At 40.2% G+C, this 144,179-nt stretch overlaps 2 protein-coding genes across 5 annotated transcripts in view; one reads left to right on the forward strand and one right to left on the reverse strand.

Annotated features, from left to right (window-relative positions):
• The window catches only part of TSSK6 (testis specific serine kinase 6), an 891-nt gene extending 538 nt beyond the window's left edge, over positions 1-353 (forward strand). The window contains exon 1 of the mRNA XM_009481508.2: positions 1-353. This exon is cut by the window's left edge and continues 538 nt beyond it. Within this exon, the coding sequence (XP_009479783.1) occupies positions 1-353 (353 nt within the window).
• Positions 354-18,486: 18,133 nt separating this feature from the next.
• On the reverse strand, positions 18,487-116,907 carry MYO1B (myosin IB). 4 transcript variants are annotated; one of them, XM_075710045.1, is made up of 30 exons: positions 116,773-116,907; positions 101,796-101,911; positions 82,572-82,666; positions 79,347-79,451; positions 75,014-75,060; positions 72,257-72,320; positions 62,669-62,767; positions 62,194-62,297; positions 61,152-61,299; positions 60,356-60,474; positions 59,473-59,559; positions 59,083-59,148; positions 47,089-47,193; positions 45,511-45,573; positions 44,524-44,724; positions 42,173-42,399; positions 41,739-41,939; positions 40,398-40,491; positions 39,793-39,942; positions 37,529-37,597; positions 35,792-35,878; positions 35,416-35,502; positions 32,603-32,689; positions 29,337-29,411; positions 28,790-28,924; positions 27,776-27,882; positions 24,621-24,753; positions 22,884-23,036; positions 21,827-21,954; positions 18,487-18,610 (listed from the first exon to the last, which is right to left on the reverse strand). In XM_075710045.1, exons 1-30 carry the CDS (start codon positions 116,905-116,907, stop codon positions 18,487-18,489), a joined length of 3,411 nt encoding a protein of 1,136 aa, XP_075566160.1. The 4 variants fall into 4 exon arrangements, with proteins under 4 accessions (XP_075566160.1, XP_075566162.1, XP_075566163.1 ...); XM_075710047.1 differs by lacking the exon at positions 35,416-35,502; XM_075710048.1 differs by lacking the exon at positions 32,603-32,689.
• Between the last annotated feature and the right edge of the window lie 27,272 nt (positions 116,908-144,179).

The following is a 144,179-nucleotide window of genomic DNA, read 5'->3' on the forward strand; positions in this document are numbered from 1 at the left end:
GTTTCAGCAAGGAGGCCAACAGCTACCCGGACCTGAGCACCACGTTCTGTGGGTCAGCAGCCTATGCTTCCCCAGAGGTGCTGATGGGCATCCCCTACAATGCCAAGAAGTACGACATGTGGAGCCTGGGGGTGATGCTCTATGTGATGGTGACAGGCTACATGCCCTTTGACGATACCCACATCCGCAGCATGCCCCAGCAGCAGAAGAAAGGCGTGGTGTACCCGGAGGGGCTGCCCCCACTGCCGGAGCCCTGCCAAGCCCTCATCGCCCAACTGCTCCAGTTTAGCCCAGCCTCCCGGCCCGGCGTGGGACAGGTGGCCAAGAACAGGTGGCTGAAGGGGGACATCTGAATGAGGAAGCCCTCCCCAGAGATCCTGGGAGAGCAGTAGCACTTTGGTACAATCAATGCTGTAACGGAAAAGCATTTCTGTGGTTTATTGATCATTTTGAGCCCTGGGGTGCCTGTATGTGGAGCTGATTGAACTTCAAGCACCAGCAAGACCATGTGCTCTCAGAAGGTGGTCAGATCCCTCCACAAAGGAGACACGTGAGCCTGCTGCGGGTTGGGTTTCAAGGCACAATGACCATGCTGAGCTAGCAGTAAAAGCAAATCGTGGCGCTGCTTATACCCGCGGTGGCCGCCTGGCCACAGGGGTGACCTGCACCCCCAATTAGGCAGGTCAGGGCTCTCCCACAGAGCCAGTGTGGTCAGGGCAGGGTGGCAAGGTGCAGTGTGCAGCAGCACAGTCCTTTATGTTGCCTGCTCCCTAGTACACGTAATGAACACCAAAACTCCTGCGCAACTACCCCTCTCTGCTGCTCCCCACCCTCTGCCCCCATATGCACAGGGCACTGCCCAGGGCTGCAGGAGGGAGGCTGTTGTCACATGGGTCCTGGCTTGTCCTCAACCTTGTTCGCCGCCAAACTGTGTCTGAGCTGGGGGGCGGGGAGAAGTAGCGGTCCTGCAAATCACTACTGCAGAGAAAATTTCACATTTTTTGTATACCGCCGTTTAGATTGCACAGAGCTATTCATAGCCCAAATTCACAGCAGGATCTTTGCAGGAAACTGGACAGCATTACCGAGCCAAAAGTTTTGGTGTGGGTTTGAGATCCCCACCTTATGTTCAACTACGTCTTTCAGATACCGATTCTTGCCAACATTTGAAATCTCGGCTGAAAGATATTTGATGGGAGATGGCCATGGCCACTGGCCATGGAGAACCTGAAATGGGAAAGAGATAAAGATATAAAGGGGAACTGCTTTGCTAACACCTGCTGTCCAGCTAGAAAGTTACCAATTATTCTGAATGCAACCCCCAAAATCTACTACAGATCCCTGCTGGCAAGTCCTACCTTCAAAGGGTTAAATAAAGGTAGGAGCTGGCATCTGAAACATGCTTTCATGAGACATTTCAAATCCCTTTTAAACAATCTCCAATCTAGCTTCCACCGAAACTGAAGTCAAACTGAACATTTCCAGTTGGGTGGCCGGCCAGTCTTCGTGTTGCTGGTGCCATGTGAGCTGACACAACGCAGCCCTGGCAGCAGCTCCTGCGGCCAGGCTACATCTTACATGAACAAACCAGTGCACATGGTTCTGCTGGAACAGAAGGAAACATCTTTGGTAAAGCAAAGCTTTCAGGCCTATTAAAAGCAGCAGTTTAAGTAGAACAAGATGTGGCAGCAGAGCCAGCCCAAGGCTTTTCAGCACATGGGCTACAGTGAATTTTGCCACTCCCAGAATGAAGATTTATTTTGTTCTCCTCCTTGCAGCTGCAAAATAAAACTTCATAGCAGCAGCAAAGTCCAAAGTAGACAGAGTAAGGGGTACGAAGGGTGTCTTGGGGCCATCCATGGCTAGGGAAACAGGCTTGGGAAGGATCAGGAGGGTGCTGGGGGTGGAAAAGAAGGAGAGAAGTCATAAGGATGTGGGAAGCAAGGAGGCAGATTCCAGGGTAGTGAGATTTTCAACAAGGCTCAGCTCTCTTTTTCCTACTTGCCTTCCAACCACCCTGTCAGCCTCATCCCTCTCCAAAGCCACCACCTTCCTTTGGGAGAGCTCCCCAATCCATACCCAGGATATCCAGGTACCTTCTCATCTCCATCCCCTGCCTCACTCCAGCCCTTGCTTACCTCCAAGTACCTCTCCACAACCTGGGAAGCAGAAACCTGGTGCCAGACCTGATGCTGCTGTATTGCCTCTCCTTTTGCTTTCTTTTAATTTTCTTTCATTAAAGACAAAGCTAATATAAAATGAGTTGTTCTAAAACCCAGACCCTATTAATCTCCCCTCAGCACCACGTTCTCCTAAGCAATCGCATTTGTTGAGGACATGAGTTGGGACAGATGACTAATGTTTTGCAAGGATGTACCCCCTTGAGTGGCTTGGGAAAGCAGCCGGGGTTCAAGCGGCAAGTGATTTGAATGAGCCACAGGAGGCCCGTAAGGCTGCCCTGCAGCCCTCGCCTTCTCCATGCAGATGGCAATCTCACAGGGCCCAGCACTAACGATCTTGGAGCAGTCCTGAGACTGTGAAAATAGTCCATTACAAATCTAATTATGCAGATTAAAAATAAAAATCACAATTAAAGACTCTGAACCAGTTCTTATCTAATTTACACCCATGGTGTAATTACACCAGTTTTGAAGGAGACCAGAGCCAGAGGCGTTGAGCAGGCTGGGGGGGGAGGCTCCTCGGCCGTGCCCCAGCAGCGGGGCCGGGGGCACGCTCTGTGAGCATCCTCGCTCCGCACCGGAGGGACTCCTGAGGTCTCTGTGCATGCTAAGCCTGCTGCTTCCCTGGTCTTATTTCCCCCTCAGGAGGATAGAAATGCTTTTTAACCTTCCTGGGAGGCACACAGTTGATGGAAGTGCCCCTTCCCTGACTTCTGGCAGATGAGCCCCACTATCCTGGCCATGAATCACAGCACCCTGCATTTATGGGAGAGCCCTTGAACTTTGAACAAGCGCCCGTGGGAGGCATAAACAGTTACGCTGGGTTATCAATATCCCGATCAGTCCCGCCGGAGTCATTCTGCAATGTGACTCTGTCCTCCTCAGGCTGTTTGTAATGTACTGGTGCAGTACAATCTGGAAATGAAGGCTGCTGTCTAATACTAGCACCAAATAAATAACTTTCTATGGGAGAGCTGATCACCATGCAAGATACACAATAAATATATTTTATTTAATCCTTCTTCAAGGACAAGAAGGGAAACATTCAGAGACTGTATAAGGCAGCTCTGCAGTATGCCACCATCTAGCTCATGTTGGCTTGACATGGTCAAGGGCGTTACCCGTTCATAGCCCTGTCGTTGGCTGTTGTCATGCCCTGTGTCACCTAATGGCCTTACTCTGTCTTCCAGATTTTTAAACCCATATCTTGAAATCAGTTAGAGGGACTCTCAGAAGGGTTCTCAGTGGAATAAATTGTTTAGTATTTTCTCGAGGTATTTTCTAAGCATCTTGAAGCAATTTTACCCCATTTAATCTAATCATTTCAAAGACATCTTCCAGACTTTTACTATAGCCTTCCTCCCACTGCTCCTTTGTCCAAATTCAGCATCACCTTGCCTGAAATAAAGTGTATTTCAGGCAAATGAAAGGAAGGGAGGTAATTCACTGCACGTTGACATTAAAGCTCCCTTTTCAGCTAAGCAAAATTTGCTTTCAAGATTTCAGGTCATAGCTGATGCGTCTGATAAGCTTTAGGACCCAGCTATTTAAAAGTCTACATGTTACAAAACTCTGGAGATAAGTATACTCATGAATTGTGGGAAAACACTTCTGGGTAATCAAACACCTCATGTATTCCTGCATTAACTCTCGAGCTGGCTCTCTCAGGGCCGTCCGTTTCTGCCAACAGCGAAGCTGGGCTGCCCAGCCTGCAGCTAATGACCTGTTTCAGTTACCCTTGGCCGAGCCAGCATGGGCAGGTTGGGTGAGAGACATACCTGAGTGACCCTGCCTCGCTGGCAAGGCAAAGCTTTCAACAGGCAATTTAGCAAAGAACTATACCTCACTCTGCTTGAATACATTAACCTTTCCATAATTACGGTCTTTAGTGCTAGCAGCCTTTTATCCAGCTACGTAGCGTCCTCCTCTCTTTTCAAACCCCACGCTGTACCAAATCATGGCTCTCCCATGCTCTTGTGTGCATCTTAACCCTTCTTCAGTTTAAGATCTCCTCTTCTTCTCTTTTCATAGTCCATTGCTCTGCGGGTCTTTACACTTGTTGTTGTTTACACTGTTGGAAGACATACGGAGGGAGAAAGGGGGCAAACATTTTCCTGTCTTGAGCCATTTGATTATATTAAGTATAATTTTAAAAAAGCTAACAAGAGGTTCTTGCCAAAGGACAGGATCCAAAGGCTTTTTTTGTGCATAATTTTCCTTGCAGACAAGAAGCTTTCTGTGAAGAATATTTTCATTTTCACAGCACCTAGCAAACATTAATCTTTGCACTAGCACCAAGTGGTAAATATTATTCTCCCCGTGTTATAGTGAGCAGACTAAGTGGCTTACCTCAAGCCAAGAGGATTTCATTTTACATTATAGTTTAAAACTTCCCTGGCCTCCAGGCTTCTGGTAAGTTCGTGACTCTGTCTTGAAACGATAATAAATTCAACAATATTTGATGGCCTGGAAAGACATTTGAATTCCCTCTCCCAAAACTGCTTCCAAATCAATCTCATTTTATCTCATAAATGAATGAAAGGGAATATACTACAAAAGTAGATGGCTGGAGCTTCTTTTCCATGCTCTGAATAAGGGATTCAAATTTCTTAACTCCATTTAACACCCCTTTTCAACAGCCGAGAAGGCACCCACACTGCGGGATGCAACGTGAGCCCAGGTTGCCCAGAGAGGTTGTGCCACCTCCATCCTTGGAGGTTTTCAAAGGCTGACCAGACAAAGTCCTGAGCAGCCTGGTCTGATCTCAGAGCTGACCCTGCCTGGAGCAGGACATTGGACTGGAGACCTCCGAGGTCCTCTCCCACCTGAGTTACCCTGTGATCTACGAACCCAGAGTTCTGCTATGAGGTGACAGCTATTCTTTCTCTCACAGATGCACAGATTTCTCAATGATTTTGACTGCAAAGGAAATAACTGTATTTTCTAGACTCATGAAAATGTGGGACAGCGATGCCTGCATCTGCCAATTACATTTTTGGCTATTGTTGACTTCTCTTATAGGTGGCAACATGACATAAGCACCTAAAAAAGACAGGTGAGCATGGTTGTTAGGTGTTTCTCTTTGAAGTTAAAGAGCTGCACAAGGATGGGTGGGGTGTGTGTTCTCTTTCCTTCCTTCTCACATTATTATCAGCCACAGCAGCAACCAACAGATTCCTTGAAAGGCATACATGCTGTTATTTCTTTCTCTCAGCTGACAGATGTTCATTACATTCAGGTAGCACCTAAATGTCACAGGAGCTCTACTGGGAGAGGTCCTGTGTACAAATGTTGTTTTTGATCATCCCTGCCTAGGAAGATCTCACCTCTTAAATGAGGCACACCTTGGCTGCAGGAGAGGACCTTCTCCTGGACCATGCAATCTGTAGGTGGCCTCACAAAGAACAGATGGTAGGACACCTTGGTAATCTGTTTGCCTTGTGTATTACCTAGCATTAGAGAAGCATTTCTGGGCAGCACAGCTCACAGTGTGCTTTAAAATACGAGTGATTCCTGCTAACAAATAGGAAACTAATTAAATGCCTCTTAGCAAACTAATTTAACACCGATAATGGGACAAGGTCAGTAGCACCAGCGTCAGAGTCAGCATGGTAGCTGACAGGTTCACAGATCACCTTGCACCCTCATAGGAGTGTATTTACAAAGGGGCTGGATCCCACCAGATGCTGAGAGCTCTCAAGTCCTACTAAATGGTTTTAAAGTAAACAGTAGCCGAGGGAAGTGAGCACCGCCAGACAAGCCCTTAAGAAATAACAGACCCCTCCTTCTCCATATGGTCACTTTGCTTATTCTCCATCTACCATATTGACCCACTGGATGTGTTACTGGCAACATCATTGTTTTCATAATACTCTGCACAGCACTGTCATATCAGTATGTTCTCCAGAGAAGGACAAATGTGCCATTTCCATTAAAACCTTAATTAAATATGCAGCTTGAGCATTTACTGCAGCAGGCTTGGCTTTAGATTTAACTCAGATGTTGGCATCCCCAGCCTGAAGGCTGGTAAGATGTTGGAGTTCCACCACAAGTATGAGGTAGGGCTCAGCGGGCAGAGACACAAGGGAGTTTGCAAAAAGGAGAGGCAAGATTTGCACAGCATGCTTGCTGCTGCATCCTCCTAGCAGAGCACAGCGAAAAAATAACCTCACCCAGGGGACACCAAGGCAGCAGACAACATTCTCATTAATTACAAGCAAAAAACCAAAATATGCATTATTGTCCCAAATATAATGATAATCCTTGGCTCCTCATTTGCATGTTCATTAGCTTGTTAACAGGATACCCTTTATGGAACACCTAAAATACAGTCATGCACATATGCACCCAGTCATTTACTATAACAATAGCTTCTTCTCTATTTGACATATTTCTCCCCTGTCCAGAAAATGGTTCAAACTGCAGCATCCAGGGCAAACCATAATTAATGAATAAATCTCAGGGAAAGCAATTTTACTTTCTGTGAATTACATAGCCAATTATCTTTTCCGACACAGAGAGCTGTGTTTATTTACTAGCAATGGATCCAGGGAATTGCTGGAAGAAGGACCCATGGGAGGGTTGGACCTACTAGCAGCCTTCAAATAAATCCACACAGCCTTCAAGTAAATACACATATTCTTATAAGTAGGGGAAGAAATATCAAAAGCAAGGCCTTGTAAACAACCAGTTTTCAAACCACTGTTGTCAGAGTAGAAGGAAACTACTACTGGTGAAGGAAGCACCTGCCGTGCACCACCAAGGGGTGGTGGACCTCCCGAGTCCAAGAAGGGAGGATGAGGAATGATGTGCCCGGGGAAGCAGCATGGCAGTGGGCAGGAGAGCGGCGGTAGCACAGGCAGCTCGCTGGGGGCAGGGATGCAGAGTGCAGCCAGCCTGGGTAAGCAGAACAGTTGCTCGTGTACGTCATCATGTATTTCATTTCATCTTCGTGGCAGAAAAAGCAACTTCAGTTTTCTATCTTTTGTTAGACTCTATTTCAAGCAGCGCCTGGCAGGAAAACATTCATGGAGACAACTGTGCTGGTGGTTTTGGGATGGAGCATCAGTCTGTCAGCAGATTAAATCTATTACAAATGTTACTCTCAAGACATCATGCAGGAACTAAGCTTCAGACCAACAGCTCAGCACAAACTTGATTTCATTACGAAACTGGAGCCTTTTCAGATTTCGTCTATAACACTTCTAAAACATTTGTGTTCTTTATTGCACCCTGCTCCATTTCTTTGGTTTTACTCTACCCCTAAATTTGCTGCATGCCTCAGATTTATGCATGGGCAAGGAACAGCTGCACCTCAGATGCTTCGCTAGCAAAACTCCACAGCCACACAGCCCCAGAGCAGTCAGGGAGGACACAAAAATGGGCATCAGCTGATGACCTACCTGACAGCAGGGGAGTGACAGAGGTTTTGGTAACCGGCTTCGTGGATGTGTGGAATTTTCCATTGAGCAAAAAGTGTTGGAGGAGACTTTGGCATGTAAGACTGGGACTTTACTGAAACGCATATGTTAAAATGCTGACTACTTCAATTATTCACTCTGTTGAAAGTTTAAGTATCACTAGTCTCCAAAATGAATGGTCAGATAAAACAAATCGCTATACTGACTAATGGTTGAAATCATCACCCACAAAAAGATCATCGCAATTCATTGCTTAAGTTGAGCTCATGTTTCCAAGATCTTCCCCTAAATTTATTGGCAAGAGAATTTTAAATAAGTATACATGACTGCAGAGCTGCAATTCATGCCGGAATAGGACATAATCTATAGCTAATTCCAGTATCAGAAAAATACAAAAACCAGCACACAGAAGGGTAGGTTTTGTAACAGGAACATTTTTCCAGTAGTAGATAGATTCAGGTCACTTGTACGTATTTAGCATCTGTCAAATGATGAGGGCCATTGCCAGCAAGCAAAGCACATGCGATCTCATTATGGGCACGCCAAACATTTCCATAGCTTGTCATTACCCAAAGCTTTTATCATTTCTGCCACCAGATTTGCAATTTGTTACTGCAGCATAAGCAGACCATAGCAAACCTTCTCCTCTCATCAGCAGAAAACCCACTTCCACTCATTGAACTATGAAGTTCTCAGGTGGGAACCTGACCTCACCAAGTGCTGCTGTGGAGGAGAGTCCTGGGATGCTCGCTGGCCTCAACCCTTCTGCCTAGGGGACACACACAGTACCAAACCCTGGGTGGTTAACACCCAGTTGTCCATGCGCTGAGGAAGGGTGGGCAGTACTGCGCCTTGCAGAGCCGCAAGCAGACAACGTTGGAAAGAAATCAATGGTGCCGTAGGTTAGGCATGGTCGGTAGAGGACCGCTGCTGTCAAGGATGGCCCATTGCGGTAAAGATCTCTTGATGTTATCACTACATGTCTTGTGAGCTAGCTTTCCCCACAGTTTAAAAAAAAGTGTCCTACCAAGACAAAGTCGCGACAACCAGTGACACCGGGGAACAAACTATGAGATTGAAGAAGAGTGGGAGACTGTTTTTCACGTCAATGGCTAGTGGTCAGTTCAGCTGCTACTGGGGCTGAGGAGGCTGGAAACATGGTTGCTTGGAGCTGGTAGGAGGAGGAAGGGTCATAAGAAAAAAGCCCAGAGACCCATGGAAGGTTGAAGAACACACACAAAAAAAGGGAGCACGTTGTGTCCAAAGAAAGTTCAACAATTTTCCCAGCTCATTGGATTGTGGGAACTTTGCTTTTCCAGGGAATAACTATGCTATTTTTAGCATTTTTATTATACAATTCGTCACGAGCCGTCTCAGGAGACTATCAACCATCGGTTTCAAGCAGCATCTGACCACAAACACTTCTCCACATGTGATTTAGAACATCTGGAGCAAAGGAGTTGGCTTTCAAAGCATGCCAGCACTGTGCTGCCTCCCCACATTTCTTCTTTTTCTTCCTTCCATCTTCACATCCATTGTCAGACTGTGTGTAGAAAATGGGCCCGAGAAGCCAAGCGCAGAGGCCCTGACAATACACCCGGCACTCTGTATTTGCTGTAAGCACACAGGGAGAGCGGACACCGCCTGCTTTGAAGGAACGCGGCCGGGGATTGCTGGTGGCACATTCCCTGCATCGCTGAGCTGCAGTGATTTATACATCACGTCCCCTAAGGATGGGAGATGTGATTCTTGGCCTGGAGGCGGGCCAGCATGAGGACTCATGCCAAAGCGTGCATGCTGCATATCAGATCCACAGACCCGAAAAGGAGGTGCATGCTTTGCTCCATTCCTGCTGTCGGCACTAGCTCTGTATTTGGTGGACGGATTTCTCTGACAACCTGGGGAAACTTTTCACCAGAGAGCTCTGGTAAGTAAATTGTAAATTCACAAAGCACTTCTTCAGTAAGGCTGAGGAGGGAATGGGAAGATATGAAAAAGGAATCCAAGCAAATAGCAGAGGAAATGACATTATGATCCCAGCTGGAAGCTCTGTAATGATCTGCTTGGTGTATGTGCAGGAACCTGCATGAGAACAAGGAGAGGTTCAGGCCTCCACGGAGCCGATGAGAATTTTATCATCAGCTAGAGGGGGGTGAAGGTTTCACACAGCTATTAATTTTGCATTCATCTTTAATTTCTCCCACTAATCCACATGGATGTGGTGCAATCATACAGTAGTCTGCATTCACGCCACCTTCTGCCTTGCACGTCTGGCTTCCCCACGTGGCTTCCAAAAGCTGTGCTCATTAGGATGTATGCTGTGTTGCTATCAGTGCTCCCCAACCAAATCCCATACAAATTCTGGTTTGTAACAATAAAGTCAGCCCAGGGGGAGAGAGAAATCTTGAACTGTGTTTTGTAAAGAGCTGGTGACATGGCAGCAGGATCTCTATCTGCTTCTTATTCTCCTTTATATGTTTTCAAAGAACAGCTGGTAAAATTTGGGGCTGGCTTTCTCTCTTAAAGGTAGAAAACCTGGGATTTTGGCACCCAGTGTCTTTTAAGAGAGCTTACAAAGCCCTTGAAACCTGTTGCGAATGCAGAAAGCACAAGTGCTATCCCAGCGCATGGTTTCACATCACGCCTGAGCCGAATTCACAGCTCCCCATGTCCTCTTGCCCCATCCAGCCCCATGGGGTCATGCAGGGACCTGCGCCCCCCCAGGGACTCCCTGTCGCGGGGCGACTTCTCCGCCCTTCTAGCACGCAGCCCCGGCTCACCGCAGGGTCAGGGTGGCACGGCCAGGAACGACCAGACCACGCTGCTGCGGTGGCAGCAAACGCGCTGGTTCGGCTCATGCTGAAATCCTCAAGTTTTACTTTTCCAGCCATTTTTAGGAAAGAAATAGCTCTAAATACAGGTCTCATTTGTAGTTGCTAGGATCCATTTTCTTTCTTTTTTTTCAATACTGAGAACTCTTTTCAAATCCATTAGTAGTCAGTTCACTCAAAAAAAAAAAGAACATTTGTCCCTTTGTGTGAAATTACATTTTTTTCATAAGGAAAAAGACATATCCTTAAAGCCACAGTGACCTACATGTCACATTGCAAGTGCAACAATCCAAAAAAAGAAAAAACAAACAACAACAACAACAACAAAAAACCCCAAAACGCTGAACTAAAGCTTCCACAAGAGACCAGGCACTATCTCCAAGGAGCAAAGTGGCCAAATGCCTTAGATAATGAGGAATTGCATCCAGTGGACGTGCCAGGCCGAAGCCGTTCACACACTGTGCGCATTTTCATTTCCTTGAAGGATGTACGTTCACACACCCTGGTTGAGGACACCAAAAGCAGCTTTCCAAGCGCCACAGTGAGAACACTTCCTCAGTGCTGCCCTGCCATGTCCTAGCAAATGCATTTCTCACCAATTAAAATTGTCATCGGTATTGAACGAAGCAACTACAAACTCCAAAAGCCACATGCTGAATCTCACAAGCTACCCGTGAAGCACGAGTAAGATGTCTGCCATTTTGACCGATACTCTGGTTTTGGAGCCCAGGTCTTCAAGACTGAAGAGGCAAAGCAGCTAAACCCTGAGGTATGTGCCTGTGGTTTAGCAGTCACTGACAAACTCCTGATGCCTTGCAGCTCAAGCACCTTTTCTAGATGCCTCTTACCCATACCCTGCTTTTGATTTGGTCTCCCTTCAGAAAAGATTTCCCACTCCCCCTTACATCCCACCGGTTTCTAGAACTTCCCCTGCAAGCATGACTGAGCCCTAGCAGAGGTGAGCAGAGAGGTCTCAGGCAAAAGGGGGCTGTAGGACACGTTGGGGTAATGTGAGAGAAGGGAATATCTGGTGGCAGTGCAAAACCAAGCGCGAGGAGAAAGCCACACCAAGGGAAGCCTCTAAATAACACCACGGACCAGGATTAGCACAGTAACACAAAAATAGATCAACTCTACAACAGGCTTTGCTCCACCCTGGCTGGAGGAAGACACAGGCCCCCACCCATGGCATCCCAGGGCCTGGCAGCTGGAGAAGACACTCTCCTCTCTTTGGAAAGGGTTTCCTCACCACCTTTGTACAGAAGAGCCTGAAGATGTGACTGAAACTTGAAGCATGGATCTGGCTCACAGTCCCCCTTCCTCTTCCATTCTGTTCGTTTCATTGGGTGTTTTGCTCTGAGAAATCCTATCTCCACCTCAACAGAAGGGAAAAAAACCACACAGGTAGGATCAAAACCCACATCCCAGAACCACATGGTGCTCAGAAGCCAAGCACATGCAGGGCATCAAATGATGTCAATACAGCAATGCTTTCTAAATAATAGCGTTCGAATAAAGGATGGTCAGGAAGAACATCTCTGTGCCAGTAACAGGCTGACTGTGAGCTGAAAACAATCATACATTTATGTTGCAATGAGTTTGCTGTTGTTTTAAACACAAACGCCTTTTTCCTATATCAGAACTAGCTGAAATTTTTTATTCTTTAAGTTTTCTATTATACCCAGAACAGCTCGTGAAAACTCAGGAAACTGCCATCACAAGGCCACGATCTCCATATAATATTTAGAAGTTTGGGATGCAATCAACATTTAGGATCTTCCACTGCAAGCTTACCCACAATTTCTGGACATTATTTTTAAAAATTAAGTGTTAATCAATAGCTTATGGTGATTTTGATCAGACAACATTGCTTTGAATGCCTGCAGTTGGACTTTTCATGGTCAAAGTTATGCCAAGGTCCCTTTCCATAGCTATAGCAGCATACAGGCAAATAAAATCACACAGAAGTGCATTCACAGCTATTTAATGCTCCTTTGCATCCAAATATAAATGAGTTCCCTCCTTTTGGCACCACGGTTAGAAACTACCTATTTCATATCCCGATGGATTCCTTTTTTCAGGCTACAAGAAACACGTACAGCAGCCTTGAAGACTGCGTGCAGTGAATCAAGCCAGCAGGGACTTCATCGCATCACTTCAAGTGGATTTCTCTTCTAACAGGAAGAGACAGAGTGCATAGCAGCAGCAGCTTTTCATGTTTCAGGCTTCAGTTTTGCTTTTTGTCAAGAGTTTTGGGAAACACTGGTGATACCGATACAGCTAGCAAGTTAACTCGAAAGGGAACAAACGATCTTTCATTAAAAGCAGGTCCTGGTTAGAAGGGAAATAAAACATTTCCTGCATGTTCAGCTGAAATAGAGGTGCCAAGATGCAGTGGTAGATAATGGAAGAAAATAACCTAAAAGAATACATTGCTGCTTTACCCTGGAGACATATTCCTCCCTTTATCACTGCAGAGAACATCAGAGGCAGGAAGGAATGGGGGCAGGAGGAAATCAGAACGTGATGAGAGCCAGGGTGGGAAACAGCACCCAGCATCTCTGAGACCACCCATCGTCAAGATACTGGTGGGGAAAGGATTTGTAATGTCCAGAAGGGACATTGCCAGGCCAGTAAAAATCACCATTCATTGTGGCAAAAAGAATCTTCTCCCACTTTCACAGAACAACAGCCAAAAACGCATTCAATGTTTTTCAGAGGGTAAAGGTGAGACTGGGCAGTAAAATCCCAGGGGCTTGGGCAAGGACTCCTACAGGAGAACTCCCTGCAGATCCCCAGTGCTTTGCCATGTTTCCAGGGAAGACGACTTCCTGGCCAGAGGAATATTTAGTTTTTATCTTTTCTCTAATAATTAAATATCATAAATAGTGGAATATTATACAGCAAAGAGATCCTTACCTTGGGTTAAGCGCAGGGTGCAGCACTGGAAATCAGCTGACTTATTAAGAAGAGATATTCAGATTCTTCAAATTTTCTCTTCATTCATGAAAAAGGCTTTTGTGCTTCATACTTCAAAATTTTGCCTAGCCAGTTGACAATCAGATGTCAACATCTTAAAAGTTTAGGATGAAGGAGAGAGGGAATGTGTTTCTAAAAATCTTTTAGGACACTATTTCATCAATTGATTATAATCAAAGTGAACTGCAATGCCCTCAAACTTTCCTAACTTTCATTTTAAGTTAAAGCCTGAATACCCAACTCATTCATGTGCGCAAGGGAACAGGAGCAGAACTGGTTCTAGCTGATAACCCGTTGGGATTAAGGTTGATATTCCTCTCACAGCCCCAATCCTTTAAATAGCCCTAGCTTACTGTAGACAAATACAGCCACACATGAATTAGCGATGTGTTTCCTTAAAAACAACAAATTCGTAGGAGCAGCTTTTTCCTCTTTGCATTCTAGTTAATTTTTTTGAGATTGGCCAAACCAATCTGCCCAAATTTATGTAAATACATTTTTACAAGAATTAACAGCAACTGTAAATCCACCACAATCCTCCATTCTATATACTCCACATCAAAAGCGCAGAAGAACGGCAAGATTCAGTGCTGCTGAATGAGCAAGTACTGCTGCCAGTGTTACCCTGCAGGAAAGAACGTGGCTTTTCCATGCAGTGTATATATAGTGTGTGCTTAAAGGAGTGACCACTCGTACGTATGATGTTTCAGCAGAAGCAAGTGTTGCTCTGCAAACAAACTCTGGCAACGAAGGGGTTTTTTTTTCCATACACTAAACCTCCCCTTACCTACACCTGTAGGAGGAAACACTCCAGTGCAGTCGTAAAATGGAAAGTCTCACTGTAACTGGGACTGACACGTGAATGCCGTTCTCTTTGAGGGAAGTTGCCACTGCCCAATTTAAGTCTTCTGAAACTACTTAACAGGTCACACAATTTCAGACAGACAGCTCTGCAGTTCAAATTAGCAAATACTGTGCTGGAATGGCTACAAGATCGTGCTACGTGCCAACAACCTGTAGTTACATTGAACTGGAAGGTCATGGGACAGTGACATAACACGTAATTATTTTAAACCACATGATTAAAAGCAGTATCCAGAGAATTTTGATCACTTTGAGGGGTTTTACAAACATTGGTAAAGAATGGTCCCCCCCACTCACAGTCGTATGTCTGTGTAAGCTACAAAATACTCCAATAAGGATGGAAGCTAGATAGGAGGATAGCCAGAACTCATCTGTTAGTGGTGCTAAAGATTACTTAAAATTCACTTAAATACACTACTTAAAATAGCATAAGAAAAAACAAAAACAACTTCATTGCCAGAGTTTGTTTGCAGAGCAGCACTTGCTTCTGCTGAAACATCATGCATATGAGCTTGTCTGTATTGTTATAAATAAAACACTTCCAGTTCTGTCTTTGAAATGCGTGTTTGTTGGGAAGTTCTAATGTCCAAAGAAGCATAGACATGTGCATCTCCCTCCTGCCCATTGCCATCACACTACAGTGGAATCTTCCAAAATAACCATGACCATTTCCTATAGAATATGGAACATATGTTGTTCTTCAAGATTAAGGATCTAAAAGCTTAAGAATTTATGCCAACTGGGGAAAATGATCTCATTTCATGTCAAAATTTTGAATTAATTCTTCAATTTTTTTCCCAGAACTGTTTAGAAAAAGGCTCTCATTTTGGCAATGAAAACAAACCCGGATTAAAACTGAAGATGCTTTTTCTGATTTTGCATTTTAGTTTTTCTTCCATAATTTGTACGATGAACAAAAATATACATACATCAGGATAAAAAGGATAAAAAGAGAAAAAGATCATAAGACAAAATGTGGAATATGATAGGTTTGGGGCTCAAAGCCATTTTTTTTTAAATCTGGTTAATGGGGCTATTAATACTGTTCTTAGGGAATTGGTCCAAATCCTAACATTAGGAAAGTTGAATTTGCAGAAATTTCAGAGAAAACAATGTCGAGGAAAGGACTTGCATTGAATAATTGCACTGGAAAAGGTTGCTGTGAATCACTAAGGAAGACATGCTGCCTCTTAAGGAATCACATACAAAAAAATAAAAATTTCTTCTCTCTCCAAGTGACACAGCAGTGTTGTGTATATTTAACCTAAAACCCAGTCACCTGCTCTTTTTAGATTTGCTGGCAGTAAGGAAGATACAGATATAGAGAAAGTATAGGTCTAGGAAGAGAATTTTATTTGATTGTGGAAAGTATCATTCAACAAAGTTCATTTTTTTTAGTGAGCCTTGCCCAGCTTTCAGATGACAAATTAAAATTTACAAGTAAAAGGATGTTTAAGTTTAGCACCATAAGAGGAATAGTCTTCTCTTTACAACTCCATTTGATAGACACTTATAAAAGAAAAAAGAGGAAAAGAAAAAAAAAAAAACTAGGTGACCTTGCATTTTTATTTTCAACATCCTAGATACTTAAATCTAAACATCAAGATACCATGACTCTCCTAGCATATCTAAATAATTCATGTTCAACAAAACTTGCTCTGTACATTGAGAAATATTTAAGTGTCAAATGGTAACTACCACAAAGTACCAGCTAACATGCAAGGTAAAAATTGTAAAGGTTGAGCAGAAGAAATGAAACAACAGACATCAAAGTGAGGAATTTGTCCCTCTTCCAGTCTTTCGCAGGTATGGCTATCATGACTTGCTGCAAAGATCAAAAAAATAAAACAGATGTGTACTGGGTCTGGCTGGGATGGGTCAAATATCCTAACATTATCCTGTAATACCCTAATTTCATGGACCAAATATCCAGATGTACTTTATCTAAACCCTCCCATTTCCTACCTGCAAGCAACAACAGGATTACATCAGACTTCAAATGTTTGTTTTCCTTACTTTTGTATTCATTTTAAAAATTTGCTCCTTGTTGTTCTTACTATAAGTTTTTCAAGATAGTGAACAGTTGTACAAACCCTCCAATCTTTACCAAGCAGGAATTCTGGGTTTAGGAGTTTTAAATGCCATGTTATTAGGTGCTGTCTTCTTAAGGCAATGGAATAATTCCTTTGAAGTATCCTAATTTTGCATTACAAATCGATACTAAGATTTCCTTCATAAGCATCTCTAATTACAATACATGTAAAATTACTTAAATTTTATTAAACTATTAACCTGCCTCAGTTATTAAAAGAAGGGTTCAAACTAAGATCATAAGGAAGAGGCAACTTTTCGTCATAGTTTGGGAAACGTATCTTTTGGTTACTCCCACCTTTCAAGGTCACGTGCATGGACTTTTAACAGCAACGTCAAAGCAACGAGTTAAAACAATTGTTTTGTATCCAAATCATAGCAAATCCATTGACTTTAATCCCAAAGCAAAATGTGATATAACCCAAACCAGCTGTTTTTTTCAAACTGATAACCATTAGCACTAGAACATCAACTGCAGTAAATGCCATTTTAATGCGGAGAGCCAACGTTAATGTTGAACTACCCAGAGGAGCCTTCGCTGCCAGGAGCACTATGTAACTTTACCACCGGGAGAGTAACGAGACTCTGAACTTTTCTTTATCTTTTCTTTATTTATGCTTGGACTTCCAGCACTGCACACTGCACATCAGATACCCAGGGTCTTAATCTGTCCTATATCAGACTGCAAAAATACAATGCTTTCTCAACTGTCCTTGCATCAACAAATCAAACAGTCACATCCAACAAACCCTTCACTTGAGCAGTTGCTTCTATCTAAAAATGCATCTCTCCTCTTAAGGATTTCAACTACTGCTTCTGGCTTATAAAAGATTAAGTGCAATCAGTTACACTGAAAGTTTATAATGCAGCTCTTGATTGTATTTTCTGTGCACGCATTTACACCAGGCACACAAGTTATATAAAATAGTCTGGAGTACAAAAATATGGTTATAACATAGGAGTACCCAACAGCACAGAATTAGAACAGTTTTATTACTGTAATACCAATTTATATACAGACCCCCAAATTAAGGATTTTTCATTTCTAAGTATTCTTCCCAAATTGACAACTGTAGTGTACACTCTAAGAAACTGCAAATTAACAACACAAATCTATTTTAACCCCTACATTGTCTATGCAGTCTGCACCAATCCTCTCTCTTGCACACAAAAATGTATTATAAATAATTTTTCACAAAATGCCATGTATGTTTTATTGCACATTGTACATGCCAATACCTAAAAGAAAGCCTCAAACCTTTTGCTTGATAACTAACTGTTTAAATACCTAGCATTTACTTGTGTTATGAATACTATTGCATTTTTCAGGCTCTAATCTTAACTGATAATTTAAAAGAAAAAAAGCAGAACCGAAAATACGCCTTGAACTGTATAGCTTTTATGAAAGAAACAAGCTTTTTTAATTTTACTGATTTCTACTGTATAAAGTCATTAAAAACATCTGACCTAATTAACAATCCTGTTTCAAAATTTCTGCGTTTTTTACTATAAAATTATGCATATAGCTGCTTATATAATCATATATTCCTTCTGTTTTGCAGAATTAGGTGTTCCTGTGCTGTACTGACGATTAAAAGGTCGAGTTACATAGGTCCTAGTGTTAACTATAGGAGTTAGTGTGTCAGTCTCCGTTCTGCCGCTCTCCCCAGCGGTGGCAAGCAAGGAGCCCGTCAGAACACCAGAACAGGTCGGTATAAAAAGACACCAGGCACAAGTGGCCATCAAGCATCAAGGCCATGTATAGTTCCTGTTAAGCGGGAATTTCTAGACTAAGGAATATGAGTAATTTATCATTAATATGTGAGTTTACGGTACGCTGCACTAAAATATGACCGCTAAACAAAGAGAATGATTCATGTATGACAGATATGTGCCAGGTGGTAAAAATGCCTCATTGGGTAAAAATCTGCATTTTGAGGGTTAAAACTCTGGCATGAACAAAAAGATTAAAAAGTCGATTGATCAAATGTTTTGCCAATGGTTTCTAAAGCTATTAGCTATCAACAGCTCCAGAAAGGGATAAAAACAGCAAAACCAAACAATTAAAATTGCACTATTACAAAGAAACAAGTCCGTGAAAGGGAGAGTCACCAGCTGCAGTTAAGGGACAGCCACTTCAAGAAGCCGATTGTTTTTTCGCTTGCAAGTTGGGATGTTGCCATTTTTCTGGCTGCCTTGTATGAACTTCACACACACTTTGTCTTGTCTGAACTGGACCAGAAACCTAGGAGAGGGAATAAGATACATATTAGTTAAAGGTGGAAAAAAACCACATGAGGAGCAGAAGCCTTTTCCTGTTGGTTCTGAGCATCATTCCAAAAGATGTCATTTTCAGGTCTGTATTAATAATAAGAGTTGGGGAATAAAAAAAAGCCATAGGCTATGGTACGGCTTGAGTCTCCTTCAGGTAGTCTCTTTTAATTATTGCCTTTTGCCTGTAACTCTGGACCTTGTACAATAGTTAGTTTGCTATTCCTTTAGAAAGAAGGCAGTTTAAAGCAGAATTTCTAATGTACCAGAAATGCAGCAAAGACTTATTTCTGTCTGTTTCACCGTCATCCAAAGGGACTTTTCTGTTTTCATGGAAGGAAGCTAAATACTCCTATAGCAACATCAGGAGCACTCCTCTTCTGGTTTATGCTTAATTTAGTATATCTGGTATTTTAGCAGCTCTCATATTTCTAATCCTTAGTTAGCCTTTACAGCCCCTTGCTCAGCAATTGGGAAAATTCACTTCCTTCCCAGCAATCGCCAAATTTAGGTATTTCCTACGGTCCAGGATAAATTAATCTGGATTTGACTCTTCACTTTTTACTGGAAGAGAAATTTCATTGAGTGTGGAGAATTGCTTTAAAAACCCAACAGGCTCCTGAGGAGCCTCAAACTTCTCACTGATCTGGATAGCAAGATTAAAGGCAATGAACAGGGCAGCGCTGCCTTTTGGCTCACATGCAGCGGTTGCTGACCTAAAAAGTCCTTTGTAATACAGCAGATTTTCCCTTTTAGCATCCTTAAAAAGTCCTCCAGCAGAGGCCAAAAACTTCAAAGAATTTGCTCTCCAGCCGGAAACCACAAATCAAGCTGACGGCAGAGCTCAGGGGAGGAAGTGGCCTCTGCTGCGCCGAGCTGCCCTTCGGTCCCACTTTCCTGCTGAACAGCCCAAGACACTCAAGGATTAACTTGTTCGGCGCTTCCAGCCATGCAAGCAGCCGGAAGACGCAAGTAGGTCTTACGGCCATCATCTCTTGTTACCATCGCTCCAATATTATATATATAAATGGTATGTCTCTTACTAGACATATCCCTGGATCAACAGCATTTTTGCTCATATAAGCTCTCTTCCCAAAAAATAGTGTACAGTAGTCAAAAGCAAGGCCACATTTTCTCCTCAATTCCTAGTTGTGCTGGTATCTAAACTCTAGCAGAGAGTAGAGAGTACTGCTTCACCACCAAAGAAGCAAACGACTTAAAATTATTTAGTCTGGATAAATTCAATAGCAATACACACTTGAATGTTTTTAACCTGCAAGACAAGAAACAAAACCATATCCCAAAATGCAAGACTCCCAGAAAGCAGACTGTTTTCCAGACCTAAGGCAGGCAGGCAGTCCAGACTAGTGCAACGCACGCTTAAACATTGGTTTAGTAGTTTATTCCTTTGTAGCCATCGTTAAACTAGACTCTTAAGGGGGACAGCCACACTGTTTTTAGAGGCTAAAAACGCACACCCTTTGCCGGCTGAACATGAGCCAGCAGTGTGCCCAGGTGGCCAAGAAGGCCAACAGCATCCTGGCTTGTATCAGGAATAGTGTGGCCAGTAGGAGCAGGGAGGTGATTGTCCCCCTGTACTCGGCGCTGGTGAGGCCGCACCTGGAATACTGTGTCCAGTTTTGGGCCCCTCAATACAAGAAAGACATTGAGGTGCTGGAGCGTGTTCAGAGAAGGGCAACAAGGCTGGTGAAGGGTCTGGAGCACAGGCCTTATGAGGAGCGGCTGAGGGAACTGGGGCTGTTTAGCCTAGAGAAGAGGAGGCTGAGGGGAGACCTTATCGCTCTCTACAACTACCTGAAAGGAGGATGTAGTGAGGTGGGTGTTGGGCTCTTCTCCCAAGTAGTTAGTGATAGGACGAGAGGCAATGGGCTCAAGCTGCGCCAGGGGAGGTTTAGGTTGGAAATTAGGAAAAATTTCTTTACGGAAAGGGTGGTCAAGCATTGGAACAGGCTGCCCAGAGAGGTGGTGGAATCACCATCCCTGGAAGTGTTCAAAAAACGGGTAGATGTGGCACTTGGGGACATGGTTTAGTCTAGTCTACCCTTGATTGGCTTAGAGTGGACTTGGTAGTGTAGGTTAATGGTTGGACTGGATGATCTTAAAGGTCTTTTCCAACCTAAACGATTCTATGATTCTATGATTGAAATTGAATCGCATCTGGTAACAGAACAAAGGAAAATGGCAGATGTCATTTTCAACGAAACAGCAAAATTAGCCTTTAAATAAACCCTGAAATCTGAACAAACAGTACTCACCATGACCCTAGAATACAAGCAGTGCTGTGCAGCCACATAAAAGGTTCAATTTTTGCCTACAGGGATTTTATTTCACTATTGTTACAGGGTTCCAAATTTTCGTCTTTATTCAAAATGAGTAAAACTACCACATCGACACTGCTGAAATCACGGGGCACCTCCCACAACAAACTGAGTGTATAACAGTGGTGGACTCTCACTCAGGAGGCTTTAGGAGTTCACACACACACAAACGTTTTTATTCCATGGCTATAAACACTGCAAGCACAGTCCTTACTTAAGGCCAAAATATGAAACTGAACCAAGCAGAAAGAAATGCTAATTTGAGATGCCAGCTTTTTATCAAACAAAGCTTTTTAACAACCAAAAAACCCCAAACAACAACAGGTGGTTCAAACACCATCAGCAGGAATTTTAACAATATATTTTTCACCTTCACAAAAAAGAAGGTAGAGCTTTATGGGCCTGTATTACTAGCACCATCATTACGTGTGCTTGGGGAGGAGCTTTTCATTCTATTCTGGTTGTTTTCACTGGAACTTGGTACCTGGTGCCCACGCTAATTGATAAACATCTCACAGGGGTATGTGAACTTTTCAGTCACACACAAATTGATTCTCTCAAATGTAGTATCTCTTAATTATTTCTACAGCAGCAATTCTGCTTCATAGCCCTATTTGAAACTACCTTAAGAAAAGCACATTTTCTCTAATAACTTTCAAGGAAGTAAGAGCCAAAATGAATACCAGAAATGAGCACACACGGAAAATTGCATCCTTATTTACAAGTATTCTCTCAAGAGAAAAGAAGTACTAGTTACACAACAGTGTTTTGTGTTTTTCTAAGATTAGATACGCGACTTCTTAGCATGTTGCATTGAAGGAAATGCACTTGTAAGCAAACAAGAAACATACTCATCAGATATCTCAATGTTGAGCTTCTGTTTGGTTTGGCTGAGAGTAGTGCGGTAAAGTTTAGTGGCCATTTCAATAAGGTGATCGCTGCTGAGCAGGAAATCTCCTTTACCAGCTGCTCCTGAACCCTGAAACAGAAAGGGAAGTAGTTAAGACTACCAAAACCTAGAATATGAAAAAAATTAAATGCCAGCCAAGCAGGAGGTTTTACAAGGAGTCTTCTCTTCCCAGTACAATGAAAGAACAGTCTTTTAAAAGTCTTGTAAATTAAATAGGGATGCAGTGCAGTGTATAGGATCAAAATGCAATTCACTCTCAAATAAACAATAAACCTGTAGAGAAAGTTAAAACGCCCTCCTGACCCCAAAGGAGAGTCACCTTCATTTGTCCTACAAAACCGTAGTGTTTCTGTATCCCTCTTCTGGCTACACCACAGCAAGTTCACAGTATTTTTAGAAAGGAACAGGAACAAATTGCCGACACCAGTATTGGGATGAAGGTAGTCGGTGTGAAAAGACACTATATATGATGTTCTTCAAATCCATTTAAGCTAGAATACAAATGCCAGCTTAATGATTTTAGTGGAGCAATGCTGACAGTGCACTGAAGCAAATATAGCACTGAAATAAGTTATTTAGAACTGAGTAACCAAATTAGCTGCCCCATAATTTCTTGGCATCTCATAAAGAAGAGAGAAATATTCTGCCAGTGTGTCAGGAAGAATTATATGAGCAGCTAAAAGGGAAAACACTGCCACAAGGTATCTGAACCAGATTAAAGGCCCATATTACAAATGGAGAACTCCAATCCTGAAGATGCTACAGTGAAATATGAAGTCTGATTTGCACAAGTAAATGATCGCTCATAATGTAATAACTGTTCTTATTTGACTTCAGTAGTTTTAAATCAAAGTTTTTGCAGATATGGCAAAGTTCAATAAACTTCTAAACCTACAGGCTAACCACTACGGTTTAATGCCACAAGATAATTAATAAACAATTTTTATATCACTGCATGTAAAACAGTCATATTATTGTAGTATGAAGTTGTAACCAACCTCCTTGAGGTGCACTGCAAAGAAGCCATCATTTTGGGAGCTCATGGACACTTTGGCAACATCTCCCAGTGGAACCTCTGACTTGATATTCCCAGATTTTTGATCCGCAAGAAGAACATTATTTTTGGTTAATAAGAAAATCCTGGATGTAGCCTGTGAAAATACAAAAATGCAAACCATTATCTACACAAAGAGAGAACTGGTCATTATTGAGCACCTGCTAAGACTACAAGCAGTTCACAGAGTTAATAAGCTTGGCCCACATTAGTAAACATTAACATCTGATGTTCAGTAAAAGCTGCAGATCAGTTAAAATCAGGTCAAATTTATTTATGTGTCTAATTATAGATTGGGAAGCTTAGCTCATTTTGGCACATATGCTTAGATATAAACAGTTCCTTTAATTACTAGCTTACAGTTATAGAATTCAGAAACTGAAACTCAGAAACTATGCAAATCCGGATAACCTCATTTCTCATGCTCTGTCAATCCCCAGGAAAAGCAACGTACCTCTTCAGTGATAGCTATTTCAGGACTAAGCCTCACTATTTACTGTTATTCACCAAAACTGTGTTGCAGAACACCACAAATCACGTATGTATTTTTGATGTTATGTTCTCTTCCCTTTATCTATTGGAATTATTCTTTAGGAGGACACACATTCATATTTAATTAAATTTTTAAAAATCAAATTAATTAATTAAATTTTCAAATGACAAATATTTTTAAAGCATGAATATATGTTCTTAAATTTGTCTTAGAAAATAAGAGAAATGAGAACTTAATCTACATATAGCTTTTTCTCCTGTAAAATTTTAAATAATAAAGTCTTAACTATTATAATTAAGAAGTAGCTGTCTTAAGCTCGTAGAACCATAGCTCATTATTTTTTTTTTTTTTTTAAATCTTGAGAGCTGTAGCCTATGTAAGTAAGGGAAAGATTTTGCCTTCATTTAATTAGTTTCTTCTAAACCAGGAAATTAACTTGGCATCAAGAACAGGCAACCTAATTTCACTCCTACTAATGCATAAATGACATCTACATCTGAGACGTTGAGATCTACTACTTCTACTATTTAGACAGATATGGCAAAAAGAATTACATTTACTAAGGGAGGATAATACTTCCTGTTTTAATAAGTATAATTTACATGCAAAACAAGTCTGTGTTAGCAGAATAAAAAAGTACCCAGCATATTTAACAGCTTTATTCAAATGATACAACAAACTTGACTCTTCATTCCAAAAAGCTGGTAACAATCAGAAGACAAGCAAAGCTAGCAGAGTATGCCACTCACAATTTTAAAACATAATAAAATGTGATCCTTGAATGACAGTGTGAACCCTTAAAGGTTAAGTTTTCTAAATACTTGAACAAGAGCAATATTCTCTAAATATTTATTTTCTTCAATTGGCAAATAGAAGATCTAAGTTTGGTACAGAGACTACATTTAGTTGTGAATCAATACAGCCTGTTACCAGTTGATGAGATGCCATTTTTATTTGGAAAAGTAGCTGAAACTACAAACCCAAACAAGATTTTGGTAATCTTTATGTAAATTTAAAATGAGCGCTTAAAATCACCAGTTTACGTAAATCCAACATTTCTAGTCTTGCCCTTAAAAAAAAGGCATTTCTTTAAATCTTCAGCCTACTACATGACAGAAACGAAGTCTCCCTCTCAGTTTATCACAAAAATGATCCACCCTTCCGGATAAAGCAATGTCATTTCATTACCTTCCCATTAGCTCTATTGATCTTATTCACAACTTCTGCAATTATGATCTTTTCATCCACAGCATCTTTAAGTTTTTTGTACTTGGGGTTCTTGCTGATTTCCAAGTAAGCCCCTTGGAACGGCTGCCCAACACTGCCCAACAAAAAGATAAGAGAAAAGATAAGAGTTAAATACAAATCGCAGGGAAGAAGTAAAACTCCTGAAACCGTCGCATTCTGCTTCGGGCTTTGTGGAGCCAGGAGATGCACCAAATACCATTTTCAATGACTCTACACTGCCAGAAGCTTCCTTAAACTTTGATACACTCCCTGCCAGGGAAAGTCATTTGCTGTCTCATTTTTAGCGAAATAATACTCCGATCAACCCAGAAACCCCTACTCACAATTATACCTGTTTTAAACAACGGCAACGCAGAATAATTTGCACTTGTATAACAGAATAATTAGAGAAATACATAATTGAATGCAAACAGGGCTCTTGACATGGTGTTCATTTATGCAGCGCAAGTGTCCTCAATCCTGCTGAGAAGCGGAAAACTGCAGCTGCCCCGGCGCTGCCCTGAGCCTCTCATTCAGGTCGGTACTACCGTTCACTCAATGCAGTGGTGTCGGCATCAATCTGTGCATACTACACCAGCTGAAGATAACTTGGGAATTGCTACAGAGTAGTGTCGATGCATCTCCCAGCACCTTATCCCAGGGGAAAGAGGAAAGGAGGAGGAGGGGTAAGAAACGGTATGTGTATTAGACACAGAATCTTGTACACATTAAAAGCACAGTGATGGTGAATAAAGAAATTTATCACCAAAGACAGTAATAGGATTTTTTTTTTCCTTGCTCTGAAAAGTCCAATTAAATGGACTAAATTGCTATGGGTATCAGACACAAGTACGTCCTTGCATATGCAATCAATTTTGATTTAAAATCACCCAATAACAGTCTCTGTGAAAACAGAGGAAATAAAACTTCAGTAGGACCGACAACTCTGCCACAGTATTTCAGAGTGACAGACAAGAACTTCCCTTCAAGATCTGCTGTTGTTTGTTAAATGTGTACCAGCTCTTCGTCAAGGCTTGTTGCGCTTGCAAATCGCCCTGTCTTTATCCACCTCAGGGTTATACAGTAACAGCTTCGCTATCAGTTAAGAACTGGTGAATAAAGTTGCTGCTTGCTTTGTTTGGAAGTCCCTTTAACTAATCACTTCGATTAAATTACAGTCAAAGCACTAAATGCAAAGCTTTGCCAAGAGGAACCAATACACTATGTGGAATAGCAATACCTTTGTAATTGCATCTCTAGCGCACAGGGAGATGGGAGAGAAAAGGAAGGGTACTGGTATTTTAGTACGCACAAGAAGTCCCTCTCTGTTCTTAAAGTTGTATTACACAGAGAAAATTAGCCACAACCTATGAATCATTATCATACTAACTAATCAGAAACTTTATTATACAGTAATTTCCTCCATCCTTAGGCCAATTAAAAAACCCAACAGGAGCTAATCAGCTCTGAACACGAAACAAAAAAACATGGAAATGTTTCTAAATGAGTGCGGGGAGGGGAAACCATTCTAACTTGCTACCATATTGGAGTTTGGGGTTTTGTTTGTTTTTATTAATTAGCATTATGAAACCATCATCAGCAAAACTGTAGATTCCCTGGGGACTTTGTCCCTAATCAAACAGTAATGACTTACAAGCTAAAACTGAAATGAATCAACAGTTACCCTCTATCACATATACCACTTAAGAATGTCTTGGATAAAAGTAACTCAGATATACATTTTGCTGTGTAATATTTCATTGTTCAGTCTTGGTGTAAAAGGTACCAAATCAGGGATATAAATAAAATTCCTTCCTTCCCAAGGAGCTCTATACTGATCAGATGTATACTGACTGAAAGCAAAAAAACCTGCTTGCTCCTATTAAAGTCCAAAGGCAGCATCCTTCTCTCTTCCCAGCAGCGTAAAAAGACACCCCAAAGCAAACAAAGGAACAAACCGCATGCTAACATATACAGCCTTTAAATAAGGGACCTACTGAAGGGAAGAAAAAGAAACACACACTGAGGCTATTACAGGAAAAAAGGAAATGTCTCAATAAAAATGAAACAAAACAAAACCAATAAAACACACAAACATCCAAGCAGAGCTTGTCCATGCATGGAAGTGCTCTCATCAACTCTTGCAGATTCCTGTGCTTCCCTCTACTGAAGCTTGCCTCTTGCTTTACAGTGCCTTGTTCCTGCTCAGCTCAAACTATGGCTTCTAAATGAAAACTCTCCTGAGATTGAAGAGACCTTTGTTTTCAAGAGAAACACAATTTCTAAGCTCATATTCACTTTAAAAGTTCAATTCAACTTCTTTCAAGGACATCAGATCTCCATTTTGTCAGTTTTATTGCATGCAAAAAAAGAAGTGCATTCCTTAAGTAAAATCAGATACTACTGCACTTTCTTGAGTAATGCTAGCTCTGCATATAGTGATGACAAGAATTTACCATTTTTTAAGAACTCAATAATCTGAGAAACGAAAAAACTTATTTGCAGAGATTTCACATTTTTAAAAACTCTCCAATTAAAGAAAAAAAAAGATTCTAAAATGGAAATTAACTTCTAAGCAATTTTTTAGAAGAATCCTTTCAAAAAGATACATACCAATGTATCTAACACTCAAATTACCTAGTCTTTACATTAGACCATTATGCTGAATGTCCTAAATTTGAACACAGGAGAGCTCCCTGGCACACCTCATCTGGGAGTGACATTGTCACTTACAGCCTTTCAGTTGACTCTACATTTATTGCTTGCAGGAACCGGTGTGATGGAAACTAGGTGAAAGGGTGAGAGTTACTCTGTTCTACAAGCTCTCCAAACTTTTACGATGTGAACAGGTCATGGGGGTTAGAACAACAAAAAATCATGGCTTCTGGACAGAAGTGCTCGGTATCACAGGATCAGTGGGCTGCAACAACATCTAAGTTAGAAGCAAACTGAGGTCAGTTTCCAGGATTGTAAAGTAAAATGATGGAGGGACATTGTCAAACAAGGAAAACGCACTTCCCCGCTTAAGAGAAAAAGCAAAATCTTGCTTAGTTTCCTAAATCTATGTAAGGCTATTGAATTTATTGTACACTAAAAGCAGCACAATAAGTCATTACCTGGCTGGATATAAAGCCTTCTTGTCCTTGAAAAGTTCACTTGCTTCCAGTTTTTCTTCATATATAAGCTTCTGCTGATCTGTGAACTGGTCTCTGTACTTTTTACACTACAAAACATGATATATCATAACAAACCAACAAATTATCCTTCCAAATCTGATTTGAAGCAGCAGCACCACAGACTAATGTTTGCTTATTGCCCAATATGCACATTCTTTGTATACTTCTGAAGTGACTCAGCTCCACCCTGCATGCCACTGCAGCACAGTAACACACAGTAGAGGTGCTTTTCTCCTCAGCCATTCTAGACACTTCTGAATTACACCAAAAACAATCTCTAAAACACATAATTTAAGCATGCTGCATTTGAACATGAGCTTAATCTCTCAGATACCAGTCACTGGAAGACTGTGCTAAAAAGGTTCTCAGAAACATATATAGTTCCACGATTGCGGAAGTTTATGTAAACAGACAGAAAGAACAAAACATAGCTGAGAGGATGAGTTTTGCAGAAAGAAAATCTGTTCTGTGTCCATTCACAGAAACCATAGCCCACAAGATCAGTAAAACGTCTCATCAGCACTTACACAGATTCTCGCCATTCTCTCCATCCAAAGATCCAAAACAAATTTCAGCTAACCACAGTTCATAAGTAAAAAATTCCACCCAGTACTTCCAATGTTGGTCTAAGAGCTAGTCCCAGTCCTGGCCACGGACACAAGTATTATAAGCTACCAATTAAGAGGCAACAGGCATACTGCTTTACTATTAAGTGAAAAGCTGGTGGCAGGAAGCAATCCTCTCTCCCTAGCCCCAGAAAGGAGTAGGCAGGATAGTTATACCCCTTGCGGGCCAAAGGCAATGATCAAAAGACACGCTTCTTGCAAAGAAATAAAATATCCTGTCTGGAACAGGAAGAAATACATCCTAAAAATAGTATTTTCATGAACGACCAAAAAATGCTGAAAACCATGTGATGAAGTTCTGTACAGACTGGACCAGAATGCGTCCTACCCTCCACAAATGGAAAATCCTCTTTAGTTCCTTGTGAGTTGAATCCAAGAAAAGGTAAGGTCTCGCGGGCCAGTTTTTATCTATTGGTGATAAAGAAGGCATCTTATTCTTCATTTCCAGGAAGTATTTTTGCATCTGTGATAAAATTGAAGCAAGATGTTTTATTAACGTTCAAATACCAGAGTTACTGAAATAAGCAAGGAAAAGCAGATGCTCTGTGATTAAAAGCACAGTTACCAAACTGCAACTCTCAGTTTTCATAAATATTAATATGGATTTAAAAAGCCAGGTATATTGAGAAATGCAGATTTAGGTATCACACAGGTGTGGCAAATGCTTAGTTAGTACCATTCCCACACCTTTAAAACACTATCACTATCCTTCCTTTATAACATCAGAATATTTAAGTCATCAATTTTCCACATGCTTAGCTCAGGCATTTCCTTACAAAGACTATCAAGGCCGTAATACAGCCGTTACTTTTGCTAGAAAACCAAAATCTAAAACACAGAAAATGTACATGTGCTTTGTACGGATATATACATACAAGCCTCTGAAGGGTAAATTCATAAATTTTTCTTCCAGCATTGGCTCTGAAGAATTTCCTGTACTCTCTACGGACCTGAAAAGTTAAACAAACCATCAAAGTGAATACAAAGAATTAATTTGTTTGCACAGGTACTTTTTTATAAAGCTCTATGGCAGAAAATAGTAAAAAAGCATATAAACATGCAAAGTGTTCCCTGAAATAGGAGGGTACACTTAAAATACATGAACCAGACCGTGGACCAAGAGGTCAGAAAGTTACCTCGGATGACCCGAGTACAGTAATTTCCAAGTTTAACAGAAAATTTGAAACACTTTCCTCTGAGGAGGCAAGCTATTCAAATATTGTTGAATTCACAGCACGAATCTCTTTTCATAGGTTTTTGCATAAAGTTGGACTGGAAAAAGCAAGGTATCACCAGTGATACATATTTTATTGTGTCTGAAGTGACACTGTACTGATGTTAATTACATAGTTAACTGATTAACTGTTTCTGATTTTTCTCCTTTAAGATTCTTAATACACAGTTTTCTATAATAAAAAAAGGATTTTTTTTTTTTTTCCAGAACAGACTTATGCATGAAAAAACTCTTTTCACACAAGCAGTCTTCATTCCTAAAGGAAAATAAGGTTTTGGTGCCTGATAAGAGCAGAGAATCAACACAAAGGTTGCTTAATGTCAGCAAGCTTGATATTTGCTCCTAAAATTTATTAAAAAAGAAAAAAAAAAAATCAAAAAAGTGATCACTGAGAACCATTTTTGCAGGTGATACTAGTTTTTTATACATGCTTGTAAATGCAAGTTTCAGAGTACTTGTTTTGCCCTTGGTATTTCTATCAGTGCTAATTAGCATAGTATCTAAATCCCACCCCCCCTCAGAAAACCCAATCTGAGAGAGCGCACAACCAGTTTGCAGTTTTATGAGAAGCCCAGGCTCACATCAAGTTAGCTGAAACATCCCCTAATTTTTCTCAAGTTTTGGCATAGCCTGCAACACACCTGTTAAAAAGTTTTGAGCAAAAACCAGGGAAAACATCATGGCTTTGCATAATTTACCCCAGAGAAAATTTAGTGGTTTTAGCTAACTTGCTATGTGTTTCTGAGTTCACTGTAACCAGAAAATAAAGAGAAACCCATAGAGGAAAAACCCACATCAACTTATAAAAAACAGTTCACTTGGCTTACCCTGGCACACCACCTGCCCCATACTGAGTGTCATGCATTTTAAGGTAAGCCAGCATTTTGAAAGCAAGAATCTGTCACCATGCTGGGATTAAAAAACCCTCCACAGACAAATGGGTTTTACTTAATTACACATTAAGATGCATCCACAAAAGTGACAGCATTCAGCTGTCTTCATTCTATGCAAATAGAGCATATATTTTTTTCCTCCTCACTTTGTAAGAAAAATTATTAGAGTTCTTATTCACTGATTTTCTGTAAGGTTTAGTGCTCTGTAATTAGTGTACATCCTTTATTTATTATTCAGGGATGGAAATTAACACACTCAAAGCCACTCCAACCACAATCATCCCAAATCTCACCCTGTTCTCATAGACTCTCTTTAATGATGGTGCTTTATATTATTCTTCATGAGCTGCAAGGTGTGCAAATTAATTTGGAACAAAGGGACTAATAAACACCCACACATCCTATTGGTGCTGCAGGGAAGCTGCAAAGCAAGCACTGAGAAATGCAAGCTGTTCCAGAAAAGCCTAAATCTGGAAAGTACCACAAATGCTATTAAAATCTACTTATGATACAATTGGGGGGAAAAAAAAAAAAAACCAACCCAAAACCCAAAAAACAAAACCCAAAAGACTCAAGAATTAATGGCTTAATCTTGATCACTTGTATCAATTTTAAATCCTCACCTCCATATGTCACAGGTGAACATACTTTGCCATCAGACAAATCAGAATTGCCTGTGGCAACAGTGGTATATTGGAACTACAGACTATATTCTTATTCAGAAAAATCTGCATGTTTCAGGTGAGAGAGAAGTGCCACTTAGACTATTTAAAAAAAATACATTGAAAAACCACACCATAGACGGCAGAAACATATCCCTGCTGTACTGTGCCTTAAAGGTTTTGGATTCATCAGTTTTCATTTAAATGCCGCTGTTTGATATAAAACAGCCTCTGAGTTCTCAGGAGGGACATATTCTTGTTTTAAAACCATAAAAACAGACCCACTTTGGCAGTAGTACCTCAAGTGTGATTCTGATCTGCAGAACGACTTCTTAAAATGGCTCCTTTGTAATTCCAGCTCTGGTTTCCATGCATGTATTGTAATGGATTTTTTATATACATATATTATACATAATTATATGTTTTGTAACTACTTTTCCCATTTCATCATTGTTAGAATAAGAATGAGAATATGAGAGCTGGACTTTACTATGCATTATGAAGTAAATTGGTCCCTTTTATACTTCGGTAGTCTACAATATCCCTATTAGCAAACGTAACACCCAGCCAAACAAAACAAATTTAGATTTCTGCAGTTCTTCAGGATTGCATCTGTAAAACTATGTTTGAAAACTGTATTATGTAAATCATTCGGGCACAGACTTGGAACATCTCAAGATGCCATTTTCATAGTCTATTTACAGAGCAGAACTACATTTTTCCAGATTACAAATGTGTTTTCTTTTGCCAGCCAGTCCTTGGAAAGCAAGGGACAGAAAACAAAAGACTCTTGTACATCTCAATTTTCCTGGGAATTCATGGCTGCCACAAGCCATAGGTAACTGCATGCAATGCTATGCCCTAAAAAGGCTGATGGAAGCAACAGGAGATTATCATTAGCTTTACACCATGCCCCCGACCCTGGGGTCAGGGGTCTAACGTGAGCAGCAGTGAGAGTCAGACAGCCCCACCCTACTCCCCATTCAAACAAGCAGAGGTCACAATAAGAAAATACATCCTTGTAATCTTTCTGGATAGGATCTTTGCCAACGTAGGTCAGGTTTTTAAGTCAACAACCATAAGAGAGTCCCTTTAATCTGACGTTAGTCTTGCACTTGAAAACTGATATTCCTCATATGATAAAAAACACCTCATACCTAAATATTGCTGTAAATGAGGCGTTTTCAGCTTATGAATTTTTCAGTAAAGTCCCTGACAAAATTAAGCAATGCAGTTCTGTGTAAAAATCATCCCTACTAGTGAGCCCATATAACTGCTTGTTTATTAAGTGTTAGTAAGATGCCACGCTTTATTGAGTTCATGTTGACAGACAGGAGTGTTTGAGAAAGTACCTTCAGTCCAAGCCAGTAAGCCCAAATGACTGCAACAGCATGCTTACGCCTAGCCTCCTCCTTCAAGCGTTTCAATTCCCTTCGAGCCTAAAAGGTTTAGATAGTGAACAAAAGAGACAGCCCGATGCAGATAGCACAACCACCAGGAAAAGGCTTCTCCCAAATAGAACAGCCAACTTACAATCAAGATATAGAAAGATGGAAGAACAGCGTTTAACCTTTAAAACCCAACAGGTGTCACTGTGAATCGGTGTGAAGCCACATAGGAGGTCAAAAAAGCCTCCACTGCTGCTTACGTGGCACGTACAGGTAAGAATTTTGTCAGCTCCATTATTCTCTACCAGTGTTTCCATCATCTCTTCCATGCACACCTCACAATCAGTGGTTAAGTATCTTGTAACTTGATTCTAATGGACAACTTTGCCTGCAGTTGCATGATCAAAATGACGTGTAAGAAAATCAAGACTTACTAAAATCTCTCTATCTAGTCACTTCTTCCACTGGCAAGTGCCTGGGCAGAACAGAATCAACTCTGAAACTACATACATAATGATGAATTACCAGCACTATATTGAGGGCTTTTATTCTGTAGATTATTTTTTATTTTGATCTTTGTGTACTGCAAAAAAAATCCTCCAGCCTGGTAAATTTTGTCTGTCTTTATGGAATGAAGGGGTAAACCCCCCAAACATAGTGCCTTCCTCACCTACAAAGAGATAGGCACCTACTTACTTTTAATCAAGCATTCCCATTTTAGGAAAGCAATTTGCAAAGTATTCTAAACACAAAGGCATGTGTGGGCAACTTAAGAAAATCTCACATTTTAGGAGATGCCAGTACATTTGTTATTCAGCTATCTGGTGATAAAAACTTAAGCAAAATGAAGAGTTCCAGTATTACAGGATCAGTCACAGCAGCTCTAGCCATCTATCTGCAGCTGTCAAGTTATATGTTGTCAGACTTGTGCAACAGCAGTTCCAGCCTGCGCCAGTTACACTTCTCTGATGTAGATAGAAAGGTTGATTTGTGTTAGATGTAGGCTCTCATAAAGAATATGTTTTCACTCATCTGCTTGGAACAAAAGCTCCTACTATACAGCACTGTAAAAACAAGGACTCTGCAAAGCTAAGTATTTGTCTGTCTTGTGAAAAGGAAGGAAACTGAGTACTTGAGTAACTGAAGTCTTTTTTTTTTTTTTTTGGTGATAAAGCAAGCTATCTCTGAAGGTAACTTCCAGAAATTTTGTTTCAAATATTCCCCTGAGAAAAGATAAAACATCACACCAATAACAAGTTTTATCTTTTATCAGATACTGTAATTCTTTTTCTAATCTTAATTCAGTTTAGATTATTATCTTTTTTTATATATATGTTTTTAGATCATTTATATTTAAGGAATAAGGAGGCAATTTTTCATTAAATTCCTGTGAGCCAATTGATAAAAATCACTACTAAAGCATGTTAAAAATTATCCAAATCTACTGAATATTTAATTGAGGAGCTCTAACACAGTTAACACTATTGCATTGCTTTCTGGATGTGTTCTTTTTAATTCTAAAGAACATTTCAAACCTAGGAAAGGAAGTGTCACTTCTGCAGTACTGAGCAATTTTTTTTGTGAAAGGAACTGTTAAAAGTAAAATAAATTGTCGATGTATTGCATTTAAACAAATGTAGAGGAAGCAGTGTGTCTGTCAAATTACATAGCTACCTAAATATTAAGCTAGAACTGAAAAGATGCAAAGTCTCTCTAGTATGAGGGAAATTCTGTACATGTGTGTTTGGATCCCCAGGGCTGCCATTTCATTAGAAATCTAATACATTGATATCAAAATAGCAAGGGTCAAACTCAGCATTATACTCCAAATGTAATTTGAGCACATTTCTCCATCTAGTTGGCAAGGTCTTCTGACAATACCCCCGCCCCCCACTCCAGCCTAAATAATAACTGGAAGGTACTTTAAACTTAATGTGTTTACTGGATGTGGTTTTCAATTAAGTTATAAGTTTATTAATTGAAACCAATACATTTTTGACCTCTAACAGCGTAACATGTTATGTTCACATAACCCACAACTGCAGGCTGGGGATTAGCAAGAATCTTTCAGTGGGACTTTGCTTCTGAAAACAAATAGCTGATGCTGGAATTCCTAGGATTTTTCTAGGGCTGTAAGTTTAGAATTGCAAACTAACATCATTTTCTGCTAAAAGATCAGGTCATAAAACTGGGATTTACTTGTACTTACTGAAATTTTCTTACTGGTTCAAATCACAGCCAGATAATCAATTAAACCAATTCAAACTAAAATTTAACAAAACTTAATAGCGTTGGTTTGAACTTGTAAATGAAGACTGTCCAGGGTGCAGAACATACAGCCTGGTGAAAATCTCAATTGGATCACTACTACAGTGTCACTGAAAGCACTTGTTAGGGGGCGGAAAAAAACCCACACCAAAAAACCCCAACCTTCTCTCCCCCCGCAAACCATGCTTTGCATATTTTACATGTAGTTAAATGCATTTCCTAATTTGAGAATACTGTAGTCTAGTCATTTTTAATCTAGCCTAATGTCTTGTTAGTGCAAATCACTACTTGGCTGCCATGCAAAGAATTTCCTACTCTACAAAAAACTGACATACAGAATGTTGTCAGATTTATTAAGTGTGGCATGAATGGGAATGGAAGGAGTCAATGATCATGCTCTATTATTTTGAAGTCAATTGTATTAGTCATTAATTCTCACTATTTACTACTCACTAAATGTTGATATTGTTGGGTAGTGAAGGGGGGCACGTGCTATGTGCATGAAGTACCTTATATCCAAGCCAGTAAGCCCAAATAACAGCAATAGCATGTTTATTTCTAGCCTCCTCCTTCAGTCGTCTCAGTTCCCTTCGCGCCTGTGATGCATTTGAAAATGGGATATAGAAAAGCTTAGGAAAGAAAAGGTTACTGCAAGTTCACAATGGTGCAAGAAAGAAAGAAAGAAACCATTCACTGTAAACAGCAAATACTAAAGCATGTCCCAGCTTCCCAGATTGCACCAGCTAAAACATGTTAGCAGCAAAGAGAAACATAAAAATCAGCAGTTTAAGCCACTGAAAATATCCCCAGATAACTTTATCCTGAAGGGCCTTCCTCATTCTACGTAGAGACAATTAAGTGCACAATTTGTTGCCATTTTCTTACCTGGGTACCATGCCAATAAGCGGCAATTATTGTGGCAGCCTCATTACAACGCTTCTGATGCTTAAGTTCCCGAAGAAGCTTCCGCGCCTGTAAACAATTGAAAACATCATTTTATTCAAATAAATAACTATAATTTCTTAATGATTTGCACTAAGGCACTGCAACCTGTAAATCTAGGCAAAACCAAAACACAATGCCTCCAAGTCCCCAAGTAAATAAATTAATTAATGCTATGCAACCTAACATTCGCTGTTCCAGGGAGGATTCTGTGCACAAATGAGAGCTTGGGACTGGCAGTTCAGTGAATCTTAGTTCAATGTTTAGTTTTCTCCCAGATTTGCTGCATCACCTGAGATGTCTAGCTGTCCGTCTGTACAATGGCAACAATACTTTTCCTCCACACAGTATATATCTTATCCATTTAGACTGCAATAAAGAATAAATGACAAGTAAATTTGCCTGGCTTTAGGTCACACTAAGGCTGTGGTCATACCAGTGTTTTATCCATGGCAGTGCTACCGCAAAAGAGCGTGTTCTCCAATGACAAACAGAGAACCATAACTCAAGATGAGATGATACTTTTACCCAATTTTCTTCAAATAATGCTCAGGGAAAAGACAGCATGTCAATAGTTAGTCTGAAAGGATATTTTTAACTCATTTAAACAAAATAATAAAGACAAAGTAAAAATCGAGAAAAATAGTAAAATCAATTTACTGTAGCTTATTGTTGGCAAACTTTAAAACCTTCTGGGCAGGAGAGGGCTGTTTACACCCTGTCTGACAGGAGTGGAACTGACTCCAGAATTAAAGGCAGTTCTCTCTTCCCTAAGTAGAGGGGAAAGCCACATTTAGTGGGGTGGAGAAAGGTTAATAAGAAAACAGAGGAGCCCAGGGACATTTTTTCTGAAGCTGGACAGCAGCAGTTGCTTTAAGCACTGTGGCTGCTTTCATGTGAGCTGTTAACTTCATTTTTGTCTCTTATTACAGCATCACTCCTTAAGTCTCTACCATGGCTGCAGGATTATCCCTTCACGAAGTACAAACCTCTCAGAGAAGCAGCAAAGTGGTAGCAAATTGAGGCAGAGGACAAGCAAACAGCAATAAAGTACTTGCTCAAAACAAGTTGAGTACAGCACACTTTCACCCCTTCGCTTAGAACACAGAGAAGAATTGAAGACAACCCAAGCAACGCACTGCCCAGGTGACCCAAACTCTATTTTAAGCCTGCTTTCAATTTTGTTCATTTTTTTGGGAGTCCCGTTAACCATAAAATAACAGCCAAACACAACTTATTTCTTCCAAATCAGTCCAGAGTTACAGTTTTCATCAGCCCAGTGGCCAAGTCCCGGGCCATCCTGCTCTAGAGCTGCTGGGCTGCCTGGTTAGCGTGTACCTAGAACTGCTCTGAACGCCAGACTCACTCATTCACGCTCCAGGCCTGAAGCCCATGTAAAGAGGGGGGCCCGTGTAAAAAGGACACCTCTCTCCAAATCCTCTGGCAGAAGATGCCCCAAGGATAACCCAGTAGTTCCGTCCCAGCCTTCCACTCACGCCGTTTGCAGGGATTTAGAGCCCAGGCTACAAGCCGATATCCCAAACTCACCTCTTTTATGGCAAACCCAAGTGTTTAACAACGGCTACGGCACAGCCACAGCTCAGTGGACAGAGGACCTGTGTTTTCTGACCTGCTCCTTACCTCACCGTGCAGACATAGCCACAGTAACAGAAAACTCACCTTCCATCCTCGGATGTACGACTGTACTATAATAGCCGAACTCTTTATCTTCTGATACTTTTTTTGTTGCTGTATTGGAAATAAATATGGGATGCTTAGAACAGAATATTGCAATTGTAAAATATTGTATAATAAAACTTTCGTTACTAACATTTGAAAATATGATTAAGGATGCAAGTACTAAATGCAAGAAGTGAACAATTTTTGACCAAGCAGATCAGAGCATAGATTCTGTGTTCAACTCGAGGGGAAACAAAGCACATCAACAATGCTGCGTGGACAATGTCACTCTGTTTACAGAAACACTAAGTTCATGGTCAGCAGCACAAAAGTGACATGGATTAAATACTAACAGCAACAGCTTTATTTGTCTTTCCCACCAACAGAGTAGCATACAAACCATCACAAACGCTCAGGTTTGTCGGCTAAGCTTTTTACCATCTTCTCATAAGACTTGTGCTGTTCCTGTTACCCACAGTCCCTTTATAATACCAAATGCTGATGATAACTTAGGAACAGGAAAAAAGAAAACCCATGGATTCCTGAATGACATGCTGGAATATTATCCAAGTATGGCAGTTTGAACAATAAATTTCCTGGGCAGCTGAGCATTTTCCTTCTAAAAAGCTCAGTTCTCCAGTAGATCAGTGGCTAGTATAATGCTAAGTGAACAACAGTTGGCAGACTTTGCAACAAGGCTTTTAGACTTCACACCCAGCCCACTCAATTACAGTGAACATCTCTGCGAGTAAGCTAGAAAGACTCCCCTCTAGGCCACATTCATGCCATAACTGACATCTGTCGTGCCTTGCAAGGGAACAGACAGACAAGTGTCTGCAGATCCTTTAGCCAAGCCTCCAGCACAAGGAGTTGTCAAAAAGCTTTGTTCATGCAAAGGATTCCCTATGAAACCTTCCAAATCACAGTGCTTAACAGTCATGTTGGGTCAGGAGAATAGTGCCCTCCATCTACATGAAGAGGCTGAGAAAATATCGCTATCGTCACCCGTAAGTAATTCTGAGGGTCTTGCTATGACTTCATCCTGCATTCAAAGACAATTGCTCCTATGTTTCACCAGTGAACCAAGAAAGGTCTACAGTTAAGAAATCAACAGTGACGCGTACTTGGTCATGTATTTGTTTTGATTTCTTTATATTAAAAGTTGTGCCAATCTAGCTGTGGTAACTCTATTTTTAACTCATTAAGATTGTATGAGATCATAATGAAGCCATATGGGCACAATGTAATTCTGTAAAGAAGCTGTTTGTAGAAACGGAGCATTCAATCACAGGAGTTCAGAGAGAAGAGTTTTTACAGTGAAAAAGCATTTATTCATACTTTTTCAGAATTATCTATACTTTTCTCTAATTATCCAAGATAAGCGAACCAAACACTAATGGGTCTCAAGATGATAAACAGAAGTACTCATCAACTGAAAAAGTGATTGTCAATTCTGCAACTTGCAGTTTAAGATGCTTTCTTTCCACATCATACATTTTACCAAGCTTTCCAATATGCACACAATAACAAAATGCAGCTGAGATGTTTAAGAATTGTTTTAAAACTTAAAAACAACAAATCTTTTTTTATCACTTAAGTCAATGTTATATAGTAACTGACAAGAAGACATGAAAGAGTCATATAACAGTACAGTTCATGACACAGAATACCCAGTCTACAAATGGATTTGAAACTGGTTTAGAACCGTATCAATAACAACCACTGAACTACAAGTCTTATGAGCTATAATTAAAATAAATCCCTGGGATCCTCCCAAGCACCATTCTTGAGCCTCAAATGCAAAGGTTCCAAATAAAGCAAAAATACAAAAAGTCTTATGAATGACTGAATTCCACAGAATTGCACATGTATATTACCAAACGTTTTTTACACATGAACCATATGTTTTGAGAGCGCTCTAAGTGCTAGGCAGCACAGCATTTTAGCTGAATGAAAAAGACTCTTCCCAGCTGGGCCACAAAGCCCTGCCCTCCCAGAGGTAAAGGACTCTGGTGAGCTTTTTAATTATTTAAGCACAAGCACAAAGTAAATACGTAATAGTGGTCTCTAGAAACTAAATTTTCTTTTATTCAGATTTTTGGTACTTAAATACTAACATAAAATGAAGTTCTTTCAACACTTCTCCATTCACATCAAGGAAAAATATCATATGAGGTTTATATGAAATATCGTATCAAGGTTATACAAAAAAAACATATTAAACAATAGAAAGAACCCCCCATTTAGTAAGGATATTATCTTACTGCGTATCTTCTGTACCAGGAAGCAATGACAATCTGGCTTTTTTTCATTAACAAGAAGCGGGTGCGGCACTTCCAACCTCTATAAATCTTCTCAATTAGAGTAGCTAAGTCCTCCAACCGCTGCTTTCTCAGATCTTCTAGTTTGAAGAGCTGGATGTGGGTTTTTTGTGGGGTTTTTTAGTGTTTTGTTTTACATTGGAAGAAAAACAGTAGGGGAGAGAAGATCAAAAAACCCATAAGCACAGCAAGTGTAAGAGAAATCTCTCCTTTCTTCAAGTCCCCCTTCAGACACCTTTTGGCTCATTCATCTTCAGAGCTGTAGGCAGGTATATCAATAGGGTTTGTGGCAGATACATTGCCACAAGTCAGTGCACGGAAGTTACATTAAATTCAGGCTGACAGCTATTATAAAGTCTTGATTCACATCAATTTTAATGGGTCTAACATTAAAAAGTGCCTTTTTTAATGCTATATTCCACAGCAATATATCAAAGCACTGTATCTAGAAAAATCTGTAGTAATCAGCTAGTAAATTATGCAGTTCATAACAGGCTGTCCTTGTGAAAGACAGCTTGATTTTGCAGTGGAAGACATTTTTCACTTACCGTTCTTGGGTTGCGGATGAATATCTTTGATCTACCAAACGAAAATTCTTCTTCAGGGATTTCCAATTCATTGAACAGTACCTCTACTCCAGCCCTAATAAGAAGTAAATGAGCTTAACAAACATGACCCCCAGCTCTAAAACTTCTTAGTTTACATATTCACAGATTAATTTATGGAAAGTATATGAAAGCGTATTTTAAATTCTTAAATAGTGCTTGACATAAGAAGATTGAAAACCTAACTCATTTACTCACTGGTTATTTAACTAAAGGCAAGAATAATCACTGTAAAGATTCAGAATAATTTCATGAAAAAAGAGCAATTTTCATTTAACTTCATCAGCAATGGCCTATTTTTTCCTCTTACATCTATAATGATTTTACTTTAAAAAAAAAAAAGAAAGAAAAAAGGAAAGGCTCTCACATTAACGTCAAAGTGTGAAACAAAGATTGACAAGTTTGACAAATGCTAATGTTCCACACTCTACCAACTGCATTTTATGAATGTCAACAAAAAAGAAGAGAGAGGAATTGCACAGAACTTTGTGAGGATTGTAACAATGTTACTGTTATCCATACTGCACTTCCACCATTATCTTGGTAACCTAAAGATTTAAACTGTAGCTAAAGATATTAATTATTATGAAAGAAATTTAAATCATGCTATTCGTGGCCACGTGTAAAAATAATTGAGACACTCATTTGCCTACCCAAGACGTCATCTGTAAAAATACATACTATGCAATTTAAAATTACATATTTAATACAACTGATTTGCAAGAGGTATTATCTCATAGTTGTTCAATCATCATTATGTAGAATTATTCTTGAAAGGACAGAGGAAGATTGCATGACCGTCTTCAAAGAAATGGGTATTCCTACACTTTAAAAGTTGGTTATTAGAGATAAGTGTCCTTTTGATCATTCCAGACCTCCTCATTATTTTGATTCCACTCCAATATCTCTCTCTTCCCTCCCTTTCTTTCAGGCCCAATAAATTCTAAAAAACAACATGCTCTCCTCGCTCACATGCAAAACCTTTTCCGTTAGTAGATTAGTTCATCACTAAAATCACCGCCTTTGCCAAGGAACTGTCATTTTTAGCCTACTGAAAAGTATAGGTTTCCCAGTGAATGAACTTATCCAAAATCTGGAACAAGATGCTAAGAAACAACATGCAAATAAAACACTTGAGCCACACTGGCTTAGTTTTTAATTTACTTTTAAAATACTTGAAAGTTCATTAAATTAAAAAAAAAAAAAAAAAAAAAATGGAACATGTGGAAGATAGTGATTTCAGTCATTGGAACAGGCCAGGTAAGAATACTGATGCTTTCCTACCTGGCTGGCCCTCTCCAGTGGGGCCATGTCTGCTTACACAGCATTTTGTACCTTTCCAGGCAAGGCTCGTACATCTGCCTGAATGCATAACCTGCCCTTCTGACCCGGACATTCTCCAGAAGACCGAGGTAGCGGATCTGGTGGCACACCAGGGCGTCATTGAAAATGTGTGCAGCCTTTTTGTCATTGGGTTTGATGCACCTGGAAAAGGAAACAAACAGGGACGCTGGTTTGCAGCACTGTACAAACAGTGTATAAACAACTATTATTGTGAGCTTAAACCACAGATTTCAACAGTTTGCCCTCGGATATCAAGTTTGGGGCTTTTTGGTTTGTTGGGTTTTGTTCTTTTTTTTTTTTTTTTTTTTTTTTTTTTTTTTTTTTTAACTTCACCAAACATGAATTCACCAAAGCTTTGCCACAGGGTAATTTACCTAATGTAGTTTGGATTTTTTGTCTGAAGATTTTTCATCAGGGTAGCAACCGAAGCCTTGAACTGTGAACCTGCCGTCGGCGGTCTCTTTAGATTGATCTTAGCGGGGTTACCTTCTGGGAACAATGCTTTGATAAGAGAGTGACTGGCCTTCCACATGGCCTGGGAGAGGTCACGGTACAGAAGATCATTATTTTTGTCAACAAATCCTTCCACCTGGTACATAACCTGAATAATACAGAAGAGTCTCATCAGAGCATGTTTTGAACTATAACATAGGCCAGTTCAAAACTGAACCAAGAAATTGATTTCTCCTTCTTTCTCACTATCCAAAAGAAGCAAAAGACATTTCAGCTTTCATTTTAAATTTGACATCTGCAAGATTTTTTGTTGAATAAAATTTCTGTTAATGCACTTCCTAAGAAGATGCATTTTCTCACACTACTAACAGTTCCTTGTGCTGATCAATTCTGGTTTCAGAAATGGAAAAAAACCTTCTTCCATAACAACTCTCATACAACACCACTTGTCAATACTTCAAACCAATCTTTTTTTTAGCTAACAAAAGGTTTTCTCCCTCTCTTTTTTATCAAAACAGCAAAAATATGCTTTCCCTTCCAAGTACTAATGCTTACATTATTTACCTAACCAAAACAAGATATGAAATATCACCTCTTGATATTGCAGCAGCAAGCAGCTATCTGTGCAATCCTCAGGGGACTGTTATTTTAAAGGACCTCTTACTAGGAAAACAGTCCGACTGCAACAAGCATGAATGCAAAGCTCTGACCTGCAACTGGAGACCCAGAAGGTGTCCAGGGGAACTTCATGTAGATCTCAGATTGCTACCAGCTTTTCTAATTTTTGAGGGTAGGGAATTTAGTTTGATTAATTGTGACAAGTCATCCAGCTGGTAATACAGATTCTTCAGCTTCGTGATTTCTCAGTTCTATATGCAGATAGGTACTATGTACACAGAATACTAAATAAAACTAATACTGACATAGCCATATTTTACATAACAGCAAGTGACTGGGAACTCAGGCAGCATTTTCCTTTGGAATACATGTTGCTGTTTCTGACAGGTGTGGTAAATGCCACTACTGAAAAAAACCTGTTCATATGAAATTGCTTATATTTTATAAAAGGAGAAGCAAACTTTTGTTGTACAGTGACTAGATCAAAATGTCCTCAGCTGAGGATGGAAAAACAACATTCCTCCCAAAATAGGAGGAATTCACTGACAGCTCCACTGGGTAAGTGAATGCCAGTAACAATCGAAGACCCTCGCTGCCTGCTAAGACACAGTCTGTTTGCAGTCCTTCTCAAAGCACTGGAGTATTTTCAATTCACTTTGAGTTTGGACAATGAAAGAAGTATCTAAATATTAATCCCTGACAGATTACATGCAATTACAAAATATTCTTAGCAAATACATAATGTAAAGTTAATGAACGGCTGCCTCAAAGGCTGAAAGTATGCCATTTCCAGCACTATTTTGAATAAGCACATTATCGAGCTATTCAGAATTGTAAGATTGAGAAAATGTTAAAAAATAGGTAGGTATTAAACAGTCCTAGCAAAATTAAACACTTTCCAAATATTCATGACTCTGTGAAACTAACAGCTCAGCAGATTCAAATAAGAGGTATAGTTTCAACCCCTATGCTTACTTTTAATTTTTTTTAAAAATAAGGTGTTATATTTAAAATGATATAATTATTTTTAATTTCATTAATAAAAAAATCATACTTAATTATACACCAAAAACTCTCAGACTTGTATTTATTCATACTGCTTATGTTGTAAAAAGCAAATACATTTGCAAGCCCTCTGTATAGCTTCCTCTTCCATCTGTTTTAAAGACACAGGCTGTCAAAATAAACTCAGTTCCTTCAAATGTACAAAAACTCCACCTTCTCATCAACATGACTAAAAACTTCAGCTAGTTTAGTGACAAAGAACGTTTTCCAAAATATCTTGCCTTCGGATGCGTGTGAATTTTTGTCATTCTAAATGACATTTTTATTTCCAGAGACCTAGCAGCACAAGCAATTCACCAGCAAAGCACATGGGACATCTTTGTCCTTTGCTGAAGGAAGCGCTGCCCTTGGTTTCAACTAAAGCAGGATGATCTCTGAAAGCCTTCCAGCCCAAATCACGAATCTTAGGCTTAAGACAGAAAAGATTAAGACAGGTCTGGATTTTTTGATCAGCTACTGACTCAAGCAATTCTCCTTCATTACTGTAACATCATTTAATGGGCGAAGAGCCTCCCCATTGTACCAAATGTAGGCTTCACACAGGTGCAACACCCTCCAAACACCACGTACTCCCCACTTCACCAGGTACCTTGCCAGCGTAATGCTGAATCCTGAAGCAGCTGTGAGGCAAGGTGGTGTCATTGAGGAACCGGGAGCACTTGCTCATCCTGCTCTCAAAATGCTGGTGAGTGGCACAGACTTGGTTCAGTTTTTCTAAAAAGGTGTCATCAGTAACAGTTCCTGGTCTCAGGCATTCTTCATCTAGCATGGCCAGGATTCCAGTTTGGTTCTGAAGTTTCAAGACAAGAGCTTTAGTGTTTGTTTCCACTGTATTTCCACCAAGGCATAAAAAGGAGACCGCTCTCTCCTGTTTGACTTCTGCTACCCAGAAAAACGTTCTTCAAGCCATCTCGAAGTTTGGTTCTTTTTCTCATCCCCATTTCCAACAAATTTTTAGTATCTGAATTTTTGAAAGACTGCTTCTGAGATGTGAATCTTGAACGTCATGTTGGAATTTCGTGTCATTTACTCAGACGTAGAAACTCCAACTTCACTGAAAGTAGCCAGTTTATGGGTAAAACCAGCATACATTCTATGTTAATGGTTAAAAACTGTTCTTTTCCTATTGTTGAGGAATTTTATCTTTCTTGCTGCGCTAAGTCCATAGGAAGTCCTCTTATTAGATACAAGTACTTTCTATACCTAAAGCACTCAGTAACAAGTCATTGAGTTTTCTAGTTTCCATATAAAAAATGTTATTTACAATACAACATGTGATATCGGGTACTGAAAACAGCACTAAATGTAAACATTTAAAGCTTGTTTGTTGTTGGTTTGTTTTTTTTTTTTGCAGAGGTCCTGCTGAACATTTCTAACAAAGTAACATATAGCTTTATTAAAAAAAAAATATTTTTTTTGCAAAATAAAACTTTTACCACACAAAATAAGATGACTAATATAATGAGTGGCTTCTTTTATAAAATCAAAGTGTGTGAGGATGCGTACAGGCTTTACAGCTAAATTCAATCCATGCATTAAAAAATTATTCAGAGATATTCTTCAATATAAAACTTACATTTTCTATTAGGTCACAAATTATAGCATTGTTGAAATACTCAATATGAGTCCATTCAATCCCCTATAAGAAGAAAAAAAAAAAATGTATGAACAGGAAAATAGCGGAGGGAGCTTTTCCTCTAGGCAATATAAATTATATTCCAGTTAACTAAGATACTACTTTCAAATTTAATTCTATGTGCTTACCAACATTTTACTTATTAAGAAAGAAATGCAATCAACTACTACTAACATTATCTGTGCAAAATGACTGTCCTTGAGCAGCTGCCAAACCCGCTCTCCATTCCTTTCCCCCACCCATGTCAGCTTCCCATGCACTCCCCTGGCGCCCGGCCAGGCTGCTCCCGCCACCCACCCACCCCAGCACCGCCCTGCCCACGCTCCCACTGGTTATAAGGAAATAAGCCCATTTCACTGCAAGCATCCAAGATCAAAATTTCTAGGCTCTTAGTTGTTTGGGTTTGGTTTTTTTTTTTTTTTTTTAAACGGGAGGAAGAAAGAGGGATAAATTTAGATGAGACCATCTGAAAAATCCAGAGTCTGGCTGTTGTTCGGATATTGCTAATATCCTAATTTTTTCAAGTATCAGTGATAAAATTTCCAGGATAAGATGCCAATGCATCAGGACGTAACACTGGTAGGGCAAACGACTGAAAAAAGAAAATATTAATTTCATTCTTAATTTGCATTCTGCGGTACTTCTTACAGTTGAGTTTTTCAGAGCATTTGAAATGTCATTCCAGAACCAAACTGCAGCAATGATGTTTCAAGAGTTTCACCACTGAATGCAAAAGGAAAGGACATGCCCAAGCTTCTTATCCTCAGGATTATACTGCAGGATTATACTTTAATTTTTAAAAATGTTTATACAGCAAAATGGTATCATCCAATTTGAGTACAGACAGTGTATGCCAGTTTCTACAGCTGTGAGCTGCTATTTTGTCTGAGCTCTGTATGTCATGGGGAGTACTGCTAACACCTATTAAAACTTTAACTTGATGTTCACTCACTGAATAACATCAAACACCAGAGTCTGGGCTCCAAAGCACATCTTAAATTTACCCATAGAGCTCAAACAGCTCCCTTCAATACTTAACTGAAAGAAAACTAGAACCAAAGAGCTATTTGTAGTTTCTTTCATCATGCACGCTATTGTTTTACCCATCCAGTTCCCTTTTGAAACAGGATTAGCTGTGGCCACTGTTGGGGTGTATCCCAGATGCTACTGTGTAATCCAAAACACAGGCTGTAGGGTAATGGCACTAATACCAGAAAGCAACATTAGTCTTCTAATAAATTAATTAGCCCTTGTTCAGAACTGCCAGTCATTGTTGCCAATGAATGAGAGTTGGGTCTGGTTTATACCTGGGCAACTCATAATGTGAAACAAAACCAAAACCGACTTTCTTTGCTTAATGTAACTGCCGCGCAGTCCTACACAAACATGCTCCATGCCAGGCCTGTGGTCAAAGAGTGACTCTGTTCCCCAAAAAGAGGATCCAGTATGCATGCCTAAATGTCTTTACAGGGACTACGGGAAGACGAGAGGATAAGGAAAGATCCGTTCTAGTATTACCTCTCGGATGTATTCCTCCTGCTCTTCTTTGAGGGTAAGTTCAATGAAGATCTGCTGCAACTTCTCATTACAGTAGTTGATAATGAATTGCTCGAAGCTGTTGTCCTGTCAGATAAAACATGTTTGCATTTGCTGTTGTGTAAACACCCTGGAACTCAGCTGGAGTAAGTTACTGCAGCAGCTGCAAGTCAACAAGCTGCTTTATTAACTACTCCTTCCAGTTTTGCGATGTGATGGTTTGAGTAACATTTTATTGAGAATGAGATTAGTTTGGAAATTTTAGACCAAATCCTTCCCTGAGGCTTCCTCCATTGGGAGGGGCAAAAAAACTCTGCAGGTCTGTATTTGGGATGCCTGTGTATCGATTCCTTGGCACCAGTGATAAGGAGGCCTGTGGTATCAGGGAATAAACAACAATAGTTTTGCCTGCGCTAATCTGTCCCCGTGTGTAAAATGCAGTCTGCTGCAGGTTCTGATAAATAAAATTGTGATGGTAGCATTAGCTCTTTTCCAGCCAGGATCACTTCGTAGCAAATAAATTATCCTATTTCACTACAGACCGAGGCCTAAGCTGCTATTCTGGTTGCGGCTGAGCCTGGGTTAAGAGATTATTGGCTCCAGAGGTCAACCTTCCTCCTCCCTGCAACAAACTGCTCATGCAAACGCGCCCTATGAAACGATGGGAATTAAAAGAACTTTATCAACCAAAAATCCTTTAAAGGCCAACTCGTATAAAACTGGGTTAGGGAGCAAGCACGCGTGTGACCCTTTGCGGAAGGGACCAGGGAATGGAGCAGAGCCTGGAAGGAGGGGTGGGCAGTGGGGAGGCTGCTCAGGGACGGCAGCCACGGCAGCCTACTCCATCACAGCAGCACGCTTCCAGGACACACGTCAGCATGGGGAACGATGGCCACTGCAAGCCCCTAAATACCACAGGTAACAGCCCTCGCACTCCACTCAACTGAAGTTTTACGGCTAACACCACCAGGGCCAGGACTGCAGCATAAAAGCAGTGGCTCACCACTTCATCTCCGTTATCTTAAACGAGTGCAGTTTGGAGGCCAGGTGCCCGTTCTGAGGACCAGCTTAAAATGCCACTTTCAAAGAAAAAGGGAACAGCAGTCTCTTTGGTTTTTTTCCCCGTGCTTGAGAGAGTCATTAATATTGTAAGAATTCCAAATCTGCAGAAATAACTGCAATCAAGAGTAATTTTGGATATCTGCTGCTGGTCTTCTCAGCTTTGTGGTTGTGGGGTTCCCTCCCCCTCATCCTTTTTTTTTTTTTTTTTTCCTTTCTTTCTTAATTACTAGTCATCACAAACACTTCAGTTATTTAGGAAGCCTGAAAATTTGCAGAATAAACCACTATGCCTTTTGACACTATCAAGTCTGCTACACAATACCCGTGAAGCTCAAGTTACAGTGATACAATTTTTATGACTAAGGGCAACTGCAATCATTTAAATGTTTTAAATTAAGGATCTGGTTGCTAAAATGAGATTAAGAACACACAAGCAGATTAGAAAATATTGAGGTAGCACAGATTACTTTTATCATTTTAGTTTTAGGTAAAGCAAAATCATAGCTGATTACCAAACTTTCTCAGCCACATCAAACTGCCCCTCACACCAATTGCAATTATCAATCAGAGATTGCAAAACTTGCATAGCTCTAGATGAGAAAGTTAAAATTTGGCATGCATCAAAATCAGCACTGCAAACAAGTCATACTTACTGCATTCTGTTGCAAAAAGAAATTACATAAACTGCAGTCAGTACTTATACTACTTCCATAACAACACAATATATCTATTATCAAATGGTAATAGATTTGGCGTACCAAGTAGATCAGTCTTTAGCAGACTCATATTTGTATGTCACTGAAAATGTGAAGTACTTCATAAATGTTATGCATTACTTCTTTGTAGATGAGTGTATCTTTAGGTACTATCCAAAGATTATCAAATAAACCAAGGGATTGAGGCACATCAGAGTGTAACACAAAACAGCATTCTTGCATTGTCACATCTCTAAATCACCATGTATCTTTTGTCTCAAAAAGCCACATATACAACCTTTGGTAGACACATTTCAGTAAAGGGAAAGGAGAATGGAGGAGGGAAGAGAGAGTACTGGAGGAAGAATGAGTAAAAGGTTATTTGACACATTCGGATAAGGCCAGCACTTTAGATATACCGAGATGGAAGTAAAAGGACCCCAGCTGTGCCAAGGACACATCACCTTGGCAAAGAGGAAGGGTAAAACACACTCTGCATCGTCCTGCCAGGCACATGCCACCCAACACAGAAAGGCTGTTTCTCCAAAAGACCATGTTGTTCCCATTACAAGGACTGCAGGACTTTTTGCTCACACATTACACACAGTCTTTGATCTTCAGAAGAGGATGGAAACTGAACTGCAAATCCAGCTAAACCATCTAACTAAAAGGTCATTAACAATATATTAATCGCTAGATGCTTTCCTGATTTGCTAAGTATCTGCGATATTTATGGGTTGCCAAAGAAAGGCAAACCAAAATCCACAGAGTTCTTCACAAATCACTCACTTTAAGCTATGAAATTCTATTTGACATTGCCAAGCCACTGAAAATTGCTATTCCAGGAAAAAAAGTCGTTGAAGAGCAGTAGCAATTTTGTTCTTTATGTATGATACAGAGCAAAAGACTAACAGTTAATTACAGCAAAGAAAATGAGGAAAAATGTTTGGAATTACTGAAATTCTCAAAACACTTAACTCTGAACAGAGAAGACATTTGGTAAATTAAATACACTTCAGAAAGCAGCATTTCCTTTTACAGGTTTTAAGAAACACTGTATGAAAAACCAATTACAGTGTTTATCTCTGGGCAAATCTGAGTAAGGCAACAGAGATTGTGAATTTATTCTCCCTTAATATATATCTGTAATTTTTAATTACGTGAGGGCTTCACAAAGCATAGACGAATGCTCACAAATTAATTGTCCCCCAATATTTTAATGAAGGCTCCTAGAAATTAATATGACAGAACTAGAAGTGATTTAAAGGACTTCTGACATTGTTTTTTAGAAAGCAACAGAGAATGGTTAAAATCAGTGCTAGCACATCACTAAATCCATTCAGGAGAAATTGGGTGGAAGGACACAGCCATCAGACTGTTACTTGGCTCCTCACGCTGACCATTCGCATTAAGCAACAGAAAGGGTTTTGACCAACACAGAAGCAGCACAATCGGACCCAAAATTCCAGGAAGAGTTAGTAAATTCAAATATTCTTAGGAAATTATAGGAAAAAAACGTATTTAAGACCAGCATTTCTCAAAGTGTCAGCTTCTCTTCCAGGCTGTAATTCTGCTACTTTAATGTTGACAGCATCACTTCAATCTCTGCATTTTTATAGCAGCATTTCAAACTATCCATTTGAAATCACTGTGGAAAACAAAATATAACATTTGGGGAAGAAAAAACCTCACTGTCTCTCGAATTAAATTAAAGGTGCTGAGAAACAGGATGTCACCTGAGATAGGCTTAAAGTCATGTCAAATTTATAGATACAAATCAACCAACTACCCTCAGCTTATCCTCTCAATCTTTTATCAGGGCAACAATAAATTTAGACAAGTAGAAAAATTCACTGACAAATATCAAAGCCTACTTCACCATGTTTTTCACTTCACAAATAATGGTATCTTGCTCATACAGCTTTATTCTTTATCAACCTTCAAACTACTGGGCATCAGGGTGGCATTTCATGAATAGCAAGTTTTTGAACTCAAAAAAATTCTGCTCCATGCAAAAATACAGTGCTTATATACACAAGCAGATCACGATGTTGTACTCGCTCAGGTTGGTAGAGTCAACCATGAAAAGATAAAAAGTTCTAGTTTTGAACCACTGCTATTACATGAATTGCATACAGCAGCTTGAAAGTTGGAAAGTGTTTTTTGTTGCTTAATATTTTACCTAATTTCTTCTTTGGAACATTCCAGTCATGCACATCATGGAATCATCTGAAAAAACCTATATGGATATTCCTGACCATATACATTATTATACCAGTAAAATACCAATAGCAAACAGACAAAATAAAAATATTTTTGTAAAAAAAAAAAAAAAAAAAAAAAAAAAAAAAAAGAGGCTAAAAGTCACTCACTGGTCTCAGGCAGAAATGTCTCCATATGCCGATGCTGAGTGTCATAAAATATCTAAAGCAGGACATTTTCCTATGAAAACCAGCTACCTTCTAACCTTCTCTCCCCATAGAGAATTCAAATTCACTTTTGAGTACCCGGATTCCAGTGATTTCCAGAGACACTGAGGCAACTAAGATACCTACTTAAAACTGAGACTGGGTACTTTTCCATACTAGCAGGTAGGAATAAATTCTTATCTTCCACCTGACTAATAAAGTCCTAGTTTAAGTTTTCCATTTTCTTGTGTCCTCTCCACTGTTTCCCCCAAATCAAGCATATGTTGTTGATCCAAATCTACAGACTCAGCTATGCAAGGTGTTTCTCAGTATTTCCTCTTCCTTCTTAATCTTTCATCACACCAGTTCTTGTTGAGAGCCAATTCAAAAATCTACATATTGCTGTCTACAACTACACTGACAAAAAGGTGTTCACAAACACCTTTTCAAATACCTTATATGAACACATACAGCTAAAAAAATACATAAGAAGTATTTAAAGGAAAAGTGTAATTTAAAACAAAACTTAAACATTTCAAGTCATGAGACTGTCTGTTGAAATCAATAGGACTAATGCCATTAAAATGAACTTTTTGATCAGTATGGGGTGGTGGAAGGGAGTGGGGGCGGGGCAGGAAGACATACAGAGACTGATGCTTTTGCTCTAACACATACAGCCCAGAAAGTAACTTTTTTCAACACCAAAGTAGCTCCTGGCATCAGAAGTCTCTGACCTCCTCCTAACATAAGCAGGTGATTCCAGGTAGTTCCATCAGGCCCCTAGACTACTACTGAGGCTCCTAGAGAAAAAGCCAGATGGCAAAAGTAACGATGATAAAAGACTAACATATTCGCTTCACTGAGATGAATGGTGGAATGAATGGTGAAACCAACCAGCAAATTTAATTTATATCCTACTGTGGTGTCTGGGGATAGGGATTTTTATGTATGACCACAGAAGCATACGAGTTTATGAGATGAAACTAAGAAACATAAATGCTAGAAAATGAAAAATCAGCAAAATGGGGAAAGTGCATTTAAAGAAAATGAAAAAGGCACTATTTTTATCTTAGAAAGCAATGAACTACATGTGAGCCGGTTATAACAAATTTTTAATTTTTTTTTTCAAAGTTAGCGAAGATTCATCAATATTTATCCCTTACTTTTCTGTTTACATATACAAACATTTGAGGAATCAAACTTAATTGGAAAATATCTAATGTAAACTAGAATAAGCTCTGTACTTTTGTGTAAATACCTCTACAGGCAAAGAACCAGAGAAGCATATCATTTAACTATAAATATTCCACGTATATGTAATCAAATTATGTTTCAGTGTATCTAATGGAAGAAAGAAAGATATATGCCGAAGCTTCAGGGATTATCCATTTTCCATATTTGCACAACGAACTTCAGTCCTTATTGATGTCACTGGCACTGGTGGAGAACCAGGCGCTCAGAAATCCATCTTGCTCTCAGCTGTGGTGTTCAGACACACAGGGCTAAACCAAATTTGGAGTTAAAAGGGCAAGAAACTACAGTGAATCCAGTGCACAGAACGCATGTGTGATCTGTGGGGAAACCCAGGTACAATCACTTCAGCACCCTCAACCTGATAAATTACAGTCCTGGAACAAAAGGGATTACAAATAGGCAAGAACCTACTATATAATCATATCCATTCCTCTACTAAGACAGAATAGCTGCTGTACGGCAAAACGTTATTCTCACAACCTGAAGCAGGGCATTTGTGTATATTTGTTCCAGCATTTCAAATATTTCCTCTGTTGAAAACAGCCAGCCAATAGGATTTACTTCATAAACCTATGTTTTGCAAACTAAGCCTCTCTAAATACTTAAAATATAATGTGATTAATTACATGGTGATTAACTTCCTGGGATGCACCTCTGCTTCTGAGCATTCTAGCACTTAAGGAAATTATTGCTTTAACTGTATTTATTTTAAAATCTCCACAGCACCTAGGAGTCCAACCAAAGGTTCCTCTCTGTAAAGCTCCCCTCTTTCATAACACTTGCCAGCAGATGTAGTTGATCAATTATAGATTAAAAATTCAGTTCTCCTCTTTCACACTAGACTGGGCTTTGCCCTGTGAGATCAGATCGAATAGAGGGCTGGGTACACACATTTTGGCACTGCCGCTTGCCAGTATATGATATGCTGAAGGGCATCAGAAAAGGGTTGAACGATTTCAAAAAGGAAATCTGTTGCAAGGTAGAGTGCCTAGAAAAGGTGGCTGGAAATTACAGTCTGGAGATTAAGGCAACTACCAAAATAAGAGATATCCATGGCTGAGTTAGAGCCAAAGTCAAGACATGAAGCAAGGGTCCCCAGAGCCTAAAAGAATGAAGGAAAAAAAAAAAAAAAAAAAAGATGAAAAGAAGATCCTGATAAGCCAGTTTTCTCTGTATGCTTTTTTCTCTCTAATAAGTCGTCTTTCTAGCAAATAACTAGACCCTTCTCCAGTGAAATCATCCTTGGGGGGAGGGGGGAGAAAGTCTCTGGGCCAGCAGCAATCTGTCAGAGCTCAGCATGCTCTACAACTGTAATTTCCTTCATGTAATGAACAGGATAGAAAAAGGCAAAGCAACTATTCAGCAACTGGGCCAAGCTGTCGTATAGGTTTACGGTAAAATTGGAAATATTTTTTCATGCCTTAAACATCTCAAAAATGTATTTTCAATGTTTACCCCCTCCTTATTTGGTTACCTCCCTCAAAAAACAGATAATTACCACAACTATGAGCATATTAATATAATGAAACTGCGTTCTTCATATTTCTAATGAATTCCGTCAATAAAGATATTGGCATTTTATCAATGTCCCGATGACAGTTTACATAGTACATGCAGTATGACCAAGCTTCTTTCTATCACCGCAAGAGACTTCTACACACAAGAAACAAGCTAATTGCTGTAAATAAATAGAAGCACTATCACAGTGCATCACAGACTGTGAGAAATGGACCCGGTTTTACCACTGGGTGGCTTGTTTGGCTCTTTTGTTGGTAGCATTTTTATTTACTGCTGGGTTTATGCAGAATGGGATGGATGCTGCCATGTCTTTGCATGTTCTTGTGTACCTGGAGCAAAAGGAGTGGGTCAGATGCTGACCCCAAAGACAAGGCATTCACATCTCCTCAGGTCAACCTTCAGCAGATGTCTGAGGGCCATATGGAAACAGTTCCTCTCTTTCTGCAGCCTTTACTTTTGCAGCTCTATCCCCTGCGCGTCCCCACTTCTTGTCAGGCTAAACTACGTGCAATAAACTTGATTGAGCAGAAAACATTCACACTCTCAAACTGTCTTCTCAGGGCCTGGCAAATTTCAAGAATAAGCCTTGTTTGGCAGCCTTAGCTTTCATAAAACTGCACTCCAAATCATTAGCTTCATCATACGGACCAGCTACATAGTGGTGCCCGAAAATTCAGAATAAAGCCTTTAAGCCAACTAGCACAGACAGACATTTTTATCTCTGAAGGCTAGGCAGGATGAAATATTCACACTGGCTCCATGACATTCATTTTTACATACCCTAGCCCTCGTCTACACAGGAAATGTACACGATAGAAAATTAAACATCCAAAGCAAACAGAATGAGTCTTCTGCTCGTCCCTGTTGAAACCTGCCAGGCCCTCAGTCATCTGCCTTCTACAGCCTTCATTTCTTTTTCATAAACCCCACCCCTTCCACAATCCTACCCCAACATTTTGTAGAGATGCAGAAACCGCTTCTGCCCAAAAATACAGAATCAAACATGGAATAAAACGGGACCAGCCCTAAACCTACCCCAGGAAGTCTGCAATTGAGCTGGTTCTGAAATTCCCAGTGCCACCAACCATCATCTCTACCCCATCTCAAATCACAGGCTAGACTGCAGGCTGACTACGCACGCAGCCACTCAAAAATGTGGATAGACATACTTGGAGCACTTAGTGTCAGGCTTCAATCCATTGCTCAAGCTCCAGCAGCGCTACACAACCAACCCAGTCCTGTAGCCTGCATTTTCACACCAATCCTAGTCCCTAAATCCTTGCCCATAGACAATTCACACAGACACACACAGAATCTCAGCATTTCACTTTCAAAACATTCAGTCCCAGCATACGGCTTACCACAAAGGGCATGGCAGGATTCAAAAATAAACACAGCTTTACAGCACCTATTTTGTAGATTGTTTAGCCAAGCTTTACTGTAGACATCTGCCAAACCCACAGAGGCTGAGGATTATCGATAGATTTAAATTCCCTAATCTGAATTTTTGGACAGCCAAGTTCTTAAATCTGCTTTCTTGGATAGCTTTTGGGTTTGTCTGAAAAAAGGGGTTTGTGCTTGATAAAAATACTAGCGGAAATCAAATCCCAAAGAGTACATGTCAGCATTATCAATACTCCAGTATCTTTCCTTTGTTAAGTTTCAGGAAACCTCTAGTTACTTTGTAAGTTAACTTCACCTTAAATTACAGAAAATAGTAGAAATTACAGTGGACGGTAAAAAAAGTTATCTTTCAAAAACAGATGAAAAAAATCTCATTTATATAAACCTCAGTTTGCATATAATAGAACAAGACTGCTATTGTCATCAAAAGGTGAAGCGTAGGATCTTTCAGAATGGTAAATCTGGATTTCTTTACTCTTCTTACAGGAGGAAATGTAGGACAATCTAAGGAATCATCCTAAACAAGAATAAGGCCCAAGAAATATTGTCTGCCCTGCCCATTATGAAACAAAACAAAGCCCTGAAAAATCTGTAGCAAACCAATGTTTTTGCAGTGGAAGCAGACTATTCTATCATGTATTCCAATAACTTTTAAGTGAGAATCTCAGGACAAACCAGCAAAACTGCAATATCATTAGTTTATTCTTTCAGCAATCCCGATGAGTAAGTGTAATACTAAAGCAGGGGAGGAGGGGAATCACCCTTCAGTAAACACATATCTTGCTACTCATTTCAATGGTATTTAGCTTCATGTGTAAATATTTAGCATGTATATAAAAAACTCCTACTACACCACCTATGTTTTTTGATACGTTTCGTCTCCAAGGTACAAGGACACTTTAGGACAAAGAACATGCACTAATGATAAAGCTATCTGCTTCCAGAGTAAAAACATCATTAAAGTAGTCCTTTTTACCTTCAGCATATCAAATAGCTTACAAGTTTACAGATGAAGTCTTTCAAATACATTTTTGCCAAAAAGCATTCTTTGTAGAGATCATGTTAGTTCTAAACTTCAAGAACAGACATGAAAGTCAAAATCTGACTTAAGAATTAGGTTCAAAAGGGAACTGCACATTTTTAGTCAGAGGTTTTAAGTAATTTATAATTAGATGGATATCATTACTGCCACTACCTACACCTCAGCTAGTATTTTGAATGTTTAGCCATCATGTTTACAAATGTACCACACAGCAAAACACTTCAAATTGCACTATACTTTTTATGCTATAAATCTTAAGACATTATTGAATTTTCCTTGAGTTACGGTATTGTACAGTGTTAAAATTTCATTCATTTATTGATTGTTTTAGTATAATTAACTTTAAACAATATACTTTCTGTGAAGTGGTTACTTAAATTCTCAACAATAATTGGTTTTGCAAGCATTTTCTCAGGATCTTTAATAATTTTTGTGAGATTTGATCATTTGTCACAAAACTCGACATAAAAATATTTGACAGGCATCCTCTTAATTGACCTTACTACATGACATCCATTGAAGCAACTGCAAGACCAGTTACACTTTGCCTATACAGTGTTCATTACAGAATTATTTTACTCAATTTAACGATTATGACATAACATCATCTTTTGTTCCAACTAGAGCTGCGTAGAAAATTAATTTTGTTTTGCCTTGAAAGAATATCTTTGCTTTTGATTCAATTGAGAATAAGTCAACAGTTTCTGATTATAAAATTAACCTGTCTGGAAATATAGAGATGGCTAAGTGGGAGGTACTGGAAAAACAGCTGATTCGGGATTCTGTAACAGATTTCTTTTCTGTTATTCACGCTTTGAATTACAGCACTGCCACACAGTCCCAATACCAGTAACTATACTAGTTACCTTTAGAAACCACAACCCATCAAGTTTCATTTTCAAACATCTTTAAATTAAAATCTGGTATAGTACAAGCCATGTATGTTTCTGGCATACTACCTGACTCCCATTTTGAATGTTCAGAAATAATTCCATTGTCTCTGTGACGCCGAACCAAGCTGCTTGGCTAGTGCTCTCACCACAGGTCTTAACTCGTGAGAGGAAGAGTCCTGTCTTGTATGAACGTACTGATGAATTTGATCCTCAAGTCACAAGGTAAACCTTTCCCACCTTTTCCAGTAGAACCAATACTCAGCATTTAAAGGAGTGAACAATAACTACCCATATTATTTTAAAGCTTTTGAGTTTGTATGAATTGGGAAAGCTACATTGTAATTCAGTACGAAAGGTAAGTGAAAAGGGCCTTGTTTTTTCATTTTTCTTCTGCAAAACTACATCTCCTGTACTCAACTAATTACTCATGACCGTCTAAGACGTTGAACTCCTACCAAAAAAGAAAATTACATGTGAGAAACAATCTGGTCTCTGGAACACCATCCCACAAACACAATTACTCAGTTGGCTTGTGTGCTAGCGCAAGCTTCTGTCTCCCAACCTCACCCTACATGTTTATCCTTAATCAAACATAAAAGAAAGGGCTAGTGAAAACATGAGTCCTGCCCAAAGATGCCAGCAGTACCATTCCGGTGTCCAGCTTTCTAAAGGTACACCAAGGACCAGCTCCAAAGAGATCTGGCACTGAGATCTCTGTTCAGCCACCTGACCACTTGCAATATATTTTCACAAATATGCTCTCATGTTTAATGCAAAATACAACCTAGCTTAGTAAACCCTTGAAGCAAGTATCAGCTTTGTTTTTCCTCTTCGTAGAGGTATTTTGATTTGCACATACTTTGATGTTCTGCTTGTGACGTAAAACTTACACCACCCCCCCATGCATAATTACTCTTTGCTGGATTATTCCCATCTTCTACACAGTTTAAGCACGCTCCCTGGATTTTCAAGAGGGAGAGAGGGAAGTGGGTAAGGCTTGCATGTTTTCTACTGATTTTTCTCCCCAACTGAGTTTCTAGTTTAAACACTATACAGATTCCAACCAAGATCTATAAATCTCTTAAAATAAACTGTCAGAATGAGATTTATGAAAACTCCCTCTCCCTGGTGTTCTCTAACCCAATTAAAAACTCCTCGTTGATTGTTTTTTTTCAAAATACCACCAGTCTAAAAATAGTATCATAAACAAAGAGCAGTGAGTCACAGATCATTAGCTAGGAATAGGTACAGAATAGTTATCTAAGTGAATCAAGATGAAATGGAATAGAATTCCTTGTTTAATTTTGACAGGAAAAACACATATAGTTTTTGTTGTGTTTTTTTAAGAATACAAAACTTGTTCAAAGATATCCACAAAATGCCTCAGGGCAGAAATGACACTGCCAGAATTTCTCTTATGCCCAGAATGTATGCCACAACAAAATATATTTAGTTTACCCATCATAAATATTTATTTACCTATGGTGTAAAAACGCAAGTTTGGCTTTCATAAATTTTTGTTTGAGTTGCCAGACATGCTAAGACATCTCTCTTTGACTTACTTTTCTAGTGGGTTTTTTTGGTCAGGAATGACACACTTGATTCAAATTACATGTATTCTGATTACAAATTAATGAACTACTCTATTAAGCTTTAATAACAGCTCTCATGTTAAACATTTACCATTACAAAGGTCTTACCTCAAAAATTTCAAAGCCATAGATGTCCAGCACCCCCATTACCTTCTTTCGCACTTTTGTTTGTGCCTTAAAAAAAAAAAAATTAAACATTGAGTCAATCATCTGTACGTTTCTTACTTGGGAATCAAAAAACTAATGATTCTCCTAAGCAGGCTGTCAAATTCTGTAAATTGTTAAGTATGGTTTCCCAAAATACACTTAATGTGAATATTTTCATAAGCTTAAAAACAGAGTAGACAGCAATTTGTTGAGCTGTGATACAGTTATTCACCTGCACCATGTGCAACAGTGTACAACCAGGAAAAATGAAATTGGCAAATACAGTTTTACTGTCTGCTTTAAAGGATTCCTATTGATTTTTTTTTTTTTACAGGCACAAAACAACAATACCTTAATGCTCTCATTGATTCTGGTAACAAGCCAAGAGAACAGTCGACTGTATAAATTCTTAGCCAGAGCATCACGGGCATAGTAAGCCTGAACAGAAGAAAGAAGAAAAATGTTATAAATGCTGGGCTAATCCCAAACTTTTTATGTTACTGACGTATCTCAAAAGCGCTATGAACAGGGTGAGAATGGCTCGGGCAGCAGTGCCTCTGCCTTAAGCAGGCGCTAGAGCCAGACCAGGGGTGCCAGGACACTTTGGCAACATCGGCGGCTTGCCGGTGCACCCCTCTGCCTTCCTGGCTGCGGGCTGGCTGGAAAAGCAGCCACAATCAGGGCACTTCAGCTCCCTTCCTGCTCATCCGGATATCCCCTAAAGACTCACTTCCCCCATCCTAATCCTAAGAAAAGGGACTTGAGCAGCTGCGGTCGGGGAAACGACATTCCTGCTAGCCTGAGCTGATGAGACACAGGTGGCAATCACACTGGCTCTACAGCGTCACAGAAAGATAAATTCACACTGGCAGCAAAAGTTTTTTGGCAGCCCAGGGCGTACAACTCACATGAAATCACACCAGTTGCTCTAAATGAAAACAGTCTGCCACAATACTTTCAACATGCGTTTTGTGCAGGACTGTTTCATTTTTTCATTCTCTGCAACACTTTCCTATCCCTCATCTTTTTGAGGTAATTCACACAAAACCAAAACAACCAGTCTATTTGAACACTTATTTGAACTGCTGAAGAAAAAACACACTTAGGCTGTGATATGTTTTATTCAGTACAGCCTATTAGTTGTAGTTTTTATTTGGGCAGTTACAGTTTAGTCATGTAGAATAAATTGCCATTTAAAATGATTCTTTTCTTTAAAATCAAGACCTCTTTTTACCTGAGCCACATTTAGCGTTGTTGAGACTTTCTCTTGCTTGGCTTCAACTGTCCGGAAGCTGAAAGCTCTTTCCAATACAGACTGGTCTATACCCGTCAACTCGCAGATTTCCTTCAGTTCTAGCATGAAAAAAGAGAGTGTAATTATAATGAATCCTTTCGTATCATTGCTTTTTCTTCCCCCAAACTATTAGCTTTTAAGTAGTTCGGTATTTTCTCAAAACAGGTTTTCTTGAACAAAAGTGTTCTCCATCCACACTCTCTCCCCCCTAGCAAAGCAAAGTTTTTAAAAATATGCACAGCATGAGGAAACAGAGTTACTGGTTTTGAAAGCACTTTCTATCTCGTTATTTTTGTGAAGAAACTTGTCTTCCATTTACCACAGACTACTTTTCATGATGAAAAGCTTTCAAATGAAAATAAATGAACTTTCAAAATGTATCGACTGCAAAACATGACCAAATGAATCTGACACTACAGGCACAGATACCCTATTACAAAAGAACAAAAAGCCTCCACTGCAGAATAACCAAGCAGTTGCAGAAATGCATAGCACCATTTAACATTTCAGAAGAAAGTGTTAATAAAGTGGAAAAAAAGAAAATAATAATATTTGGAATTGCAAACAGCGTGATTGAAATTGCACAGAACTCAACCCATATTTGCCTGCGGGTGAGTTTTGGAAGAAATCTAATTTAATTAATCTATAAGGATATTGTAAGTCTACAGAAACTACAAAATTAATAATAACATCAGACAAATTAGTGGTTTTCCTCCCATCGCTAATCTCATCTTACCGTTTTTATCTTTGATTTTACTTTCATCCAGGCCATTCACGCGAGATTCAGGCTTAAATTCAATATTTCCCAATTTCAGAACGGCTGCCACCACTTCAAAAACAGACTGTGTTTCATGATCCATAAAACCAACAATCTGCATTGCATTCTGGAAAGGGGACAGATAAAATTATGAGATAAAAGTATCAACATTTAAACAGATCATACTTGCAAAATTCACCATTTACCTGTATTAGCATAAATTAGAAATGTTTTATGAACACTTTTGCTACAAAAAGAACGTGATATAATTACTACACTTAGATAAGTAAGTTTTTAATATAAAAGACAGGTTAAGGAAGATCTGGTAATCAAGCTGGCATGTCAGTCCAGCCCACTTCTAGGATTCATTCAGTTTTGGGGTTTCTAAAATGCAGTACATTTTTTTAGCCACTTAATTTAGTTTATAACCCAACCCAATTTTTCACAGTCAAATGAACAGGTACTGCTGTCTTCTCAGTCCACTCTGTTGGTGTAAAAGCCAGGAACTTTGAGAATCTAAATTTGCATACACTGAGTAACAGGGTCCTGTATTCTTCTTGTCCCGGAGTACAATCAAGCAAAAACACCACAATAAATCATCTTTAGAATCATCCCAGCCCTGTTTTTCTTTCAACTGGGTCAGCATCACCTGGTTCATGAAGCTCAGTCACTGCCATCATAAGCAAGTACACAATATAACCTTTCCCATGATCTGATCAAGGGGTCTGGGCTTTTTTTTCCCCCCTTCCTTTTTTTTTTTTTTCCTTTCTTTTTTTTTCCCCCCTCTATTTTTTGGCCTTTTTCATATCCCCACTAGAATACTCCAGAAACTTGGTTCTTTGTATTTTCTAGTTGTAGCTTTCCTGTGCAAACACACTACACCTTGCATGAAAAGTCCTGGCACTCAGAAAAGACGACCCTCCCAGCCCAGCCCAGCGCCAACAGCCAGACCAAGGGCATAAGAACTCTGCATTAGTGTTGAGCCCTTTGGGGTTTACACCCGGCCCCTCTTGCTTCTTACCCTAACTGTTCTGAAGTTTGCAGCATCATCCACGCCATTCACTTTGGCAGAATCAAGGCCCAGGTAGTTGTATCTGCTGAAGTCCCGCTCCAGTTTGAGTTTGCCTAATAAATCAGATAAAAATATCATTAGTAACAGCATTCCTGCTAGTAGCTCTTTTATTCCAGAACCAGTATTGTCAAGAACTGCTGTTATTAGTAGGATTAAGTTTTCTTTAAGGATCTTTTAATTACAAACTTTCTGAATAAGAATAGGCTTTCTTCTTTGTTTATAATACATTGCAAATCCAATTCTGACTCAGATGTCTGGATAATACCAAACCATATATTTACTTCAGGCATTACTATTGCCACTACCACCAATAATTTGAAAAATGAATCAATATCACATTTCCCACAAAAGAAGATGTGTGTGGAACAGCACATTAAATATAAAGAAGACTCATATCTGAAAATGGCACAAGGGCAACACTTACAGAGGAAGTCTTCCGATGCACCGGACAGTATCTGATAGAAAATGTGAAAGTTTCTTTCACCTCTTGGCTGCTTAACAACACGAGACTTCTCTAGCAGATCTAAACAAACAAATAAAATCTCACAGGTCAGGGAAAGATTGTTGGAGCAAACCCCCTTAATATGAATATAATCCCCCATTGTTTTCTACTTCATTGCTTGATATCAGCAGCAGCAAATTAGATGATGACAAATGGTAGGCACAAACCTTATCACAATGTATCACATTAGTACGTATTTCACAAGAAAGTTATTTGAGCAAGCTGTAAGCCCACTACACTTCTAAATGCTGCAGTCTAGAAGCTGCAAAGAAAACTCAGGTCAGGGAGGCACTGTGCTCAAAAGACATCAACTGATTTACAGTACCATCACAAAATTAAGATTTGGTGAGAATGATTGTATGTGTGAAAGTTTGAAAAGAACTGAAATATTAACAGGCTAAGCACATGGAAGATAGGAAATGAAAGGGGGAAGCCAAATAAAGAAAGATTTTTAAACTGAATAATCATGTAGCACTGTGATCCTCAGGTGCATCAGACTATGAAATAATTACCAATGGAACTGACAGAAGATCCATCATAAGACACTTAAAGGGAAGTGGAAAAGCAGCACTTTGAAAAGCATCACTGCACTGATTGAGTAGTTTGACAAGAAGATTGCTTTGTCCACCGCCGTTAGTGACAGGCGCATTTCTAAGCCTTACCAATAAGGGTAGGAATCCAGGCAGACAGCAGAAGTAGAATGACTTGTAACACATTGCAAACACTTCAGACTCTAGTTCATATTTACCATGGAGGTGACAAATACAATGCACTGAAAGGCTGTGGTCCCCAGAGCACCGGGAGAGGGATGCGATAAGAGAACCCCTGGACAGGTATCTGTGTCACTTGCTGGTTTTGTACAAAAAAAAAAAAAAAAAAAAGGGGGGGGGGGGGGGGGGTTGTCCTTCTTTTCTCACTGGCACACGAGGGCTCCAGACCATTCTTCCAGATAGCGAACCCACCACAGCTCGCTCTGACTGGGGTTAAGTTCTCTCTAAGCTGTGCCCATGCAAGGCACGCCAGGGATTAGCCAGAGAGGGAGCGCCTGCCCTGGAGTTCGCTCCATAAATGGAGGAGCAAGGAGGTGTGCCATAGAGGGTATTCATATTTTCGCTAGCTACAGGCAGCCTGTTGTGCTTGTGTTGCCCACTGAAATTATGTAAGCTTACACCCTTTCTCATGGAATGGGAACCAAAGACCAAACTTCAACCCACAAAATTATACAAGCCTTAGGAGGCCCTCCTCCAAATAAACTACAGCAAGACAGATTGAAAAACTAATTTCTGCTCTAATAATTAGCAAGTGACAACAATGGCAAAATTCAGACAGCGTTATTAATCTTCTGGTTGGCTTATAGTAGGACAAGTTTCAAATATTTTACAGACCAGCTGAATGATGTTATTCCATAAACATGCAATTGCTCAAGAGAAGTGCAGCCACCAGAGTAGGTGACTGAACATAGCTCCCAACAACCAGAGCATGTGACTGTATGAAGACAAATACCTCTTCACTGTTGAATGCATTGTGTGACCACGTCAGAACTTTAACCTTCTTTGAATAGACATTTGTGCTTCTATAACTGAATAACCCTACAGTCTCTTTCCTTCCAAAGGTGGCCCTGTTTCAGCACCTGGAAGTTTTGTACATCCTGATGACAAAGTACACCCAAGATACACCCAAACAAGTGGCTACCCCATGTTACCAGCAGCTCATCTTTACATTAGGATGGGGCAGGTTACAGATTTCCGCTTTTGCTTTTTCCATTTTATTGGCTTTTTTTTTTTTAAATCACAGATAACTAACATCTGATGGTTGATGCTATGTTGGAAAGGCATAGATCAGAAGGTGTAGTTCTCACCAGCAGCCTCATGTGCAACCTCAATACCTCTGACTTCACCTAAGTGTGGGGCTCCCCTCCTTGAGCTGTGGTTCATCCTAACTATCCAGCTGATTAGCCTAACTACTGGATACCGGATCCTCCCTAGTTTTTAATTCATAACTGAAAGGCAGAGGCTGGTCCACCATCCAAGTGTTAACACTTGGGCTGAGAAAGGCAAGGTGAGCGCCAGGCAGTTCAGAGTCACGCTGGCTGTGAAGGTTCTCCAGTGAAGTGTTGGAACGGATCACAGCCAGATTTAATCTCAAAGAAATAAACAACTTCAGCTCCCGCAGTGGATACACACACTTCAGGAAATAGCTGTATTTTCAAAGGATGTTGAAGCAATGCAGCTTGTGAAGCGGTTTGGCTTATTTGGGTTTAAAAACATTCTATATATAAATTTACCCAAATGCTGTTATAAAAGCTCAGCTACATATCTTGGCAAAATATTACATGTAAGCCGCCTTCTAATTACATGCACGCCTTCAGCAGATTTAACAAACAGTTTCTTGAGCATATGTCAAATGAGTTATGTTAGAAGGATAACTGTCCTGGACTTTTCCACCGTAGTTTATCTTATTTATATGTTTTTAGAAGCAAGGAGGCTAACTAACAGTCAGCTTTCCAAAATCCCAATATTCCATATTGTGACAGCTTTCATAATTGAGGAAAAGACTCCAGAAAGTAGTTACTGACAGAAAATCAGGTGTTTACCTTAACAAAGCAGCTGTTACCAATTCGTTTTAAAGCTGTATTTATTCTCTGCTTTTTTTCTTTTATGCCCACATGCAGACTGAAATCAGACTGGTAGAAAAGATCCAGACCATCTGCCCTACTCTTAAGAAAACTTCTTCCCTTTGTCTGCCGTAATTAGCATTTCAATAAATAAACCAAATATACTTTCCTTACACTTCTTATATTGTTCTTATATTGTTTGAATATCCATTGGTTCAGATGACTGAATCCAGCTACATCCCTCAGGTTCTGAAGATTGGTTGTTATTCCGAGATAATGCTGGTTTGAATGCGAGAGATCTGTGTAAGCATCCTGCTAAACCATTCAACCGAACTCAACACAGAAGAAAAAAAAGAAATCGATGCCGACTACCTCTGGAAACACTAATGTACTGTACTGGGTTTACATGGCAAGCTTTTGGTAGTGGGGGGGCTACAGGGGTGGCTTCTGTGAGAAGCTGCTAGAAGCTTCCCCCACGTCCGATAGAGCACATGGCCAGCCAGCTCCAAGACAGACCCGCCGCTGGCCAAGGCCAAGCCCATCAGTGACAGTGGTAGCCCTTCTGTGATAATATATTTAAGAAGGGGCGGGGGGGGAACCAAACAAACCAAAAACACAATGGGACACAAACTGCAGCTGGAGAGAGGAGTGAGAATATGTGAGAGGAACGACTCTGCAGACACCAAGGCCAGTGAAGAAGGAGGGGCAGGAGGTGCTCCAGGCACCGGAGCAGAGATTCCCTTGCAGCCCCTGGTGCAGACCATGGTGAGGCAGGCTGTGCCCCTGCAGCCCATGGAGGTCCATGGTGGAGCAGATATCCACCTGCAGCCTGGGGAGGACCCCACGCAGGAGCAGGTGGATGTGCCCGAAGGAGGCTGTGACCCCGTGGGAAGCCCACGCTGGAGCAGGCTCCTGGCAGGACCTGTGGCCCCGCGGAGAGAGAGGAGCCCACGCTGGAGCAGGTTTGCTGGCAGGGCTTGTGACCCCACGGGGGACCCACGCGGGAGCAGTCTGCTCCTGAAGGACTGCACCCTGTGGAAGGGACCCACGCTGGAGCAGTTCGTGAAGAACTGTAGCCCGTGGGAAGGACCCACGTTGGAGAAGTTCATGGAGGACTGTCTCCCGTGGGAGGGACCCCACACTGGAGCAGGGGAAGAGTGTGAGGAGTCCTCCCCTGAGAAGGGAAGGAGCAGCAGAGACAACGTGTGATGAACTGACCACAACCCCCATTCCCTGTCCCCCTGCGCTGCTCGGGGGGTGGAGTAGAGAAAAATCAGGAGTGAAGTTGAGCCCGGGAAGAAGGGAGGGGTGGGGGGAAGGTGTTTTAAGATTTGGTTTTATTTCTCATTATCCTACTTTTTTGATTGGTAATAAATTAAACTGATTTTCCCCGAGTTGACTCTGTTTTGCCCATCATGGTAATTGCTGAGTGATCTCCCTGCCCTTATCTCGAGCTTTTTCGTTGTATTTTCTCTCCTCTGCCTAGTTGAGAAGGGGAGTGATAGAGCGGCTTTGGTGTGCACTTGACATCCAGCCAGGGTCAACCCACCACACGTACAAATTTACATGATTTCTTTTCAGTTACTTGACCCATGAACTTGACTGATGCAGAGAAATTTAGGATATTTGTATTTCTCTAAATATACTAGAAATTGAATCAACATTCAAGAAAGCACTAAGTAAACACTACAAACAAAAAAACTACACTACCTTGGTACATTCTGAATAATCCAGGAAAAGTTTATTTTAGTCATATTCTCTTCAGCCAGCCACAACCAAGGACATTTTTAGCTATTCAGCCAAAGTTACAGAACATTTTCTAGCCACAGAAGCTTATCTTTACACCCAGATTATGTTAAATTATATTTTCTGTTTTCCTACCTCCATTCTTCAGTTGTCATCAAAAAAAAGTCACTGATTAAAAAGAAAATATAGTAGTGGTTTCTCAGGAACTTTTTCATATTATTCCCACCAAGTTTATAATAATATTCTCTTGAATGAAATGATCCATAATGGTATCAAACAAAACCTACTATCTGGGCAGTATGTACAGTGAAAAAATTACTATTGCACAATTTTAGGAGTCTTAAATCCTGATTACTCCAGTGATAAGCAGTATTTAAAAATGAGTTAATCAAAATGTTTAGTGTTGTTTGTTGTTGGTTGTGGGTTGTTTTTTTTTTTTAATACACTTCCTAATTTAGGCAAGACAATTGCCTAAAAGTGGCAACTGTGCTAACTGAAACACCAAGGGAGATGTTGGAACACGTTAAGATAAAAAAAAAAAAAAAAAATCAACAAGAATGAGTGTCTCTTTCTAAAATGTCTAGTTGTAAAATTGGTACTGTATTTCCCTGAGCAAAGCAGATTACTAACAGCAATCACATAACTAAAATCAACAGCCTGAGCTGTTGGTTTCCCAGTAAGTGCGTAATTACTTTTGTCTTTTAAAAGAACAAACAAGTTGTAAAGAAGAATAAGTTGTAAAGTTATCACTATTACTGTGCTAACTTTAAAAAGTCGTTGCTTTAGATAAACATCATGGGTTTCTTTCATGTTGTTGTTGGAAAAATGGCAAAACAGAGCCCTTTCTTAATCACTTGTTATTTGGACTTTTAAGTACACTGTGCTCGTTAAAAATGGCTTTTTCAAAAGCAGGCATTACTTGTACTGTACTTCACCTGTCCCACTTATCTTCTAGCACTACTGTTATCTTCTAGCTAATCATTAAATCACTGAAGGGCTTAGGCCGATTAGGAAAGATCACCTAAAGCTAAAAAGCTAGGTATCTTTCAGCAGGAAATCCCAGATGAAAATCTAAGACTCACAAATATTCTGGGAAAGATATCACAAGATCCCTACTTTTCAAAAGGTCTGAACAACTGCAAGTGGGAAACATTTCGGACTGTACCACGCAAAACTATTTCAACCATAAAATGAAGTGTACACAAAACCAGTCACAAAAGTAATAAACCAAGTGTGCACACAAACATCGCCTGGAGTACAAAACAGACAGAGCATCTGTGGACAGAGTCATATTTTAGAGCTGTACAAACTATTGCAATTAGCACCTATTACTTTGAAAGCAAACATACCCGGTTTTACATAAAATATATTTTATTCTGTAATTACAGGTGGAAAAGAAACTACTCTTCTCCTTTATCCTGTTCCCATCCCCGCTAACATGGTAGTTATAAGAAATGGAAAACTAAGAATAGTATTGATGGTTTCTGTAATTTACTTCCACAGTATTACACTCTGGTGAAAGCAAGTTACTTACCCAACACTCCAACCATCTTTCTTCACAAGTGCTCTGGGAAAAAGCCTCTGAGCACATAAACACTGACAAGTGTTCGCTGCAACAGCAGTAACCGAAACATCCCGTGGGAGGACAGAAAGAGCAGATACACCTCACACTCAATTCAGTGACAGAAAATGTAAATGCAATTTACCTGTTTGTAAATGCATTTTAGAGCAGCAGCATACCTTTAACCAGGGACTGGCGTTTGTGACAAAACAGTGATGGGATACCTACAGTCACAGGTGACTACAGCAAGGGTTTAGTGTTCAGGAGAGCTCACAAGAGTAATTTGGGCTTCCTAAGCCCATGCACGTGAAACAGGTCAGCCCATGAATGGATGGGCTGGCTGTTAGCTAGCACCAGGGCTGTGCACCTCACTTTACACAGATTCCAGCATCTCCCACCCATTAGGAAAACAAGCTGGGACTTTCACAGAAAACTATCAAAAAGGGAGGATTCAAACAACTCAGGCTTACCATATACCTCAGCTTACTCAGCTGCCTTCACTCTCCTACTCACCCGCATGCCTCAGCTGCTGCCGACATAGGATCAAAACAAGTACAACACATGCTACATGAAATAATTTCTTTTGTTGTCTAAGGGGAAAAAATTCCTGACTGAAGTAATATACTTAAAGATTGCATAAATCACATTAATCTCAAATTTTCCACTCTCAAGTTCCTTTTTATGACTGTACACCATGATATAGCAATATGCCAAATGCCTTACAAATCAGTGCACTCAGAAGCTCTGAGCAGCCATATAATGTACATGTAATGAGTCTGTATGTATTTTACACTGTTCAAACATAAAAATATCTTCAGTTTGGGAACATACCATTCTGACTTAATAGTTGTTACAAACCTCTTCCATTACAATCCCTTCCATCTTATTATTCCCATTCTAATTTTACTCAAAAGATTTACCCTTCCATTTGCAGCACATTAAACATTTCAGATCTATCACCTCCTGCTAAAGCCCATGGACATTTCCATTCACTGCAGACTGGACAGGACAGACATGCAATATGCATTGTCATGATAATTTCACCCTCTAGCTCCATCCCGTGAGAGGCTCACTTGTAGGTGAACCCCTGTCATTAAGAAGTAAGCGCTCACTGAAGGGCACCAGGAGAATGGCGCAAGGGAAGGTCACAATAGCATCGGCCTCTCCAAGAAGGGTCACGGGCAGATTGGCTAGCCTTTCACAGAGATTCACAGCATTTCAGAGTAGGGCAGACCAGACCATTTCAAACAAGACCTTTTAGCCTAATGGGTCTCTGCTTATCTTTACCAGTCTGATAAAATTAGTAGCTTATCTTCATTACCCTTCTTGCCACCAAAATAAACTAGATGTTCACCGTGTCTGCTTCCAGCCACTCACAATATGAAATACAGCTTGGTGACATAGGCTGCGATGCAAAAAGCCCGCTAACTTCATTGATGTTTGGAAACCAAGCTCATCAGATACAACTATTAAAGTTTAATCAAAATATTATGACACCATCTTCACATCACACTAACACCAAACCAACAGATGGACAGAAAGCAAAGAAAATTTATGAACAAACTAATCATACTTTTCCTCTTAAGGATAGGAAACTTCAGCACTACTTGACTTCCTATTTGATGAATTAAGAAGACAAATCCTAAATTTGACTGAAACCAGAGTAAATTGTAAGCAGTTTAAGCAGAATTTAAGCCCCTGATATCTCCAGAATAGTGATACCTCACAACAGAAACATTTCTGTTGCAATGCAATGCTGCAGATGTGTGGAAAAGAACTAAGGCAGGCAACAAACTTGCTTTAAAACTGTACAGAAAATCTCTTTTAAAGAGAGGTGGATGGACTGTCAAATTCTGCAAACATTAAATCAAAGATGAGGTATATTAACACACAGCTACAGGAACTCAGTATTTACCTGTGACATACCCTGCCAAGAATGGGGTGTTTCATAGTTCAACAAATAACATCTTTTCCACAACAGGGCTTACACATAAGGTCTTTATTTTTAAATTTAAATTCATCTTCTTGCTATTAGATATTTACTAAACATGAGAAGACAGGGAAAATGCCTAAAATAGGCATCTTGTAGGAAGATCTAAAAATATGTCTGCCCTTGATTACATATGTCATCACATCTTTGTAATTACATGTAATGTTCTAATTACAACATGCAAAGATTTATAAGGCAGATTATTTAGATCGCCTTTTGATATGACACAATGTTTTAATTAGATGACTCAGCACAGTACTTTCAAATACAAACTGTTGAATGACCACTCTACAAAGCAGGGTTCATTTTTATGTACCTGTTTTGAATGTGAAATAAAAAGAAACAAACAACACAGCTAGCCTGCTAGAACCTTTTTGTTCGTATTTAATTATTGATGAATACACTCAGTACGTTTGGCCTCTAATTTCGTTGACTGCCAAATGTCAAAGTTAATAGATACTCGTAAACACTTAAACAGTGACTGCTTTGAGTTTCAAGACGTACTCTTTCACAAAAATCATGCTCTTTCAGGCACAGTTCCAAAAGGTGACCTGGTCCAGAAAAAATGTTTGCCCTATGAAAAAAACCCAAACCTATATTTATGCATAAAATTCTTCACAATGTTTTAAAATACTTATATTATATATGGAGAGTTCAGTTCACCTTGGATGATTCTCATTATTTCACAACCAGTAAAATTCCAATGGAGTCAAAAGTCAGTCTCTAGAAACAGCGACGAATTTGGCTGAGTGGGAAGAGAGGTCAAGGCTAGGTCAGTGACACCTAGTATAGTCACTCACTGCCCTCCTCCATCCCTTTGCAAAAATAAGTAAAACAAACAAACATAGCTTTATATATAGCACAGAAGAGCAATTTCTTTTAAAAGCTGCGTTTAAATTCTCGAAGGCAAGTCAAAGCATCCTGGGCTGGCATTCAGTTCCCAGCCTCTTTCTTCCCAACAGAGCGCTGGTTAAAATTTCTGCATTGCTATAGATTTCCTAGCAGCATCCTCACATCAAGTAACAACCTCTGAGGCCACCTTTCTCTCCCTAAACTCAACAGCTGCTCATCCTCTCTCATGATAAGCCTTTTCCTACACTGTGAGGTGTGTTAAAATTAGTACAGAACACTTTGATTCCAAATAAACGTATCCACCTCGTGGTGTTCTCCAGCATACTCTGGAGCACTCTTACCAATTACAAAACAGTGTACGTCAAACATCAACTACCATAAATACAAGACCCATCAACTCAAGTAACACAACTGATCCCAGGGATTCAAGTATAAAAGGAGCCTCAGATACTCTCATCCATCTGCTACCAGCTTCAGAGACAATATACAAACACACGCACATTGCTCAGTACCTTTTAAACAGTACAGTACATTTATTATTCACGACTACTTCAAGTCTGTTTTCCCTTACTCTAAGGTACACTATTCAGCACCAAAACAACAATAAAATTAAAAAACAGAATTTATCACATAATGGAGAGATTTGATTAGACAAATGCAGCTGACCTTTTCAATAATTTAACCACCTTCCTTTTTGAACAAAACATTTTAAGCTGTTAATATGCTGATACCAAAAGTAATACTCACAGTTGCTTATAACTCCTCCAAGTGGGTCACCCTTGAAATCAAACTCAATATCCATGTATTTTCCCTGTGAAAGCAACATATTTTAAGACTGTAAGTTCTGTTTAAGAAAAACTGCTCAAGACATTTTTTTTAAGAAATTAGTTGGTTATTTTTACAGGCTAAAAGAGCAATCTGGCAACCTCCTGTATACTCAAGTCAAATTCTGAAAAACAGAAAATGATTCAAGGCTTCTAAGACAATTGCATTATCACGGCCAGAGATTTTCATGAGAATAGCATTAATCAAGTTTGTAATGCAACCCAGTAATTTGCTCAGTTTCTAAGGTTCTATGAAGAAAAAGCACGTTATACAAACTTTCACCAGAACGCCAAGAACACCAAACAATACTTGCGGCCATGTAGGTATTACCATGCTTATTAACGGAAGAATGCAGGAAGAAATTTTCTTCCACACAGACTTATTTTCTCAGTGTCAAATCTTGGAGCGTGAATCAAGGCAGTTGAAGGATAGCCATTTAGTTTGGCTTGAAGGACTGGCTGGCAACGATTACTGTTAGTAATCGTGGGGTGTCTGTCCCTAAGCGTGTGCCTGCCTTGTAAAAGTGATGGATTTTTCCCACTGAACTCTTTGCCTCGTAACTCAGGAGACCAGAGGCAACAATTAACAGACTGTCACCGCAAAAGCGATTTCATTTTTAGCTGTGCTGGCACAGTGTGTTTCCTTGACTTCTGTTTGACTTTTCAACATCGCAGAAGATCTCTCTGGTCTTTGCATTATTTTAATTTATATGACAAGTGTTTAATGTAGTAACAGCTACGTTTTAACAGTGACAAAATGGACAGACCCATACTGTGCAGAAAAGGCAAAAGCAGCGCAGCTCACATTGGCAAGGAAGTTCAGAAAGATAAAAACTGCTGGTAGTAATTCAACCAAATTCCACAAGCCACGCACAGAAATGATCTCACCACCCTCTGGTGCTTACTTAACAGAGGACAAAAACAACCTATTGAAAAGAGAAACCTTGTGTTTATACTTCCTTATTCACTGCAGTTAGCAAGAGTTTTCTTTTTTTCTTTCTCTTTTGATTTTAATTACAGAACATAAAAACCAAGCACTTTACCTTGACTCCCTCAAAGATATTTTTTCATTTACTGGGTATTTTGTCCAGATTGGCTTGACTCTACTTAAACTCTATTCTTCTCCTTGCTGGCAGCTGAGGCAGGCTAGACAGGACAGTATTTGTGCTTTCTTGTTTGAAGTTAATTCTGAGCTGATTCAAATTTCAGAGATAAAGAATTAAATCAGATAATGAAACTTTAATTTCCCAAGGACTGGGCCAGCTGGATGGTTCCAAAAGTATTTTTAGCTTTGTGTTTATAAGGAAGGACTTGAAAGGCAAAATACTAGTTGGTTGCACTTTGTCCTGGAAAGACTTCTGTTTGCAAATGGCACCTCTCCTCGTCTCTGTCTCCTCCTCCTTTCTGTAGTACGTCATCTCTGACAGCTGCAGTTTTTCTACCCTTTCTATCCAAAAAAATTTTCTACAGTGCCTCAAATTTTGGCCCTGACCTTGCTTGCATGGACATTTGTGAAGCCTGCAAGGCCTGCAATGAAGACCCTTCGCTCTGTTCACACGTAGGGGCAATGACAGCCACAGAAAGAGCATTCATAGCCGTGTGGAAACGACATCGGCAACCCTCGAGGATCAGACGGGAAGGGGAGAGAAGTCACCCATGTGGAAAAAAAGCCACTCTTCAGTGTCACCATATCTCAGGCTTTTACCCATGCACTTTTATTTGCAATGCACCATTTTTCCAGCGTACTAATTTGTCTTCCGTTGTCTACTTTCCACATTTCCCTCTATATTACTCTTCTGCACGCAAGTGAGCAAATTACAAAGTTGCATTCAGTCTTCTGATTTTAGCAGGAGAAACTATGGTGAATACTCACACTTCTGAATCTCCCAACTCTCGTTTCTGGGGTTTTTTTGGTTTGGTTTGTGTTTTTTTTGGGTGGGTTTGGTTTTTTTTTGCAATCAATGCCTGTAATTTCAAATTCAGTTTCATGCTAAAAACCCCAAAACTCAATCAGTTGTTTATAAAGAATACAAGCAAAAAAGTAACATTACAAATGCTTACATTAAAACTAAAGTTGTAAACACAGGTTGAAACATCACAGAGAGAAAATGAGAACCTGAAGTCGGAATTTTAACAAACAAACAAAAAAAGCATACATATAGACGGAAAATGAGATCACACAGAAAGATCAACTTGCTAAGCAGACCAGTTGCTAGGCACACGGTCACCGACTTTAAAGCCACCAGTGCCAGAAAATTAAAGAATCCAGCTGCACTGTAATTATGTTTTCATCCGGTCACACACTGTCACATCCTAATTTTTTTTAACCTCTACTTTGATTCTGCATAGAACTCTACGCCCACATCAGAAAACAAGATTTCTGACAAGGTGGTGAAACATCTTTTAAAAACAGGAGTGCCTGCTAATAATGCACTACTAACACATTGGGGAAGGAGAACATGCTCAAGTGTACAAAATGAAATAATCATTGCTACTGAAGGTGTTTGCCTTCTCCAAACATCACGGTCCTCAGGCAACTACAAGAAAGTTCTCTCTCCAAATTAGTCATTCCCTCCTTACAGATGCCTTGATGGCTGATACCAGGTAAAACAGAAACAGCCAACAATATAACATGCTCCCCTAAAATAAATTAAAATTCAGCCTTGAAGCAAATACTTACAAATCTAGAGGAGTTGTCATTCCTCACAGTTTTGGCATTTCCAAAAGCTGGGGAAAGAGAAAAACAAATATAACAACCAAATCTATCAGTAAAAAATATTTAAATGCTAAATTATCTCTGACTGTTTATATATTTAAAGGAATCATAGACTTCTGAGAAACAGTACCCTATTCATTGCATGGGTATCAGTCACTGGGGATAGACACAGTGTGACAGACAAGATCACAAATGAGAAAACACCTATGGAAGTCCAAAGCAGCTTTGTCTCAACACTTCCTTTATTTACAGAAGTCAAAGAAAAACATACAAGGGGAGATGATTCAAGGACAAAACTGCACCTGGATTGAGCATATAACCTTGGGGTTTGAATCATCAAATTTAAATTTTTATTACCCAAATAACTTTAAATATAGGAAATACTTCTTTCTTTTCAACTCAGAGGAAGAAATGAATCTTAGTTCCCAGAACTGAAGATGGTAAAAGATGGAGGCCAGCACTGAAGAAATTACAGAATGACACTTAAAAATTGTTTGCATAGGACAGTTTAATCAATGCTTTGAAACCGATTTATTTACACCATTCCAACACATTTATCCTAGCTTAAGCTGAATATTAATCAGCTGAAATGTCTGATTTACAAAGAAAGTTTAAAACACTCTCTTCAGCTTGAACTAAACTAGTTTGGTTTTAATTTCTTTAGCTCAAGTTTTCTGACAATGAAAGCTCTCCAAGAGAGGACTTCCCAGGGCCATGTTCAGATGGGCAGCCACCAGCTTAGAATATAGGCAGGACAAGAACTTAGGCTGGAGGACAATTCAAGCTCTTAACATCACACAAGGTCAAAGCACCCCGAGTCAAACAGGAGTGTCCCCTGCATTATTAAGTATGGCACTCCTACTCCAACAGGAGACTTTATTTATCCTAGCATCTATTTATACAGAATATATATTTTCAAAGATCAAGTCAAGTCAATGTTTTTTGGACAGAAATAAGTACATGCTTTTAGGCTTCAACAAACTTGCATGAGTAGACTTATTCTTGATCAAAGAACTGAAGCCAAAAGGGAAAGTTTGTTGCTCTTGAAGGCCAAGGATAAGTGAAAGAATTGTTTTTAAAATCTTTATGCCCTGCAATAAATCATCTTTTCAACAACCAAATCTCTGAGCTGCATTTTCTTAAACACAGCGCTGAACAGTAGAGTCATTTATAACTGCACAGAATCAAGCACAAACGTTCTATTATAAAGCACAAGACACATTCCTCAGTTTTCCCTTAAGTTCATTGTTTCTAAAAGTTAATTTACAGTAGCAACTGTACTTAAAAAAAAAAAAATAATGCCCATAAGATAAATTATGCATATGTAACGTTTATGTCATTTTCTTGCACTGCAGCTCGACTGAAACAGAACTACGTAACCAAAGAAAAACAAAACTAACCACAAATGCTTAATTTCTGTCTAAAATGTATATAAGCAGCCAGGCTTGCTCAGCAGCCTCGTGGAGTAATCCAGTGGCCTACCTTCCAAAAAGCAGTTACCACTGCACCATGTAGAATAAATAATACCTTAAAATAATAAGGCACTCTTCTGTAAGCTTACTCTATTCCTCTTGCATTAAAACAAAGATTCACAAAGGAAAAGCAATCCAATCAATTTGGCAGTCCCTGAGCAGAAACCTAGCTTTGGCAAGAAAAGCCTCCATAATTCCCATGCTATTTCTGTCTACATCTGAAATCTGCCTTCCAGGGACAGTGATAAAAGCAACACAGCTCTTCACTGTGAATCCAAAACAATGGAAGATTGCAATCCCCCCAATTCAGCTTTAAGTGGAACATATCTGATCACCAAAGAAAGGCTTATCCAGCTTTTTTATTATTCTTAAAATTTAACATTTCACCCTTTCTTTACAAATGTTTGCTTACAATTTTTGGTCTGTGTACAGTCAATGACCACATTTTACCCATCCAGTTCACCACTGCTCTCAGCCCACTTTTGCATTCCCTTCCCCTTCTTTTTTTTTTTATTTCCCCGCTCTGTTCTCACTTGTATAATAAGTAGAGTGCTTGCTCCCTATAGACTCAAAATCCTCACATATATGTATAGATAGCTAGGTAACAAATAAAACGTTGACACTCAACAGTCTTACAAACACTGCATATCATCTGTCCATAATGCAAAATTATTGTACAGCAGTCATGTGAATTCGTCTCGGCACCACAATAGCTTAGAGAACTGTGGGAAAGGCTGAGCCAGGAATCAACACAATAGACCTAAATAAGTCAGTGCTAACCAAGGCACTTCTGAAGGCCATTATTAGACAATGGGACAAAACTGCAAGCTTTGAGGATCATATATCCTATCTCCAGGAAAAATGAAGATCCTGTTTCTGGCAGCCAACATCTTTAAATTAAAATGACTAATTAAAAAATAAAAAGTCTTTCATGGGAGAGCAGGAGAGCAGGAAAGGCAGTGGTCAGGAAGACAGGCCAACAGAGTCAGCAGACCCAGGGAACAATAAGTCTCAGGGAACAACATGCATGCATATGGATTGGCTTAGTTTCTTCTAAGATCTGTTTCTTCACTTGCTTTTTTTCCTAAAAGAAAAATAATGCTTTAGAGGGCTTGTTTGTTTACTAGAGACTATAATAATATAATTTGGAAGGAAATGAATCAGAGGGACTGAACTGAAGTTAAGTCTTTTGATAGAGCCAAGCATCATCAAGGCAGGGCTAAGAAAGGGTATGCCCTCAGAGAGCAGCATGAGGAGTCTGGGAAATATGACCTAACTTCCTAAGCTCTCGCTTCATAAGGGAAACAATTTTCTTCTCATAGAATCATGGAATCATTTAGGTTGGAAAAGACCTTTAAGATCATCAAGTCCAACCATTAACCTAGCACTGCCACGTCCACCACTAAACCATGTCCCTAAGCACCACATCCACACATCTTTCAGATACCTCCAGGGATGGGGACTCAACCACTTCCCTGGGCAGCCTCTTCCAATGCCCGACAACCATTTCTGTAAAGAAATTTTTCCTAGTACCCAATCTAAACCTCCCCTGGCACAACTTGAGGCCATTTCCTCTTGTCCTATCACTCATTACTTGGGGAAAAAAAGACTGACACCCACCTTGCTATGACCTCCTTTCAGGTAGTTGTAGAGAGCAATAAGGTCTCCCCTCAGCCTCCTTTTCTCCAGGCTAAACAACTCCAGTTCCCTCAGCTGCTCCTCATAAGACCTGTGCTCTGGACCCTTCATCAGCTTTGTTGCCCTTCTCTGGACACGCTCCAGCATTCGAGGTGCAGCCTCACCAGTGCCAAGTACAGGGGCACAATCACCTCCCTGCTGGCCCCACTATTTCTGATACAAGTCAGGATGATGTTGGCTTTCTTGGCCACCTGAGCACACTGCTGGCTCACATTCAACCGGCTGTTGACCAACACTCCCAGGTCCTTTTTGGCCAGGCAGCTTTCCAGCCACGCTTCCCCAAGCCTGTAGCATTGCATGGGGTTGTTGTGACCCAAGTGCAGGACCCAGCACTTGGCCTTGGTGAACCTCATACAATTGGCCTTGGCCCATCAATCCAGCCTGTCCAGATCCCTCTGTAGGACTTTCCTACCCTCAAGCAGATCAATATTCTCGCCCAACTTGGTGTCATCTGCAAACTTGCTGAGGGTGCACTCAATCCCCTCATCCAGATCATTGACAAAGATATTAAACAGAACTGGCCCCAATACTGAGCCCTGGGGAACACTGCTTGTGACCGGCCGCCAACTGGATTTAACTCTGTTCACCACAATCCTTTGGGCCTGGCCAGCCAGCCAGTTTTTAACCTAGCAAAGACTATACCCATCCAAGCCACGAGCAGCCAGTTTCTCCAGAAAAATGCTGTGGGAAATGGTGTCAAAGGCATTACTAAAGTCCAGGTAAACAGCATCCACAGCCTTTGCCTCATCCACTAAGTGGGTCACCTTGCCATAGAAGGAGATCAGCTTAGTCAAGCAGGACCTGCTGTCTTTCACAAACCCACACTGACTGGGCCTGATGATGTGGTTGTCCTGTACGTGCCACGTGATGGCACTCAAGGTGATCTGCTCCATAACCTTCCCCGGCACTGAGGTCAGGCTGACAGGCCTGTAGTTCCTCGTATTATCAAGAAAACCCCTCCGTAACCGAACAAAATCTTGTAGCTGTCTTCAGAGAAAGCATCTCCTATGCTTTTGGACACCAAATAACAACGGAACAACAACAGATACAGTTTTCCAAACCAGCTCAGCAGGAAAGCCGGTACACACAAAAGTAATACACTCATACATGCTCTATGAGATTCTTACCTTCAAGAACTGGATTTGACTGCAAAAGTTGTTCTTTTACTTGATTAACCTCTGCCCCTTTTCCACACACAGCAGCTACATATGACATGACAAGTTTGCTCGCCTCTGTGGGGGAAGAGCAAAATAAAACAGTGATAAGTATTGGCAAATAGGTTATAAAATGATTTGTAGAATCAATCTCCATCACATTTTCACCATGCCAGACAGGAACTGTAACCACATTTCATTTCAGTTTTCTTCTACATTGTTGTACCATCTGGAAATGACAAAGGAGCATATCCTGCTATGAGACCCATGCCACTATATCAGCAGTCCTATTGACTTAAATACCTAAAGCCCTCCCAAGCTAAAGCCGCCACCAGTGGATATGGCACATTAACTGCTACTTTTTCATTTAGCCTCAGTAAGAAGCATTCAGTAAGGAAAGAACATTCTCCCTAGCTGACATGTTGGAAATGTTTTTATATAGCCTGAAAAAATAAGCAGTTTCAAGACAGAAAATGCAATCAGTTTCTAACAGCAGATACACAATAACACAAGTGTAAACATACAACACTATACACATGTAATTACAACTGCAAAGTACACTACAAGTAAATGAGTAACTGCAATTCAAAAATCACACAACATTATGCAGTCTGTTTCAAAGTATAATCAATAGAGAAAGTGAAGCATTCATTTAAACAATTAAACTAATTTGAAGGTACAAACTTTTAACAAAGTCTGGAACAATTTTTGGACTCTTAAAGCTGGGTTCATATGGGTGTCAATCACCCATATACAGACAGAAACAAATATTAAATAATCCATCCAACCCTTATGTTTTTGCTGGTCAGGACAAAGAGCAGCTGAAAGAAGATTCTGTTTATAAACAGAGTCTGTGATGTTTAGGATGATGCAAGATAGTGAAATTTGAGGCAATATCAACTGATATACAATGTAATTACTAACAGCTGGAATCCCTATCAACTCAACGCAGTGGTCATAAAAACCCCATTACTTGTTCTTCAGAGATCTGTTACAAGTTTAAGGGTTTCATTTCAGGAAAGAACTGACTAGCAAGAAGCTACCCCTTGGATTTTGATTCTTTCCTATTTAATCAACTTTGTTCGCTAGAATTAAGTTACTATCCCATATCATAGAGAAAACTGAGCAAACCTGCAACACAGGAGGCAAGTAAGGAGCAAGAACTATAGGTGTGTCCATAAGGCCTCCCATCTCCTTTAATCACATCTCAAACCCAGCTTTCATTTTTAAGAAACCATTCCCTTCAGAGCTTGGAATTACCAAGTTATTTGATTTGAAATATGTCCTAAAACTGCCAACATCTTTAAGTAGAGCTACTCAATCACTGAGACAAGAAAGCACTGAAGCCGCAAATAAGGTATTATAAAATAATATGCCTTAAGACAACACACAATGACTTCAAGATAGGCTTTGAACATCCCTGAAAGAAAATGAAGGCCCTTTCTTTTATTAGGAACTCTGTTTGGTCCAATAAAGACACCAGGAAGGGAATCATCACCTTGTCATCTAAAAAGATTTCCACAATGTTACTATCGATTAGCAATATAAATGTGCAGTGAAAAAAGAACAAAATTGGACGTAAATAAGAAAACCCAACTGACAGCAATTCAGTTTCAATTCTTCCAGCCTAAACATGTCAAGTGTTCTGGCTACCAAAACTCTAAAGCAGAGTTATATAAGATCTGTACTAATAAGTTTGTTTCCTCAACTCCAGGAGCTTCCTCCCTGTCCCCCCCGCTTTTTTTTTTTTTTTTTTTCAATGGAAACCTGAATTCTCAGCTAATAGCCCCATTTCAGCAACAGTATTTACATCAAATGTTAGAGAGAGAATAGCACAGATTCCGAGTCGATTATTGAGTTGAATTTCAAACCCTGTATTATTCTGTACTTACCTTTATAAAGGAATAATTCATATTATGTCCCATATGGCTATGAAAATTACAGAACAGTCAAAATCTCTATACAAATCTGAATCTACCAGAATATTCTCTACAAATAGAGCAGTTCAGAAACTCAACCACTGCTACACCTTTCAGCTGAATAAATAAATGAATAAAAGGTGGACCTCAGTTGTATGAGGTGCTTGATAATTCACAGTTCCTGAGGAAATCAAGGCATTAAACTACATCACTACAGAACTCCTTTCTAAAGTTTGAACTCCTAGACAGAATCCCTAACAATCAAGACTTGATTATTTTAATATACACTTTTACTGAACACACATGTGTTTTCATGTTATTGAAATGAAAAAAAGATATATTACAAGATTTCAAGACCTCTCAATTGGACGTCACAAATCAGACAAAGAAAAAAAAAAAGATGAAGGCTACGCTTTACACTTTTTCACAAAAGGCTTGGAAAGCAGCTTCTTGTTACCCACTTTAAGTCTTGCTCAGTATAAGCATACAAAGCTCCACATTTTCTCAGATTCAAAGGAAAAAATCCCTTAAATTACATGGAAACAGATGTATGCGTTCCTACCCACTGTGTCTTTTGGAAGTCACCTCAGTTTTAAATTATTTCAGAAAATAACTGGCTTCTCTCTTTTTTAAGGTCTACCTAAAATGTTCTGCAGTTATGCAATCTTCACTTGATTTCTACCATTCCAGTTTAAAAATTAGCAGTCATTTTCAAAGTAATTTCAGCTTTGCCTGAGAAACACAGAGTTCTGGTACACAAGCCAATCTTAGAATTGCAGCTGAGCACAGCATGCAAAAGACTGATGAAATTTCCAAAGTAATCAGCTACTATTATTTATTTTCCTTGGATAAATGGCATAATCCAGTTTAAATGTATATTATTAAGAGACATGCAAAAGTATCAAAGGATTGTCTTCCAGTCTAGAAGACCAAGAGCATTCAGTTTTCTCCATCTTCATGTTTCCCACAGGGAGAGCCTAAAAGTTTTCTAGCCCTTGCAGTAATCTTATCACAAACCGGCATTATTTTAGTATGACTTTGCATACTGATGAGGATACGGTATTAAAACACGATAGGACTGCATCATGGTGACAATGTGAAAAAACACTAGTTTATGTAAGTTCACACCTACAGCAACAAGTGTGACAGCACTCATTTTCTGCAATTGCCAGGCACAAAAAGATACCAGTATCTCTCAACTCTTACAGATGCTAGCATCACTTTGCAAGACTCTGAATAAGTCTGAATGTTTTTGAATAAGACCAAAACTGCTTATTACCTGTTTTTCCAGCTCCACTCTCTCCTGTAATAAGGATACACTGGTCTTTGTCCTGGTCCCTTAAAGATCTGTATGCTTCATCTGACAGAGCAAAGCTGCAAAGTAAGAAAGAGTCAACTGAGAATTAGATAAAACAAATACCAACAATAATTACAATCTGTCCTTCACATCCCAGGGCAGGGGGGGACAGCACACACAGCAACAACAAAAAAACCCAAACCACACAAACAAAAAAACCCCAAGTCCTAATGTTCTGTAAGTGGTGAAGCATTCACTCTTCAGAATATAAAGACCCACAGAAGCAAAATGGATACTTTTTCTCAGTGGCTTATTTAGACTTTCTCCAGCGACAAGCAAGCACAATCTATAAGTTATTCTAAAGATTGCAAGCTCAAAACAAATTCACAAAATTTCAGGCAAACTTAGGTAGCAATCTTCATTGAACAAAATGTCAATGCATCAACAGGGCGTGTTTTGTCTGAAGACATTTAAGAAAAAGGGAACAGGAGAATCCTGAGCACTAACAATACTATAAGCTGCAATTTCTACTCCAGAAAGTATGAAGACATCTCAGAACCTTATAAAATATTGAGCATTTTAAGCATTCGGGTATTGCTGGACTTTTGCATAAATATGCAGCAGTGTTTCCCAGTAAGTGTGTTCTTAACCCAGCAAGGGTGATGTCATGTAGTGAAATTAAAGCACATAGTAAGAACCAACAGCTTTCCTGTACCAAAAATGTCTTTCCATGGAGTTCAGAACACCATGACCCTGAAACTACTGGGCTGCAGTTTGAATCCAGAGGTGCTTTGTTGCCATGCAGCAACATATATTTTGGAGAAATGCAGATGTGTTACTTATATTTAGTTTTCTTTAGTAGTCATTTTGACACAGAGAAAGAGTAGTATTGATTTTGTTTCAACTGCATTTTTCAGTTCATGGAGTAAAGGACTCCTGAAACTGAGCATCAGAATCCCTTGGAAAAACTTAAGCAAGTAGTATCTGAAAAAGGACGTAAAAGCAAAATCCAAATAGAAAGGCACACTTGCATTACACAACTTAAAGAAAAAATCTGTTAGCCAAACATGGCATATTTTTACATGAAATAAACATCCATTCAACAGACCAAGAGCTTTGTTAGATTACTGCACCTAGTAAAATACTTAGTGTTTGTATGTACTTAAAAGTGGGTACTGTTTATTTTTTACAGTAAACAAACCATGTATGAAAAACAGAAACGAACTCTCAGATCAATATAAAATGCATAATCGTTGCAGGTTCGATGCACCTTTTAGAAACTTGATTCTTTATTCTATGACAGTTCAGGAGCTTTGCATTCAGCTGATAACTACAAATAGATCAAGTATTTGTTTTGAATAACGTAGCCATATAGTGCTTTCACAGGCAACCACAGCCCCTTTGTAGGTAAGCAAGCTCTTTGTAATGAAACTAGTTAGGGGTAGCATGGACAACACAAGGCAAGTAGTGAGAGCCACGCAGAGCCTTTTCTAGAGACTGCTATTGCTGCAGCTTGAAAGCGTCAAACATTAAACCTACATATACTGAAAACAGTTCACACTTATTTCTTTTTTGCTACCACTGTCCCTTAGCTCAGGCAGTTCTTCCTTCTGGCTTCTCTGCCCCAAAAAGTTTATGGAGAACATGTCATATTGTCCCCAGTTTAATCATCACATGCCTGTATAACACCATTTATATTTCCTCATCCCTCATGAGTATAAGACTCATATTTGCTTATTTGGGTTTTGGTTTTGTTTGCTTGTTTGTTTTTATGGTTGCATCATGTTATCAGCTCAGCCATCCTGCAAGAGACCAGCATACCACGCGAGTGGTATTCTGAAAAGATTGGAAAATAGGTAAATGAAATACCTTATGGCTCCTTTACTACTTAAATAATCACACCTTCCCCTCCCTCCCTAGTTCTCGCCAATGATGCTCATGTCACTGATTCCCCCCTCTGTGTCCCTCCTGTCCTCTTCTCTCCTGCAGCACATCTGCCTGTCTAGTTGTATGACCAATCCAGGGCCCCATCTCTCTCACTGCTTTTCTCACCAACTTGCATTGTCTAAGGCACTAAATTACAACTCTTCTCTCTGCACAGATGCTTGGGCCATCCACTTAACAACCATGATCAAAGGTCATTAACTCCTTTTGATACATATACCATTGAACCCAAATTAAGACTGATCCCTCAAAACTTTATACTGCTATGATGATTGAACCATTTGAACTCAGTAGTTCAACTGGAGGTGAAAATGTGTTTATGAGAAAGCAGCAGGCTGTAATGTTTTTAGCATTACAACAAAGTCAATTTGTGATGTGGCCAACATGCTGGAGAAAAAAAAAAAAAAAAAAAAATTCTGCTGCTGCTCAGAGACCATGACACAATTTCTGGCATCCACTTTACTCTCCAGAATCCAAACTACAGTAGCAATAACACTTTACCAGACTCTCTTACAGGACATATTTAGGAAATGAATAATTGTTGAACGCTGCTGCAGATATACTTGTAAATTGAAGAGTACAATGCACGGCACTCAGAAAAGCTTATACCAGCACACATTACATTCCTTTTTGCAAGGGGTGGGGTGGGGGGGGGGTGGGGGGCGGTGAAGCAGGAGAATGAAGAGGAAAGAGAAAACTGCATTGACCATTCAGGGGCCATGTGAGAGAACATCAATACTAATGCCATGGTTTCCATGCGTTTGATTCAGGAAACTGGCTTTCAGCAGGAAGGTAAGACTCTGAGACGGTTTTCAAACTTACAGATTGTATGGCTCATTCTGTGCCTTTTGTCCTTCAGACAATCTCAGCCATCAACAAGTATTTCACTGTTGAAACAACTTTCTTGGCAGTAGTTTCACACCGGAAAATGAAGTCAGCATCAAGCACAGAGAAAGTATTCTCTCTGTTGATATACTGAGTTATGAGTTAATCAGCTTAGGAACCATTCATCTTTTCTAATACACTGAATTTTAGTTTTCCAACAGCCTCTGTCAAAATATATTTTACTGCCTGATGTATTTATTAATGCTGCCTGCACCACATAGCTAAAAACACCAAATCATGCTTTTTCTCCTCCCTCAGCAGAGAAACAGAGAGCCTAATACTGCAACGAGACCTCTGAAGTTGGAGAAGAGAGTGGGATTCCATCCAGTTCTGGTTTTATCCAATCTAATCAGAGATGCTTGGCATACATTATCTTTTCCTCCAACCTTCTACTCAACCCAGCAAAGCCTGATGCTTCACAAGTATATCAGTTATTATCTACTACAGACGAAAGAAAAAAAAAAATTGACTCATTTCAAAAGAAGTTTTGCATACATACTTATCAAAACTTACCTAGTAGAAGTGTTCTAAAATTTACCTCTGACATTTCAACCGCTGCTCCAACAATTCAATTGGAGGGGCCATAACCAAGAATTTGTTTAAATAAGATTTCTTTGTCTTTCTGGCATTGCATAAACAGCATTAGACACATTTATGTCAGAGCCTGAACAAAGATCTTTAGCTCAAAGAAAAGGACAGATCTATTAATTTGTCGTGTCGACTTTGATGGCACACTATTACACCTCAGAGTCCTTCCTATCTATTACTGCCTTTTACCTTTGTAATAAAAAACAACCCCAACTTTGAGTCTTTTGGTTCAAACTCTATTTGTTCCAAAAATATAATTTCATGCTATTCCCTATTTGTTACAAACAGATTAAATAATTTCATTTAAGGTCATTTTAGTTTAACACATTTTAATGATACGTAGACCACAAAGAATCCTTCTATGCTTGTCCTTTTAGCAACATTAAGAAACATGGCTCTGTAAAGTCAACATTTGCAACTATAGATTTAAACCACATACCACTCTTTGCGCCACCTCACAATTACAGAGCCTAAGTAAAATTTTAGAATAGTTTGTAGTATAAAAAGCAGTTATAAACCATGTGTTTTCAATTAGCTGGTGAGTGTGTCAGCAGTGTCATTTACCATACCTTATAATAAGCTCGCCTTTGATTTTTAGGTTTTCATGAAAGAAGACGACATCTGCCTACCACAACAAACACAGAAATATTTACTGGAGTTCTCTTTTAGCTAAGACTTAAGTATAGAAACAATTTGAAATTGAAACGCCACCCACACCTAGCTCAGTAAGAAGGCTCTGCTTTTTTATAGCATAGCTTTTTCAGCCACACAGCTCCAGATGGCCAGATCTGTCACAAAGTCCTAACCCAAAACTTCTAACAAAGGGATACAGCAAATAGGCCTCCAAGGGGGGTTTCCAAAGGGCTCTGGTAATTTTCAGCAGCACAACAGCATCTCTATGCTCTAACAAAACACCAGGGTCAGGAAGAGACAGGCCCAAGGTTCCCACTCACTCACCCCAAAACAAGCATCAATGGCTAGCGCTTCATTTCAACACTCAAGATTGCACCCACAATTACACCGGGGTAAAAACCTTGCTCTTATTGTCATTAAATTCAGCTCACAGGAGCAGCTCTTCTCTTCTACCATCTTTTTCCTTTAAGCCAAAATCATAAGGATCAGTATTCGCCAGCTGTCAGTACTTCTTTCCTCCTCTTATTTCCCTTAGCATTCTCAATTAACAGTAATTAGTTAACACTATCTTAAACTCCCTCCAATTGCTTTTCTCATGCACTGAGTCAATTCCCTTCACCCCATCTTCACTGGCTGTTGCTTTGATTCTGAGTGTCTCAGTCCCCATTTTAAAACATCTGTTGCTTAATCTTGGCTTGCAACTGCCAACTCATTTGCTACTTTCAAAGTAAATTAAGAAAACCTCTCTTCTTGACCGTCCCAATTCCTCGTGAAGCAGAGCCCTGCTTTCAGCTCAACTGTGTCTAAACACACCGGCAGCATACGAGAAGTCAGTGCTTATCAAAGACTATACACTATGCTAGACTAAAAAGAACAGCAGTAAAATGTAAATTGTACATACATTTTTAATGTAAATTTTGCATAAAAATGTAATTTATATTATTTCTTTCAAGTTTAATTGAGAGCATCACTTCAGTTCCTTCCTTTTCTTTCTGAATGCATAGAAGTGCTCAGTAACAGGGTAACAGCAAAAAAAAATTATTTCCTCCTCTCACAACGTGCAGTGGGAAAACATCAGAATCACAGTTTGCTTGGGTATAAAAATTCTTAACAAACTGAGCTAGGAACAGCAGAAGCACATTTGATACAGTGCTTTGAGGCTTTACATCGTAAATCATCACTATTTGCTATATACGTTCCCCCCACCCATTGAAACTCAGTGGAAAATTCACCATTCAGGAAAAACAACCATAAGAGATTATTTATAGTATTAGCTCATAGTGCAGAATCATTTAATCTAATTGCCCTAAGGATAAAAAGTGAACTCCCATTTTCCATAATTACAAACTGTCTCATGTTCAGCACTTTGACACACTTGAAAAGAAAAGCTTGATTAGCCTGCCATTGGAGTGAATAAAGTAACAGCTAAATTGATGGAGCATCAGCTAGGACAGACCTTCACAGGCAAGCAGCTGTTCTTTGAAAAACACCAATCAGGAACAAAATAAAACAAGTTTAAACACCAGGATAAAGAGGTGTGCTAAGACAGATGGAAAGTCTTTTCTCCTATTCATATTCTCCAATTTTATTTTCCTGGTGAGCACAGAAACCTGTTTTATCAACAATACTATGTGGCTAATATACACAGCAGAAGGGTACCTCCTGCATACGCTTCCCTACTTTGTTATTCACATTAGCAACTGTGACGTTATTAGATGCAGAATGAAGCCCAAAGCGGCGTAAATCAACCCATTTGATTTGTAAGAAGCAGCCATAATTTATGGAAGGAAAGGGATAGAGGGGAAGGGAGGGCAAAGAGGACAGACAAAGCCACTCTTGATTTTCACGAGTAAAATACTTTAAAACACAGCCTAATATTAAGCCAGAGATTTATTTTCTGTTCCAGTAGGCTGGGAATATCATATACCCTCTGATGCTCATATACACACTGCAGGTTTAGCAGAAGAGTTGATTCAGGCCAATATTCTGAGGTCTGGACAAAAAGAAGAAAATGTTCTTTCTGAAAACCTTGTCTTTCTCAGGATGAAGCAGATTTCACATGTGTCCAATGGACTTCGCCTCAAAACCTTCCTACAGAGAGGTCCAGCCAATGCTCCTTGCCCAAATACCATGCCTGCACAACCTCTCAGCTCACCGCAGCCCAATCCATCCCCAATCCTTTTCCCTCTCTCACGACAGCACACAGCTCCCCTCCAAGCAAAGAGCGGGAGGCTTTATCGATTTTGATCACTTCCTTTTTACTGACTGACAGTCAAAAAAAAATGTAATTTTTTGAAAACCAACAGTGGTCTTTCCCCAGCACTGTACACAAAAGCCAAAAACGCAGCCTATGATTTTCTGCCTGTTTCAACATCTAAAGCATCCGTTTAGAGCTGCACATTAGTACGACGGAAAACAAGAAACGCCTTTTACCAGGAGCCTATGACCCAGCTGTTGCATTATTTTCCCTCAGCCGGTGGAAGACAGGATCTCTGAAGCTGAGGATGACCGTGCCACTTTCTAATCTAGACTACAAAATAAATTCTCTCTCTAAATTTTAGCAAACACTATCAGCCCCAGTAAGTATGTCCACATCACATTCAACAGCTCGGTCCTGTAAGCTGGCAGTGAAATATGCCCCGCAGACTGTCAGGAGAGTGACCTGGGCATGGGTTCAAGGTTGGGTCCTCCAAAGTAATGTAATATGATGGAAGAGTGCAGCAGTGGGCAGAGCTTTGGTGCTGCAGATAACCAAGCCAACAGGTCCATCTCCTGTCCTGATAACATGTTAACCATGGAAAGCCCACTAGGGCATACCAAATTGAACTAATGTGGACCAGCACCAGCTGTACACACCATAAACACCTGCAGCTGCAGACAAACAACAGGTATAACTCGTGACTTGGTTTGCCGAAAGAAGGGAATTAAAACAGTGAACTCTTATTTGGAGCAGGTTCTTGTTGTCAGCTGAAGTGAATATGCACATAAGCCAAGGCGGGGGATGTCCATGTCATGAGCTTTTCAGAAGAGCATCTTGGCTTGGATTCCCCCTTGTCTAGTCCCATTCCTTGAAATTACATCAGCCAGCTGGATGCCACGTAACCATCACCTCCTCACCCATACTAATACTCAGCCCGTGGGTCCAGCATGAACGAGTAACTCCCATTTCCATGGCACAGCATTAACAAGATGAATTTGTAACCCAAACAATCTCTCACCCCACATACCGGGCTGCGCTACCCAAGGCAGCCAACCACCTTCCACATGCTCACACAGGAGGACACAGGTTGGCCTCTTGCAGACCTACAGCAAGTCAGTTTGCTGTAACGTGCACTGCAAGGATTTTGTGTTTCCTGGGGGAAAAGGCATTTCTGTTTACAAAAAAAAATAATTTTACTGGGCCATGATATCCTTGAAGGGAAGTACAAGAAGTGTTTTCTATTCATTTATTTAAAAACTTATTTAATTAGATGTAGTTTATTTCATAGGATAAATCAGCACTTGCACGTTTGATTTAATGACTGCCAAAACCAGCCAACTCCTTACACTCAGTGGGTTTACTGCAAAAGTATATGCTGAACCTTTTTGGTAGCCATATTTTCTGTAAGAAGCTCCAGACTTTTCCTTGAACTGCCAGCCTGACTGCACTAAAAAAGCACGTGGTCACCTGCAAGGGAAGCAGTTCCATGGCACACCAGAAATGCTGGTGGCAAGAGACCCACATTTCTCCGTGGACCTTCTGAAGCATTGCAGTCCCTGAGGTTGGCTTTGTAAAACTTAGGATTAATTCCATTAACAAGCGTGTTCCCCAGTTTAAATGGAATATCAAGGGGTCAGACAGCTGAAGGGGACGGTAAGGAAAGAGAGGTACAAACTGATTTTCCATGCTTGGCTTCTGTCAGAGTTTAACTAGAGGACACAAACTTTTTTAAAATCCCAGTTTACTATTTCATCTACATACTAACAGGTCTGAATTGCACCTCTGAACTCTTGCATATATTTGGAAATGAAGGGCTGGTGAGACAGGGAGGAAAAGGGGGAGCAAGAAAAAACAGTCATTCCCTTTCTGCGGTGAAATATTCAGACTCTCAATATTTTACAGAAAATTGAATTAGTTTCTGTACCTAATACAGCATGTGTCTGAAAATTAGGGAAGTTTACTAGTCAAACACACCTGTTCAGATCATGTCAGCTTCAACTGAATTTTACATAAAAGAAATCTTTTTCTGCAGAACAAGACATGCTTTGAGTATGCTGCTTCACCATGTGAATAGCATGCTAAAAGTGAACTCCTCCAATAAAACTGTGATTCACGTTGACTTAGGTGGCTAAGTATAATACATATTCCATCAAAATAAAACACTGAGAAACAATTATTTCCCATTTTTAAAACACTGATCGTGGCTAAACACACGGTCCTTACAATTATCCATAGCTATTTCAGAAGAAACACGCCCAGAACACAGTTAAGTGAAATACTTAAGACTATAATCCTGTTAGAGGAGCGATGATCACTACAGCTTGGCTTTTCCTGTACAGATGGGAATATACTGTTAGTTGCTTTTTTTCCTTTTCTTTTTTAATTTATTTTTGAAGTAGGATGTATCCTTGGGCCTTATAGTTTGAGCTTGTCCAAATCAGCAGCAGAGCACAGATGCTCCATGTAAAAATGCCACCGACTTCTTGATCTAGCAAATGAAACCAAAACAGATCTAGCAAATGAAACCACAATAGGGCTATACTGGGTGCGGGGTTTTCCTGAGGCAGACTGGGGAGAGCTGCTCTTATGATTTCACATGGGAAAATACTGAGCAAACAGGCAGTGTTCCATGTTGTTGCCAAAAAATGTGCTCTCGCTTCGCAAAAAGAAAACCCTGCTTTTATCTGCAGCCCTAAGAAGCATCACCCTGAAGTCAGAAGGTGGAAATAAGTAATTTCCACCTGATGCAGTGAGAACAGAGATACAGCAAGTCAAGTTTTGGCTTCCACAATAAGTCTGCATTGCTACCACATGCTCATGCGGGGACTTCTCTCGTTGCAAATAATTTTATTGCAAAAGTAGCAATTCTCTCAGACAAGCTTGCTCCACTCTGCTAACTGGAAAATGAAAAATAAATTTATTCCTTTATTCTAAAGTAATTAAACATGTTCCAGTACTCAGGGGAAGAGGAACAGTGAAGTGAGGCGCCCAGTTTCACATACTCATTTCATAGAAAGGGACACACATTCAAAGGTCTCATCTCACAGGACAATAGCATACTGTAGCACAACTAAACTCTAGTATGCTGCATGTACCTAAGAGCTACAACATCTCACATAAAAAGATGAATCTTGGAGTGACTTTATAGCTCTGCCTGGTGAGATGGGTAAAGAAATGTCAGCCACACGTTAGTGCAATAGACTGCAATGGAAGGCAACAGTGTGCCACCAGAAAAAGTGCCGAGCACCCCACCAAATTCATATTACAATGCTGGAGAAATAGGTGTATTATCACATCCTTATAGCTATTTGTAAGCTAAAGTTGTTAATCACCAGATTTGAAATCTAGGCTCTGTAACACAAAAGCTAGCGTGCAGCTGCCTGCAAGTTTATCAGAGACAAGAGTGGCAAAACTGCACATAAAAGTAATTCAATTATCTGGAAAACATCTGATGGGCAATGTCAACACTATGTAATTAGATAGGTATGTTGCTACTTTACTGGAGGAGTCACTGAATTTTTTAATTTTGCAAGTAACTCTTAAGCCCTCTTAACAAACCAAGTAGTTTGTTAAGAAGTTAAGAAGCCTTACATAACTTATTCTTTGCCTCCCAGCTCTCTTTTCCAAATAAAGTACCTCTCATGAACCCCTGGACAAAGTAGGCACTAAAGCTTATCTCAGCTTCTCTATAGCTTCTCAGAAGAAGCTTCTCAGCTTCTTCTATAAAATGGCATTTGCTCAAGTTTGTGCATGAGATTTGTGGATATATATCCAAAATTTTCTTTCCATGAATAGTCAAAGCAAGAAATGAAAAGCCTTCTTCAGATTGCTCAAACACTAGGCTTTAGTTCAACCCACATGGACTATTTCCAGGGACAATGTATTTCATCTACGTCCTTGGTTTGTCTGCTGATACTCAAGGAGGATGTCAACTGCACACATTTTTTTTGGTCCTGTGGATACATGCTCACTAAGAATCATCTTGGAGTAATTACGATCAGTTGCAGTTTGAACTCCACAAGGTTTAGCAACTAAAAAATAATTTTTGTGTTATATAAAAGGAAACTGTGTATACAAGAAAAATGCAGATTTTAACTAATTTACTGAAATGACCACAATTAAACTGTCTTTGTAGTTCAGACCTTTGTTTGTAAACCCCAGTCCCAGCTCTCTTATCTATTCAAAACATAAGTAAAAGATTATTCAGTGTGCTAGACAGTAAATATTAAGACTGAGTATTTCCTGATTCATAACATGAAAAAGTTTATCTTTCATAACCCAAACTAAATTAACTATGATGTACCCAGAGTTGAAGAATTCAGTTGCCAATAAAAAGAAATTCAGTGGAAAATGTTCTGCCTCTAAAGGTGGTACAAGAGCTGGAATTTTACTGAAGCTTCTTTAAGGCTTTAAACATTAGCCTTGTTTATGCTATACCTAAAATCATGACAAAGGCTTCTAGCATAGCAGATGGGCATTTCCTGGTGTGTTATAAATTGCTATAAAAAGAAAAAAAAAGACGACCATTAAACACAATGAGACACTTCCAATGAAAGGACGACAGCTGTTCTTAATTGCAATTTGAAATCCCAGTTCTTAAGAGAGAACCATGCTGCCAATTCAGGAAAGGCATAATGAAATTCTGGTCCACGTACACACAATGTATAAAATGGGATTGCTGTCATTTCTGACAGGGTCTCTACCTGCCCTTAGTTTTCAGTCTGCATTTAAGAAGCCTAACACAGCAGTGTCTCCTTTTAAGTACTTCCCAGTGTGCAAAAAGTCCCAAAATTCTAATGAAAAGAAAAATTAAGCTATCGGATCCTTTTCTAAAAATAAAGTAATATTTAAAGCCACATGAAGTGTTTAAAAAAGCTTTTATTTCCCAGTCTTCTCATAACACAGTCAATTTTCTAATCAGAAGAACCTTATTTTGTTAAGCAGCACAAAGAGGCTAATCTTATTTCTAGCCTAGATCCTAGATGTACAAATGAAGAGCTGGAAGAACTATTTGAAACGTTGAGAATAGACCAAGAGCAGTTATGTATTGACAAATTTGGAGAAGTACATTACAAAACTGAAAAATTACTGCAGGTCCTTTCCTTTATTTAGTTAAGTGCTCACTTCATTCACAAAAATTCAGTCAAACTGAATGGATTCCCAAGCCTTGTGTGAATTAGAGGGATTCTACTTTATGTGACAATGTGAATTAATTAAAGAAAATTCTCAGCATTTTGTGTCATAAAAAGATCAATGGCATAATTTGAATGCTAGCCAGAACATTCCAGTTCCAGGAAAATGAGAGAAATGGGATCTGGCAAAAAAGTTACCATTAGTTTAGACTACTGGAGCATTAACACACATCTCCAACTATCCAACGTATTAAAGCTTTCTTTTCCCCCCCTTTTTTTTATTTTTAAATTATCTTTGCTCTAAGAATCTAGCCAAATCCTAAACTTTTTGTGCTTACAAATAAGCACAGACATTAACAAATAGACTCACGGGCAAAAAAAAGAAGAGAAAGAGATTGTTACAGATAACTAAAAACATTTGATTCTCAATCCCCAATATGACTGAAGTAAAATGTTGAAGTATGCTGTGTACAGAGGTATGAGTAAATATTTGAAAACAGTTCTGAAAACAAAGTTATTTTGTTGCGGCTCTAAGCCAGCAGTTAATTCATGAAGGATGTCCCAAGATTATTTTCCTTCATACACCATGACGACAATTACAGAGTTACAGAAGCATCTGGAACAGATCTCAAGTTAAGTGTTTCCCTTACAAGCTCACTACGTTTTAAAGGTACCCGATTCTTGCGTTTTTTGCAAGCTGCTTCAAAACGTTCACTGGACACGTGAATTTTTTTTTTTTTTTTTTTTTTAATCCTCCAGGGCCACACACAGCTCTCCAAATGAGAAACTGATGGATGAGCAGGCTCTACTGGAGGCAGGTGGGTCCTGCCCAGAGAGGGAGGCCTCTGGCAGCAGGACTTCAGGAGCTGTGACTGACAGTACTGCCAGCTGGGATGGCTGCGGAGACCAAAATTGTTTGTGAGCCAGTGGATTCGGTGCTTTTGAATAATTTTGTCGTGGCAGTATATGCTGCTGTAGCTTCTGAGAGACAGAAAGATGCTGGAGGGTGAAACCAGAGGCAGATTCCTCTCTGCCTCCTGGGGTATTTTGGGAGACGGTTTTATCTTGATGTTTTTTATATCCCCCGTAGTCTTTATATACTTTATATTCCTAGCCTAGGAAGTGTTTAGCTGCCACAACAGCACAAAAATCCACCTGGACTCCACCCCACCCCACCACCTGATGTCTGGGTGAGCCTGTGTACAGGCAGCTCCACCCCACCTGTGTTACAGCTCTGCGGCTACACACAGTATCGTACGTTTTCATGCTGGGAATCCCATGTCCTGGACACTTGCAGAAGAATGACAGCACCAGTGTCATACACAAAGAATTTAAAGGGCCTTCGCATTTCTTAATTTAGTCAGCGCTACTTAGAGGACCGACGGAAAGGCTCATTCCAGTGAACTTTGGAATCCAGCCTAAATGTCACTCCAGACCATTTTAAAAATTAAAATAAAGCACAACATTCATCTATACACCCCTTTTCCAGGATTTTTATACTTCTTGGGTGTTGGGTGCATTTTTTTGAGCCTCCTTACAACTGCATGTCCTGCTATATATCAGTTCCTGTATTATTATGCATTATTACAAAATTTCATGCAATCTAATACCGGCAGCAAACAAGCAACTACTGTTCTTGTCAGTAAGACTATATTCACCTCTGAAGCACTAGGGTGAGATGACTGCATTATGTGCTATCCAAACCAACTAAAATAGCCCTGCTCAAATTTCAGGAAAAAGCTAAATTTATTGTTGCATGTGAGAGAAACCTTGCTTTATACCCTACGCTTTCAAGTTCACAAATCACTTCCCAAATGCTCTTCAGAGAATCAGATGGCCATTTCAATATGGCCACATCTCAACTGTCTTCCTCAAAACTCTGTTTTCTCAGAAGGACTTCTGAGGTCTCCTACCAAGCGTAAAATTTAGGAAACTGCATCCCATGGGTGATATGCCAGCAGCCTGCAATAGAAGAGGCTATTCTCAGGCATGAAGTCCTTCTGACTCCTGAACCAAGTGTGATGCTTCATCGTCTTTTCATCTATACGCTTGAGGGATTTACATTCATGGATACACCATATCCAGTACTGCCTCACTGTAGAGGTTAAGAGAGTAATAAGCCTGACCTCTTCCAAAATAAGACTTCAATATTCTCTGTAGGTTTTCCCCCCTCCCTGCCTTTCTTTCAACTTATTCTGAGCATGGGTTTAACAATTAGGTACTGGCAATCCTCCCTAATTGCTATTTATTATTTCTGTCAGCTATAGATGTTCCCCTCCCTGCCCAACACTTAATTTTGCCAACTAACCTCTGAAGTGATCATCTTCCCTCAACTGTAAATCTCTTCTGAAAGAGGCACTCTGCTGAGCCACATGAACAAGTCCAAAGACAGTCTCTGGAGAAGTCAGTTATTATTCAGAATAAGAACAAGAGGTCTGTAAAAAGGCGATATTGCAAGGTGAACAAAACTGGGGGCGGGAGGGGGAGATTTTAAACAAAACACCCCCCCCCCGCCCAAAAAAAAAAAAAAAAAAAACCAAAATGAAAGCAAATGAAGACGTGGAAAGGACAAACTGAAAAGGAAATGTTAAAATAAATATACTGGGGCAATGAAGGACACTAAACTATGGCACAGGCTCTCACCCCACCATCCCCTTCTTGAACAAATAAATATAGCTACTGTGTATCTTAAAACTGTGCTACCTGTGGAGAAAAGCTAAGTTTTACATATACGCAAAAACTATCCTTCACAGCTGGGTCTTTATCATGCATTCAGACAAAAATACTTGCTTTAAATCAAGGAGGAAAAAGAGTTACTGTAACCTTGGTGTTTCCAAAGACGTGCAATCCTAGAATACCAGCAAAAAAAGCCAGAAGCAAAAATGTAACTTCTATATTCACTGCTTACCTTGGCTCAAAACTTGAAAAGGAAACAGCAAATTGTATCTATTGTCAGAGTAATTGCAGATATCCACAGAATAATGATATGTCCTGATAATTATTAATATGATTATCATTGAAATGGGGAACATTAACAAGTTCCTCATTCTTGCATTTTAATAGGCATCAGGTTGATATCTTTGTGCTTGTAGCCTATATAAAGGCAAGCCGGTTTTCAGGAGTTGCCTGCAAAAGTTTAAGTCTCTCTAAATTTGAAAACTTTTAATGCAAAACTATTGTCTCTTCAGAAATATTTGACTTAAAAGAACTAATAACAAGTGAATAAAATATACAGCAAAATTGCCTAAGCGGAATGCAATAGATGTCTGATAAAAGCCTTCTCCACATGGTTGCCTGCTGTCCCAGTTATTCACCGTAAATACTCCAGTGCGTACCTAAAAAAAATGCACGTTGACTCTGAACTCTTGGTTGCTTGTAGCTTGCCGTTAGCAGTACAGTTGCCACTTTCTATTTGTCCCTCAACTTAAAATAATGCGTGATTCTTCCAAAGCAAGCAGGTAAGACATTTCGGAACATGAAGGGGAGCAAAAAGCCACATGCCACCCTACCTCCCAGAGATAGAGAGCTGCTAGTAGCCAGGAGCTGACATTAAGATAGGAAATGCAAGAAAGCACCTACTCTGCATTCCCTTAAAGCAAATCTGGTACTAGTAGGAAAGTGATATAGCATGATGGTTCAAAATAAATGGTACGATAAGCTATTTATTTCTTATTGCCTTCACTTCAAAGATGCCAGCAGCTGCCTTTGTCACTGGTGGAAGTCAATAGCAAGATAGACAACTTGGTTCCCTCTCATGTCTAGCTTACTCACAAGGTAAGTAAAACAGCCATTACATCGACTGATAGAGCAGAACAGAAGTGCAAGGACTGCACAAATCAAGCAGCAAACTGTTTGGACACTGAAATGTCACACTCTGCCCTGTCAAGTCAGAGACAAGCTTGATCCTGCCTTGCAGATGAAGACAAAACCAGCAAGATTAAAAAAAAAAAAAGGAAAAAAAAACAATTAAAAAGCTTGGTAAACTTCCTATTACAGCTATGCAAATAGCTACAGACTATGACAACAACAATTCCAGGAGACCTAGAAAAGTAACACTTTATTACATGGTGCCACAACAACAGTGGTGTATTTAGAGAGGAATGAACTATTAAAATAAAGTCTCTTTGATCACATTTTACCAGGTATAACGCTACCCAAAATCACCTGACCAGAAACTTTCTCCCAGAAATTCAGTTTGGCTGCCCATTCAAAATGTGTCCATGGCCTTACTCTCGTTTCCAAAGATCATTTAAAAAACTAACAAACAAACAACCAAACAACCCCAACGCTGCCCAAATCCTGCAATTAAGTATTAACTAGCATCACTGAAAGCATCAGTCACTTTCACAGATGCTCTTGAGGAAACACAGAGCAGATGACTAGGTGTTCACTCCCCTCCTCTTTCAGATTAGGGCTAAGAAAACATGTGAACAGATCTTTCACTCCCATGAATATATGTTTCCTTCAATGACTGTATATGGAAAAAAACCTCTAGGTATGGATTTCTTCCATGCCATTATATACTTCTCTCTCTTTTTCCTTCCATTTTAATTTGCTCACCAAGCCTGCTATTCTACTGGGACAGTTGGCATTCCCAAGCACATCCTCCATATATGAATCCATCACATCAAAACACTTGCACGTACCTCGAGCATAGACAGAAGGTCACATGAAACTGCTGGAAAATAAGCAAAACATGATTTAGATTCCTCATTTCCCAGGAGCTCCCACACAGAGACGGAGCTCTGGGAACGTCCCATGGCAGTCTGCTCCAGAAACGCTTAAAATCTGAAGGTTCTCTCCAAGATGACAGACCTTGGAGAATATGAGCTGTCATGCCAACAGGTGACAGCACGTTTATTTCTGATGGAAGACTTTTGGCACTATACAGACCTGGTTTCTATAGGAATCTCAAACCAAACCACTGCTAGAAATTTTTTGCAATAAATTGTTTGCATTTTTCTAGCTAGCACTATTAACAAAATTAGATTGATTATTTCTACAAAGGAGATGCTGAAATAAGAAACACATTATATATAATCTTTATTTCTAGACACACTTTCTAGGTCACATGCATTTGTTTCCTTATAAACTGTCAAGAGTTTTGCTTTGCTCAGGATTACACAATAGGAACCAAAAGTCTTTTCCCAAAGCACACTTAAATAGTACAGTGGGCTTACCCACAATCAGTTCTTCTGAAGAGGCCATGGCTCAACAGAGATTTACACATCAAAGAAAAATAAGGATGTACATCCCCACAAATCAATGTGGGGTTTTTTTACCCCCACGTCAGAAGAAATACCACAAATTGCAATTTGTCTCACAGCACCTCTTCATTAAAATTCCTGAGCAGCTAAAAAAAAAAAAAAAAAAAAAAAACACCTTGAAGATTGCAAGGTCTCTGTGGAAGTGTAGCAATCTCCCCAGATATGTCTGAATGCTGCTTTTAACAGTGGCCTGCTGCTCCCAAGATTAGTCAACCCTAGAATTAGCTGCAAGCTCCAGGGCTGGGATGATGCCGGCTCTGTCCCAAACTCAGTTCTTGGCCTGTACTGACCAGCATGGTAGGCAAGCATGCTGTTGGTGATCAGCCTAGGCTTGGCTGCAGCAGGACCACACGGTCACCCTGTAAGTTCACCTCATGGTCTATTAACCAGCATTCAAGTACCAGCTCTATGTTCACAGTGTGAACAACTGGACTGGCGTCAATTCTTAGGCTACAGCACAAGGCACTATACATTAAAGGGGATGAAAAGTTGTTTAGGCTTGTCAGAGATCGTGTAAGGCAGCCTACATAGCACTTAGTTTATACACCTACAATATTTTAAAAGTATCTTAAGGATGATGAGAAGTTTACCAATTTTAGCAAAGGCAAAAGTGACTCTCTCGACCCTGCAGTTCTCATAAGCATCTGTAGACAGGTAGGAAGGAAAGCAAGATCACCATAAAGAAAGATCATCTGATGTTTCTACAGTTTGAAAAGAAAACACTGTATCTGTGAAAGAAACCATAACCAAGATTATTTCGTAATCTTGTATTTTTAAAGATATGTTGTCTATTTAGCAGGTGTCGGAAGACAGAATTTTCATACAGAAGCAATACCAAATAAAGAAAACTTATGGAGAGATCATATCTGTCCAAGACTAATTTGTCTTACACTTTTCGTGACTTGGCACTCTATCCAAACTTTCAAGAAAAATCCACTACTATCACACAGTTGAGATCTCCTGACATAAGTTAAAATTCAACATTTTCTCACTTCAAACTACTGCTCTTAAAGCGGATTTCTAGTGTTTGGACTCGAGAAGTTCTTGCTCTGAGATGGCAGCCTGACCATACAATTATTGTCATTAGTGATGAACAATGTTTATGAAACATTTTTCTACCAAGTTAAGGCTGTCATAACACATACAAGGATGACTGTTGACCATTTCTATTCTGGAAAACTATCCCTCAAGAGAGACAGAAAAATGTGGAGATCAATATATTCCTATGTATTTGATTCAACATGTAACCAAGTATGTAGTACTGACTTTCAGAATGTCAGATAAACTGTAACTCCCAGATTTTATTTTGAAAATCCTCCATCATATGACAGCAAATTTTATGCAGCTGAACAAAGTTAGCAGAGCAGAAAGTTCTTTTAGCAAGCAACTGTGTTAATTTAGCAAGCAATTGTGCTTGCTAAACAAAACTGTGAAGAAAGAAAACCTGAACATAGCCAGAGTTCAGATCCTAGAGGGCCAAGAACTACCAGAAGTTTATTCGATCCAATTAATTGGCTGTCTGCATTTCAGCCAATGTATCTGGAAAAGCTACAGATGAAGAGGAGAGGAACAGCTGGCTTTAATCTCACCACTACGATGTCTAACAAGATAAAATGATTACTGCAACACACAGACCTTGAAGACAAGGTACCTCATTTTCAGCCATACCACTCACACCTGTGATCAAAGTCTTGTCCTATTATGGACAGGGCTTAACCATGGTCCATTACTCTCAATAATTCTGACCAGGCCCAAATAATATGTGTCGTGTCAGTTCTCTATAACCACAAGGCAAGGCCTTTGACTTCTTTGCAACATGCACCCCCGTAGAGGAATTACAGAAGGTGAATGGAAGTCAGAATAAGAGATTATACCTACTTCCCAGCCTTCTATTCCTAAATTTAGACTTGGAATTTACATCATATGCAAATCATATTTTGCAATATTGTATGTCTGTATACATACACTATATATTTCAGGCTTCAAATTTGCATTATATATTTATGGCACTCTGGCTGCCCTCTTAGAATGGGCTCATTTCCACCCAGCACAGAGGAGACGAGACCAAGCTTTTATTTGCCTACAGTTACCATTCAGACATATCCAATATGTTTCTGCATTCATCATGAGGGTTTTTTCATTTTTTGCATTGTGCAAAGAGAAATTAAAAGTTTCAGATATCAAAACTAACACTATATGACTCAAACATTTTTAACAACTAGAGGCTTTCACAAGGCAATCTGGACTTTGAAAGAAACAGATTTCCTCGAAAACAGACTACTTTACAATAAAGTAAGTAATAAAAGCTACTGTTAACAGTTACAGGAAAATGTTCTGAAATGCACATACCAGGATCTAATTACATGAAACAGAAAGAGTAACTCTTCTTGACTTCTCTTTAAAATAAAGATGAACTAATAAGAATTCGTTTCAGGGGAGTGGTGGTGCACTTTTTGTTTTGTTTGTTTTAATCAACACAGACCTTTTGATGAGAGAGACAGCTGGTACCATCTGTTTCAGGACAGAATGAAAACTAAAACTTCTTCACTGTACTTACATGTGAGGACTGAGTTCGTAAAAGTTTCGGTTTCTGTATTCTTCCACTTTCTCTGGAGTATAAATGGGTAGAGATCTGTAGGGGTTTATTGATATCACCACACTGCCAATGTATGTCTGTTGAATGAAAAAAAAAAAATTATCATGGATTTTTCTTTTTAACATACTTTTGCTGCTTATATATTATTCTCCCATTTAATACTTATGCAAAAACAAACAAACAAACAAACAAGAAGCTTAATTGTAGCAATGAATAAATATGTACATACACTCTGAAACACCTTTTAGATCTTTATCAAGAATCACTGTTGGTTACCAAGTAGCAATTTCTACAGAACTGAAAGCCTCTTATGAACTTTTTTTAGAAGAAAGCCCAATCATACAATATTTCTGTGACTAATTCAGTTGGGGGAGGGAAAGGGAAAAGGACACAGATGTTCGTGAAGAACCAACTCCATCTGCATGGCAAATGTCATACGAGCTTTGCTGCAGCCCTTGGGCACTTATAGAAAACCATGTAAAGGCAAGGCCAGAGTTGGACTGCGCTCCCTCACCTGAGGAGGGGCTTCATGCCATCTCTTCAAAGCCTTGGGCACAGAAGAGCTTCACAGGGAAGAAACCTGGCGGCTAATAGCCTCTGACAGGTTTCTGTCAAAGGAGAGATTTACTGTCAGGATTCAAGTCAGTCGAAGTCCTGCCGCGGTTCCTCAGCAGACACGAAGCGTAATTTTTGTTTCCAGTTTGTAAACATACTTGCCATTACCCTTGGAAAGCAGACGGAATAATGCATTGTTTTACTCTGTTGGGTCCCGTTCACCACCAAGCTGAGTGAAGACCAATACCGTACACGATGATTACCACGTCAGCACACGACACAATTAACCTGCCTTCATCAAGCCTATTGCCGGGTGCCTTGCAGCTCTCTACACCTCCCCTCCAGCTGCAAGGGCTGCATTCAAATACACCAAAGTGGCAAAAAATGCCAACACCCCATTCCACTCTGCCTGCAGATACTGATCAAAGATTAATTAAACCCCAAGTGCTTGGTATCTCTTTCCACAACCATGAAATAAATAAATAACACCTGGTGAAACACGATTTTTTAACCAGAGACTCCCTGGGAGGTGTAAAGGCTGTACACAAAAGCCACAGGTTCCCGTTATTTGGATTACATTTGCTAGTAACTACAGAAGAAAAACAATGGGTTTTACATAGATCTATGATTTTAAATGGGTTCTTTGCAGTGATACCTTAGCACCTTGCAATCACAGTGTGGACTTCTACCCACAATTTTTCTTACAGGGAAGTGCTGTAATATGCATTTTTCAATGGGAACAGAGGCACAAGGAGCCCGAGTTACTTACCGACAGGTTCAGCAGAGCACTGAATTACTTCCAGAGCTGCAGTCACAAATTAAAAATATTAATTGCTGCAACCCTTCCCTATCTAACTTTCATGTCTCAAGCAATTTTCTGCTAAATGCTAAACAAATTTGGTCCTAAGTAGAAAGCTGGGAGTGCAAGATTTCCCATTTTCCACAGCACGTATATGCACAGGCAAGCTGTGAACTCACATGGCATTTTCTGTCCCATTTAAAACAGAGTTGAACAAACTAGACTGCAGTGATAAAACAAGTAGCATGAGGCTTCCAGAGACTCTCATAGTTCATCCTTGTAGTGTTTACTACCCACAGGATGAAACAGAAGCAGCCACTGCTGACAATTCATCGTACAACTGCTGCTATGATTAAACACAATACTTCACTAATTGGGCTCAAGACTCACCATTTCTGAACAATGCATAGTTTCTCCTCTCCTTTGGAACTGGCCAGAAACCTTCTGTAAAACATTTCCACCCGCACATCTGAGCCCAGAACAGACCAAATACCCTAGAAAAAGGCTGGTTTCACACCAAGAGCCCATGAAGAGTGCTGTGAGGGGGAGCAAGCCTGAAGGTGCCTCACATCTTGGCAGCCAGGCTGCAACTCAAAAGAGGGACTACTCCAATCTGTCTGCCACCGCAACCCAGGAGGGAAGTGCACCCAAGGCATTCAGATACAGACTGTTGAGAAAATCCAAAAATAATTACAATTTTTGCTTCTTTCAAAGACACACCGCAATGCGTGCTTATAAAAAAAAAAAATTCTAGTTTTGTGGTCATCCTCCCCCTAAGGAGGAAACTGTTTTCCATCTGTGTCCAATCTCTTTGGCTGAACAAGAGGAAAATGCAAAAATTGCCTTTCTACAGCATTTGTTTTGCTCTCTCAACACATGCAGCTTTGGCAATTTGCAAGCCTACAGATTCTTGGCAAGAATAACAGATACCCAGGAGTAAGAAGCTTTCTAGTCTTCACAAGTGCATGGATACCCCAGTTAGGACTCTTTCCTGATAAAACATTAATATATTAACTTGTTTCCTCCTAAATCTTAAGAATTTGTAAATTCAGCCTGTTGTGAAATCAGTGCTGGAAAGTATCAGTAGAAGACAGATGAAGGCCAGATCTTGAAGATTATATTTTGAAACAGGAATTCTTTGGAACTCGAAGACCTGCCCTTTTCAGCTGTTCTGCTACCATAATAGCACAAAATTTAATTGCTAAGTTCCTTGAAGTACCCTGACATGCCAAGGTAAAGAAAGATGAGTGAAAGTGAAAACCTTTCTTTTTAATTTTGAAGACAGGCATTCAAATGAGATTTATTTAGAACCATCTCTTCCTAGCTAAGTATTGCCTAGATAATGTATTTTGGGAATTCAAGTCAGCTGTTTATTGTCAGACATGAACAAATACAGACCATTTCCTAAAATACCAATATTTCAAAAGGTCAAATGACTATATAGAAACAAAGACATACTCATGTCCATTTTAAACACCAAGTCAAAGCGTGCCAAGAAATCATTGGTTTTGCTGCAAAGCTGCTTACAAGAACTAATACATTTCCTCTTCTACAAATGCCAATATCTCAAAGCTGATGCCTAATAGCTACTTGCTACTGGTGGTCTGTGAGATTCCACATAATGGGGATAAACAGATCTGGAAAATAGCTTTCCCACATAACATCTGCCTTCCCACCAGAACTCTACTATAAACAAACAGAATAAATGGCTTAAATCCTTGAGCAAGCCACAAGCACAGAAACATTCCAGTGCTGAAAGCAGAATGCCCAAGAGTAGTGGGACACCGTACTGTGGCACCCCAGGGACTAAAGAGATCCTTCAGTTTCCCTGTTTAAGGAAAAAAAAGAAACCCCTGAGGAATGGCCTCATGATGATGAACACACAGAATGCAGTCAGGAGATTTGATTTTTTTCTTGGCTTTGACATAGTCTTGTTATGTGAGTTTGCATAAGATCCACTGTCTCCTCAAGTTTTGCCAACTAGAGACTCTTGATAATACTCCTTCCTCCAAATTTCTACTTTATTGCAATAACTCACAAAGGTAAATTCTACCTCCTCGGCGTGTTTGTCCAGATCTCAAACCAAAAGGACTCTCACTCGTTGTTTATCAGTGCATCTGTCATGTAGCATGGCAGCACTGTAATGTGCTAACATTTCATCTGCGGAAAAGAGCATTCAAATTTCCATCGGGTCAAATGACAACACATTCTGCATTCTCCACCAAAACAACACAGACAACTCATTCCTGTTCAGTAAAGGGTTTAAGAGCCTGAGTAGGAAGAAAATTCTAAATCACAACTCAGCTGGAAAAGCCAATAATATTTGTTACATCACTTCTAAGTACTGTTGGAGATGCACCATCCAAGACACTTCGATGCCTCACCTGGAGTACTGCATCCAGCTCTGGGGCCCTCAGCACAAAAAGGACATGGACCTGTTGGAGCGGGTCCAGAAGAGGGCCACCAAAATGATCCGAGGGCTGGAGCACCTCTCCTATGAGGCCAGGCTGAGAGAGTTGGGGTTGTTCAGCCTGGAGAAGAGAAGGCTGCGAGGAGACCTTATTGCAGCCTTCCAGTACTTAAAGGGGGCCTATAGGAAAGATGGGGAGAATCTTTTTAGCAAGGCCTGTTGTGGCAGAACAAGGAATAATGGATTTAAACTCAAGAAGAATAGATTTAGACTAGACATAAGAAAGACATTTTTTTACAATGAGGGTGGTCAAGCACTGGAACAGGTTGCCCAGAGAGGTAGCGGAGGCCCCATCCCTGGCAACATTCAAGGTCAGGTTGGATGGGGCTCTGAGCAACCTGATCTAGTTAAAAGCTGTCCCTGCTCACTGCAGGGGGGGTTGGGCTAGATGACCTCTAAAGGTCCCTTCCAACCCAAAGCATTCTATGATTTTAGGATTCTCTGATTTTCTCCCCCTAGGGCTGAAAGCAAACATAACCACTTGGGGCAAGATGTTACTACTACTTCAAGCTTGTATCCACCTTGCAAGGCCTTCTGTGCCTTTCTAACCCAAGCAGCTTTTAGACTGGCTTAAGAAGAGGCCTGAAAGAGCAAGACAACGCAAGACTCCCGTTGCTTGGGAGAAACCCACAGGCAGCAGCCTCTTACCAGCCAAGGGCTAAGGAAAGCTATTGCTAGAAACTGGCAAACTGCCTGAAACGCCTGTGGACCTTTTCAGCTGAGAGGTTGCAAAAATCTTATGAGCCCAACAAAAGCTCCCCAAACACCTCTGGAGCCAGGATGCACAAGCACTGCGGTGAAATCTGATACAGAGGGAAGAGGCAGTACAGGCCAACTCAAGAAGGGAAGCTTTTAGAAGACCACTAGTAGAGCTTATGGGAGAATATTTCACACTCTGGGATACAGTATATTAAGAAAACTATTTTTCCTCCTGGTAAAGTTAGCCTTGCAATACCCCAAGGGCCCAGAAGAGAGAAGATTGCAGTTGCAGAAGCCAGGGAATGTTATCAAGAGCAGTTGAGGCTGCACTACCAGAGCTGCAGAGCTGGGACTATCGTAACAGCCTGCTCCGTATCTTTAAAAGCTTTTCTGGATCTCTGGCATCCTCTGCAAAGCAACCTTCTGCAGACTTTAAAAATCATTAAGCAGCTACAGAGATTTGCTGCAAACCTTCTGGAAGTCTAGTCTACATCACTTTTGGCAGCTCTGTTAAAAACAAACCCACTGCTTCTTACCCATAGTAGCCTGTAACAGTCTAGAAAAATCACTGCTCCACACAAGTCACTCCTGCTGTAAAGTGTTGAATTGCTAATGTACCCTGCAAGTGTGCTAAATTCCCAGGGCCCAATAAGGTTGCCCTATTTACTTAAACACTGGAGCATAAAAATAGAAAATAAAAAAATTCTAGTAAAAAAAGATTGCTTGTGTGGATACTGATTCTTCCATTTATGCAGACCAATTTTAACACTCCAGATTTGCACAATGCACATTTCTTTAGCATTGATTATGCTCGAGTGCACTGGGTTCCTATCATTTTGAACAGTTTCAGATCACACCACCAAAACAATTCATTGAAATGAGAGACATTGAGGCAAGATCAAAGAGAAGTGTGACTGGATTTTATTGGAACAAATCCAGAACCAAGGCTTGTGCAGCACTGTTTTCTTTGCAGGGGGGAGGGCTATGTTTTCGTGTTGTGGGGTTTTTTTAATGTGACATATGCAAAATTATATTTCTAATATAATACTCATTTTCATTTGTATTTGACTGAACTACTGAGGTTCTGGATCTTGCCAGCTCATAAGCATATGTGCTGCTGCATGCTCAGAATAGCTGAGGCCAAGGAGACGGCAGACGCAGAGGAAGCCTGTACTTACACGTTCTCAGTTTTCTGAACTGTCTCAAACTCAAACAGAACATGGTAAATTTAACACTGCAATGTTACTCCATAATGAAGTTTCTCATTTTAATAAACATTAGCAACTTATTAAAATATCATCTCTTATTTGAACAATCATGCTGTGTGCTCAAGAGTGTTTTTCATTGTGGCTGGCCACAATAAAAAACTAATGGCACCCTGCTTCTAGTCCATTGTGGTTTTTCAGGTTGAAAATGCTTGCAAAGTTGCAAGACACTATGTTTGAAAAAAATAAGGAAAAGAGTAACTTCAAGACTAAAACCAAAAACACCTCAGACCATTATTACTATTTCTGGGGCTTTGATTCACTGTATTGCTGTGTATTGCAATGTAGGTGATTGCATTGTTTGGTGGAGCGGGATGGGCTGGGTACTTGAAAAACACATAAAAAACTAAACTAGGATTTCATCTTGTAACACTCCAGGGTTTGCCTGCACTGTTTCATGATAGCACATACAAAATAAACTCTACCTGTGATCCAAGCCGTGCAGCTGCACTTTGCACTGAGCCAATGCCTTGTGCTTCAGTGAGCTTGGAGCATAAGCAGAGCTTCCAGGTACCATCTGCAAGCAACTATGCAAGCACAACCCCAGGACCCCAAAGAGCAATGATCAAATGGAAAGAACAGGAACTAACAAAGTTTGATTTCCTCAAACAGGAGCTTCTGTGTGGATTCTCCCATATCCACTAAGGGCTGGACTCACGCAGCATCACACAGCACTAATCCTTAGTTAGCAAAAGAAACTTTGATGCTTTGAGACCTCTCATTAGCATTTCCCAGCAAATACAGCATCTCTCCAAAGCTCCTGATCAGCTCTAAAGAGGCCGCAATAATCCATGAGATCCTACAGATAAGAACGCCTGTTTCCACCTCCCTCACTGGAAGGGAAGCCAATGCTAAAAATTTACTTTTCCAAAGGCTAGCGTGCAGTAAACTGAAAATACAATCCAGACTCTCAGCTTTACTCTCTCTCTCTCTCTCCCCGCCCCCCATAAAAAAAAGAAGAAACCTCCCCTTCTCCTTGATACTACCGAATATTTTTCACTGTAGTTTAGATGTACAAACACAATTAGAAAGGACTCCAAGTGAAGAAATATAATACTGGATTTCTGAACAAACACAGCCTATTCCCCATAATGATTAAAACTCCATTGCTCAAGACCACCCTCCCTCCGGACATTGTATTTTCACCCCAGAAATACAGTGGACAGAGTCTGTATGTTGTAACAGAGAAAAAACCAAAACAGAACAAAACAATCCTGGTAAACTATTACAAGTGCTTAATGCAGTTATTAATCACGATAGGCAGCCTTGTAAAACCTGGACAGGACAGTAGAGACTTAACAAAAGAAAACTACGTAGAAGAGCACAGGATGATTTCCTGAAACTGGGAAGGGGGGTGGGGGGATGGGGCTGGGAATCAAGCAAAAGAAGAAACTGAGGCCAGAGTATTCACAGTTCAAGCAAAACCATCTTATTGCTAGAGTAGACAAAATTCAGCATTAGTATGTATCACAGTCATGTACCAAATATTTTGATGGCTGATACAATGACTCAAGAAACAAAGCTCAAACAGGTAACACAAAGGTGGGAGAGCATATCTCTATCCTCCCAAAGCAAACAATCATGACACAGACCCACCTGTGTCAAAAAGGATAACAACACTGCTAAAATATTCTGCAATATAGGCTTGATCCTGCAAGTCACTGTGCAAACAGCAGCAGCCTGAACAAGCTATGGGTAACCCACACTGATCAGGATCAAGCCCTTTTTCATACTGCAACCTGGTTTAGATCCGAGCCCTGAAGTAAGAGCAGAGTGTTTGCCAGAGAGACACCCACATGGCAAGTTGAAGCAAGTACTTAAAGAGGATGCATGTGCACAGATTTTCAGCTTTCTCTTCTGAGTTTCTTGAGGGCACAGAAATCTCTCCACTGCTCCGTGAATATTGCTGCTAACCTCATGATCATTATGGCAGACTCTAATGTTATTATTAATGAAGTAGATTAATCATCTCAGCCATCTGCCTCTCTGACTACATTGGGATGTTTTTGTACAAACAAACAGAATTCCTACACAGGATGCAATTACAGATGAAACCTGTAAAGTAAGCGATGAGGAAGTCAACCCAAAGCAGACACAAGAAATTTTAAGGGAAGCATTTAAATACCCCAAAACATCAGTCCTTGCTCACTTTTGAAAGATAAAGACTTGTTTTCATAAGCAAATAGTAGCTGGAGATTGGATAGTGTCTGTGCCAAGAAACCATTGGTGAAAACATTAGCGATAGCACTCATTCCAAAATGTTTTATTACTTCTGTATGAATAAAACAGGGAGGGGGGAGATGGTGGTGGAAGTCTCCTGCCATGCTGCAGCCAAGGCTAACCTATCTTCTTCAGGGTGAAAACCATGTTTTTACAGTACTGGGATGCTTTTGCTTCTATTTTTGTTATTTGCCAATCTTTCATTAATCTTCCTTTTGTGTTTTTATTTCATATAACATGCACTGAAACCACTAGTAAATGCCCAAAATGTCATCATCACCTCAATGAAGAACTACACGGCATTTTGGGCCAGAGCCAACACTGTAACAGTCCCCGGGGCCCTACAGGAGGTATTTCCTACCCCACCTCCTCTCTTTTTTCAAAGTGTCACATCAGAAGCAAAAAAGAAAGAGTGTGTAGGGAAGGAGAAGACCCCTACACACAGCCCACAATCTGCATATAATTTTCTGTGATTCTTATTAATGTTTTCTTACTCCTTTATGCAGATATTGCATACAGCCCTACAAACAAGTGCCTCAAATGCTATGCTCAGCATCGTGGGAGCCGTACAAAAAGGAAATTAAACAAAGCACTGCCTTGAGATAAGTAACTCTCCTCCCACGAAGCACTTCAAGGTAAAAAGCAACCAACCTGCTGGCTGTGAAAATCTTTACTCCTGACTGCGGGCAAGCTATAAAGTTTGTTTTACCAGAGCAGGCTGATGAGAAGCGCCAGAGGACCAACAGGATTTCTATCTAGGTAACAAGCAAAGCAAGATTTACAGGGAGGCACAATACTTCTTCTCAGACCACAAGCTATCACAGGAAAAGATGTGCCTTGGGCACACAAACCCTTCTTCACATGTGAAGGAGAAGCAGCAGGCTTCAAGCTCCTAGCCTGTGGCAGCTGCAACAATATTATTACTACAACTCAGTAGCTTCCCTCAAAGAGGGAAACTATTGAGGCACTGCTGGGAAAATCACTCAAACCGACACAGGCATCCCCCAAGGGAGGAAGAGAAGGAGATCTGAGGAAGCTCGGGTCCCCTGGGGTCCCATCACAGGCGGATGGATGGCTGCTCTGCTCTGGCTCTCAAACCATCCTGCCTTTAAGAAACAACTCAGTCACCACACCTGCCACTCCTCAAACTCCCAAAGGAAGACCAGCAGTCCAGACTGGACTCACTAGGTAGACACAAGTAAATACATCAAGGTACCAGAGAGCAGGGCCGGGTCTGGCGGGGTGACAGACTCTTCTGCATGTTGCTGCAGGAGCAGCAAAGGCACAGACCTGCTACTGACAGGCATGCACGCAGCTAGGACGTACCTGAAACCACAGAGGACAACAAACCTCTTCAAAACCCAACAAAGGACTCAATGTGGTCTCAAAAACAACATACTAAAGACCAACGCGATCATGCTGATATCAGAAGGTAATGAAATTGAGAGTAAAATTGAACTTCAATAATCACTTGATCATATTGCAATGAAGATTTTCCCAGCAATGTGCATTTACATATCCCAACACCACAAACCTCTGTTCTTCACAACAGAGTTATATAGAGGGATGGTCACACAAGGCTGATGCAGACCAAGACGATTGGTCTCATTCACATAATTCTGTCCTCCACTCTCTTCTTCCAAATATAGCATCTGGAATACCAGGTATGAGTGCAGCAGGAACAAAGGCACCATGCTTGACAGCAATTCAGTAAACTCCTAAATACTGTAAGGTAGCTGAAAAAGGAGCGAATCAATAATACAGACAGACATAGCGGAGTAAAGTCAAGTCAGACACAAAAAGGTTACCCCTAAAACATCAAAACAATAGAGATCAACAGGAAGCAGCTCAGTCTGTGAAACAAGCACACCGCAATAGCCACGCCACCAGAAGGCAGCCACAATGATGCTACCTCAAGCAGCTAACACTTGAGTTATTATACTGGAATGCCAAATATTTAATATTGCAGTGATAAAACAACATGTGTTCAGTACCATAAGACTGTTCCTGCCCAAAGCAGCCCACAAACTCCACGCACAGAAAATACAAATTAAACGCTGACATCAGAGAAAGATTCTGTTTTGTTGTAAGAACAAAAAGCAAACAAACATTTTGTTGTAAGGAACAAAATGTTGACCTCTGAAAATTTGGGAAGACTTCAAGAAACAACATAACTGCAGGGAAAAATGTGCAGGGCAGCAGAATAAAGCGGTATCTGGCCTCTAAATGCCTACGCAGTACTGCTCCCCTCCAGACTCCTCACATCTCCCTTGCCCCTTCCACACGCCTCACAAAACAACAAGCCCAGTACAAAAATAAATTTCAGACTGATACATATAGTACAATTTATCACAAATCTCTACTATTCGTGAGTCGCTGCAAATACACATATAGACAGATGCACTCCCCCCACATTTGTCAGCATCCCAAAATACAAAGGAAAAACAATTGCTGAGCTGGATTGGCTGAGCAAATTTCAGCCAACTTAAAAAAAAAAAGTAGTCCACGGAGGGAGTTCAACAGAATGAGTCAAAATTCATCAGTGACAAACAAACTGAATTTTATGAATGTTTAAGTTTTCCATGCGGTCCCTAGGTCACACATTTTAACCGCACAAACCACCCCCTGGAACCTTCAAATAATCAATATTGTGACTTTCTTCTGCTTGCTAACTGCATTGCCCATGAGCCACATTTTACTCTGTAAAGTTAAAGAAAAACTCTCACAGGCTTTTGTTACTGATATTTACAGAAAAGAACTTCTGCAAAAAAGCAATGCAAATTTTATCAATGAAAAGTTTAAAAGTTGCAAAAAGAACATAACAAACAATTACAGCTTTTTAATGAGATTTTTCTTGGTCAGACATACCCCAGACATTTCCAGACATGACTAAACTCCAAGATTCCCATTTCCAATTAACACATGTGTGTTACCCAATGAGCCCTTCCCCCCAAAGCCACTCAGCATGAGATTACTGCAGAATCTGATGGTCTTTAGTAGAGTATTTGGCCAAACTCCAGCTCCACCAGCCTTCATGCTTATTTTTATAGGCACAGCCTCCAGCTTTGCGCTCTGGTATGCAATCTAACACCCAAGTCCATTAAACTTTCCATCAAATACACATAAAATTGAACAACAGGTAATCAAGCTGTAGTCTGTTCTCTAACTGTTAGGAGTTTATTGCCCTGTTTGCACCATGGCATGAAACTTCGCTAATTTTCTTGAAGGGCGTACAGTGACCATGCCCAGGATGGCACAAAAGGACTGCCAGGGGATCCAGGTCTGAATGCTCTTGCAAGGGGAGCTCTTATGGACAGGATCTGGAATTTCAAAGGGATAAATGGAGCTGGCACTAGCATCTCCATCATCAACCATTCAGCATCAAACATAACTACTGTGAAAAGACTAGAAAAGACAAAAATTGTATTCTCTTCCAGTGGAATGAGCCCATTTATCTTGTCATCTTTGGCTACGGGGAGAGATTTGGCACTGTTCACCGATGGCTCGATCTGACATTCACATTTACCTATCAAGACTGGCTAACACGACTATGCAACGTCTGGCCAACTTTACAGCATTTTCAAAGCTATCTGTGCTACAGGTCTCATTCCTCACAACAAACCTTTTTGAAGGTTATAACTGCAACTCCATTTTAAAACTAACATACGTAGCACAGACACAGCCGTCAGTCTACAGAAAACTGCTTAGAAACGGATGTTGAGTAGCCCTGGTGTACTGCTGTAGAAACATTTCAATCTGTTCATATGGCTTCAGTTTGACTTAGTTTTTTAAACTTGGCCACAACTTCTGGTAATGCCTACAATGAAGCACTGACATGAGGGGTGAACTTAACCCCACAACTGAGCCATGAAAGGACAAATCCATTACTATTGCCCTCTGAAAGGATCCTGAGAGGTCAGCTTGCGCAGCTTGTTGGAGCTGACGAAATCTGCAGTCTTTGTTAAGCGCCAACAGTAGCTCTTTAATAGTCCAATTTTGTTTCCCCAGGATAGCATGCAAACTACAGATTTTACATGGTAAAACAAACATTACTTCCAGATGTAACAAAGGCTTCATTGTGCTCATCGGAGTCTAAAAACAGAACCGCAAAGTGTAGTTTTCATGAGTGAAGTTTGGGGAGAAGAGGGTGGATGGCAATAAGGAGAAGGGAGACAAGAGTTTGCACTTGAAAATTAATGTGGTTGTTACTGTAAGCACCATTCCAACTGTTACTGTTTTAAAAGTTTTCTAAAATACGCAACAGTGGCATGGAATTTGCAGGGCAGCAGAACTCAAATGATATGGAAATCAGATATTATTCCTTGAGTGATTTGGTAAAAAACCAATGCAGCATCACAAACTAAGTAGCTTGTACACTTGGTAGCAGCACATGGCACAGACATAAACATCTATTCTTTCCACCACCGATGCAGTGAATGCTTTAATACTTGCAAAGATCTGCAACATTTTGCCTTCATAGTGTGGATTCACAAACAGTAGTTGTAAAACCTTAAAAAAAAAAAAAAATCACGATTGATCAAACAAACCTGGAGATAAAAAGGGTAAATGATAGTGCAACAAACTACAAGGGAATGGTTCAGGAAGAAGGGAAAAAAAACCAAGAAAACACCACACCACCAACAAAAAAAAAACCAACAAAAAAATCCTTTGGTTTTGGCAGCAGTTCACACTTCTCAACAGAGTATGTTTAAGTATTAGGCTTTTCCACCTGCAAGGCAAAGGATCCCACATTGCTAGAGAAAAGTGACACCTTGTATCACCTGCCAAAGCACATAATACAGCTAATTACATTGCACATCAGCGCCAGGCCCAGCCAAATCAGAGACTGGGGGAAATACATGCTCCTCTATCGCTGTCTCAAAGAACTGTGTGTTTGAACATAGTTGTCAGCTAGCATGTAATAGCAGATAAAAATAAAACAGATTACCCATTTGTCATTCAAAGTGATTTCTTTCAAGAAAAAGCTATCCAGTCTAAATTAAGTAGAAACATGTAATTAAATACTTTGCAATCCATAGTAGTTTACAGTAAAAAAAAAAAAAAAAAAACTTGAGAAATCCACTCCCATATGACTTATAGCAATCCTTCTTAAGAGACTGCGTAGTCTAGGATACCCTCACAGAACAGGTTTCTATCCTTAATGATTTAAATAAAACTTTCAAATATGACCCAAAGGTTGTGCAAGGTAGTACTGTCTTCTTCAATCTCTAGGCAAATATCTCCCTTTCCTTCTGTTCTCCTTCATATTTTCTTGAGGTAAAGTGGAATGAGATGATTCAGTATCACCCACTTTCACTGTAGGTATCGGGAATATAGAGTTAACCCTAAAACTGATGTGAAACAGGCTAATTATACAAGCCACTGACTGAAAAAACCCCCTCTGAATCCCAGAAGAGGCAGCCGCTGCAGCTGTTGAATATGGAGGACTTGCCAGAAGCAGGATGAAAGAGCAGTGAAGAAGAGTCTGATATCTCCCTGCCTGTATCAACATCTAAGGGTTATGAAGAGGGAACAGACTACATCTTCAAGGAACAAGGAAAATTTAAGACATAAATTTTTGGAAATGTAACTCTCAAATGTATCACGAAGATTTTTTTAACCATTTTGGAAGATATCTTTCCACAAATACAGATCGTTTTGGTTTCTTCTCCAACAAGGTTTTAATGGATACTGAGAGTCCTTGTCTCACTTTAATCTCCTAGTTAACTTAAATTGTCAGTCCAAACTTAAGGAGTAAATAGGTGGAGGTGATACCATAGCAGATAGGTGCAACTGTGTATTGCCAAGTAAACACCTACAGAAAAGCAAATAGGCATAGTTGAGTAGGCAAATTACTCCAGAAGAAAGATGCAGCAGACAATGAATAGCAGAGGTACAAAAGCACAGACTATAACTAAGGGATAGCAGAAGCAAACAAAAAATAAAACAGATACTCCCATACTGGAGGATGGAAAGGAAAAAGTATAATGAAACCACGAAGGTTCAAATGCTTAGCAAGAAGGAAAAATATAGTCACATTAAAAATTAAAAGTGGGGGAGGGCTAAGTTATAATTAAGTACAGAACACATCTATTTCGTTGTAATAAGCCGCAGACACAATTGCTTGCAGATCATAGCTATAATTTGGCTTAAATATTTCAGCTTTACTCTTAAAAGACTTATCTTTCACCAGCGGTCTTGGAAAGTCTCTACAACTCCTTAAGTTCACACAGCCTCAGCAGTACAACAGATAGAATACTGTGCACATTTTAACAAAAATGGACTAAAGAGAGATGAAGCAGGAAATGAAAGGCTTAGCTGGAATCACGATTTGCCTCTTCATTCCCAGCCTGTGTTTCAACTGTCAGTTCACATCTCTCCTATTGATCATCACTCAGAGATTAATAGGCCTGAAGATTTTGATTACTTCCACATATATCCAAGCTCATTGCTTCTAGTTTAAAATCCAACCATTCTAATAAATATAACTTTTTTGCAAATCAAAGATAGCAGGCAACATTTAAGCTAGCCCTAGCATATTCCAAGCATATACTGTTTCTACATCAACCTGCTCCAACATCCTGGAAGTGCCTTCTGTGGAAGTGAATTATTTATAACTGAAACACCCTCTGACAACAAGAGTATCAAAGTAATTGTCATCATCAGTTCTGGAACTGTTTTTTATGAAAATCAGAGGTCCACCACATTGTGCAACAGGGAAAAAGAAAAAGGAAAAATATCCCAGATGGAAAAGATCAAATGCAAACAATGCAGTACAGGAAAGACACAGCACAAGTAAGATTTAAAATATCCCTAATACAATAGATTACGTTCAGGCATTCAGTCTATGTGTATCCTTATAAATAAACACATATTTTAAGAATAACAACACAGCTCCTCATAGGATGTTAGTTGTTGACATATACTTACATATACTTCATTGTGATCATAGCGCTTTTTCAGATTATTGATGAATGAATCTTCATCAAGTGGCTCTAAAAGAACCATATCTCCCACCCCTATCATGTTGTCTAAAAGTGACGTCTTGACCTCCATTTTGGCCATTTTTTCCTGCAAAGAAACAAACAAGAAAAAAAAAAAACAAAGAAGAGCAAAGTTAGATCAAAATTATTCTAATTATTCACAGGCATTATCCAGTAACACTATTTAAGGAATAGAAGTTAAAAACCCATCAAATGACACTTCTTTAAAATATTTTTCCAAGAAAAATGCTCAAAGTCATTCTATCTACGCAGGTAGTCCGCACAATTCCAAAAAATTAACTTCTAACAGTCAAAAATGCCTTCGGGTTCACTTTTTCACATTAAATATGAAACTGCAAGAAACAGGAATTAAGATTCCTGTGGGTACCAGATCCAGATTTTTTGGATGACTTCAACAGTGTTCAAGTGTACGCAAACCCAAGTTTTATCAAAAGCTTCACCAACATTGCCAGTGTATCAAATTAGGGTTTACATTTGTCAATAACCTAACCTTAATTTCTTTCTCACCCTTACTCACATTTCTCCAACCCCATCAACTTTTAAATAGAAACCAACTAAGTGAACTCATGCAGAGACAAAACCCACACTCTTATCTTAATTCATGAACCCTGTACTCTAGAGTGCCTATATTCCAGTACAGTATGGCTCTTGGTTACATGAGGCTACCAAATTACTTCATTTCCTACCCAGACTCATTTGGATTTATTTGTAATTTTATGGCTTAAGAGAGCATTGTCATTGGGCAGAAACTATCCAGCTGACAAGGGGAGACTCTGCATCTATATAACTGGAGAGGCAAAAGGCAGAAGCTGGGCTTAAACAAGGCACCAGCACCAAAGTAACCAAGTCTGATAAACAAAGTAATTCAAAGTAGTCAAGGTCAGGCCAAAACTCAACACCTATTTCATTGTCCCAGCCTTTTATCCTTCCAATCCAAATGCTATAGAAGATTAACCAAGCTCCTCAAGAACTCCAGGCACACAGTTACTGCTTTCAGCTTTCATGACAAGACTGAAAAATGAATGCATTAGCAGTGGCAGCCTAGAAATGGGGAACCAGAGGTGAGAGAACAACTTTGCTGACAACACAAACTAAGAATCAACTACTGCACAGCTACAGCTACACAAAACAACAGTTGAACTTCACCAGTCAGCTGTAACCTCTCAGCTACAAAATGCTATCAGGCTGTCCTTGCTCCCCCTACCACTGCAGCATATTTTAATTTTAAGTATTTTTTCTCATTTTTCAAAACATCTTCGAACAGCTATTAGCTTATACAATCAGCATTAACTTGCCATAGTAGCTATCTATCAGATAACTAATTTAAAACAAGAGAAGCCTTTTATCTCGCTTCTGTCCACGGCCACTGCGTTACTACATGCTATTTGATTTTTGAGCAGTGAGTGACATTTGAGGGATATTAGATCAAGACTTAAGTCGTGTTTGATGTTTTTCCAAATTCAACGAAGAGAAGGACAGCTCCACAGGCAGCTAGCGGAAGTGATAGAACAAGATCCCCAAAACCTGAACCAAGCCTGGGAATTACTGGAAATTCACATGGAAATGCAAAAACAGTGCTGAACTATGGTAACCAACCAAAGCTGAGTCAACTTTGCTAAACAAACAAAAGAGCATTTACTTTAAACAAAAACACTGGACAAATATTTTTGTAGAGAAAGATACTTTTATTCTTAAAAGTTCACCTCTGTGAATCACCACAAAAAGTTTTAAATATTCACCAAATCTTTTCAGATTCACTTCAACTTCTGCATCCCATTAAGACAAATACTTTAAACTACCAGTCTTGTTTCAATGACCTAATTACTTCCCATACATCAACTAATGCTCAAATAATTTTTGAAAGCTGGGGGGAAAAAAAAAAAAAATCCTTCTCAAGTATGGAACTTATTAAATATTGGGTTTGTAGCCAAAAAAAAAGCCAACATAAAAATCCTAATATGGGCAATTTCAACTTAAAATTTAGGTTCTAAGTAGTATACCTCATCTACCATTGTGAAATTACATACCACCTACCACACTTCATGCATCACTGCTCAGGAATTTCAAGACCAAGAGCAGCCAAACCCATCAAGAACATTCATGTATTCCCAAGCTCAGAGGCACGTTTTGCAGAAGAGGTGCACAAAGACACCATATCTACTACTAAAAGCTGGATCAGAAAGCTTTCTACAAATATTAATTTATCAATATATTTGAAAAGTCCTATTTTATGGTCAAAGGTTAATTTGCAGCTTAGTTTTTTCCAGAATAATTTAACATCATATTGTGGTTAAAATATTTCCACTAACTTGAGAGCTAGAAAGTATTTGAAACATAGGTGATGAAAAATTGGACAATATGCCTAGATATCTTGTTTAACACTGAATTCTCAAAATCATTTGCAATAGCTTTGCCTTTGCAAAATATTGTTAAAGATTCCCTCATACACAGATGTATGATTCAAGAGTATTCTGCCATACCAATGTTGTTAGCCCCCACTTTGGTGGAATCCAATCATAATCCCTGCTCTGGTTTAGCTAACAACAAAGGAAAATCTGGCAAGCTTGTGGGATAATTTGGTTGCCTATCTGAGGTAACAAGTGGGGGAAAAAGCACTGTGAAGAAAAGCCAACAATGTTTAAACATACATTAAATAATCAGATTTAATTTAATCTATAATTTAATCCACTAGAATAATTTAATAGAAGATCAATATATACAGCACTTTCAAAATACCAAATACTAATTTTAAAAATAGCTTTTAAAAAAACTTCAAAAATCAGCACACTACACACACACAAAAAAAAAATCAAACCCTTGCTATTTGCAAGACTAAACTTCAGTCAAGATTTTTAGCAATACGTTACTCAGCTCAGAAACTCAATCCAAATCCCTGTCCAAGTATTTGTATTTGCCATATATTCAAAAATGCCTTGCAGCTGGAAGTCTTTTCCCATCAGTGCTGGTGACAGTGTGCTCACCACAATGTGGAGAACAGTACATAAAAGTAAGCGGCTTCTACCTATATATGTATTCATGCACCTTTAAAGATGAACGTTTCTCAAGAACCATTTTCAAGAACCAGAACTATGAGAGGGACAGGACCAAAACACGCTCCCAGTGTCTGAGAGATCAGTAATGATTGAAACCGCAGCTGTGCTGGTGAGAGAGCACCAGCAAACAGGAAATTAGGTTGGAGGAAAGAACCAGAATGGGTTGTGTCCTTTAAAACAAGGACACCTTTAGTTATTTTCAAATGAAGATTGCTGAATGGGGGAAGGTGGATGGAGGTACTGCTGTGAGGCTCTATTTGAACTGTGTTGTAAGTGGTACTCCCTCGATTTACCTAATACATTGCTTTTGTGACTGCAACATCTCATTCTGTTGACACCAAGAAAAACAACAGTGTTGTATAAAGATTACAGCTGCAAATTATTAATATAGCAAGAAATTAGCTCAGAAAAAAAAAAAACCAGAATTCTTCTAACACTTGCAGTCTGCAAATCAGATTCTTCCTCAAACATTCCCTGATCTCTCCCACACCCACTTACCACTTGAATCTTCTCCCAAATTTACCTTGCTTATCCCTAAAGCAAATATCGGCAGCATTTCAGAACATCTCCCTTTTCTCTAGTCATTTGTCAAAGCTGTTCTTCCTCACTTTGGTCTCATATCTAGGCCTTAATTCAAGGGAGCGAGAACACTTTCAACATGTTTCCATCCTCAGAAAAATAAAAAAGATTATTCAGTAATCCTTCACAGCTTGATCTGTTTTATGTTGGACAACATGCTTGGGAGGAGAAGTGCTGGGCATGCGACGTCTGTAAAATGCTTTTACCCACACGCTTGCACATTACATGTCGCCTTTTAAAACACAGACTGTCGTATCTACTACTTACAATGCCTGGGATTGCCAGCCGGCTAGGCCAGTTGAATCTAAAACATGCTTGTCCCTTCTGGCCGCAAGGATGGCAAATTAAAAATTACACTATTCCACAGCCGCAGCAGTCCTATCATCAGCCAGTCTGAAAGGAGGGCTAATGAAAACTATAAACAGAAGATGATACAGAGAATAGGCAAAACCCCCAAAGCCTTGTTCAATTAAGTTCACACATCCTCCAAGGAGGAAATGAAGCAATGCCCCATTATTAGCATCCAGCATGTTACAGAATTGTCCAAGGTTTTCCACATCACCCTCCTACAGTAAAACAGCAACAATTTTCAGCAGCTTCCTACAGATGTGCAGTCCTTAGCACACATTTGCATTTGCTGCACTGGAATTATCACTGGCTTGCAGAGGTGGCTTGTTTTTCTTCTCTTCTTCTTTTGTGGCATTGTAGCAAAAGGACAATTTCCCTACCATCACAATTGTCACAATAGATGTACTCACATATGCTTCAAGCTCTGACTATTAGAAAATAAAAAGCCTTTGCTTTCACTACCACCAACTCACTGTAGAAAATAACCACATTTTTCTTTTACAAGAGTTAACAGAACAACCTGCAACATCAGTAATTCAATAGCAGAGTTCAAACTGACTTTGGGTTCCAGGTCTGATCCTGAGCTCCCGTCAGGCTGTAATTATGCTTGCCCACTCGTTCCTTTTTTTCTCTGTCAGGGAGCAATTGGCCCACACAGAGCAGGGACAGTGACAGGCCACTGCTGCAAAGAACGGCTAGGGACACAATGTCACTACCTAAACAAAACAAAACCAAAAGGAACTACAGCCATCTTGTACTACTCACAACACACGTAAGTACCAATTTAGCAAGAGGCAGGATTTAAATTCATCCTGTTCTGCTGCCCAACAAACCCCACGTATCTCTGACCTCTGACTGATGCCCAGAAGGTGCAAGTTCATTGGAAACACCTCGTGCTGGTTCACCAGGTAAACTGAGGCAGGCTCTGCACATGAACTGTTATAGCGCCCTCTTCACTCAAAGCTAGATTTCCCAACATCAGCATGTAGGAAAACGTTGATACCATCCAAAGAAAACATTTGCTTTGCCTCCAGATCCCCTCACTTTTTAGACTCTGGAGGTTGCAGGGGATCAGTGCGCACAGTATCTGCTGCCTGGCTGCTGTGTGCTAGGAAAACCTGCATCCTCCTGCCCACCTGTGACTGCTCACAGATGTTGCTCTGTCACCATCGATGTGCTGAAGAAAAGAGCATGCAGAAAACAGCACGACGTTGCAGCCCGTGATTTCTTCCTGCAAGAAAATGGACTTAAGAAACCTGACAGACAGATTGCAGGCAGGAATGTTAATAGATATCGCAACAGCAATAAAAGCACTCTTAAAGAACTAAAATGCTTCCTCTGATTCTCCGTCTTTCCTTCTGGTTTGGCCAATGTCTGACTGTCTTATGAATTCCTTTTCCTCCCACAGCCCTACTGAACAAATCAGTGTTCTCCAACCTGAAAAAGTTTATGATCTGGGGCTTTTGAATTAGCTAATGTTTCTCACATCTTACCTACCAAGCAAGAGCTATTATTTGAAATCCTTGTGCAACTTCTCTTTATTTTCCGTAGGCACTGAACATTACGCATGTGTACCAGATTCCTTGAGTAGTTAACAACAAACAGCTCCAGTAAATTACAAAAGTAAAATGAGGCATTACGGGGTATATTTGTATTAGGACTGCAGGAATGTTTGCATTCAGCATCAGCTAAATGGGAACATCTCTTTAGCAACATCAGATTAGGAGCGAGTTGCGCGCCAGTGACTGCAATTTAGATGACAGAAGATTTGCCCAGCAGAATTCCACAGGAACGAATGCTTCACTGGCTCCTGCTACCAAATGCCACGCATTTAGCTAAAGATTGGGCAATTTTCAAGAAAGAAACAGGCCACTTAAAGTACTGCTGAACAAACAGCTGCAACCATGTGAAGCAATGTCATCTTTTAGTAGTTAAAACAGTGGAGGCTTAACTGCAGTTTAGAAAAACTGACAGTGTAACAATTAGAGTTCATTAGGAAGCGTACACAATGTTCGCTGGGACATTATCTCCTACTGATACAAACAGTGGCTGAAACTTTCTTCGCTAACAGGACTCGGGTCCTTTATAAATGCAGAGGGGAGAGGTTTGGTTGTTGTTGCTGGAGTTCTTTGTAATTTGCTGGGGTTTTTTTGTTTTGTTGGGGGTTTGGGGTGGTTTTTTTTTATTTTTACATCAGCTTAGTTACAATGTACAGTAAGCAGTAATTAGTTGTTATCAATCCCCCAAAAGTGAGAGATGCCTCTTGCGTGCCTCTCATCATATCCTTCGTCGCAAGACTACACACCACACTTGTATCACGTAAAAGGTGCACAGTATCTCACCACAAAACCAAAAAAACCTGAGCCATGTATGCAGAAGATACAGCTTTGCCCTCCTTCCCTTCCCTAATAAAAGACTAATTGATGAGGAAGGAGTCAGGGCGTGTGTTTGCATTTCTCTAAGGCTACTTTCTGTTACTTTTGCATACTAGTTTGAATAACATCAGTACAGATATTACCTGCTGTAAGAGACCGTGGGGTATATCTGTTCTACTATTTCTACGTTATACTCCCAGCAGTACAGGTTTTCAAATTACTTCTAATAATTTTTTTGCAACCACAGCAAAATAACCGCCACCAGTAATTGCACTCAGGGGTCGATCTATTTCCTCTGTCAACTTGCAGCCTCGCTTTAACTTATCTGGGTCAGTCATACACTCACACTAAGTTTTGGGAAAAATATTTGGTCCTTCAACATTGCTAAGGCATCCTTCTTTAGCACCTGCTAAAATATAGTCTTAAAATAATCAAAAGATGTTTGGTGCTCCATTTTCACCCTGCAAAAGTTCCTTTACATTTTGGATTATATTGACAGGTTTCAAAGATTATAGGTGTAGAGTAGCCTTTTCCATGAATGGGTATTCCAGACCCTGAATATTTTTTTTTTCTAATTACTTTTGTTTGACAGGGAGAACACCTTGGGCATTTCCAATGCATAATGCATCTGGAAATAGGTCTTCACTAACAAGGCTGTTTGCAGTCCAAAATTCTGGTTAAATTCCCACTGACTTCAGCAGAAACAGGATCCACGGTGGTTTCTTACATTTAGGCTTTTCTTAGTCATTGTCTAACCACAGAGTTTTATAATCATTCCAGGTCCACATCTGCAGAAAAGGAGAAAATATTCAAGGAATAGAGGGGGTCTTTTTTTGGCACACACCTTGCTAAGATTCTCTTGAATCTTTTCCAAAATAAGAAGCAAAATGTGACTGCAAAACCAAAAGTTGCCAAAGGTCCTGCTTTCTTCCCCTAAACCAAAGACTAGATTTCAGATTAACAGTGTTCTTTGGACAACATGATTTTTCATAAGTTGTCAGTACAGAACACGAACACAAAGAAAACGCCCTCATTCTTTCAAAAAAAAAAAAATCCACAAAAATTAGCTTTTACTACCGGTTATCTGAACTCCACTAAGTAGGGAGTGCCCTTTTAAACTGATTATCTTCATCTTTCAAGCTGCCGCTTCAAGTTTTCTGCCAATTTTTTGGGATCCTGCCCAATCCAAAGGTTACATTTGCATAGCTGTTGCAGAACAGGGGCACGAAAACCAAGGTAGCACTTATTTATTTTGGGGGATCTTCTTTGTTTGTTGTATGTGACACACCAGTAGCTTGCTACCACACCAGAGTTTGCGTTCAAAAGCTCCTCCAGTAGCAGATCCTCACAAAATACTACTTAAAAACAACCAGCCCTCACAAAGTCAAAACACTTCTTCCAGCTGAAGAAGTCGCTTGGGAGCGATCCAGCAATCAACTGTAATCTCTATCTTTCATTTATACTTTTATTATAATAGGGTTTTTACTTTTCCTTCCATGCAAGCACATGGGCAAAGGGCAAGCCTTGCTTTCCTCCAGTAGGCACATGAATCATACACCCCTGAAACAGGCAAAAGATATCTACTCACGGTGGGGCAAGTGGAGTGAACACAAATTACGTCACGTCGGTAAGGCGGATATTAAGGGATGTCTTAGTACTACAGGGTTAACATACCAAGAGTACATGCTAATCTTCTCCTCAAATGCTTGTGTGTGTTCCCTGTTAAGCAGTCTGTGATAAGCCTCGAAGATATGCAGAATATGAAATAACAGAACAGGTAACACCGCAGCTTCACTCAGCTGCCAAGAGCGGAAGGAAAATCAGCCACAGAAAGTCATCACGGCAGTCACTGAACCAAACTTAAAACTGGACACGGACAAACACAAAACTAATCAGGAGCTTCAGGAAACCCAGATCCCAGAAGAGGCATTGGTGCCCCTATCTACCCATCACCAAACCACTCACGATAACTAACCATACCCGTAAATCCTAGAGCAGCTGGCAGACACCATCACGCTCACAGAGTTACCCACAGACCAAGATCCAAGTTTCCATGCACCCATATTCCCTTCCAAGCGTTAAAGTCTGAGTAAAGCTAAAATTTACATGGCTGAAAGCACTGTGTATTTCCACACCATCCACTTTCCTAAATCAAGGAAAAGAAGTCACCCAAACACCACCCCAGAGATCTTATTCTTGCCCGCTGCAATTTCCCCCTCCTGGAAACCTCACCTGACAGGCTCCTTGTAATATTTATGAATAATATTTGGAATGTTTTTAACCTAGTATTTTATAAAAGTAAGACAAATCATGCTAGCTGTATACATCTTGGTCTATGCATCTACTCTGTCATACACGCCTAATCTTGAATTTCATTCAAAGGAGAGAGGAGTAAAGGACAACAGAACAGCTAATTTTCTACATGTTTGCAAAAGCAGGCAAGAGAGGAGATTTGAGCATAAGCATGCCATCAGAGACATGGGCTGCACGGAGAACAAACACCTTGTTAAGTACCACTGAGCCATTGCAGAAGCATTTCACAAGATTCCCTAGCTGCATAAAAGCTTCAAATGGAAATTATTGCTTCTTTGCAAGTCAATCCGTCACAAGAGAAAAACCTGCAGGAAGTCAGACTCGATTAGTCCCATTTCTCCCAGGACTAGCTGCCAAGGTAACAGAATAGTGCAGGGTTTCACCCTACAACTTGCTGTCACTGTCTATTCTGCACATCAATTTCTCTTCAGCAAAACACTGCTATTTTTAATGAAAAGCAGGGGGGAAGAAAATAAAAAAAAATTGGTTGCAAGTGGTGCAGGAAGAGGAAGCAATATTTGCCTAAACCCAAGCTAAAAAAGCATCTATTTAAGGACAGAGGAAGCTTAGACACATGACATGTACTGTTAGACGTGTTTGCTTGTCTCAAGTGTTAAACAATATCCACAGTTTTGTCATTTTTATTCTGAAGAGTAATTTTCAGTGAGCACCTGAAATCACAGGATACAAGTCATCAATTTTTAAATCAAGGTATCTCCAGCTATTCCTGTGTATCTCTTATCAAGAGATATCTTGGACAATGGGAGCAGTTCAAGAAGCTGCATTTCAACACACAGTAATCACTCTTGTCCAGACAGCCGTGAAGTTAGAAGCCAGCACACAGTGTTTTTATTAACATCTAGCATGATAAACAAAGGCATTTCCAAACAAAATGTAACACTTTGCAGATTTAGAGAAGGACACCTTCCTAAAACATCAATAGACAGCACCTCCCTCCCACAGAAGGAAAACAGCCCATGTCACAGCAGAGAAATTCAACATATACCCACAGGTACTGAGTTTTCCCTTGCTTTGTTTCGGGGAGAACTATCATCTGGCAGTTTTAGGAAGCAACGAGATCTGTTCACATGGCATACATGCAAACTTCCCCTGTGGCAGAAATCTGTTACAAGGTACGAGGAGCTCTGGCTCTACCCTTCCTCGGCAAAAGATTTTCCAGGGTTTCTCCCGGAGTGAACTTTGTTTTAACACAGCCTTGTGCTCTTTGATCACTGAAGGTAATCTCCAGAGCCTTTTTAACTCCCACAGCCTGACAGTCTGTGAACTGAACAATGGCAATAGTAGCTATATCTCTTCTGCACGTTCAAGGCCGGTGCCAAAACCACTGTATCATGCAATCATGACTACTATACTGCACTACTCCAGAGTGCGATTTTTCAGCCTTCTAATGTTTCATGAGAGATAGTTCCTACAGCGGGCCTAATTTCTACCCTACATTTATTCATGGTCGGCTAATACCCACTTCTTGCTTGGGCTAATGCTGTAGGGGATTTTTTTTGTTGTTGTTTTGGTTTTAAATTTAAATGTGTTTTCTTCCTCCCAGGAAAATATTTAGAGAGGAACTTCTCACGGTCCTCATTCTGAAGAAAGCATAGCCAGGATTGCTCATTTTCCTCTCAGCAGCTTCTCCATCCCCCTGACCATCCCAGTAGCCCTTTTCCACTCCCACTCCTATTTGAGCCCATCTTTGCTGGGCAGCGTTAACCAAGGCTGTACAGAGGATTCCTGGTACATTGCGGCAGCAATATTTCCTCACCACAACCAGGAATATTCCTTCCAAGAGAGGGGGGTTCATTTTCACCCTCCTCACTACTCTTTTGCCTTCTCCAAAGTTTCACCTGGAATCACCACTTCCCTAGCTTACCCTGTGCAACTAAGCTCAACTGCTCCGTCAGTCACAGACCTACTCTCACAGGTAAAAACTAGGAAGGGTCTCCAGACACTCAGTAACAAACTGGTTACTGGTTTAGCTGTAAGGTTTAACTTGTTTATCTTGTAGGTTTAACTACTCCCAAAACCGATCTGCCTCTCAACCCCTACCATCTTCCTTCTGACCTTTCCCCACACCTCTCTTGATGAGAAGGAAGAGCAGCCAGTATTCCTGCTGCAAGTTAGACATCCCAGGTATTCCTTCTTTCTCATCTGAGCATAAGCCCCACTAGAAAAAGCTTTTTTCTCCACCCTCGAACAAGAAGCTCTAGCAAAGCTACTTGGCAGACGATTAACTGGTCCCTGGAGTCCCAGAAAAAACGGCACCTCTTCATCTCTCAGCCAGCATCACCAGCGCCTCCCTGTTAAGCTGCTTATTTGCTTCTGCAGAGGAACAATGGAGAGGATTAATACCAACTTCACTCCCTTCAACAGCTCTCCTAAAAGCAGAACTAACTTCTTATTACAGTGCCATTGAAAGAGTCCTTATGCAATAAGGACTTCAAGGATACCTCTTTGATCTAAAAAGACACCATTAACTGTCCTACAAATCGTTTGAACACAATGGCATTAAAATACAGAGAGTAGGTGCAACTTCCTTTGCTCGTGCTTTCCCAAGATACACAATTCAACATCCAGTAGCTTCCTTGTTTTATTTCTGAGGTGCAGGTTTTTCACAGGTCAGTGGAAAAGTTAAAGCACAGTATCAGGCCATTACATATGCTCTATTGTGCACAAAAACCGGTTACCTTAAGGTTAAGCCTTTACAAAGATATTCAAACACCAGTGTGCTCTTGCAGACACGAGGAAAAACAGACTCCATAAAGAAAATGCGTATGAAAGAGTAGAAACATTTCAGGATGTGACTGCTCTGTGCCTGTTTTTACTTCCATTGTAGTAAGTCTTGCAGTTTAAATTAATCTTATTTCTAATTCAAAGTACCCCCACTAACACTTTAGAGCACACAAACTATGAAAATTATGGAAAATTACAGGAAAAAGGAGCAGAAAGAGAAAAGCAAGTAAGCTCGCATACAGAGCATATTTGTGAGCCCAGGAAACTTGTACCAATGCTGACCAGGCTGTGGTCGCAAACTTTTAAAAACTGCTTTCTGCTGACAGTAGGGAAAAATGAGTCTCTCCTTGTTGCCTGTGTTTAGAAAATAAAAAATCTACAGCAAACAATTCTGATAGTACCGTACCCACCAACCCTTCTGTTACTCAGCACCTATTCCTCATAATTATCTCCTCTTTTTCTCCTTCCTACAGGCTTTTTCTTTCTTCCTACTGTCTCTGCTTTTCATGGTCCTCTTGCCCCACAGTGTAAGGATTTCTGCTAATATAAGACCCTTGTAAGGACTGCTGCCTTTACAAGAGAGGGAGAACAAGGCAAAGTTTATGAACATAATTAGTACACCCACACCAAAGCAATTCAGAGGCAACACTGCACAAAGTCAGGGACAAAGCAATTACCTAAAGCCCAAGATACGCTCACTCCCCACCCCTGCAAAGGAGAAAATCTTTGTGACAGTAAACATTTCTCACCCTCGCTTCTTGGGACTCTGGATATTTGAATTCCTTATCCTGGGCATTCAGCTCGTTTGCTAAAATGTTAAGTCTGGCTGCTTAGGCTAGAGGCCATGTCTCAATTGCTTTCATCCCAAAGGCTCGAGCATTAGTGTGCGTGTATATGTGAGTGCGTATGTTTTCCACTGGAGAGAAAGGATACTGCTCGTGTCTCTGGGGTCCATTACTCCAGCTATACTGTGTGCACAGAATGATTCCGCAACCAGTTTGCATCTGAAAAGGGGACTTCACAAGTTTGCTTCATCTCTGAAACTTCAGTCTCTCTCTTTGAAACACTTTCATCACCACAGTGACTTTGGTAGTGGAATTAAAATATATCAAGAAACAGGACACAAGTTTACTTGCTGATACCACATGGGAAATTCCCCAGTAACAAGGAGTTGGGAGAGACAAAAAGATTAAGTGTCTGCATGGTTTTTCTCCAAAAGCTATGCCACTAGCTCTTCACATGCAAAAAGACAATTTGGATGGTTCTAGCCTTGCGCTGGATGATACATTAGTCTAAAACCTTGAATCTGCAGGCAACTCCAAAGACTCTACAGTTACTTAAACCAAGGTAAGCACAAGGTGAGATAAACTGCTTGGTTTTACAAGTTTCTTGAAACACAGAGCAAAGGATCAAAAATGGCAGGAGTCACTGAAAATGGCCATGCATACCACAAAAGCACACTCCAGCTCTACTGAAAGAAGAGCCTGTCACAGGCCAGGCTGGTCCCCGAGGATCAAGTCACACATTTCAGAGTTACCGCCTTCCAGATACAGGATATAATTGCCACAAGCACAATAACACCAGTGGCTTCGGGAGAATGAGAGACAGGCACCAGTAAGGAAAGAAGTAGAGGCCACTTGGTTAGAGAAAAAACAGCTTGGCAGGAGATCAAAGACAAAAATGATGAGGAAGTGTGGAAAAGAGTTAATGTCCCTACTGAGGTATGGAAGCTGGGAACCCCAGAGGGAGTAACAGAAAGACTTCCTTTACTTGCTCGATGAGCAGAGGTAGTTCTCCGATACAAAGGGAGAAACACCTACTATACTTTTTTCATATGTTTTTATACATGTGAAAGCACAGGGGAAGGTTTTGAGAACCTCACCTTCCTCTTCCCCCATCACTCCCCCCGAAGACGAGGCTTAGGCCAACAGAAAAAAAGAGGAGATCCTGGTCTTCACACTTGGTTCAAGACACCAAAATCTGGAGTCATAAAAACCAAAAGAGCACAGCTTTCACAATCTACAAGCAAATCGGGGCACAACTGTAAAAGGTGAATGTTTTGAGACTAATGCTCAAACCCACCAGGAAAGATTCACAAAGACCCTTGTTGCAGGTCCAATATTCTCTTTAACAGCTACTTCACAGCATAGGACCAGGAGTTGCAACCCTTTCTACTACCACATCAGCACCAAAGAAAAATCTTTACTTTTACCTTTTTTTTTTTATTCTAGAAACGGCAAAACAAAAGCAAATTAATGTTATTCTTTATTGCTTCTTTATGGCAAAGCATGCCTTGATGTTAGTTTATACATCAGAAATCAAGCTCTGGTTTCCTTCTTTTTGGAGGATATGAATGGAGAGGTTACATAAGGGTGTAATAGGAGCTGTTACTTCCTTTCCCAGTTGAAGAGAAAAAGCTGTGGATCAGGTTACAGACTCAAGGGCTGGTCATCACTACTGCAGCCTTCCCAAGATTTTTGCCAGTAGTCCCCCAACAAAGAGGAGAAGCTACTTAGATACCCTTATTTCAAAGTAAGAAGGCTCTGCGAATTTAAAAGACTAAGTACATAGCTGTTAGGGAAGAAAAAAAAAAAAGCGCCTTTATTTTTGCCTTTCATCAAACTCAAGAAATTCCCTAAGCTTGATGCAATCGCTCAAGTCACCATTTTCCATTTCAGTTTGTTCTTCATTAGCACAATAAAAAGGATAAATGAAATGTAAGGTAAGATTTATAGGATGGTCTGACAAGTGAGCTGGACTAAATAAGTTTAGCACACCAGAAGAGTGCTTAACTTTGGCCAGTATGTTAGCATTTGTCCCACTTCTGACCACACAGGCTAAGCAAAAGGAGGAAATGCAGAGTGTCCAGATTGGCCTGCACGAGCGCTAAGCTGTTCTCCAAACCGTCCCACTTGCGCTTTCTTCACCTTCCTCTCCGATTCCCAAGCCACTGCTATTACTGCTGCCGAAGGAAGATGAGATCAGACTCCAACACGAGGAATTTCTGTTCCCACAGAGCTCAGAGAAACCGGATGATCTCAGAGGATCATGTGAAGCAAGTCCATGACACTTCCATGAGGCAGAGTATCGCCAGCAGTTTCTTAAGAGTGCACAGTGGGAAAAATTAATGGCTTTGCTTATGTTTCCAATTTCTCTCTCCCACTTCCTCCTCTCATTTGCCAGACTTTTATTTTCCCTTCCCCCAGAAGCGCTAGTAGGTTTGCAATGTACATTTGCCCTCCTAAAGGGAATTACATCAAGTCTTGCACAATGTTTGAAAGCGCTAACACACATAGCTAAATTAAAACTACCGTCCCCTGGCATCGTTTCCTCACGGAGTTCCTCCCCACAGACGTGATTTAACAAGGTCTCTTACAAAAAAAGGAAAGAAAAAAAGGCAAGTTTCTGTGATCTGTGATGCTTTCATGAGTTCCTTCACCTTCGCCTTGTGCAGCACTCAGTCTGTTTGCAGTGCCCACATGGAGCCAGAAGCTTTCAAGATGTCCATCAAATACGCCATCTAACACTCCATAGGTGTTTTCAGAAACATCTTCTTTCCTAAGGACAGGGGGAACTTGTGGTAACCTAACACGTCGGTAATTACTACACAATGGTGAACACCGACATGAGTGGTGACCACTGTATACGACTCCGGGAATAACGGGAAAGCTACAACTACTACACCTTCACACAGAATCAAGCCAGAGGCAGCACGTTGCACTAAGCACTAAATTAAAGACATTCTTCAACTCAGGCCTGGGACAACTGGAAATAAAAATACATGAAGAGAAGAACGTCATTACCTTTAATATGTTTAAAAGCGGCCAAGCACTGAACTCAACTTTAACAGATGGGTTGGACTACTTCTGTTCCCTAACACTGTGCGCTTTTGGGGAAAGCCTTGTTTTTGACACAGGGCTTGACAAAGTGATGATTCATCCAGGGAAGGATGGGCAGCCTGTTGCCAGCCTTAATTCACAATTAACAATAGGACGGCCGGATATGGGAAACTCATGATTCAACACAAAAATTGCAGAGTCAGCCGTTTTACCTGACCTTTACATTTTCCAGCGGTAATTTCTAACCTGGATGTGTTTTAAATAGTTTCTCCAACTTTAAGAGCGCTTAGCTTTTATTTCATTGCTGTTACGTTTGTCCTTTAGGATAGTGGTCCTGGTTGAATACATAGCAAAACGTCGTCTGCAATGGCAAAGGTGTAAATTACTCGAAAAAGCGACGTGCACATAGGTGCTGCGGGCAAGGCAAGCGAGCGCTGCACCTACACGCTTCGTGACTGCCCCGCCAGCCCTGCTCCAGGCAGGCCCTGCTAGGATGGCCACCGTTTTGCACGGCGCAGTCTGGCCACTCCGGGGAACAAAGGGATGCCCTTCCCAAAACACGGCGGCAGCAGATGTCCTACACCGAATCCCGACAGCCTCGGCCTCCACAGGCGCAGACAGACGGTCTCAGCTGGGAGGCTACACCAAGCCATCCCCCTCAGGCAAGTTTTTCGGGACAACGACCCTGCCCTGGAAAGCCCTTCCCTAAGTCTCTTCTCCGAAAGTTCCCCGACGGCTGAATTTATGATCCCGCTCCAAGTCACCGCCAGTCTTCCCGCGGTCCTCCCCTCTCCCCACGCCCCAGCCCGCTCTTTTGAGTTCAGCGAAGCCGCGCACACACGGCAATTATTTCAGACAAGAAGAAACAGATGCCACGGTCTCTTTCCAGAAAAAGCGCGCACACACATTCTTATTATAAAGGGTAAGATCCGGACCATCTCTGCGTGTGTTCACACCAGCGTTCGTGCCTAAGTTAAGCCGCCTGAAGCCCGCAACCATCCGCCAGATGCTAACGAAAGCCACAGCGCCCGTAAATCTGCCCAAAGCCGCAGTTTTGCCCGGGGAAGGGGCGCCCGGGAGGCGCCGGGGTTCCCGTGCTCGGCACCCGGACGCCGGCACCGCCGCTCCCTGCTCCCAAAGGACCCGGCGCCCACCCCCCGCTCCCACCCCAGGCCTCCGCAGCAGCCGCTCCGACCCCAGCCCCGCGGGGGGCGCGGCGGGTCCCGTCCCGTCCCGTCCCGTCCCGTCCCGTCCCGTCCCGTCCCGTCCCGCCGGGGCTCCGCGCTCCACCGCCGCCCCCCGGTCCCGCACACAAAGGGAGCCGGTGCCGGCCGTGCGGGCAGGGGGTTCCCGGGGGGACAGCCGTACCTCTGCCGCCGAAGCGCGCTGCCCGCCGTCCCGCGGCAGCCCGACGCCTCCCGCCCCGAGCCGGCGGCGGACGCTGCCCCGCCGAAGCCGCGGCGGAGCGGAGCGGAGCGGAGCGGGGCTCGGCCCCGGCCCCTCCCCGCCCGCGCCTGCGAGGGGCGGAGGCGCCGCCGCCCGCCGGCCCCCGGCCGCGCCCGCCCGCCCCGGCCCCGCAGCGCCGCCCGGCGGGCGCCGCTCCCGCGGCGGGGGCTCCCCGGCCCGCCCGCCGCTCCGCTCCGCCGCGGCCCGCCTCCGGCCGCCCCCCACCGCGGGCGGTGGCAGGGCCCCCGGGTGAGCCCGCGGGGGCTGAGCCAAGGCGGGGGCTCCGCGCCGGGGTCCCCCTCGCCGGCTGTCCCCCGTGCGCCGCGAAGGGTGGGTGGGTGGGTGGGAGGGAGCGAGGGTGGGTGCGTTTCACCCGTCCTGTTCGCTGCACGACTCAAACCCCTAAGCATCTGCAGTTCTCCAGTACCACCCCGCCGTAATTCTTCCCCCCCGCCCCCCCGTATATTTCACCTTTCGCCTTCAAAAACTAAGCAACAAGCTGACCTATTTTAGCGTGAAACCCAACAACCCCGACTAGATTCCTGCAATAATGTTTTCAGCGCCTCCTCGAAACATACCAGCATTTTAAATGTGAGCACCCAAAAGTATTTACAGCAAGCTTTAACATAACGTATCTTATCTGCCCGATCCTGCCCCTGATAGGCATGTAAGCCATCAACAATGTAGGGCAACTACCCCATTGTATGAAAAGAAGGGAAAAAAAAAAAAAAAAAAAAAAAAAAAGAAAAAACCCTAAGGGCTGCATTCATACTGTGCCTCAGCCATTCGCTGGCCTGAAACTGAGTCTGAAGGAAAATAAGCGGACACTTCTCCCCACCCCCATAAAAACTCCCCAATGCACAGGCGAGGCAGGGGAGTATTGAGGTCTACATGTTACACTCACACACTTCCTGGCAAAATACCCCATGTGAAAAGTTTCACTACATGTACTTTTTCCTAAGAAACCAACCACCACATTGTCTTTTTGTTATTTTTCATGGTTGCAAGTAAGCTTTTTAAGCTAACCAAACTACGTATAAAAAGAACTATTATATTTAAAAAAGAAAAAAAAAACCAACCCAGAAAAAACCTGATTTGAATTCTCTACGTAGTCCAGCAGTTAGTAAGGTTGCAGTAATACACTGATGTAAAAGGAGGAGTAAAAGGTAAATTTGGCTTTATTCCTGGTCTTTATACCTACATACTCCACTTCCGAGAGAGTTGAAAAGGGCTGAACCGTTGCACTGTTTCCAAGCTGCGTTGTTTTAAAACAGCAATAAGCTTCGCTTCAGCTACAAGCTAACCCTTCGTTTGACAGATAACAGTGAAGAGGACCTGAACTGCAGACACACCACCAAAACTCTTCATATGTGGGCAAAATCCAGCTTACATCACCAGGTCAATATGATCAGAACCATGCAGTAAAGATGCAAAATGTGTTTTAAAAGCCTTTCTCATTAAAAGACTTCAGTTATTTCAAAGTCACTACTATATTTTCATCTATATATGCTCTTCCTTGGTAGTCCTTCTGCATATAGAAAGAGATTGTATTCGCACACAATTTTCCAAATCCGTAACTATATGAATGTTAGAGATGAATCCTAGGAGCTAGAGCCCTACAGCCCTACTAATTCAGAGACTCATCACTATTTTATTATCTGTAGATTTTCTGAGCAGATGCTTAGCTCCTAAGATTTGGGTTGCCCTTAAGTTTTTGTAACTGTAAAAATAATGACTGCTTTCATCAGAAGTGGTCAAAACTGTTTCAACAAAATATTTTTCCCACTGAAAAATTGAAGGCTTGGTCAAAACTGCGTTCTACGGAAACAATGACAGTTCTCATGCAGGTATTCTCAGGAAGACAATTTAGGTTTGGCGTGGTCTGAAAGAGATACAGGCAAGAACCGTTCCCGAGCAGCACCATGACCCCCTCCTTTTGCCCCGTTCTCCATTCAGGTAAGTGCTTTGCTCATGACTCAGCTTGCTGTTCTGGGATATAGTTACTGCATTCTTTCCCAATTAATGAAGGTTAAAAAAAAAAGTAATTTCCTTTTACTCCAAATCTAAATGAAAACTAAATTCAAGTTTTTGTGAGGAAAGCAGTTAACTGTCCAGCCAACACTATTTATCAACAACACACCCAGAACAGTAAGTAGCATCACAACACAGTGACTGCAAACATTTCACAGAGAAAATACCTATTTCAACTTCACACATGAAAGTTATCGTAAGTCATTGCATTGGCATGAAAATACAAAATTTTCTACCTCAGAAGTTAAAATTCTCCATTTCATCCAAAGAGAATCTTCAACACAGGAAAAAAAATGCTGTGCTTCAAAAGGGTTAACAGTGGCTACTTCTCAGATGCATTCTTCATGCCCATTTGATGCTTAGATTCCTGTAAATAAGAATGTCCATCTGTAACAGCTAGTGATATTTGGTAGCATTTATAACACAGATAATATTAAGCATCCTCGTGAGGCTGCCTTGTCCTCCAGGAAATGAACCAAAAATATCCAGTTTTCCCCTAGCCTTCCAGAATTCTATTCCCCCCTTGTTTCAGATCGGTGTGAAAGAACCCATCCTTAATCTGGGGCAATTTTCTATTTTCACACTTTATAAAATGTGAATTAGGAGTCTATCACTATTATCTTACACTCTTTGCTTTGTCCTGTCTTAATAAGAAACATTGGTCCTGAAGCCTGTGTTCTTTCCCTAAAGCAAGTTAGTACAATACAAAAGGTAACACAATTCAATCTAGATTTTTGGGTTTTTTTCTTTTTACTACATCTACTGGACTACCATAATTACCACTGACACAATCTGCAGTAAATGAAAAAAAAAAAAAAAAATTCCAAAATAAACTAAAAGATATGCCTGGTCACAGATGATCAGGCAGATACACAGAATTCTTTTCTTTAAGAAGTGGCTCATTTCTTAAAGTCAAGTGGTATATCCTGGACCATGTAAGAGATCAGGGATAATCAGTATTCAACACACACTCGGGTCTCTTTTGAATGTTAGATATAACCTAGAGGATATTTAAGGGGAATTTCCAACTACTGAATCATTAAATATGCTTTCTTTAGCACGCACACGTCATTCTGAAAGGGCATAGGCAGAGGCTTCGTTTGGCAACAGCCTACAGCAATTTCAGAGAGAAAATGGGAATGTGGCTGCACCCCTGTTTTGCAGCTCCCGAATCATGGACTGACCAGAAGCTGTGGCAGACATCCATGTACATCAGAGCAGTTTAGAAGCTGCTTATTTACATATAACCGTTTTTTTTTTTTCCTCCCCTTTTCTTTTTTTTGGACATTTCCACAGGGCGGATTATAGTCTCTTGATTACAGCCTTAAGGTCTACAGCTTCACAAGCCAAGCAAGTAAACCAACTGTAAAACTAGCTGTTGCTAAGATTGCAAGGGCAAAACTGTGGAGATTCAGGGACCCATTTTGACTGACAAACCATGAATCAAACGCACAACAGTCCTTAGATCTGCCTGTGACAAACCCTGGCAATTAGAAGAGCACTAGTTGATGGCTAGAAGTACTTCCGAGCCAACCTTGCCAAGAAATAAAACTGAAAACAGAATTTAGATGTCTGTGTTTCTAATGTCATGCTTAGCCACAGACCAGGCTTAGCCATTTTTCCTATACTCAGTGAGAAAATTCTGCGCACTTATAAAATGTTGCAGCTATACCTTTGTTTTAAATCAACTGGACTGAGTGCATACCAGAAGCTGTGGAAATATACCCTACACTAGTTATAATACTTTTCCACTTCAAGCAAAAAAACCCCAGTATTCATAAGACGATGACAGGAAATCTTGCTCTAAGACTGAGCACAGGGATTTAACAATAATAGTCTCTGGCTTCTTTGTCATGGAAAATGGTCACAGGTTTGAACTCTGCCTGCACACAAGTGAATGATTCAACAAACAAGCTGCCAGTGGTCCAGAGAATTCCAGTTTTATGACTGGAAAACCAGAAAGCAAAAACTGTACATGAACACAGCTCATCCTTCACCCACCTGTGGCAAATTAAATTGCATGCAATTTAGAATGAACAAGCAGTGGCTCTGTACAGCCACATGCTGGAACGTTCCTCAGGTGCTTTGGAAAGCATCAGCTAATTCAGTACTGAGAGAGATCATCTGCCTTCTCCAACTGCGGATCTTACACAGGACTTGTGTTCCCACCTGTCAAAACACTGTCAACTTTCCGTTTTGCCACAATGTCTCCTGATTTTGCCAAATAGGGACTTTCCCTTTTTGTCGAGAGGCAGAAATTTAGTCTAGTCTACCCTTGATTGGTTTAGTGTGGACTTGGTAGTGTAGGTTAACGGTTGGACTGGATGATCTTAAAGGTCTTTTCCAACCTAAACGATTCTATGATTCTAAATATGCCTTCAGTTCGCATGGTATTTTTGTCCTTTGCAGTGAAGACCTGCTTAAGACAGCCCGAGGGTCTAGACTTACAATTCAAGAGAAGAGGTCACCCCAGCAGAGGTTTCACCCTGTGTGTTGGCGTTAAGCACAGGACAGGATCTGAGAGGCAGCATTCACTTTTTTCTGGCTAATTCAGGCTTGAAATCAGTTTGGTACATGATGCAAGCTACCAGAGTCCCCAAACCTAACTTGTATGTTTCACGCTAATGGTGATAGCCAAGAAACCCCCGGTATGGAGGTGGCGCTGCCCCCACCTCCTGCCGTCACACACCAGGCTCTATCTAGCAGCTGAGTGCTTCCCTGGAGACATCGGCATATTTGGGCCTCTCAAAAGGAAAAGTCCACCCATCTGTGCTAACACTGGTGAGATCTTTACATTAGCACAACCAAGTTACAATGGGGACATGTTAGAAGTTTCATTTCCACAGTTCTTTCCTTTGAAAATACATTTGAAAACTAACTGGGTGTAAATCTGGGGGCAGCTGATTCAATTCAACAGAATGTCCCTGGAAATGGGTTTGGGCGTCCTCAGCAGCCAGCAGGGAGGAAGGATGGAAAAACTCTTGGAGAATGCAACACTGGCAGACTCCGCAGCTCTGTGAGCCCATCGTACAAGGGCACACCCCCAGTCTGATCCAGTGGTCTCAGCAGCTGGACCCAATCACCACTAGGCAGAATGAACCTCCGTGAGGTTCATCTGCTCTGAAGGGCTGAGCACCTCCCTGTTACATACTTGGGTGACCGTTTTCTGGCATGCAGTGCATAGAAGAATGGACTCCCCAGGCAATCAGGTACTACACGGTCCAATGGACTCACTAGTTGCTGGATCAGCACACTGAGTCATGAAACCAGGAGTCCCTAAACAGGTTTTCTTCTCTTCCTATTTTTTAAACAAACCATATACAACTTTCCCTAGTAATCTGCCTTAGTAACTCTTCCCGGTATGGATTCCTCAGTCAAGCTACCCAAACATCTCTGCTTTTTAGTTCAAGAGTAAGTGCATCCATTAAAATTAAGAAAAAATGCAGAAAAAAAAATTAAAAACATAAGCAAGCTATGAGAACCTTCTGAACTGTCACCCCATAATTCTGCAAATATGGAATGTATTTCAAGAGCTTAAGGAAGAGTTTGCTCAGAGGTAACACTTGCAATTTCAGACTTCCTAAATAATATTTCCACACACACCTAAAGGATTGTACTGTTGATGTTACGGAACAGGAGAAGGTCCCATTTTTCCTAGTATAACAAATTAATCTTTCCTCCCTCTGAAAAAGAAACTTTTTGGAGACACGGCCACATGCATCCCTTCACAAACACCCCCTCAAGCAAAATCATAAGAAGCATATTTAAGCAAGGGGAAGGCCCAGTGTCCTGTGAGATTCAAAAGTTCATGTCAGATCAGTCTTCACATTAAGTGGCAAGGGAAAAATCTTCTGTTTGAAACCTAGGGAGCGCTAGGGAGAAGAGTGTCTTTGTGCGCCAAAAGACAATCACCGGTAAAGTATTCCTGCTGCAATCTCCGGCATACAGGGATATACAGACTGAAAATCTTTGCAGCAGGGTAGTTATGGATATTCTTTTCCTATTTTATATACTTCTCACAGAACTCTCTGATTTTGTAATGTATGTGTTTTTGTGGATTCCCAAGCACAATATGTGATGTGTTAAAGATAGAGTTGCACTTATACTGAGATTTCTAACCACACGTAACAAATATCTGTTTGTGGGGATCCTCCTTCCCACAGGCATATGAACATAGTGATGACACGTTCTTGTGCTTTTTACGGTCCTCTGTTATCGAGCACTCTGCTCAGAAGGAAAACTTGTACTTGGATTAAGGATATTGGACTACGACTATTCTTGCAAACAAAATTACCCAATACAAAAGCGCTGGAATTGAACTGTAGGTATATGCAAGCTTATTTTCAGAATAAACCAAGTATATTATAATAATAAATCCCACATGTCACATATTGAAGGCTTAACAAGTTTCTGCAGACTTGGAATGTCCGTTCCTACATGGTAGTATGAAAAGATGTGGAATTTCTACAATATATTTACCAAGACTTCTAGTGAGGAGTTTTGCTTTGTTATTATTTTTCCACTATTTAAAACTGGTCTGCAATTTACAGTAGAATTTGAAAAATGAAAAAGTTATTTTGCATCTATTTAATTATGTATGATTCTCTGACCTTTGTGATTTCCTTAAAGAAGAGTTTAAACGGGAACTGACTACACGTTTTAGGCTGCAGACTCAAAATCTTTTTGACTCCAAGCAAAAGTGCAGACAGATGGACAATTCAGCCAAACTCTTTGCTGGCTATCCACCAGTCTATGAATGGCAGCAACAACGAAAGCAGTATAAATAATAAAGAGAAGTGCAGCATAGAAAAATCAATGGCTAAAGAACTCAGAAATAAGATATTTCTGGAAGTTCCATCTTAATAATTTTGTAAATCTGAGAGCCTTCCACTTCCCCTGCTAGCTAAAGAAAAGAGATCAACTTATCTAGGCCACATAAGGTCAATTTTTTCTTCCAACTTAATTCCAAGACAAGCCTGTGGAAGGTAACTCAACTGGGATGGATATGACTGTACATGCCAGACAGACGTTGCCAGCAGCAGAGTTCTTCCTATGTTCCCCAAATGTTAACTTCTCACTGGAGATTATTCGCATCTTATATGCAGGGAAATAGCAATTTCTTTGTTCTCCAGCTTTATTTCAACATAGCGAACCCTTTAGGAGTGCAAATTTTTGCCAACAAGAAGCAAATTAATAACATATGTATATGGTGTGTTTCTGCTTCCATCACAGGTGAATGCAGTGCTTGTAAGGGATGCTATCTGCAACCTTCTTGAAGCAAGGATCTTGAATCCAGCCCCAGCTACACCAGCGTGAACCAACTGCAATTCTACTGGAAGAAACAAGGCAATAGCGATGTAACTGATGCCTCAGCTAAACTTTTAACTTCCTGCAAACAGAACAGAGCAAATACGTCAATGCAACTTCCCTCTGCATTGCCCTATTAACTCCTCGTCAATGCCCTTACTCAAGCTGTTCCACTACCTGTTTGAACCCAAGAATATGCTTTATTAAATGTATAGTCGGTCAAAATGTAAGTTACATGAACACTTCCACCATTCACTGATTGTGTATGATTTAGGTATTCTCTGTGATTGTTATTCTGTGTAGTATATAGATTCTCATTTTTACAAAAACAAAAAATATACACATTATAATCAAATTGTATACATTTACGGTGTTTGGTCCTATGCATATGTTGTCCTATAATATGTATTACAAACCATTTGCTTTCATAGATCTCATCAATAGATGGTCACAGTCTGTCTTTTCTTCGAAACTTCCATTTTGTTATTTCATATTCACTCATAAAGAAACACTCTTATTGTGCAAGTAATAAACCACCCTTATCTCCAATTCTGGTTTAACTAAAAAGGCCCTGCTGTTTTTTTGAAGGACTGCAGCCAGTGAAGTGCATAAACCATGTTCATGTTTAAGTACTACTCCTAAATGCGTGCTTATTTGAAGCAAAAGACCTGGGCTGAACCAGATGTTGAACTTTGAAAATAAACTCTGCAAAATCCATAGTAACTGCTTGAAAAAGATCACTATTTTTGTTCTTCACAGATGCAGAGGCTTGGGGCTGACTGTCCCACAAGCCCTGGGTAACATGCCTACTTCCAACACCAGGTAAAAAAAGGTAAAGAGAGAAGGACATAAATTAAAATCCTGTGCCAAGCCATTTTGGGGGTTTTACCCAGCAGACCACAACAAGTCTGAAGGTCACATTTCACATGCATAAGGAGAGATATTTCTAACTGATACTTACTAAACAAGCAGACTGGCTGCTTGCTTTAGACAGCCCTGAACAAATATTAATTGAAACCATCTGTAGGACACGTTATCTCTGAAGTAACTAAAGACATTCAGTTGACTTTGGACTAAATTACCCAAGAGCTTCCACACGGAAAAAGCACATTCATGAAAGAAAGTGATTTACTGTTTTAATATAACACGCAACTAGAAAGGGCTCACACATGACCCTATGGTTTCTATGATTATTCTCTTTAGGAAAGCACAGCAGAGAGAGAGAAAATAGCTAGAAATCTGCTGTTTCATCTGTATAAATTGTCTGTGAGCCCTGAAGCACCTGCTTAAGGGATGAATTTTTGCCTTAAAAAATTAACGAGAGAGGGTGTCCTGAGAGAAAAAGATAAAAAAGGAACATTTCCTCCAGCATATCACCCATCCCAGGAGCCAGTGAGAGTTAGATGCGTTGTACTTACTAGAGCACAAGGATTATTCCTGCCATACATCTTATAAATACTGGGAAACAGACGAGGGAAAAGGGTGCCTGCCCCTCTTCTCCATCACATTTGCTTCTTATGCCTATACAAAAAGAATGAGAAGAGTCCAGATTGGTCAAAGTTACTCGCTGTGCTGCCTCTTATATCTAGCAGTTACCTCAAAAGGGACAATGCCAGAAAAAATTCACCATAGGATGCATGATGAGGGTTACCACACTGTACTTTACAGGGAACCATTCTGTGTAATGGTTTAGCGTCTTACTAAGCATGCTGTCAAAGTCAATGATGTGTCAGCAAGGCCACAGAACTGAGCAGGCTGTTGAAACACAGGACAACAAGCAACATGAAAAGGCAATGGAGAAGCAGATACTGAGGATACGTATGCTATTCAAGCCCTTCAAAAGAACACTCATGGTGAGGGAGTTTCTGTAATCTGATGAAAAGATAGATAAAACACATTTGCTGTGGTGCAAGAATTAGGGCTGGTAACTTTATCAAGATAGCATACCAGAAAAGATAGAAAAGTCTCCAAAAGGCTGGATTCTTTACTGCAAACCAAGCTGGTAGACTTCAAGTAAAACTACGTACGTAGGCTATAATGAATGGTTTTGACTGTAGGGAGAAAAATTAATGGCTTGAGTCCAGAAACTGTCTCTGCCTACATACAGAACTAGGTCTGTAGGAGATCCTTATTCAGCATGTTTCCTATAAAATACATTAATTTACATTTTCTTGTTTAAAGAATAGATAACTTTCTCCATGTGAGAAATTCCAACAGGCATGGGCTCAGAGGAATGAACAAGCGCTGCAGACACCACTGCACATTTCATACAAACACTCACCAACTGTTGCCACTTTGAGATTTCAAAGCTTGTGAGGAAAATGCATTGGGTTTGGCTTTTTTTTCTTTTTCAGAGCAGAAACTAGGATATCAACCCTGATTAGTCTGCAGTCGCTTACCTCCTGACAGTGCAGTCTGAGAGGCATGAGGCCTTAATCAAGCTCAGATGTAAGGAAGGATTTCTTTAAAGGCTATCAATGTTAATGAACAACTCGGTCTTGCTTAAACATCCAGATTGTGATATGGGCAAGTATCTGAGTTTATCATGTCCTCAATCGTTTGAACAGCCAGATTTTATTTGCTAAGCATTGGTCAGGCCAAAAAGAATGACCTTATCCTGAGTGGCAGTGGTTGGACTTGAAGTCTGGACTTTAGATAGCAAAACGTTCAGGATTTGATGCAATTTTGCCTCAGCCACCTATGCCGAGTTTTGGGCTGTCCTTGTAAACCCAGAGAGTAAAGGAAACTGTCCTGGAGCCTTACTGGAAAACAGAACGGCACATTCTCACTCTAAAAGGCTCTCACTTTGTGTTTCTGTATCTAAAAGCTAAAAAGAGGTGCTGAATCTTTGTGCCAAAGGTAACAATACAAACACAACTGGATGTATTAATGTTAGCTATGGGTTTGCTATTCCTTGCGCATTCCAAATTAAAAGCCATACTGAAAGCCAGAAACTAAATACCACATCGGTTTTAAAAACAAACCCTTCAGAAAACTAGTCTCTTCACCTCATTTATGAGGTGAATTTATATCGGTTCATTTTATCCTTTGATTAGTTTTTTATTGTTTTTTGATTATGCCAGTAGTCTGCAATAGTGTTGCAAAAACCATACAGGTGTTTAATTTAAAATAAAAAGGCTTTTGTGCAATTTTTTTAATCATGAAACTGTTTCTACTAACACCAGATTTTTATGAAGCCTTTTGAACTTACGCATTTCATATATAGTGGTTCAGATCATACACTAAAATACCTCCTGTGAAATTAAAATAGCCCTGCATAATTACTAATCTACTAAA

The sequence above is a fragment of the Pelecanus crispus genome, chromosome 5, assembly GCF_030463565.1.
Source record: "Pelecanus crispus isolate bPelCri1 chromosome 5, bPelCri1.pri, whole genome shotgun sequence".
Lineage (NCBI taxonomy): Eukaryota > Metazoa > Chordata > Aves > Pelecaniformes > Pelecanidae > Pelecanus > Pelecanus crispus.

Coding starts and splice junctions, on each gene's coding strand:
- MYO1B (XM_075710045.1), bottom strand. CDS start 116,907: ATGGCCAAAATGGAGGTCAAGACGTCACTTTTAGACAACATGATAGGG. Junction 101,912..116,772: donor ATGATCACAATGAAGTATAT/GTAAGTATATGT, acceptor TTCATTCAACAG/ACATACATTGGCAGTGTGGT. Junction 28,925..29,336: donor AATTTACCCTTCAGAGGCTT/GTATGTATATAT, acceptor ATTTTATCACAG/ATGCAAAAATACTTCCTGGA.